Raw genomic sequence first — 144,179 nt, 5'->3', positions numbered from 1 at the left:
AACTGAGACTGTCTCAAATTTTGGGGGTTCCCATTATCCATATTGTAAACTGTTAGGGACAAACCAACCCAAAAAAGCTTCTTGACACTACCAACACCCCTCCCCTTCCCCCAAGCCTTTTTACATTTCTAAGCCCTTATCTAGGTGCCATGGTGAAGCCTGCAGACTTTACCTATCAGGTCTTACTGCGATAAAGCAAACCCCAATTACAAACCATCTGGACCTCAGGGTCGGGGGTGGGGAGGTCGTAGGAAGCATAAACAATTTACCCTTCTGTTAAGTTCCTGCTATCGTAAACGTCATCAGGTGATATGTGGCAGAGTTAACCAACAAACGACCCCAGGGTCTCTCTTCCCCATATAAAACTCCTCATTTTATAAGCTCAAGGCTGCCTCCTCTGTAATGGAGCAGCTGGCAGGTTCAATAAACTTAGTCGCCTGAACTTGGGTCTCTCTCTCTCTCGTCCTTTCTCTTGGCTGACCTTACATAAACAATACTCATATATATCCAAAACAATTACATATATATTAAATAGATATGTGTGTATATATGTTCCTCAAATTGTGTAATTTTCTTGAGACATGTGAGTAAATCAATGTTTGGCAGGACACACAGTACGTGAGAATGGAGGTGTATGGAAGGAGAGGACAACTGGATTGGGAATAAGGATAGAGAGAATGAAATTGAGATAAAATGAAATAAAACGCTAAGAACTCAGCTTCTCAGGTAATTTAGTTTGGATGTTTGTCCCCTCCAAATCTCATGTTGAAATGTGATCCCCAGTGTTGGAGGTGGGGCCTGGTGGCAGGTGTTTGGGTCATGGGGCAGGATCCCTTCTGAATGGCTTGGTGCTGACCTTGCCATTGCAAGTGAGTTCTTGCGAGAGATCAGGTTGTTTGAAAGTGTATGGCACCTCCCCCATCTCTTTCTTGCTCTTGCTCTGGCCACGTGACGTACTGGCTTCACTTCACCTTCCACCATGATTGTGAGCTTCCTGAGGCCTCCCCATGCCAGCACCATACTTCCTGTACAGCCTGAAAAATCATCAGCCAATTAAACCTCTTTTCTTTATAAATTACCCAGCCTCAGGTATTTCTTTACAGCAATGTAAAAATGGCCTAACACACCAGGGGTTCTGAGAATCAACCTGTCAGGTGCAGAGAACTACTGCAGACACCAGATCGGTCTTTCTGAACTGAGAGATAAGGACTAGATACAACATCAATATCTCCAGGCCCTTGCCCTCCACATCCCATGGTGAGTGCCCTCTGCAAGAAGCATCTTTAAATCTGCCTCCTATGCTTGGGTGCTGCATCAGGTATTCTCGGTACTTTTATCTAGGTTTGGTAATTGGACAATTCAACAAACACTTAAAATTCAACGCAACTATTGCGACTCTTGTTCAATTACTAAACACGGGTAAGAGTACTGAGAAAACCTCTACTATAAAGTGTCAGGCCTCTGAGCCCAAGCTAAGCCATCATATCCCTTGTGACCTGCACGTACACATCCAGATGGTGGGTTCCTGCCTTAACTGATGACATTCCACCATAAAAGAAGTGAAAATGGCCTGTTCCTGCCTTAACTGATGACATTGTCTTGTGAAATTCCTTCTCCTGGTTCATCCTGGCTCAAAAGCTCCCCCACTGAGTACCTTGTGACCCCCACTCCTGCCCACCAGAGAACAACCCCCTTTGACTGTAATTTTCCTTTACCTTCCCAAATCTTAGAAAGTGGCCCAACCCCTATCTCCCTTCGCTGACTCTCTTTTTGGACTCAGCCCGCTTGCACCCAGGTGAAATAAACAGCCATGTTGCTCACACAAATCCTGTTTGGTGGTCTCTTTACATGGACGCACATGAAATTTGGTGCTGTGACTCGGATTGGGGGACCTCCCTTGGGAGATCAATCCCCTGTCCTCCTGCTCTTTGCTCTGTGAAAAAGATCCACCTAGAACCTCAGGTCCTCAGACCCACCAGCCCAAGGAACATCTCACCAATTTTAAATCGGGTAAGCAGCCTCTTCTTACTCTCTTTTCCAACCTCTCTCACTGTCCCTCAACCACTTTCTCCTTTCCACTCTTCAATCTCTCCCTTCTCTTAATTTCAATTCCTTTCATTTTCTGGTAGAGACAAAGGAGGCGTTTTACCCGTGGACCCAAAACTCCAGGGCCAGTCACGGACTAGGGAAGGCAGCCTTCCCTTGGTGTTTAATCATTGCAGGGACGCCTCTCTGATTATTCACCCAGGTTTCAGAGGTGTCAGACCACGCAGGGACACCTGCCTTGGTCCTTCACCCTTAGCAGCAAGTCCCGCTTTTCTGGGGAAGAGGCAAGTACCCCAACCCCTTCTCTCCATGTCTCTACCCCTTCTCCACCTTTCTGGGGGGCAAGAAACCCCCAACCCCTTCTCCTTCACCCTTAGCAGCAAGTACTGCTTTTCTGGGGGAGGGGCAAGTACCCCAACCCCTTATATCTCTGTGCCCCAATCCCTTATTTTTGCACCCCAACCTCTTATATCTCTGCACCCCGATCCCTTATTTCCATGCCCCAACCTCTTATATCTCTATGCCCCGATCCCTTATTTCCATGCCCCAACATCTTATATCTCTGCACCCCAATCCCTTATTTCCATGCCCTGACCTCGTATCTCTGTGCCCCGACCCCTTTCCTGCTTTTCTGGAGGGTAGGAACCCCCGAACCCCTTCCCTACATGTCTCTACTCTCTGTTTTCTCTGGACTTCACTATGGGCAACCTTCCACCCTCAATTCCTCCTTCTTCTCCCTTAGCCTGTGTTCTTAAGAACTTAAAACCTCTTCAACTCTCACCTGATCTAAAATCTAAGTGTCTTATTTTCTTCTGCAATGCTGTTTGACCCCAATACAAACTTGACAGTAGTTCCAAATAGCCAGAAAATGGCACTTTTAATTTTTCCATCCTGCAAGATCTAAATAATTCTTGTCGTAAAATAGGCAAATGGTCTGAGGTGCCTGATGTCCAGGCATTCTTTTACACATCGGTCCCTCTCTAGTCTCTGTTCCCAATGCAACTCATCCCAAATCTTCCTTCTTTCCCTCCCACCTGTCCCCTCAGTTCCAACCCCAAGCGTCACTGAGTCTTTCTAATCTTCCTTTTCTACAGACCCATCTAACCTCTCCCCTCCTCCCCAGGCTACTCCTTGCCAGGCCCAGTTAGGTCCCAATTCTTCCTCAGCCTCCGCTCCTCCACCCTATAATCCTTTTATCACCTCCCCTCCTCACACCCGGTCCATGTTACAGTTTCACTCCATGACTAGCCCTCCCTCACCTGCCCAGCAATTTACTCTTAAAAAGGTGGCTGGAGCTAAAGGCATAGTCAAGGTTAATGCTCCTTTTTCCTTATCCCAAATGAGATAGCATTTAGGCTCTTTTTCATCAAATATAAAAATCCAGCCCAGTTCATGGCTCTTTCGGCAGCAACCCTGAGACACTTTACAGCCCTAGACCCTAAAATGTCAAAAGGCCATCTTATTCTCAATATACATTTTATTACCCAGTCTGCTCCTGACATTAAATAAAACTCCACAAATTAAATTTCAGCCCTCAAATCCCACAACAGGATTTAATTAACCTTGCCTTCAAGGTGTACAATAATAGAAAGAAGTTGCAATTCCTTGCCTCCACTGTGAGACAAACCCCAGCCACATCTCCAGCACACAAGATCCTCCAAACGTCTGAAACGCAGCAGCCAGGCGTTCCTCCAGAACCTCCTCCCCCAGGAGCTTGCTACAAGTGCCAGAAATCTGACGACCAGGCCAAGGAATGCCTGCAGCCTGGGATTCCTCCTAAGCCGTGTCCCATCTGTGAGGGACCCCACTGGAAATCGGACTGTTCAACTCACCTGGCAGCCACTCCCAAAGCCCCTGGAACTCTGGCCCAAGGCTCTCGGACTGACTCCTTCTTGGCTTAGCGGCTGAAGACTGACGCTGCCTGATCACCTCAGAAGCCCCATAGACCATCACGGATGCCGAGCTTCCGGTAACTCTCACAGTGGAGGGTAAGTCCGTCCCCTTCTTAATCAATATGGAGGCTACCCACTCCGCATTACCTTCTTTTCAAAGGCCTGTTTCCCTTGCCTCCATAACTGTTGTGGGTATTGACAGCCAGGCTTCTAAACCTCTTAAAACTCCCCAACTCTGGTGCCAACTTAGACAATACTCTTTTAAGTACTCCTTTTAGTTATCCTCACCTGCCCAGTTCCCTTATTAGGCTGAGACACTTTAAATTATCTGCTTCCCTGACTATTCCTGGATTACAGCTACATCTCATTGCCGCCCTTCTTCCCAATCCAAAGCCTCCTTTGCATCCTCCTCTTGTATTCCCCCACCTTAACCCACAAGTATAAGATACCTCTACTCCCTCCTTGGCGACCGATCATGCACCCATTACCATCTCATTAAAACCTAATCACCCTTACCCCACTCAATGCCAATATCCCATCCCACAGCATGCTTTGAAAGGATTAAAGCCTGTTATCAATCACCTGCTACAGCATGGCCTTTTAAAGCCTATGAACTCTCCTTACAATTCCCCCATTTTACCGGTCCTAAAACCAGACAAGCCTTACAAGTTAGTTCAGGATCTATGCCTTATCAACCAAATTGTTTTGCCTATCCACCCCATGGTGCCAAACCCATATACTCTCCTATCCTCAATACCTCCCTCCACAATCCATTATTCTGTTCTGGATCTCAAACATGCTTTCTTTACTATTCCTTTGCACCCATCATCCCAGTCTCTCCTCGCTTTCACTTGGACTGACCCTGACACCCAGTAGGCTCAGCAAATTACCTGGGCTGTACTGCCACAAAACTTCACAGACAGCCCCCATTACTTCAGTCAAACTCAAATTTCATCCTTATCTGTTACCTATCTCGGCATCATTCTCATAAAAACACAGGTGCTTTCCCTGCTGATCGTGTCCGATTAATCTCCCAAACCTCAATCCCTTACAAAACAACAACTCCTTTCCTTCCTAGGCATGGTTAGTGCAGTCAGAATTCTTACACAAGAGCCAGGACCATACCCTGTAGCCTTTCTGGGCAAACAACTTGACCTTACTGTTTTAGCCTAGCCCTCATGTCTCTGTGCAGCGGCTGCTGCTGCCCTAATAATTTTAGAGGCCCTCAAAATCACAAACTATGCTCAAATTACTCTCTACATTTCTCATAACTTCCAAAATCTATTTTCTTCCTCATACCTGATGCATATACTTTCTGCTCCCCAGATCCTTCAGCTGTACTCACTCTTTGTTAAGTCCTACAATTACCATTGTTCCTGGCCCGGACTTCAATCCGGCCTCCCACATTATTCCAGATACCACACCTGACCCCCATGACTGTATCTCTCTGATCCACCTGACATTCACCCCATTTCCCCATATTTCCTTCTTTCCTGTTCCTCACCCTGATCACGCTTGATTTATTGATGGCAGTTCCACCAGGCCTAATCGTCACACACCAGCAAAGGCAGGGTCTGCTATAGTACAAGCCCCTAGCCTGCCTCTTAGAACCTCTCATTTCCTTTCCATCGTGGAAATCTATCCTCAAGGAAATAACTTCTCAGTGTTCCATCTGCTATTCTACTGCTCCTCAGGGATTATTCAGGCCCCCTCCCTTCCCTACACATCAAGCTCGAGGATTTGCCCCCAACCAGCACTAGCAAGTTAGCTTTACTCAACATGCCCTGAGTCAGATAACTAAAATACCTCTTAGTCTAGGTAGACACTTTTACTGGATAGGTACAGGCCATTCCTACAGGGTCTGAGAAGGCCACCACGGTCATTTCTTTCCTTCTGTCAGACATAATTCCTCAGTTTAGCCTTCCCACCTCTATACAGTCTGATAACAGACCAGCCTTTATTAGTCAAATCAGCCAAGCAGTTTTTCAGCCTCTTAGTGAAACCTTTATATCCCTTATGGTCCTCCATCTTCAGGAAAAGTAGAACGGACTAAAGGTCTCTTAAAAACACACCTCACCAAGCTCAGCCACCAACTTAAAAAGGACTGGACAATACTTTTACCACTTTCCCTTCTCAGAAGTCAGACATGTCCTCAGAATGCTACAAGGTACAGCCCATTTGAGCTCCTGTATGGACGCTCCTTTTTATTAGGCCCCAGTCTCATTCCAGACACCAGACCAACTTAGACTGTGCCCCAAAAAAACTTGTCATCCCTACTATCTTCTGTCTAGTCATACTCCTATTCACCATTCTCAACTACTCATACATGCCCTACTCTTGTTTACACTGCCTGTTTACACTGTTTCTCCAAGCCATCACAGCTGATATCTACTGATGCTATCCCCAAACTGCCACTCTTAACTCTTAAAGTAAATAAATAATGTTTGCTGGCAGGACTATACTGAATCTCCTTAGGCACTCTCTGATCAGATGTCCTGAGTTGTCCCAATTCTTCGACCTTTTATACCTGTTTTTCTCCTTCTCTTATACCATTTAGTTTTTCAATTCATACAAAACTGTATCCAGGCCATCACCAATAATTCTAAATGACAAATATTCCTTCTAACCCCACAATATCATCCCTTACCACAAAATCTTCCTTCAGCTTAATCTCTCCCACTCCAGGTTCCTACACCGCCCCTAATCCCGCTCGAAGCAGCCCTGAGAAACATCGCCCATTATCTCTCCATACCATCCCCAAAATTTTCGCTGTCCCAACACTTTACCACTATTTTGTTTTATTTTTCTTATTAATATAAGAAGACAGGAATGTCAGGCCTCTGAGCCCAAGCTAAGCCATCATATCCCTTGTGACCTGCACGTACACATCCAGATGGCAGGTTCCTGCCTTAACGGATGAGATTCCACCACAAAAGAAGTGAAAATGGCCTGTTTCTGCCTTAACTGGTAACATTGTCTTGTGAAATTCCTTCTCCCGGTTCATCCTGGCTCAAAAGCTACCCCACTGAGTACCTTGTGACCCCCACTCCTGCCCACCAGAGAACAACCCCCTTTGACTGTAATTTTCCTTTACCTACCCAAATCTTATAAAACGGCCCCACCCCTATCTCCCTTCGCTGACTCTTTTTGGACTCAGCCCGCTTGCACCCTGGTGAAATAAAGAGCCATGTTGCTCACAGAAAGCCTGTTTGGTGGTCTCTTTACACAGACGTGCATGAAATAAAGACATGCACACATATGCTTACTGCAGCACTGTTCACAATAGCAAAGACTTGGAACCAACCTAAATGCCCATCAATGATATACTGGATAAAGAAAATGTGGCACATATACACCATGGAATACCATGCAGCCACAAAAAAGGATGAGTTCATGTCCTTTGCAGGGACACGGATAAAGCTGGAAACCATCATTCTCAGCAAACTGCCACAGGAACAGAAAACCAAACACTGCATGTTCTCATTCATAAGTAGGAGTTGAACAATGAGAACATGTGGACACAGGAAGGGGAATATCACACATGGGGGCCTGCTGGGACATGGGGGGCCTAGGGGAGGGATAACAATAGGAGAAATACCTAATGTAGATGATGGGTTGATGGTTGCAGCAAACCACCATGGCATGTATATACCTATGCAACAAACCTGTATCCCAGAACTTAAAGTATAATAATAATAATAAACAAAAAAATAAAACTGTGCTTGCTACTTTACAAAAAGATGAAAACTCATTTTTTCATATTTAATGTCTCCCCCAGAAGGTCTGGTGGAGAATGGAGAGCTCAGGGGAAAATGGGACTGATTGAAAGAGACTCTCTGGAGGGTTTTGTGCTGCACATAGTCAGGAGGCCCGACCACCATGAGGAACATTCTGTTCAGAATGCATCCTGTTCCTTCCGCCTCAAGGCAAAGCACAGCCCTGGCACTGGATCCACAGTGTCCTGACAGCACAGACAGCACCTGGTCCAGCCCCCACAGCCTGGCTGATGGAAGCTGAGGCCTGGAGAGGAAATGTGGGTTGTTGGGTTGAGTGGTGCCCTCCCCACAAAACGGTATGTCCACTTGCAACATGTGAATGTGACTTTATCGGAAAAAAATCTTCAAAGATGTAATTAAGGATCTTGAGATGTGATCATCCAGGATTAGGGTGGACCCTAAATCCAACGATAAGTGTCCCTAGAAGAGAAGGCGCAGAGGGGAGTGGCACTGAGGGGAAAGCCATGTAAAGAAAGAGATGGAGGCTGGGTGTGGTGGCTCACACCTGTAATCCCAGCACTTTGGGAGGCCGTGGTGGGTGGATCACGAGGTCAGGAATTTGAGACCAGCCTGGACAACATAGTGAAACCCCATCTCTACTAAAAATATAAAAATTAGCTGGGCGTGGTGGCGGGTGCCTGTAATCCTGGCTACTCGAGAGGCTGAGGCAGGAGAATTGCTGGAACCCGGGAAGAGGAGGTTGCAGTGAGCGGAGATAGCGCCATGGCACTCCAGCCTGGGTGACAGAGTGAAAGTCTGTCTCAAAAAAAAAAAAAAGAAAAAGAAAAAAAGAAAGAGATGGAAATTGTATCCTGCAAGCCAAGGAAGGCCAGCACTGCCCATGGCCACCAGAAGCTGGAAGAGGAATGGGGGTCCACTCCCTCCAGGCTGCCAGAAGGAACCAGCCCTGCTGACTCCTTGATGTTGTTTCCAGCCTCCTGAACTGTAGAGAATATGTTTCTGTTGTTTGAGGCCATTCCGTTTGTGAATTAGGAGACCAATACAAGGATCTACTCAGCAAAGAGTTGTGACCACCTCCTGTCCTTTGTGCCGGGAGCTGGTAATTCCAGCTGACCAAAGCAAGGTCCTGACCACAAAGAGTGCTCAAATTAGGGGTGTGAGTCAGATGCAATAGTGGCAGACAAAGCAAGAACCCTGGGGCTTGGCCCAACCCAGAGAGCCCAAGACGGCTTCTAAGAGGAGGCGATGCCTGGGCAGGAAGAGAATTCCAGGCAGAGATAATAAGAGCCAAAATAAGGTATCTGAGGGAGCTGCAGGCCGCTTGGTGTTGCTAAAAATTAAAGTCCATTGCATCAGGAATCAAGGGGAGAAGTGATGGGAGATGGGGCATAGACAAGTCCCTTCCACAGCACAGCTCACTGTGGCTGAGGACGGGACATGGATGGCCCTCATGGGCAGATCCATCCAGAGCCCTACAGGGAAGAGATCCTTGCTCCTGGCTTCCTTTCTGTGATGCAGACATTAGAGGGGGGTGGCTGTCATGTCACCAGACCAACATCCAGCCCACAGGCCCTCTGCCCCATGCCCATGTTCCCCCCTGCTGTCTAAGCTTTGCGAGGCTAGCAAACCCAGGGTCTCATTGTTCACTCCTTAATGTAGCTTCTCATCCAGGGTTTGTGAAATGGATGAACAATTTCTGAGGATTAAATAGTATGCTGCTTTAAACACTTCTGAATGCCAGTGTGTTAGCTGTGAATTGCTTGTTCATTATTACAAGCTCCTCATGAGAACTTTGAAACTAGCCCGAAATGACAAGGCCATCCAGAAAAAGAAGCCTTTAGCATGGGCTCCTAGACTTTGGGACAGTGTTTCCCAAAACCTGGTCTGTAGACCCTCTGCATCAGAACCTCCTGACACCGGCCAGGAGGCACAAATTCAAGCACTGGCCTTGGCCTTCTGACTCAGACTCTTTGTGGGTGGGACCTGGGTGCTGGCCTATCGAACAGCCCCCAGGATACCCTGTGCATGCTGAAGTTTCAGGACCTGGCAGGAGAATCCTCAGAAAAAGGGAAGACAGCTTCTGGCTACTGCTTCTATTGGGCAGGGCAGGCAAGCCACACACCAGGAAATGGGCTATTTGACCCCACAGTTGGCCTCCACCAGGGTGACAGCTATTGAAGAAAAGTGGAGTGGAGGACCTGCAGAGAGGGTGATTGCCCATCCTGGTCTGCTTGAGACTGAGGGGGTTCCTGGGATGCAGGAGTTTCAGTGCCAAAGCCAGGAAGGTCCTGAGTAAGCCTAGGGGGGCTCTCCACCTGCCTCACCGCAGCCCAGGCTCAAGGAGCATCTCTGGGGCTCGCCGTTACTCACCTGCAGAGAGGAAAGAGACTCTGGAGCCCTCCCATTTCCACTACAGCCTTGGTATCCCCTGCCCCTCCGGGAGCTGACGAGTTTGATATGGCAGCTGTACAGTGAGAGGACGAAGCTTAAGAAGTAACTTTCACAGAGAAGTAAAAAGAACTGTGATAATTTTGACCCTGTAAACTTGTGAAGGGACAGTCTGAAGTGTTCCCCATACAAACACCTTTCTCTTTCAAGATGTGGCCGCCATTACCCAAAAGGGCTTTATGGTAGGAGAGAAAGCTTTCAAGCAGAAGCTCTTATCACAAAGCATTTGCCTTCCCTTCAGGGCAAAGGGCATGAGTGTGTGTGCATGTGAGCATGTACACACACATACAGACACCCACACACAGGCACATACACACAGCCATTGGAGTTGATTAATCAACGTCCACACTAAGGCTGCCCTTTCTAGCTGCTTCTATTGTAACGGTTTCTTTAAACAATAGCTTTGCACTCCTAATACTAATAATTACAACTGTTATTTATGGAGTACTCATTGTGCTGGGCGCTGACGCGTTTCCCATGCACTATGGCATTGCCTTGCATTTCATTCTGAAACCAGCCCCATTTTGCAGATGAGTACCCCAAGGTACAGAAAGGCGAAATAACTCTCTCCAATTCATACAGAGGGCAGATGGTGAAGCCAGAATTCAAAGCCTGTGTTCTTAATGACCACACCAGTGGTTCTCTTGAGGGGGTCTCAGAATTGCCTGGGGGTCTTGTGGAAACATGGATTGCTGGCCCCACCCCCCAGAGCTCCTGACTCAGTAGTCTGGGTAGGGTCAGAGAATTTGCATTTCTAACAAGTTCCCAGATGATGCTGATGCTGCCGGTCCTGGGACCACACTTTGAGAACCAGTGCATGATACCATATTGCCTTCATTAAGCCAGAAGGGCTGCTATGTAAGAGCAGCAACAATAATCATAATTAAAAATGAATGTTCTGTGGTGCTTATTAGGTTCCAGCCAGTATTCTAAGTGCTTTAAATACATTAGCTCATTTCATCCTCACACCCACACTCCATGATGGAGAGATGGTCATTACCCTCATTTCACATATGAAGACATTGACAGCAGAGAAGCTGAGTAACTTGCCAAAGGCCACACAACCAATAAGTAGTGAAGACGGGATGCCATCTACCTGGTTCCATATTAAATTGATCAATAATTACCTGTGGTGGATTCAGACTTCATCCTGACTTGACTTGACCTGCCCCACCCTTTTCCAACCTGTTCCCTTATAGTGTCTTCTGTTCCTGTGATTTTTTTTTTTTCTTTTAGACAGATTCTCACTCTGTTGCCCACGCTAGAGTGCAGTGGCATAGTCTCAGCTAACTGCAACCTCCGCCTCCCGGGTTCAAGTGATTCTTCTGCCTCAGCCTCCCGAGGAGCTGGGACTGCAGGCATGCACCACCACGGCTCGCTAATTTTTGTATTTTTAGTAGAGACAGGGTTTCACCATATTGGCCAGGCTGGTCTGGAACTCCTGACCTCAGGTGATCCACCCACCTAGGCCTCCCAAAGTGCTGGGATTACAGGCGTGAGCCACCGCGCCCAGTCTACCATCTGTCTTATTTCATTCATGAGTGCTTTTGCCATGTATATTTTAAAATTTTACAGACCCAAATATGCTTACCTTTTCTTTTTTAACATCTGGGTTTCTTGTCTTGGTTCAGAGGGTTTTTTCCACCCTTTGATTATACATATTGTTTATCTTGCAAATTTTTAATCTTTTTAACACAAGTCTGTAATCCACTGAAATTTTTTTGGATGATGTAAAATAGTGATTCAATTTTGTTTCTTTCCAAAAGGAGAACCAGTTGTTCCAGCACCATGTGTTCAAGTATCCATTTTCCCAACCAAATTTAGCCACCATTTTTATTACATGAAAATCCTTGTTAAGCAGGACCAATTTCTGCATGCTCCATTCTGTTCCACTGATCTGTTTAGTCCGATACCAGTGCCAGATTGGTTGGGTTACTCTGACTTTTTCCAAAATTCCAGTGTCAGGTAAGATGAGTCATTCATTCTTCATCTATACCTTTGATATGTCCAGGGCATGACTACTTTCAGGCCCACATATGTTTGATGTGTGTGTGGGGACAATTATGAGGCATTTATTTTTCCATATAGATTTAGATATTAATTTATTCAATAACTCACTTCAGAAAAACATTGCATTTGAAATTCCAATCAAAATTGTATTTCATTTACATATTTATTTTGAGGTGAACTGACATTTTTATAAGACATATTATTTTACAACTCACTATGTCCTTTCCTTTGATCAGCTCTATATTAGTTCTACATCCTTCCTTGAGATCTTCTAATGTTCTCCATATAGGTCCTGTCTTTTAAAATTATATTTATAAATACTTTAGAGTGTTTATCTCTACTGCAAATAAAATATTTCTCCTCCTTTCCATTTCTAGATGCTTATTTACTGGAAGAGAGAAAGGCTATTGATTTTTGTGTTTTATCTTATAACCATTCCACTTTACTAAATTCTTTTTGCCATTCCCTTTATTTTAAGCACTTATTACTGTCTTAAGCATAGTTTTTTCAAACACAGAATATGGTTGCATTTCATCTTTTAACCCAATATGAAAGTGGCTGCCTTTGGGTGGGAAAAATCCAGCCATTCAACATGCAGAGTAATTGCTGGTAGACCTTGTTCTATTTTTTATAATTTGTTTTATGTTTAGTATTTGGTTCTCCTTTTTTGACTTTTATTGTCTTAGTTTAGGTCGAATGACCAAGATGTTCCTATTCATTTTACTTGTTCCCATTGTGAATATGGAGCTCTTCTGTCCACTCCCATTCCATTAGCATTGACTTTTCTTTTGCTGGCTCTCTTCTTTGACTATACATTTTGCTACAAATATCCGGAAGTAAGATGTTAACTATTCTCTCTCTCTCTCTCTAAAGATATATATTTACTATATCTATATCTAGATAGATAGAGAGAGAGAGAGATAGAGAGATAGAAACCTTCTTTAAAATTTTTTTTTTAAGAGATCAGTTCTTACTCTGTCACCCAGGCTAGAATGCAGTTGCACAATCATAGCTCACTGCAGCTTTGAATTCCTGGGCTCTGTCAGGCCTCTGAGCCCAAGCCTGCACATACACATCCAGATGGCCGGAAGCAAGTGAAGAATCACAAAAGAAGTGAAAATGGCCGGTTCCTGCCTTAACTGATGACATTCCACCATTGTGATTTATGCCTGCCCCACCCTAACTGAGCGATTAACCTTGTGAAATTCCTTCTCCTGGCTCAGAAGCTCCCCAACTGAGCACCTTGTGACCCCCACCCCTGCCCGTAAGAGAAAAACCTCCTTTTTGACTGTAATTTTCCACTACCCACCCAAATCCTATAAAACGGCCCCACCCCTATCTCCCTTGGCTGACTCTCTGGACTCAGCCCGCCTGCACCCAGGTGAAATAAACAGCCTTGTGGCTCACACAAAGCCTGTTTGGTGGTCTCTTCACACGGATGCGTGTGACAGGCTCAAGTAATCCTCCGTCCTCAACCACCATGCCCAGCTATTTTCTCTCTTCATCTCTCTGTCTCTCTCTCTCTCTCTCTCTCTCTCTCTCTCTCTCTCTCATAAAGACAAGGTCTCACGATGTTGCACAAGCTGGTCTTTAACTCCCAGCCTCAAGCAATCCTCCTGCCTCAGCTTCCAGAATAGCTGGGATTATAGCCGTAAACCACCAAGCCCTGCAGATGTGAACTATTCTCTTTCCCACCAAAGATGCCTATGCTCCCACCAAGATTCTCAGCATTGCTCTTACTCTCTCTTGGCCCAGAGAGATGGGTCCTGGAGATATTTTCACTTTCCTCCTTCAGCTTGGTCCTCCTTTTCACCCACCGCCCCCTCCCTCTGGCCCCTGCAATGAGACTTTGAAGTTGATGTCAATTTGCCCCTTTACCGCACCACTCCGAACTCCGAGGTTTTGCTGTGATGATTTCATAGTTTTGAACTCTGTGTGATAGTCTCTTCCTTCTGTTTGAGGAGAATTTAACAAGCATATTATGCTACTCCCAGACAGCTTCATCATGTTCATCTGCGTCTAATTGTGCACACACGTATATACAATATTATGTTTAACTACATATCGCTGAATACCATGTGCCCTGCCTTTCATCTCCCCATCTTTAGTCTATCTTTGGGTTCTTTTATCATTTAATGAACATTATTATCAAGTTCCTTTTCAGACAGATCATGTGAGTATATTCTCCTAGTGAAGGATGGCCTTGACTGAGTATGGATTTGGTTTCTCCATCCTTTTCACTCAGCTGTCTGTAGATGCAATTCCACCATCTTCAATCTTCTAGTTAATGCAGAGAAGTCTGATGTGAGTCTAATTATTTATCTTTTTAGGTAATTTATTTCTGCCAGGAAGCTCATAAAACCTTCTATTTATCCTTAGAATTCAGGGATTTACCAGAATATGCCTACATCTATGCCTTTTCTTATTAATCCAGGCCTAGAACTTGGTACTTTTCCATCCACAGATTCCATTTTTTTCTTTGTCTCAAGAAAGTGGTCTTGTTATGTCATCTGTTCCTTGATTGTCCTTTCTCTATGTATCCCTTTCTCATTTTCTGAAATTCCTGTAGTTCGTGTATTAAGTCTCCCGCCTCTGTCCTCCTAGTCTCTTATCTTGTCTCTCCTGATTTCAAAGTCATGTTGTTCTGAGATTTCAGATAGTTCATGTGCTTGGCTCTCTGAGCCACTGACTTAGGCCTCAACTATGACTGACACCTCCTATTCCTTTGTTTAGCTCAGAGACTAGTCCCAGGGAGTCTTTTTCTTACTATCACCTGAACATCTTTATATTACACTTATATTTTAAAATTCAAGTCATCTGCTTCCCCCAGGCCCTCTGTTTCACTGAGTACCTGTTCTATCTTGGCTTCCCTCTCTCTCTCTACCTTTGGACCCTCTAGATAGGTTATGGGTTTTTGGTTTTTTTTCACCTCTTTAGGGTGCTGGTTTAGTTTGATTATTAATATGTCCTCAGCAGAAGTTTATGCAGGTAAAAACGTAGAGCTGGTGTAGACCAGGGGTTAGCCCCTGGCCCCACAGCTGAGGCTCCTGGCTAGCAGGGCCTCCCTGATCTCAAGGCTTGCTGTGCTGACCCAGCATCAAAGGAAGGCAGAACTTAACCCACTATTTCATTGTCTTCTTCAGCAGTTGCTGTCCAAGGGACCAGGCCCATAGTGTGGGTAAGTGGTGGCCTTTCCTCCACTCCCTCTGAAGTCCTCAGGTCTCTGAGGCTCAAGCACTTCTCACTGGGTATCTTAAAATGTCCAGTGCTTACCCTGGAACTCCAAGAAGGTGATGTTTGGACCCTTGCTCAACGCCACAGGGGATAATGATTCTTATCTGTAATTACCACAAAGCCAGGACCACCCCCTCACCCCCCACGCTCTGGAGAATAGCTCCCTCTGGGATCCATAGACAAGGCAAACAGAATGGAAAAGGGAAACAAGGGCTCAGCCAGTTAACGGACTTCCAGATTCTCCCTCATTAACATTAATATTAAACGTTAGAAGGAGGGAGGATGACACAGGAAAACAAACTGGGACAAAAAAGAGTGGAGCATTTCACAAATCAAGATGCTTAGGAATTTGAAACTAATATTTATTAAGCATCTAATATGTGCCAGATAGACACTGATACTTTTGTACATTATCACATCTCATTCTCTTATCAATCCTAAAATTAGATATGTTTATCCTCAGTTAGAGATGAGAAAACAGCTACAGATGAGAGATTCAGGAAGGTTAGTCCAAAAGTTCAAAGTCTAATGGGTAGAAGAAGTGGCAGAGGTAAGATTGAAATTGGAATAAGGTCTTTCCTATTCCAAGATCATGATCTTTTACTGCACCATACTGAGCACAGGTACTTTCAAATATTTTTCTTAAAAAACACACCACTCTGTCTAGTAGTTTCTGGTTATTTTACAAGGCCTTATAACAGTCACCTCTCCCAGTGGTGACACTACTTGGAATGAACACGCTGTTTCTGAGCAGGGGAAGAATTCATTTTCCTCCTGTAAGAATCTGCCAGAACTAAGAATAGGCCAGGGACAACCTGTGTATTTAATAGAGCTCGGCATCAGGAGCGCCAGCCTGGTGAAGCATACCCTTGGCTAATGAAGGAAGGCAGAGAGATGGCTGTGGCAGGGCTGGGATCACCAGAACTTGCCTCTCAGAGGTGCTAGACACACGTGCACCCTCACATGCACACATAGGATGCTATGGTTTGAATATGTCCCCAGATTTTATGTATTGGAAACTTAGTCCCCAAATTCATATATTGATGGCATTTGGTGGTAGGGCCTTCAGGAGATAAATAGGATAGGTAAGGTCATCAGGGTGGGGCCCCCATGGGGGTACTGGTGGCTTTATAAGAAGGGGAAGAGAGAACTAAATTAGTACACTCACTCTGTCTTGTCATGTGATGCTTCCCGCCATGTCATGAGGTAGCAGGAATGCCCTCAGCAGATGCCGATGTGATGTTTTTGGACTTCCCAGCCTCCAGAACTGTAGGATAAATAAACCACTATTCTTTATAAATTACCCAATCTGTGGTATTCAGTAATAGCAACAGAAAATGGACTAAGACACATGCATACACACACATGACATGTACACATCATGTACACACACACCACAAACATACACATGCACATCCACACCAGACATGCCACACATACACCACATACATACATACACATGCACACATAACCATGATACACATACACACAAACAACACACACACATACACCACACACATGCACACACCCCACACACATACTCAGTGTGCATAAACATACATATGCATGCATGCACACACACCACAGATGCACACACATACACACAAACCACACATACACACAAACAACACACATTTATTCATACCACACATGTGCACACATCACATGTAGGCACACACATGCACACACATCCCCACATATATACATGCACCACACACATAGACATACACATGGATACATGCACACACACACGTGCACATGCATACCACACATATACATATACCTGCACACAGACACACAATGTACAATTTAATACTATCTTCAACTTGAATGTTTGCTGGACTCTAGTCAAACAGCTTTAGCACAGGAGCAAAGAATAAGAACTTCCCAGTTAATGACTTTGTATTTTTTTAAAACTGTCTTTTTTTAACTCTTGGCTCTTATATATTGCACAAGTAGCTTTATGCTAGCAATAAAGCAAAGGAGAAAGATGGGAAAACATTCACCCAGAATCCCTCTAGTCCAGCCCAACACTTTGTTTTAATTTTTCCACATCTCTCCACATCCCTTCGTCAGATGAAGGCGTATTTTACAAAGCTCCGTTGTTTTTCCACTTGTCTTTTCCTGTGTTACGACATTACTTTCAGAATTATTGTTATCAGCCAAAATTTGTTCCATCAAGTGGAGATGTCTTAATTTACTTTGTTGTGTAAATGTCTCCACTGCTGTATGTCAGGCCTCTGAGCCCAAGCTAAGCCATCATATCCCCTGTGACCTGCACGTACACATCCAGATGGCCGGTTCCTGCCTTAACTGATGGCATTCCACCACAAAAGAAGTGAAAATGGCCTGTTCCTGCCTTAACTGATGACATTATCTGGTGAAATTCCTTCTCCTGGCTCATCCTGGCTCAAAAGCTCCCCTACTGAGCACCTTGTGACCCCCACTCCTGTCCACCAGAGAACAACCCCCCTTTTTCTTCACCTACCCAAATCCTATAAAACGGCCCCACCCCTATCTCCCTTCGCTGACCCTCTTTTTGGACTCAGCCCACCTGCACCCAGGTGATTAAAAGCTTTATTGATCACATAAAGTCTGTTTGGTGATCTCTTCACACAGAAGAGCATGAAATTTGGTGCTGTGACTTGGATTGGGGACCTCTCTTGGGAGATCAATCCCCTGTCCTCCTGCTCTTTGTTCTGTGAGAAAGATCCACCTACAACCTCAGGTCCTCAGACCTACCAGCCCAAGAAATATCTCACCAATTTCAAATCCAGTAAGCGGCCTTTTTTACTGTCTTCTCCAACCTCCCTCACTATCCCTCAACTTCTTTCTCCTTTCTATCTTGGCGCCACACTTCAATCTCTCCCTTCTCTTAATCTCAATTCCTTTCATTTTCTGGTAGAGACAAAGGAGACACGTTTTATCCATGGACCTAAAACTCCAGCGCCGGTCACACACTAGGGAAGGCAGCCTTCTCTTGGTGTTGGCTTACAGTTTCCTTCTGTGACTAGCCCTCCCCCACCTGCCCAGCAATTTACTCTTAAAAAGGTGGCTGGAGCTAAAGGCATAGTCAAGGTTAATGCTCCTTTTTCTTCACCCAAATCAGATAGCGTTTAGGCTCTTTTTCATCAAATATAAAAATCCAGCCCAGTTCATGACTCCTTTGGCAGCAACCCTGAGACGCTTTACAGCCCTAGACCCTGAAAGGTCAAAAGGCCGTCTTATTCTCAATATACATTTTATTACCCAATCTACTCCTGACATTAAATAAAACTCCAAAAATTAAATTCTGGCCCTCAAACCCCACAACAGGACTTAATTAACCTCACCTTCAAGGTGTACAATAATAGAGTAGAGGCAGCCAAGTAGCAACACATTTCTGATTTGCAATTCCTTGCCTCCACTGTGAGACAAACCCCAGCCACATCTCCAGCACACAAGAACTTCCAAACGCCTAATCCACAGTGGCCAGGCGTTCCTCCAGAACTGCCTCCCCCAGGAGCTTGCTACAAGTGCCAGAAATCTGGCCACCAGGCCAAGGAATGCCCGCAGCCTGGGATTCCTCCTAAGCCGTGTCCCATCTGTGCGGGACCCCACTGGAAATCGGACTGTTCAACTCACCTGGCGCCACTCCCAGAGCCCGTGGAACTCTGGCCCAAGGCTGTCTGACTCCTTCCCAGATCTTCTGGGTTTAGCAGCTGAAGACTGCCGCTGCCTGATCACCTCGGAAGCCCCGTAGACCATCACGGACGCTGAGCTTTAAGTAACTCTCACAGTGGAGAGTAAGTCCGTCTCCTTCTTAATCAATACAGAGGCTACCCACTCCACATTACCTTCTTTTCAAGGGCCTGTTTCCCTTGCCTCCATAACTGTTGTGGGTATTGACAGCCAGGCTTCTAAACCTCTTAAAACTCCCCAACTCTGGTGCCAAATTAGACAATACTCTTATAAGCACTCCTTTTAGTTATCCCCACCTGCCCAGTTCCCTTATTAGGCTGAGACAGTTTAACTAAATTATCTGCTTCCCTGACTATTCCTGGATTACAGCTACATCTCATTGCCGCCCTTCTTCCCAATCCAAAGCCTCCTTTGCGTCCTCCTCTTGTATCCCCCAACCTTAACCCACAAGTATACGATACCTCTACTCCCTCCTTGGTGACCGATCATGCACCCCTTACCATCTCATTAAAACCTAATCACCCTTACCCCGTTCAATGCCAATATCCCGTCCCACAGCATGCTTTGAAAGGATTAAAGCCTGCTATCACTCGCCTGCTACAGCATGGCCTTTTAAAGCCTATAAACTCTCCTTACAATTCCCCCATTTTACCTGTCCCAAAACCAGACAAGCCTTACAAGTTAGTTCAGGATCTATGCCTTATCAACCAAATTGTTTTGCCTATCCACCCCATGGTGCCAAACCCATATACTCTCCTATCCTCAATACCTCCCTCCACAACCCATTATTCTGTTCTGGATCTCAAACATGCTTTCCTTACTATTCCTTTGCACCCTTCATCCCAGCCTCTCTTTGCTTTCACTTAGACTGACCCTGACACCCATTAGGCTCAGCAAATTACCTGGGCTGTACTGCTGCAAGCCTTCACAGACAGCCCCCATTACTTCAGTCAAGCCCAAATTTCTTCCTCATCTGTTACCTATCTCGGCATCATTCTCATAAAAACACATACGCTCTCCCTGCTGATCATGTCAGCCAATCTTCCAAACCCCAATCCCTTCTACAAAACAACAACTCCTTTCCTTCCTGGGCATGGTTGGATACTTTCACCTTTGGATACCTGGTTTTGCCATCCTAACAAAACCATTATATAAACTCACAAAAGGAAACCTAGCTGACCCCAAAGATCCTAAATCCTTTCCCCACTCCTCTTTCCATTCCTTGAAGACATCTTTAGAGACTGCCCCCACTCTAGCTCTCCCTGACTCATCCCAACCCTTTTCATTACACACAGCTGAAGTGCAGGGCCATGCAGTCGGCATTCTTACGCAAGGACTGGGAATGTGCCCTGTAGCCTTTTTGTCCAAACCACTTGACCTTACTGTTTTAGGCTGGCCATCATGTCTTCCTGCAGCGGCTGCTGCCGCCCTAATACTTTTAGAGGCCCTTAAAATCACAAACTATGCTCAACTCACTCTCTACAGCTCTCATAATTTCCAAAATCTATTTTCTTCCTCACACCTGATGCATATACTTTCTGCTCCCCGGCTCCTTCAGCTGTACTCACTCTTTGTTGAGTCTCCCACAATTACCATTATTCCTGGCTCGGACTTCAATCCGGCCTCCCACATTATTCCTAGTACCACACCTGACCCTTGTAACTGCATCTCTCTGATCCAGCTGATGTTCACCCCATTTCCCCACATTTCCTTCTTTCCTATTTCTCACCCTGCTCACACTTCGTTTATTGATAGCAGTTCCACCAGGCCTAATCGCCACACACCAGCAAAGGCAGGCTATGCTATAGTACAAGCCACTACCCCGCCTCTTAAAACCTCTCATTTCCTTTCCATCATGGAAATCTATCCTCAAGGAAATAACTTCTCAGTGTTCCATCTGCTATTCTACTACTCCTCAGGGATTATTCAGGCCCCCTCCCTTCCTACACATCAAGCTCAGGGATTTGCCCCCACCCAGGACTGGCAAATTAGCTTTACTCAACATGCCCCGATTCAGGAAACTAAAATACCTCTTGGTCTAGGTAGACACTTTCACTGGATAGGTAGAGGCCTTTCCTACAGGGTCTAAGAAGGCCACCACGGTCATTTCTTCCCTTCTCTCAGACATAATTCCTTAGTTTAGCCTTCCCACCTCTATACAGTCTGATAACGGACCAGCCTTTATTAGTCAAATCACCCAAGCAGTTTCTCAGGCTCTTAGTATTCAGTGAAACCTTTATATCCCTTATAGTCCTCAGTCTTCAGGAAAGGTAGAACAGACTAATGGTCTTTTAAAAACACACCTCACCAAGCTCAGCCACCAACTTAAAAAGGACTGGACAATACTTTTACCACTTTCCCTTCTCAGAATTCAGACTTGTCCTCGGAGTGCTACAAGGTACAGCCCATTTGAGCTCCTGTATGGACGCTCCTTTTTATTAGGCCCCAGTCTCATTCCAGACACCAGACCAACTTGGACTGTGCCCCAAAAAACTTGTCATCCCTACTATCTTCTGTCAGTCATACTCCTATTCACCATTCTCAACTACTCATACATGTTCTGCTCTTGTTTACGCTGCCAGTTTACACTGTTTCTCCAAGCTATCACAGCTGATATCTCCTGGTGCTATCCCCAAACCGCCACTCTTAACTCTTAAAGTAAATAAATAATCTTTGCTGACAGGACTATGCTGAACCTCCTTAGGCACTCTCTAATTAGATGTCCTAGGTCCTCCCAATTCTTAGTCCTTAAATACCTGTTTTTCTCCTTCTCTTATTCCGTTTAGTTTTTTGATTCATACAAAACTGCATCCAGGCCATCACCAATAATTCTAAATGACAAATATTCCTTCTAACAACCTCACAGTGTCACCCCTTACCACAAAATCTTCCTTCAGCTTAATCTCTCCCACTCCAGGTTCCTACGCCGCCCCTAATCCTGCTCGAAGCAGCCCTGAGAAACATCGCCCATTATCTCTCCATACCATCCCCCAAAAAATTTTCACCGTCCCAACACTTTACCACTATTTCATTTTATTTTTCTTATTAATATAAGAAGACAGGAATGTCAGGCCTCTGAGCCCAAGCTAAGCCATCATATCCCCTGTGACCTGCACATACACATCCAGATGGCAGGTTCCTGCCTTAACTGATGACATTCCACCACAAAAGAAGTGAAAATGGCCTGTTCCTGCCTTAACTGATGACATTATCTTGTGAAATTCCTTCTCTTGGCTTATCCTGGCTCAAAAGCTCCTCTACTGAGCACCTTGTGACCCCCACTCCTGCCCACCAGAGAACAACCCCCCTTTTCCTTTACCTACCCAAATCCTATAAAACAGCCCCAGCCCTATCTCCCTTCACTGACTCTCTTTTCGGACTCAGCCTGCCTGCACCCAGGTGATTAAAACTTTATTGCCAACACAAAGCCTGTTTGGTGGTCTCTTCACAGGGACGCGCATGAAACTCTATCTTTCTAATTGTTTGCAAAGATTTGCCACCATACATAACAGCACAGGGAACATTTTCATGGAGAGGGGTTCTACTGTTTTGGAGGCTGGATTGGTGGGTGGGTGGATGGGAGAGGTTGAACTCAAATTTCATCTCTGTGGGTATCTTGAAGAAACCCAGAGATGGCGCAAGGTACTCACAGAGTGAGGGGCTGAGCTAGGAGGGTCAGCCACCCAGCTCCCCTCCAGCCAGAGCTTTGCTTTTGTCCCTTAGATGTTAGACCTTGGCAGACAGTGTTGCTTCACCAGAAAGTGGCACTGCTGAACATATGTTTGAAACCCAGAGGTCAGAATTAGACCTAAGCAGATTCCTATCCAGCCCCCTTTTGTTCATTAAGGCATATTATCATTCATGAATGGGCATTGCATTTAATTAATCATTCATTCAGCACTTTTTGAAGACCCATTCTGTGCCAGGCTAAATTCCAAAGGCAAACATACAAACAGGATGTCCTGGCTTAACTGGCCCCAGTTTAGGTCAAGTGAGAGAGACACTCTAATGATGATCATGATACAAGTTCACATTTATTGGCTTTTTACTAGTCACCAGTATATTCCCTTGTTTAATTCTCATAAGAGCCTTTTAAGGTTTTACCTGTGATACGCCCATTTTACAGATAAGGAGATTGAGGCTTAGTAATGAACCAAAGATCTGGGGTAATAAGTGTCATGCTGAGCTCTCTCCTGCCATGCAACCCTGCATCGCTTGAAGAGGTGACTTGTCAAACCATATGACAATGGCAGCACTGTGCCAGTATAAGCCATACAGTACTTTACAGTGCTATGCAGTATAAACCCTGGAACATGACGTGCTTTCCAGGGCAAAAACGGCAGAAGTGACAAGGAGGAGAAATTTCCCTGACAAAGAACAATGGAATGCGGGGCTTTAAGCATAGCAAATCCTTTGGGGCTCTTTGAAAAACTGGGTCAGCTCCCAGTGCTGAACACCCTCTTTGCCTGGGGTTTTCTACCTGGAACTGTGTGCAGACGTCATTACTGCCCCCCAGAGGACTGAATGGTCTGACAATGCTCCCCAAAGTTAATGACCAAAAATTATGCAAAATATCAAGGAAATGAGAATCAGGGAAAATGTCCGTCACTCCATGCCACCATCTTCCCTTTGGGGCTAAAGTTTTGAGACATTAAAACCAATCCATTTTAACACAAACCCCATGGATGCTTCTGGGCATGATGAAAAGGCTGCATTTGCAAGGAGATAAAAGAAGGCAAGGTGGGTCCTCTTTGGCTGTGTTCTCTCTCTGTTATAGATTTCTGAAAAGGCATCATTTGGGGGACAGGAAACAGCTTGGGATCTAGCTACCAACTCAGAGTGTAACCTTGGGTGTCTCACTTCCCCTGGATGGCTCTTAGCCTCTCCTCTTGGGTCCCGTGAAGGCATTAGACCAGGTGTTACAGTCCGGGCTGTCCAGAGAAACTGAGCCAATAAGAGCTATCTTACCTTTAGACACATAAACTTTATGCATATCTTTACATACCTATATATTCATATCTATGTAGATATATAGGTATCTATATATGCATATATTATATATTTTATATATGTATTGTGAAAGGAAAATCTTGGGGCCCCCAAATTACCAAGCCACAGGGAAAAGTCAAGCTGGGAACTGCTCAGGGCAAACTTACCTCCCGTTCTATTCAAAGTCATCCTGCTCACTGAGGAAGATGCATACCTGATTGCCTCCTTTGGGAAAGCTAATCAGAAACTCAAAAGAATGCAATCATTTGTCTCTCAATTACATGTAACCTGGAAGCTCCCTCCCTGCTTCGAGAACCAACGTATTTCTTACATATACTGATTGATGTCTCATGTCTACCTAAAATGTATAAAACCCAGCTGTGGCCCGACCACCTTGGGCACAGGTCATCAGGACTTCCTGAGGCTGTGTCATGCGTGTGCATCCTCAACCTTGGCAAAATAAACTTTCTAAATTAACTGAGACTGTCTCAGATATTCAGGGTTCACAGTATATACAATACAAATTTTATTTATGTATACATATGTATATACATACCTCCATATATGTTTTATACATTATACATTCATATATTTTCATATATTTATAATTTATATGTACACATATAGAGAGAGATTTATGTGAAGGAATGGGCGGGAGCTGTTATGGGGACTGGCAGGTCTGGTATCTGTAGGGCAAGCCAGTGGACTGAACACTCAGGCCCAGGCCGAAGCTGCAGTCTTCAGGTAGAATTTCTTCTCCAGAGAACTTCAGTTTTTACTCTCCAGACCTTTGACTGATTAAATGAGGCCAATCTATATTATGAAAAATAATCTTTTAGTTAAAGTCAACTGATTATGACTGTCAGCCTTATCTACAGGATATCTTCACAGGAGCCAACACCTGGATTGTAGTTGATTAAATAACTGAGTACTAGAGCCCAGTCAAGCTGACTCACAAGGCTAACATCACACCAGGTGGTCTCCAAAGTCCCTTCCAGTTGAGAAGGAGCAGAGACTCACTGATCCTCTGGGCCCCAGTGATATCAGAAGAAGCAGGGGATGCCCCTGGAATGGGTCTGTTCAAGCCTCCATCGTTTCTCACACTTCCCAATCCACTAAGCCCAGTGCAGGCTCCGGAGAAGAGAGCCTGGTCCCCACCCCAGCTCTGCCACACAGCAGCTAGGAGCTCTTAGGACTCAAACCTGGTCTTCTCACCTGTCAAAAGGGGGATAAATGGGGCCGGGTGTGGCGGCTCATGCCTGTAATCCCAGCACTTTGGGAGGCCGAGGCCGGTGGATCACCTGAGGTCAGGAGTTCGAGACCAGCCTGGTCAACATGGTGAATCTCCTACTGAAAATACAAATTAGCCGGACATGGTGATGGGCGCCTGTAATCCCAGCTACTTGGGAGGCTGAGGCAGAAGAATCGCTTGAATCCCGGAGGCGGAGGTTGCAGTGAGCCAAGGTCGCACCGTTGCACTCCAGCCTGGGTGATAGATAGAAAGAGTCTCAAAAAAAAGGTGGGGGGAGGATAAATGGTCCCCACCTCAAAGACCATTAAGGGTTAAAGGAAATGGTATTTGTGAGCTGCTTAGCAGAGTAACAGGCACATCAAAAGTGCTCAGAAAATCTGTACTCAAAAACCCAATACTCACAGCCTGAGGAGCCAATTACTTTCCTCTTGTTCTCTCTAAAACCCCCTTCAATCAGGCTGACACCTCTGCCCCTCCCCCAGAGTTGCTGTGGTCAAGGTCAGCTGAGCCATCAGCAGCAGTGCTGCCCTGGCCCTTCCCTCACTCCTGGAAACACTCTCTTGCTTTGATGTCCCGAGTCCAATACATGACCTCATCATTCCTCCTGCTTCCCTGGCTGCTCCCCTCCCCTCCCCTTGGTTGGTCCCTCCTCATCACCCCCACCCTGCGCCTCTATACCTCTTCCCTGCTTAGTTTCATTCAATTGCTATGTGCAACTTGTTTATTTTCCCTGGCTCCTCCCACCGTGTATCCGTGAAGGCAGGTGCTTTGACTGTTTTGTTAATTACTTTATCCCAGCGTCTAGAAGAGTGCCTTGTGCATGGATGTTTGTCTGTGGACGAATCAATACATGTGATTGATGATGACAATGGTGGCAATGGCAGTGACGACATAACGAAGTGTGCACATACCCTACATGCTGCTCAAACAACACCCAGTTTGGACGGAACAAAGATGTGCAGTGAAAAGTATATAAAAAGGATGTGATCAAATCTGACTTCTCATCCCAGTACCCTCTGTTCATTACGAGTAGCTTAACTTACCTGAGCTGGATTCATCCCAGAGATTTAGACAATATCCAGCCCAAGAACCAAGGGATAGTCAGATTCTACCTCTGACTGAAGACGGTAAGTGCACCCACCCATACTTGGAGAATTCTCTTCCCTGAGATAAGCTGGCTTGACTGGCTGGAGCCGAAATGGCTGCCCTGTTCCCACACTCGCCTGCTGATGGCTTGTGCCTGGGCTTACGTCTCTTTTCCCTGGACCCTGCCCCTAGCTCCTTCTCCTTCTTCTGCTTTCCCCAGCCTCTCAGCTTCCAAAGATACTGCCTAGAGCCCTTTATAGCTGCTTTCTTTCCCTTCTAATTTCTCTTCCTGCCTTATTTCACCGGCATGTATACTTTACTTATTTTAATTACAGTGAGCTTACAATTTTGAATCCAGCTTTTTGTCTTAACATCATGGCCTCCACATTGTATGCAGTTGCAGCATGTTATCATTTTTATGCCCCAGTAAGTGTGCTGATTGGATTATCCATCACCCACTCAGTGTTGGAGCTGGGCTCTGTGCTAGGTCCGTCTCGGTTTCCAAAGAGCTTGCAGCCTGGCTTCATGACTTCATGCCCACGCTAGCTTAAATAGTCCTTATTATTGGATGCTTGGGGTTTGTTCAGATATCCCCTTTGGTAAACGATTCTGGGATTAATATCCTTGGGCATAAGGGTTTTCCTAGTTTGGGGGCCGTTCATTTCTTTGACATTTTATGGAGCACCTCTATACTGTCAGGCGGTCTGCATTCAACTTGACAACACCCCTGCACTCCCATCCCCTTCTTTGCTGCATCACAACCAAATTTCCCAGAATCATCTTTAAATGAGGTTTCTGCTTCATTTCTACACATGAGAAGCCCTTGCTTGACACATGGCAGGAAAAAGAGAAGAAGCTGTTCCTATTCAAAGGAATCTGAGGATAGGCAGCTGGGATCGTCAGTACCAAATGCCCTTTGCTTCCTGGTGTCCACTGCAGTTTTCCTGCTCCAGGGACGTGGGCAGCTGGGATCACCAACAGTGCCTTTGCTGTAAAACTCAAGCCTTTATATTACCTCGGATGGATGATGTGGTGTTCCTCTCATATCCTCTCTTAAGGAGGCTGATGGGTCACAGTTGTATCCCTCACTGGACATTGCCCTCCCCGCAGGGTTTGGCCTTGCCCAAGCTTACATCCTTTCCAAAAGAATGGCCAGTAGCCAGTGGCTGGCCAGTGCCTGGATACAAAGGCACAGCTCTCTTTTTCTGGTTTGAGACAACATTGAAGACCATCCCAGCTCCAGCGCTCCCCACAAGACTGGCTGAGGCTTTGCAGCAACCACACTGCGAGTCAGCATCTCCTTCCACCCAGTCCTCCTTCCTCCTTTCCTTACAGCTGCATCCCCAAGACACTTTTCAGTAAACCTTCTATATACAACTGTCCTTCTCAGAGCTGTTTCCAGGGAAACCCTAGACACTGATCTTTGCTGCCCAAGCTCTTACAATGATCACATAAGCCATACAATTTCAGAGTATGTATTTGCTATGGCAACTGCACTGATTATCTTGATGAAAACAGAAATTGAGGCTGGAAGTAAAGCTCTGTTATGGCAACAAACCTAAAATATGTGATACTTACTTCATTGTGGGGTGACAGGCATTGAGGAAAATTATAACTTAGGATGCAAATATGTCAATTCATGTTGTCATAAAACACTACCATGTGTGGTGAAACCTGCCTATGGTTATTTCGGAAGCAGACCATGTGCTTACTAAATTGACAACTCTAGGGTTGGACTTGGAAAACACGTCTTCAGTGCTATGTGTTGGTTGCTATTGGCTGCATTCATAAGGTATTATAAGAAGAGATGAGCTTATGGTGAAAAAAAAAAGTTGGGGGGAGGGGAGCAGAGAGGGAGGAATAGAGAGAATCCAGAAATGTGAAGATGACATGATAAAAAGCCAAGTGCTTCTGGATCTCAAACAGGAAGACATGGAGCAAAAAAGTCTTTCAGGTATAAAAGCTCAACCAAACTTCCCTGTAAAGATCAAATTCATGGCAAAGATCAGAGTAAGGGCAGGATTTTCCTACCTACTACTCCAGATGACTTCAGTGGCACTCCATTGAGTGGGGTGGGGCACAGGGCAAGGGAGTGAAGAAATAATGCAGATTGAGAACCAGTTTTAAAACAATTTTTTGGGTGCAGTTACTGATGCATGGATTTGGCTGGGAGCAAATAAATCACGAGTATATAGCATAGCTCAAAGATACTGTGGGTTTGATTTCAGACCACTGCAATAAAGTGAAAATCACAATCAAGTGAGATACATGAATATTTTGGTTTCCCAGTGCATATAACGTTATGTTTACACATACTGTAAGCTATTAGGTATGCAATAGCATTATGTCTAAAAATATACATACCATAATTTTAAAATACTTTATTGCTGAAAACTGCTAACAAATCATCTAAACCTTCAATGAACTGTAATCTTTTCATTGGTGTAGGGTCTTGCCTTGATGCTGAAAGCTGCAGACTGATCAGGGTGACGGTTGCTGATGGTTGGCGTGGCTGTGACGATTTATTAAAATAGACAAACATGAAGTTTCCCACATCGATTAACTCTTTTCTTCACAAAATATTCTCTGTAGTGTTGTATGCCTTAGATAGCATTTTACCCGCAGTAGAATTTCTTTCAAAGTTGAAGTCAATCCTCTCAAACCCTATCACTGCTTTGTCAACTCAGTGTATGTAATATTCTAAATCCTTTGCTGTCATTTCAATCATATTCAAAGCATCTTCACTGGGAGTTGACTTCATCTCAAGAGATTTCAGCAATTCAGTGATATCTTCAAGCTTCCCTTCTAATTCTAGTTCTCTTGCTATTTCCACTACATCAGTAGTTACTTCCTCTGCAAAGTCTTGAACCCCTGGAAGTCATTCATGAGGGTTGAAATCAATGTCTTTCAAACTCCTGTTCATATTGATATTTTGACTTCCTCCTATGGATAAGGAATGTTCTTAATGACATTTAGAATGGTGAGTGTTTTCCAGAAAGTATTCAATTTACTTTGTCCAGATCCATCAGAGGATTCACTATCTATGGCAGCTATAGCCTTATAAAATGTGTTTCTTAAATAATAAGACTTGGAAGTCAAAATTACCCCTTGATCCATGGGCTGCAAAATGGATGTTGTGCTAGCAAGCATCGAAACAACATTCATCTCCTTGTACAGCTCCATCGGAGCTCTTGGGTGACTAGGCTCGTTGTCAGTGAGCAGTAATATTTTGAAAGGGATCTTTTTTTATGAGCAGTAAGTCTCAAAAGGGGACTTAAGATACTCAGTAATTTATTCAGTAATCAATTTCATTAATTTCTCTTCTTCAGCTGTGGAAGTCCTAGATGGCCTTTTCTTCTAGTAGAAGGCTGTTTCATCTACATTGAAGCCACCTTCATCAATGATCTTCTGGATAACTTGCTGCAACTTCTACATCAGCACTTGCTGCTTTCCCTTGCTCTTACATGTTATGGAGACATCTTCTTTCCTTAAACCTCATGAACCAACCTTTGCTAGCTTCCAGCTTTTCTTCTGCAGCTTCTTCACTTCTCTCAACCTTCACAGAACTGAAGAGAGTTGGGGCCTTGTTCTGGGTTAGGCTTTGGCTTAAGAAAATGTGGCTGACTTGATCTTCTATTCTTATCACTAAAACCTTCTCCATATCAGCAATAAGGCTGCTTAGCCTTCTTATCTTTTGTGTGTTCACTGGAGCAGCACTTCAATTTCCTTCAAGAATTTTTCCTTTACATTCACAACTTGGCTAACTGGCTCAAGAGGCCTAGCTTTTGGTCTGTCTCACTTTTTTGACATGGCTTCCTCACTAAGCTTAATCATTTCTAGCTTTTAATTTAAAGTGACAGATGTGTGACTTTTCTTTTCACTTGAATGCTTCAAGGCCCATTGTAGGGTTATTAACTGGCCTAATGGCAATATTGTTATGTCTCAGGAAATAGGGAGGCTTGAGGAGAGGGGAAGAGATGATAGATCAGCTAATCAATGAAGCAGCCAGAATGCATGCATTTATCAATTAAGTTCACTGTTTATGGCACCCCAAGACAATTGCAGTAGTGACATCAGAGATCATTGATCACAGATCACCATAACAGATATAATAATGAAAAAGTCTGAAGTATTTTGAGATTACCAAAATGTGAAACAGAGACACTAAGTGAGCACATGCTGTTAGAAAAATGAGACTTGCTGAACACAGGGTTGCTATAACCCTTTAATTTGTAAAAGATGGAATATCTGTGAAGTGCAAAAAAGTGAAGTGCAATAAAATGAAGTTTATACTTGTACTACATTTTTGAGGGTCATATTACCAAAGAAACCATACAGACAGACTGAATAAGACCTTCAGTCTTCAAGCCTTAAGGCTTGTACCAAACTTTTAGAATAGCAGTCCCTAAGGAGGGCTTATTTCCCAATGCCTGATTCACATGCTACCAAGGAAGCTTACAATAAAAGAAATAACCTCATGGGTGGAACCACGCTCATGGAGAAAAGTGATCAAAGAGGCATCTCTCAGAGAGCAAAATTAGAGCCTAACCATGGATGCTGAGGATACGGGCTTTCATGACATCTGCCCAGTGGGATTTCAGAATTGCTATGGACAGTGACTCTATGTACTTCCCATCCTTCCCCTTTCCAAGTGGGAAGTGCCTATTGAGGTGGTATGATCTCAGTTCCATCATTATATATTGGAAGCAGGGTTGGCAGGTGATTTTTTTTTTTTTTCAGTTTTGGTATCCTTGGACCAAAAGGAACCACATGCGAACTTGCTGGGAAGATGGCCAGACATCACCCAGAGATCTGAGTTTGAACTGGATGTGGTGACTGGGGGACATTTTAGAGGAGGGGTTGAGTGAGCTCTATGTGGGGGCAGAAAGAAATGAGGAGACAGTGATGAGAAGGGCACACTCAGCAGAGATGGCATACACCAAGTATTCCATGTGCTGCTTTGCACTTCTCAGCCTCCCTTGCAGCTGGATTGAGACTGTGAATAATTATGGCCTGTGAATGCAAGTGACATGTGTCTTTCTCTCTTGCAGAGGCAGTATACATCAAGTGACATACTAAAAAGTAGAAGAGGCCCCCCTGAGCACATTGAACTTTACACAAGGAAAAACATAAACCTTTATTCCATGAAGTCATAGAGATTCCTGGGTTAGTTAGTTTCCGCAGCAGACCCTAGCCTGTCCTGACTAATATTCTGACAATGTGCTACTTTTCTTCAAGTCACTAAGTAGAAACAGATACTGAATAACAAAATAACATGTTTAGGTGTTACAAAGTTTCCAAATTTTAATAAAATTCTGATGCTCTTGGTCCCTGGACTTCTAGAACCTCTTCTGAACCAGTCTACAAGTTTAGTTGAACTTATTTTTTTCTGCTTTTATTTCTGAGCATGAGGGAGGAGCTGCAAGACTGACTGATAGCTCTCTCCTCTTTCTCACTTCAGCCCTTCAGTAAACTGTGTGGGCCAGGTTTGGGGGGGACTTATATTATTTTATATTCTTTAATTTACTGAAATACTATGTATTTATATATAAATAATATACAACTGCATTTATAAATACTATTATTCTAGAGGACACACTCACTGGACTTTCCTCTATACTCCCCAATCCCACACTGAGTTACATTCAGGTTTGATGTCCCCCATGGGACTAGGCTGTTTCATTCCTTCATGCTTTGGCTGCACTCCTTCTTCTGCCTGGAACATCCTGTCTCCCCACCGCCTTCTCCATACTCCAAACTCACCCATTCATTTTCTCAAATTGGGCTCTCTCTGTGCTCCTGGGCTGACTAGACCACCCCCTCCTTGGTGAACCTGTGGTGCCTCCAGTATACCAGCCTCATCACAGGAAGGCCCTGTAGACATTTCCCTTCTGTGATAATTAATTACATATGTCAACTTGACTGAGCTAAGAGATGCCCAGATAGCTGGTAAAACATGATTTCTGGGTGTGTCTGTGAGGGTGTTTCCAGAAGAGATTAGCATTTGAATGAATGGACTGCGTAGAGAATGTGGGGGGGGGGGTGACATCCAATCTGTTGAGGGCCCAGATAGAACAAAACGACAGAAGAGGGGCAAAATCTCTTTCTTCTTCAGCTAGAACTTCCATCTTTTCCTGACCTGTGACATTGACTCCTTGTTCTTGGGCCCTCAGACTCCAGGACTTACACCAGCAGCCCCTCTGTTCTCAGGCCTTTGGACTGAGATTGAATTACATCGCCAGCTTTCCTGGGTCTCCAGCTTGCAGATGGCAAATCACGGAACTTCTCAGACTCCAAAATCACATAAGCCAATTGCCATAATAAATCTCCTTTTAGATCTCTCTCTTGCTCTCTCTCTCTGTGTATATATATATACACACCCACACATACACACACACCTATATATCTTATTGGTTCTGTTTCTCTGAAGAGTCTTGACTAATACACCCTCTGTCTTCCCTTCCCTTCTCAACTGCGGGGTCCTGGAGCCAATATTTGTGTTCTGTGGTCTCTGTTTCCCCTGCACCGGCACATCTCATTTTGAGCTATCCACTGGTCTTGGCTTGTGTGACTTTGGCTTTGGGAGGAGGAGTCCTTGGGACTTGAATGTTGAGTCCTTGGGACTCAGCATGTTGCTATGCTGAGACCATGGGAGGTGGGGAGCTCTGACTATGCTGGTCCTCAAAACAGGGCAACCAACCACCCCTTCGCTGCATCTCTCTGCCTTCAGGACCTGAGTGTTGCTCTTGAAAGTAAGGAAACCCAGGGAGAACGGTGAGGAAAGAAATCCAAGAACTAAGAAAGGAGAAATCCCTAGATGAGCTCTCTCTTTGGAATTCCTCATGGAATAGGACAGGCCCTGGAGGACAGTAACTCCACCAGGATCAGACATCTGAATGTGCTGAGCCAACTAAATTTATGCTCCAATTACCCTCTGTTTTTCCTCCTAGATGTTCAGTGAACTTTTTGGAAGTTCTTGTGGCCTCAGCACAAGGACTCCAAAAACAGGAGCTTGGTCTTATGCAAGCTCCATTATTCAAGGGTGACAGTATCCTCACGGGAACCTGAATAGCCAGAGACAGGAGACCAGGGACAGAGCAAAGGATGTCATGTGGACTGCCACCACCCCACACCTGCAGGTTTAAACATTGAGTATGTTTCAATAAGAAAACTGTTCCCAAAAGGCTGTTTGCAAGACCAATATGAAAACATGCACAGGAGCCTCCAGAATGAAGATCCAACTTCCCAATGAGCTACAGGAACTTATATATCATTTTGAAGTTACAGAAAAAATGGGGGCTTGAATTCTGGCAAAACAGGTTATTGGCAGGGGGAGACGAGGAATTCTATTGAAGGGCAATAAGTGAGTGCTAGGAAGAGTGATTGGATGGGGAACAGAGCTTACCTTGTAAATAGTAAGTAGTTTTCTTTGGAGTGCAGATGATCCTTGGACAGTCATTATGCTTGTAAAAGAGCCTGTTCAGGTGTAGTCACATCTTGGTCTTCTTTTCTGCAATAGATAGTGAGATAATAGGGAGGGGAAGAAAGAACAGTTGTTCTCCTTGGTGGGTCTGGATTTTAGGCAGAAAAAGAAACTTCAGCTTCTTTGGGAGAAATGGTGGAAGAAGGGGGAGGTCAGGGAGACCTGAGCCTTCTTCAGTTCAGCATGTCAAAATGCCATATTTTGGAGTATCAGTTTCTGAGCTCCAGTACAACATTCAGGAGAAGGAAATAGCATGAGCAAAATCACAGTGGTATAAATTATCCATGGGAATTCTCCACATTCTAGGTGGTAAGGGAATGCCCAGTCATAATTGTTAAAATAATGAAATGGGAGTTCACTAGACTGAGGTGGCTCAGACACCCTGGGTTCCTGTATAAGCAAACTGAAACCTAACTCAGAAATTAAAAGAAAACAAAACTTAAGCTCAACTAACCATAGGCAGCCAACTGGGCATTTGTTATCTTGTCTTAAACTTCCTACTAGGATAGTTCAAATGAGGCTATAACCACCCAACGAGTTCACCATGCCCACTGCCCAGATAGAGCCAATTTATTGAAACAAGGGAATTGCAGTAGAGAAAGAGTTTAACACACATAGAGTCAGCTAACCAGGACAACAGAGATTTATTATTACTCAGATTGGCCTCCCCTAAAATTTGGAAGGTAGGATTTTTCAAAGATAGTTTGGGGTGCAGGGGACTAGAGAATGGATGCTGCTGATTGGTTGAGTATGCAATCACAGGGGTGTGGAAAATGGTCCTCATTCTCTGAGTCTGCTTTTGGGTTGGGGACATAGGATTGGTTGTGTGGAGAGTCATGGGTCTGGGTGGGGTCATCTGCTCATGAGAAATGCAAAAGTCTGAAAAGACATCTTAAAAGACCAATCTTAATTCTACAACAGTAATGTGATTTACAGGAGTAATTGGGGAATTTGCAAATTTTGTGACCTCTGGAATAATGGCTGGTAATCATTTAACTACAAATTCAGACCTCTCTCATCCTTCTAACTTGGTGACTTTTCATTAGTTTTACATAGGGGCTTTAGTTTTGGGGAAGAGCTATAATCATTTAAACTATAAAATTTCTCCCAACATTAGCTTGGCCAACACCAAGAAGTGACCAAGGGCAGTTTGGAGGTTAAAGGCAAGATGGAGGTGGTTAGGTTGGATCTCTTTCACTGTCACAATTTTCCCACTGTTGTAATTTTTGTAAAGGCTGTTTCAAGGCAATTGCTCAAACGTTAACTAATCAAATAATTTTTTTGCTCTGCTTCCACATTGGTTCTATAAAAGCCTTTCCTTCAAACCTCTTTGGCAAGCCCTGAACCATTTGAATTCTGGAGCTGCCCAGTTCATGGATTGTTGAATGCTCAAATAAGCTCTAATATTTTAGTGTGCCTCAGTTTGTCTTTTAACAAAATGTATGGTGTGTGTGTGCGTGCACATTTATGTGCTGTTGGGGAAAGAAGTACACGGGACAGGAAGGAGCATTAGGCAGGGGCCAGATTCTTCAGGGCTTGTGAGCCATGTGAGAGAGAGGCTGGACTTTTCCCTGTGGACAGGAGTCTCAGACTTCACTGTGCATCAGAATCACCCAAGGGTCTATTACAGGCAGATTGCTGGGCCCACATCAGCAGCTCTGGTTCAGTAAGGCAGGTAGCAGGCAAGGAGTCTGTATGTGTGACAGACGGCCAGGTGACCGCAATGCCGTGGTCCTGGGAGCCCTGCATGTTATGGGAGAGGCAGAGCCTGTGGACATCACCTTGACGCAACCCCACCGTAGCTGACAAAATCAAAAGCCAATCACATTTGGTAGAGTTCACACTGTTACAGGAAAGGAGCCCAGATCCTGACCCCAAGGGAGGGTTCTTGGATCTCGCGCAAGAAACAACTCGGGGCGAGCCTGTAGAGCAAAGTGAAAGCAACTTTACTAAGAAAGTAAAGAAATAATAGAATGGCCACTCCATAGACAGAGCAGCCCCAAGGGCTGCTGTTTGCCCATTTTTACGGTTATTTCTTCATGACATGCTAAACAAGGGGTGGATTATTCAGGCCTTCCCTTTTAAGACCATATAGGGTAACTTCCCGACGTTGCCATGGCATTTGTAAACTGTCATGGCGCTGGTGGGAGTGTAGCTGTGAAGACGACCAGAGGTCACTCTTGTTGCCATCTTGGTTTTGGTAGGTTTGGCTCGGCTTCTTTACTACAACCTGTTTTATCAGCAAGGTCTTCATGACCTGTATCTTGTGCTGACCTCGTATCCCATCCTGTGACTTAGAATGCCTTAACTGTCTGGGAATGCAGCCCAGTAGGTCCCAGCCTCATTTTACCCTTACTCAAGATGGAGTTGCTCTGATTGCCTCTGACAAAACCATCATCTCCTAAAATCAGGATTCAGGGTTTCTGTGAGAATAAGGGCTCTGCCCATTCTGTGCCCCCACTCACAGACTCACAGACGAGGCTCTGAGACAGGAGGAGCTCAATGGCAGCTGCAGCCTGTATCTGTCAGTGGCAGAGCTGGGATTAGAAGCCTCGCCATTACCCTGCTCCACAGTGCCACAGCCACAGCCATGACTGTCGCAGAAAAGTCATCCCTGGCTCTCCACCAGCCTCTCAAGGCCCAGGATGGGTCAGCTGCTAGAGTCCCTGCTGTTCTGCCTGCAGGGCATGTTAACTGAATAGAGTGCTCTGGGGAGCCAGTGGGATGAGTCTGTAGTGAAGACAACTCAGGTGCTATGACAGGAGAGAGTTAGGGGCAGATCAAGTCTTTCTCCCAAGCCTCAAATCAGAGCACAAAAGAGTCATTCAGTTATCACTGAGAAAATTTCAACAAAGAATGTCATTAAGGACTTTGCATTTAATAAAGGGCCTTTAGGTGCAATAGCATATATAAAGCCACACTGGAGTGGCATTAATGGTCAGACTTTGGGTCTATGGAAAGCTAATTGAAATGTTTTTGGAGTCCCTGTCCGAGCCCTTCCAGCAACAGGAAACTCACTAGTCCTGAAGACAGATTGTTCTGTTTGGGGATGCCCCTGAGTGGAGTTCAGATTCCTTTTTGCCAGGCTCTTCAGCCACATGTCTGTGTAGTATCCACAGCAGAAAGAGGCCTCTCCCCCGTGGGTCCCATCAGGAGCTAGGGAGAGAGGAGCTCTGCAATTGCAGAGTTCGCTGTGTTCTGAGAAGGCAATCATTTATTGTGGGGAGAATGTAGCCAATTAGCAGAATTTAGCTAAAAGCATTTCTTATGCACCAGAGCCCCCTGCTGGCTAAATAGAAATCTTGCTAGTCCTGCAGAAGGACCCGCTAAGTTGGAGCACTCCCAATTTAGGATATGCAGACTTTCTGCTGGTGGAATCAAATCACACACCTTCAAAATCTATTGAGAATCGTGTGGCTTATTCCATAATGAGTTCCAGGGGTCAACTATTTAGGAGGTGGAGGGAGTTAATTAGAGTCTATTAGAGTCCTATTTCACTCAGGACACTGAGATGAATTCCCAGATGAATTAAAGAGTTACATATTAAAATATAGAATACTGAAAGAACCAGGAGAAAATAAATATGGATGCATATTAATTTGATTCATAATGGAAAATACCTTATAAATGTAGAACCAAAGTAAGATTTTATAAATGAAAATATAAATAGATTTGGCAAGGGAAAAGACGTTTATTTCTTCATAGCAGTCATCTTAGACTGAAACAGACCTAGGACAGAGACTTGTGTGCAGGAGGTTTATTGGGAAAGCCTGTTGGAATGGCACCTGCAAGAGAATGAGTAGGACAGGTGGAGGGACACATTGAACTGCAATGCAATAGCAACAGGGCTGAGGATGGCCCCTTCAGCTGTCCTGAATTAAAGTCAAGGGATCAGAGCTTTGTGGGTCCTAATGGCCCAATCATTGGATGTGAGATCCACTAGGGAGGCAGCTTCCTTAGGCAAGGACAATTCCTAGGGAAGGACTCTGCTTGAGCCATGAGCAGGCAGCACTCCTGGCAGCTGGGGAAATAGGTGCCTCTATCCTTCACTGGGAATCTGGGTGGCACACTACAGCATCCACTACACCCGTGCTTGGCTATGCCCATGCCCATTTTATCCTACCCTTGGCAACACTTACAATTGATATGTTTAAATCTTTGCCAGGGTAAAAAGAAAAGAATATTGTCTTAATTTGTTAAAGTACCTTTTTGTTAATATATTTGCTGATTTACTCCCATATTTTGTAGCTTGCCTAGTCAAATTCCTTATTTCTTTTTCTACTAATTTTAGTTTCTCTAAGTGTATTCTTAAGAACTTTAAAACTTTATACTCTAATTTATGTTTACCCTCCATTCCAACCAGTTAGATTTCATTTTCTTCCTTTTCCTTAAAAGCCTGAAGGTAGCATCTTTAATGAATGCTAGCTGTCAACTGCTGAAATGACAGTCAAGTTCTTTTGAGAAAAATTTATCTTCTATCAAAAAATCATTTAGCTCCACTTGTAGATGTTCTGAAATCTAGATATGGTTACTGAATCTCTTGTATCCCCAAAAGTGTACATGGACAAGCCTCTAAAAAAAGCCATATATTCTTTTAAAATTATTCTTTAGTTAACTTTTAAGTTCAGGGCTATACATGCAGGTTTGCTACATAGGTAAACTTTTGTCATGGGTTTTTTTTTTAACAGATTATTTAATTACCCAGCTATTAAGCCTAATACCCATTAGTTATTTTTCCTGATCCTCTCCCTCCTCCCACTTCCTCCCTCCAATAGTCCCTAGTGTGTGTTATTCCCCTCTATGCGTTCATGTGCTCTCGTCATTTAGCCCCCACTTATAAGCGAGAACATGTGGTGTTTGGTTTTCTGTTCCTGTGTTAGTTTGCTGAAGATAATGTCTTCCAGCTCCATCCATGCCCCTATAAAGGACATGATCTGATTCCTTTTTATGGCTGCATAGTATTCCATGGTATATATGTACCACATTTTCTTTATCCAGTGTATCATTGATGGGCATTTGAGTTGATTTCATGTTGCTGCAATGAGCATATGTGTGCATGTATCTTTTTAATAGAATGATTTATATTCCTTTGGGTATATACCCAGAAATGGGATGCTGAGTCAAATGGTATTTCTATTTCTAGGTCTTTGAGGAATAGCCTGTATTACACAATTGTTGAACTAACTTACATTCCCACCAACAGTGTATAAGTATTCCTTTTTCTCTGCAAACTCACCAGTATCTGCTATTTTTTGATTTTTTAATAGTAGCCATTCTGGCTGGTGTGAGATGGTATCTCATTGTGGTGTTGATTTGCATTTCTCTAATGAACTGTAATATTGATTTTTTTTCCATATGATTGCTGGCCACATGTATGTCTTCTTTTGAAAAGGGTCTGGTCTGTTCATGTCCTTGGCCCACTTTTTAATGGGTTTTTTTTTCTTGTAAATTTGTTTAAGTTCCTTATAGATGCTGGATATTAGACCTTTGTCAGATGCATAGTTTGCAAAATTTTTCTCCCATTCTGCAGACTGTCTTTTTACTCTGCTGATAGTTTCCTTTGCTGTGGAGAAGCTCTTTAGTTTAATTACATCCCATGTGTCAATTTTTGCTTCTGTTGCAATTGCTTTTGGGTCTTCGTCATGAAATCTTTGCCTGTTCCTATGTCCAGAATGGTATTGCCTAGGTTGTCTTCCAGAGTTTTTATGGTTTTGGGTTTTACATTTAAGTCTTTAATCCATCTTGAGTTGATTTTTGTATATGGTGTAAGGTAGGTGTTTAGTTTCAGTCTTCTGCATATGGCTAGCCAGTTCTCCCAGCATCATTTATTGAATAGGGAATCCTTTCCCCATTGATTGTTTTTGTCAGGTTTGTTGAAGATCAGATAGTGGTAAGTGTGTGGTCTTATTTCTGGATCTCCATTCTGTTCCACTGGTCTATGCATCTGTTTTTGTACCAGTACTATGCTGTTTTAATTACTGTAACCCTGTAATATAATTTGAAGTTGGGTATCATGATGCCTCCAGCTTTGTTCTTTCTGCTTAGGATTGCCTTGACTTCTTGGGCTCCTTTTTGGTTCTATATGAATTTTAAAACAGTTTTTTTTCTAGTTCTGTGAAGAATGTCAATGGTAGTTTAATAGGAATAGCATTGAATCTATAAATTTCTTTGGGCAGTATGGCCATTTTAACGATATTGATTCTTTCTATCCATGAGCATGGAATATTTTTCCATTTGTTAGTGTCATCTCTGATTTCTTTGAGCAGTGTTTTATAGTTCTCCTTGTAGAGATCTTTCACCTCTCCCGTTAGCTGTATTCCTAGGTATTTTATTTTTTTGTGGCAATTTTGAATGAGAGTTTGTTCCTGATTTGGCTCTCAGCTTGACTGTTGTTGGTGTATAGGAATGCTAGTGATTTTAGCACATTGATTTTTACATCCTGAGAAAATGCCATATATTTTTAAGGATCACCTTCCAAGAAAAAGTCATTAGTTGTCAAGATAGGAGACTTTTCTTCATAATGAATATAAATGTCACATGTTGGCATAGTGAAAGTGTTTGGAGAAATGCTGCTGTTAAAATAGACTTGGTGAGGCTGAGACTTTGAAATCACCTCCCTTTAAGTAAAAGAAAATAGACAATTCAAAATAGAAACAATAAAGATTCTATCTATTGCATCCATTTAACTCAATGTTCAATGTCCCAGGTAATTGTTGAATGTCTGCCCTCCGGAAGGCACTGGGCTAAGCTTGAGTGATTTATGTGTAGCTTCTTCAGTACAGCATACAAAGTCCTTCGTGTTCTTGTTCAACCTAAGGTTTGATACTTTTCTCCAGTCATAACTACAATGACGGTTAAAGTGCAGCCATACAGGACCCTGGGGTGGTCCCAGAATGTGTCGTCTGCCTCTCACATGCTGCCGTGTTGATGAGAGTCCTTCTAGCATCCCCCTTCTCCACATCAGGAGCTGCTACTGAGATCCCAACCTGTAGCTCAAATCTTCTTTCCATGTCAACTGTTTGCTTGCCCCTGTCCCTAGCAAAAGCTAACCCTTCCTTCTCTAGGCTCCTACAGCACTTTGTCCAGTGCCAACCGTAGTCTTTCTGTAGATTTTGACAATTGCCCTCTCCAATGTCCTGTGTGGCCACAAGAAAGTGAGTTGAGCCCTTCACATTGTGCAATGTGCAGCCAACAGGCATTATAACAAAAGTTTGTGAATAAACAAATGAGTAGATCTGGAAAGCACTTTGTAGTTTACAAAATGTTTTCACAGACTTGATGCAATTTAATCATCACACCAGCTCTGAAGGCTTGAAATTGTTATGAGAGAGAAAGAGAGAGAGAGAGAGAAAGGAGACAGAGAGTAAAACAGGTCCCTGCCCTCAAAAGGTTTACAAGCTGATGAGGGAGACAGAGATATTGTAAGCACTGGACAGTAATAGAAACCTAAGCAAGATACTGCAGAATCAGATTTGGGGGTCAAGAGGTAAAAATGGTGAATTCTGACTTAAGGGGAAAATAAATAATATTCATTTTGGTTTTTCTATGAGTGAGAGAAATCCTAGCAATAACTTGAACACACCACACAGGGGCAGAAGAAGCTCATTATCATTGGGATTTAATATTCCTCCATGAGTGTGTGCCTGCTCATAATTCTACATTGAGTGGAGACGCCACAAGAAATGAGGATCCTCACATGTATTGAGTGCCTACTGAATGCCAGAAAGTTTACATGAAGTGAGTTGGTGAATCCTTTAGCACAAATAATACTGTAAGGGATTCTTATCTGTCCTCCCCCATCTCCTTTCCAAATTCTCTCCACTTCCTTTCCTCCCCTACCGTGATGTGACTTGTCCGTGGTCACACATGTGGCCCAAAGTGGAGCTGGCATTCAAATTCATGTCAGATTCCAAAGTCTAACTGCATTTCTTTCATTTCTTTTACTTCCTTTACTTTTTCTTTTTCACACTTTTAAAATCACACAAATAATACAAAAATACATTCTCATCATTAATAAAGACATTGCAGATAAACACGTGTCACCCTGACTCTCACCTAATCCCACCCCATGCCCACATATACAAATGCTTCTCTCGGTTTGGTGTATCTCTTTCCAGATGTTTGTCCACACACTTGCAAACATGTAGATATTTATTTAAACAAAAATGGGTTCACATAGAATCATTATTTCACTGTTGTGATATACTTATTGTCTTAAAATATATCTTATAATTACATACTATGTTCGAAATTTCATGATGAGCAGAATTTGTTTTTGCAAAATAATCCATTAGGGTGGATGAAACTAATGAGGTCTTTGACTGATTATTGTTGTAGCTGGGTGATGGGGTTCATTATACTGCAATTTGTCATAATACATTTTAAAAAAATACACATAGACTTCCATTCTCCACTTAGGAGATAGGCAAATGGAAAAAAAATCGCTTCCATCTTTACAACAACAAAAATGCTGGACAACCTGTAAATCTTGCACCTATTAAAGAGCTGAGGTCACAGAGCAACCAACTAATGTGAAATCTAAGGAAATACAGGATCCTCCAAGAAGAAACGGGAGGTGAGCCCTTGCTTACCTGTGGCAAGTCTCACCAGACACTGATAAGAAAAATCAGCTAAAAATGCTAACAAATTGCTAAAGGACAAATACAGACAGGTGAGAGGATACAGAACTACTGGGAATCACAAGCACAAGGGGGATATGTAGCTGCTAGCTGGCTGTTCTCCAAGCTAGATGATTACAAGGAAGATGGGGTCAGAGCATGAGTGCTGAGAGGCATCACTTACGGTGCTGAACCAGGAGAAAGGCACAGTAGTCACTGTGAGAAAAACATTAAACCCTACCTGGACCCTTTTTTCTATGTCTCCTACAGAACAAATGGCCTATACCCCTGGGGAAAGACGATATACACTCTGTCACACTTAGCACATTGATGGAAACCTATTCTAGCTGGGAGAAGGAACATAAAAATACTTTCTACCTTTGCAGAAGGTGCAAGATCACTGTCCCCTGACCAGACCCACAGTTGGAAGTGTGCGATACTGCTGAGAAGACCCCATCTCCAAGACCCAGGGACACAGTTCTTGCCTCTAAAACTGAGGCTTAGCCAGAACAGGAGAGGATGCCCCAGCTCTGTCTCTCATTAGAGGCAGAAATGACTTCATGGCCAATGACTTGTGTGATCACACAGCCCATGCTTAGAAGGGTCCTGCATTTGGTTTAATACTCTGCTATTGCCATCTTGACATTTTTAATACTTTTTGAGCAAGGAGCCCTTCCTTTTTATTTTTCACCTGCAAACTCTGTAGCACATCCTGTCAATGGGCTACAACAGTGACAAGTAACAAGTAATAGCAGTTTACAGCTGGGAAAGAGACAAGAGCATGAAGAGAGACTCTTTCTCTCTTTCTCTCTCTGTCTCTCCAGGCATGGCACAAAGGAAAACTTAAAAGTCAAGGGTGGAGCAGGGACATGGATGGAGCTGGAAGCCATCATTCTCAGCAAACTAACACAGGAACAGAAAACCAAACACTGCATGTTCTCACTCATAAGTAGGAGCTGAACAATGAGAACACATGGACACAGGGAGGGGAACATCGCACACCAGGACCTGTTGTAGAGGGCAAGGGAAGGGAGAGCATCAGGATAAATAGCTAATGCATGCTGAGCTTAATACCTAGATGATGGGTTGATCTGTGCAGCAAACCACCGTCGCACGTTTACCTATGTAACAAACCTGCATGTTCTGCTCATGTATCCTGGAACTTAAAATCAAATAAAAAAAGAGAGAGAGAGAGGGATTGCCAAAAATTAAAAAAAAAATCAATCATATTTCTTCATACTACTAATGAAAAATTAGAACTTGAAATAAAAATAACAGTACCATTTTGAATACTACCAAAAATACAAAGTATTTGGGTGTAAATATTATAAAATATGTGCAACATCTATATTCTGATAGCTGCAAAACAGTAATGAAAGCAATGAAAGAAGGCCTAAATAAATGAAGAGACATATATTGTTCATGAATGGAAGATTCACTATTATTAAGATGGCAATTATCACCAAACTGATATATAGATTTAGTGTGATTCCAATCGAAATCCCAGGCCAGGAGTGGTGGCACATGCCTTTAATCCCAGCACTTTGGGAGGCTGAGGCAGGAGGATTGCTTGAGCTCAGGAGTTTCAGACCAGCCTGGGCAACATGGTGAAACCCCATGTCTACAAAAAATACAAAAATTAGCTGGGTGTAGTTGTGTTCACCTGTAGTACCAGCTACTCAGGAGGCTGAGGTGGAAGGATCACCTGAACCTGGGAAGTCGAGGCTGCAGTGAGCCGTGATCATACCACTGCACTCCAGCCTGGGTGAGAGAATGAGATCCTGTCTCAAAAAATAAAAATAAAAATAAATTTAAAAATCCTGGCAGGACTTTTTTTGTAGAAATTGGAAAAGTAATTCTAAAATTTTTATGGAAATTTAAAAAAATAACTAGAATGACAAAACAAATTGTAAGAAAAGTAGCAAAATTGGAAGACTCACACTACCAGATTTTCAGGCTTACTATCTAAAGCTGGCAGTCAAGAGAATCTGCTATTAAAAAAGGATTAACATATAGATTAGTGGAACAGACTAGAATAGACCAATCCACATGTGGTCATTTGATTTTTTGACAAAGTCCCAAAGGCAACTTAATGGAGAAATGATAGTTTTTCTCAACAAATTGTTCTTGGACAATTGAATATCCCTAGGAAAATAAATGGATATACCTCAAGGCATGCATTACCCGCTATAGAAATATTAACTCAAAATAGATCTCTAGCCTAAATGTAAAGCCTAAAACCACAATACTTTTGGAAAAAAAATAGGAGAAAATCTTCATAGCCTTAATTAGGTAAAGCTTTCTTAAATACAACACCAAAAACATGACCCATAAAAGAAAATATGATAAATAGGGCCTAATCAAAATTAAGAACTTCTGCCCTTTGAAAGACACTGTTTAAAAAATGAAAAGACCAGCCACAGACTGGGAGGAAATGTTTGACATTACATGTCAGGTAAAATACTTGTTTCTAATGTATAAAGAACTTTTAAAACTCAATAAACAAACAACTTTTAAAATAGACAAAATATTTAAATGGGCACTTTATCAAAGAAGATATACAGATAACAAATAAGTATGTATAGATGCTCAATGTCCTTAGTCATGAGGAAAATAGAATTTTGGACCAAAATGAGATAAAGCTACATACCAATTAGCATAACTTTATAAAAAAGCAAACTTGATGACAGGAAGCTTAGGTAAGGATGAGGTGCAACTGGAACTCTCATACCTTGCTATTGGGGATGCAAATGGTACAGACACTTATACTTTGGCATTTTCTCACCGTATGAGGCATTCTTGCATTGCTATAGAGAAATACCTGAGACTGGGTAATTTATAAAGATAAGAGGTTTAATTGGTTCACGGTGCTGCAGGCTTTACAGAAAGCATGGTGCTGGCATCTGCTCAGCTTCTAGGGAGGCTTCCGGAAACTTACAATCATGGAAGAAGGCAAAGGGTAATCAGGCATGTCACATGGTGAAAGAAACAGCAAGAAAGAGAGAATGGAGAGGGGGAGGTGCCACACACTTTTAAACGACCAGATCTCATGTGAACTCAGAGCAAAAGCTCACTTATCATCAAAGGGATGGCTCAAGCCATTCATGAAGGATCTGCCCCCATGATCCAAATATTTCCCACAAGGCCCCACCTCCAACATTGGGGATTACATTTCAATAAGGGATTTCAGTGAGGATGATATCCAAACTATCATTCTATCCCTGGCCCCATAAAATCTCATGTCCTTTTCATGTGGCAAAACACAATTATACCTTCCCAATAATCCCCCAAAGTCCTAACTCATTCCGGTATAAACTCAAAAGTCCAAAGTCTCATCTGAGACAAGGCAAGTCCCTTCCACCTATGAGCCTGTAAAATCAAAACAAGTTATTTCCTCCCAAGATATAATGGAGGTATAGGCATTTGGTAAACATTCTCATTCCAAAAGGGAGAAATCAGCCAAAGAAAGGGGCTACAGCCCCCAAGCAAGTTCAAAACCCAGCAGGGCAGTCATTAAATCTTAAAGCTCCAGAATAATCTCCTTTGACTCCATATCCTGCATCCAGGCACACTGGAGCAAGGAATGGGCTCTTAGGCAGCTCTGTACCTGCTGCTTTTCCATGCTGAGATTGCAAGTTACTGGTGGTTCTAACATTTCCACCTCTGGAGAGCTGTGGCACCCTTCCCACAGCTCCACTGGGTGGTACCCCATTGGGGACTCTGTGTGGGGACTCCAACCCCACATTTCCCCTTGGCAATGCCCTAGTAGATGTCTCTCTGGGGGCTCCAGCCCTGCAGCAGACTTCTGCCTGGGTACACAGGCTTTCTCATACAGCCTCTGAAATCTAGGCAGAAGCTGCCAAGTATTCTTCACTCTTGCACTCTGCACACCTGAAGGCTAAACACAGCATAGAGGTTGCCAAGGCAGCAGACTGAGCTGTATCTGGGTCCCTTTGAGCCAAGGCTGGAGCTGGAGCAGCCCAGATGTGGGGAGGAGTGGTCACAAGACTGCACAGGGCATACAGGCCCTGGGCCTGGCCCTTAAAACCATTTAGTCCTTCTAGGCCTCAGGGCCTGTGATGGGAGGGGCTGCCTCTTAGATCTCTAAAATGTCTTTGAGGCCTTTTCCTCATTGTCTTGGATATTAGCACTTGGCTCCCTTTCAGTTATGCAATTATCTCTAACACATAATTGCTCCACAGCCTGTTTGAATTCCTCTACCGAAAAAGCTTTTTTTTTCTTTGCCACATGGCTAGGCTGAAAATTTTCCAAACTTTTATCCTCTGTTTCCTGTTTCCAACTGTTCCAAAATTCCAACTTTTAAGTCATTTTTTTCCTTGCACATCTGAACATAGGCTGTTAGAAGCAGCCAGGCTATATCTTGAACACTGTTGTTTAGAAATCTCCTCCACCAGCTCCTCTAGGTTGTCACTCTTTAGTTCTAACTTTCAACAGATCCCTAAGGCATGAACAAAATGCAGCCAAGCTCTTTGCATAACACACATGACCTTTGCTCCAGTTCCCAATAAGTTCCTCATTTCCACCTCAGCCACCGGACTTCACTGTCCATATCACTGTCAGCATTTTGGTCACCATCACTGAACCAGCTTCTAAGAAATTCCAAATGTTTCCTCATCTTCCTTTCTTTTCCTGAGCCCTCAAAACTCTTCCAACCTCAGCCTGCTAATCAGTTCCAAAGCTGCTTCCACATTTTCAGATATTTTTATATCAATGCCCCACTCCTTGGCACCAATTTGCTGTGTTAGGTCATTCTTGCATTGCTATAAAGAAATACCTGAGCCTAGATAATTTATAAAGAAAAGAGGTTTACTTGGCTCATGGTTCTGCAGATTTTACAAGAAGAATGGTGCTGGCATCTCCTCAGCTTCCAGGGAGGCCTCAGGAAGCTTACAATCATGACAGAAGGCAAACGGGAAGGAGGCATATCACATGGTGAAAACCAGAGCAAGGGAGAGAGAAAGAGTGGGCAGCAGGAGGTGCCACAAACTTTAAAATGACCAGATCTCGTGTGAATTCAGAGTGAGAGCTCACTTATCACCAAGGTGTTGGCCCAAGCCATTCATGAGGGATCTGCCCCCATGATCCAAACACCTACCACCAGGCCCCACCTCCAACATTAAAGATTATAATTCAGCATGAGATTTGAACTGGGACAAATATGCAAACTATATCACTCACAAAGATAAATACATACTTAACATATGGCATAACAATCCCACTCCAAGGTATTAATCCAAGTGAAATTAAAACTATATTCCATAAAAGCTGTGTATGAATGATATCACCACAAGGAATGGTGCAGTAAGGACTTTATGTAATAAATTTTTACCCCATTTTTAATTACAAAGCAAACAGACAAAAGACAAAGAAATACAAGACTTGAACAATACTATAAAGCAGCTATGTCTGTCACTGAGGAAGACAAATATCTATAGAACATTCCACTCAGCACTAGAAAAATGAAGTCTTCTTAAATGTATGTGGAACATTCTCCAGGATAAACCAAAAGTTAGGTCATGAAATAATTCTCAGTAAATTAAAAAGGGCTGGCTGAAATCATACTAAGTATTTCTGAGGGAAGAGAGAGATCCTCTCATATTGTTTTATATTGTATTATACTCAGTATCTGCTTTAAGAAAAAACAAGGAAGTGAAACCAAAGACAGGCAGCCAGATGCCAGGCCCAAAACCAAGCCTGGGCCTGCCTGGCCTAAACATAGTAGTTAAAAATCAACTCATGACTTAGCAACCAAGGTTATCCATAGATTCCAGACATTGTATAGAAGAACACTGTGAAACTCCCTGCCCTGTTCTGCTTCTCTCTGACCATTGGTGCATGCAGCCCCTGTCACGTGCCCCTTGCTTGCTCAAATCAATCACGATCTTTTCATGTGAAATCTTTAGTGTCGTGAGCCCTTAAAAGGGACAGAAATTGTGCACTCAGGGAGCTCGGATCTTAAGGCAGTAGCTTGCCAATGCTCCCAGCTGAATAAAGCCCTTCCTTCTACAACTCGGTGTCTGAGAGGTTTTGTCTGTGGCTCGTCCTGCTATGTTTCCTCTGACCATGATGGAATAAAATTAAAAATCAACAACAGAAAGAAATTTGGGAAATTCACAAATATATGGAAATTAAATGAAACACTCCTAAGTAATTAATAGATCAAAGAAGAAATTATAAGAGAAATTAGAAAATATTTTGAGATGAATGACAATGAAAACACATCATACCAAAATTTATGAAATGCAGATAAAACAGTGGAAAGGGGAAAATTTATAGTTCTAAATGCCTATATTAAAAAAGGAGATCCCCAAATCAATAACCTAGCCTCCACCTTAAGTCATAGCAATCCCAAAGCCAGACCCAAAGCCAGCAGAGAGAAAGAAATAATAAATATTGGAGTAGAAGTTAATGAAACCGAGATTTTTATTTTTATTTATTTATTTATTTATTTTTTATTATTATTATACTTTAGGTTTTAGGGTACATGTGCACAATGTGCAGGTTTGTTACATATGTATCCATGTGCCATGTTGTTTTGCTGCACCCATTAACTTGTCATTTAGCATTAGATATATCTCCTAAGCTGTCCCTCCCCCCTCCCCCCACCCCACAACAGTCCCTGGAGTGTGATGTTCCTCTTCCTGTGTCCGTGAGTTCTCATTGTTCAATTCCCACCTATGAGTGAGAACATGTGGTGTTTGGTTTTTTGTCCTTGCAATAGTTTACTGAGAATGATGTTTTACAGTTTCATCCATGTCCCTACAAAGGACATGAACTCATCATTTTTTTATGGCTGCATAGTATTCCATGGTGTATATGTGCCACATTTTCTTAATCCAGTCTATCGTTGTTGGACATTTGGGTTGGTTCCAACTCTTTGCTATTGTGAATAGTGCCGCAATAAACATACGTGTGCATGTGTCTTTATAGCAGCATGATTTATAGTCCTTTGGGTATATACCCAGTAATGGGATGGCTGGGTCAAATGGTATTTCTAGTTCTAGATCCCTGAGGAATCGCCACACTGACTTCCACAATGGTTGAACTAGTTCACAGTCCCACCAACGGTGTAAAAGTGTTCCTATTTCTCCACATTCTCTCCAGCACCTGTTGTTTCCTGACTTTTTAATGATGGCCATTCTAACTGGTGTGAGATGGTATCTCACTGTGGAAACCGAGAATTTTTAAAACAGAGAAAGTCAGTGACACCAAAAGTTTGTTCTTTGAAAAGATTAACAATATTGACAAAATCTTTGGCTAAACTTATGGGAAAAAAAGAGAAGACTCAAATTACTAAATAAAATCAGAAATGAAAAGAGGAGACATTATCGCTGACTTCTGAAAAATAAAAAGGATTTTAAGGGAATACTGTGAACAATTGTATGCCAACAAATTAGATAATCTAGATGAAATGGAAATAGATTGAAGTCCCTAGATCTGGCAATGTGTCCCTAGATTAGGCAATGTTCTCTTAGATATAATCTCCAAAGCACAAGCAACAAAAGAAACAATAGGTAAATTGGGCTACATCCAAATTAAGACCACTTGTGCTACAAATGATACCATCAAGAAAGTGAAAATACAGCTCGCAGAATCTACAAAAGGGGAGAATATATTTGCAAATCATAAATATGATAACGGACTTGTATGTAGAATGCATAAAGAACTCTTAGCATTCAACAATAAAATGACAAATTCTGCAATTTAAAAATTGGCAAAAATTTGAATACACATTTCCCCAATTAAGATATGCAAATGGCCAATGAGCATATAAAAATGCTTAACATAATTTAACCATTACTGAAATTCAAATATTTGAATTTCACAACATTTCACATCTGCTAGGATTGCTAGTGTGAAAGTTAATTATTCAAATTGGGTCATTCTTGTCATACCCAAATAAATCAGTCAAGGGGGCTATGGGGAAAAAGCCCTGGGAGCTCGTAGCACCTGCTTCAAGAATTAAATCTTCCACAAGCCCAGGTGCCTAAATGGCCTGCTGTAACTCCAAGAACAGCTTTACCTAGCAGCTGCTGAAACAACCTGCTGGGACCCTAACACTGGTTTTACTTACCACCATCACTCACTAATCAGAGCTAGCAAGAAGCTTGCTATCTCCCAAAAGCTTCTCTAGTGCAAATGAACTTTCTTTCAAAACAATACAGAATATGTCTCTTTCTAATAAAATTTCCAACATTCTCTTTGGGACATGCTGAGGACCACTTGGTCTGTGTGTGTGCCCTGAATCGCAATTCTTGCTTTCCAAATAAAACATTTTAAATGTAAAGATTCATCTCTATAGTTCATTTTACTTAGACACTAGAATCAACGAAACAGACAATAACAAGTATTGACTCAGATGTGCAGAAATTGGAACCCTCATACACTGCTGGTGGAAATATAAATCGGTACAGCCACGCTAGAAAAAAAAATGGGCAGTTCCAACAAGTTAAACGTGGAATTATCCTAAGAGCTATCAGTTCCACTCAAAATGAATTGAAAACGTGTTCATACAAAATTGTACATGAGTGTTCACAGCAGAATTATTCGTAATAGCTATAAGTAAACAACCTAAATATCCATCAACTAATGAATGAATAAACAAAATGTGGTGTGCCTATACAATGTAATATTCCCAGCTATAAAAAGAAACAAAGTAGTGATATATCTCCAACAGTGATGAAACTTGAGACAAGCTAAGTGACAAAAGCCAGACACAAGATGCCATATATTTTGTGAGTGCATTTATATACTGAAAGAGGAAAATCAATAGTGACAGAAAATAGATTAGTGGTTGCCATAGGCTGGCAGCAGAAGCAAATTGGGAATAAGTGCTAATGGATATGGGGTTCTTACTGGTGTGACAAAAGTGTTCTGGGATTAGATAATGATAATGGTTGCACAATTCTCTGAATATACAAAAAATTACTGAACTCTACACTTTAAAATGATGTATTTAAAGGCATGTGAGTTATAGCTCAATTTTTAAAAACTATGTGTGAGTGTTTATAGTGGGTTCATTTTTTGGTAAGCCAAATAAGGAAGAGGAGGGGCAAGGGAAGAAAAGATCAGGAGAAAAACTTCAAGTTCCTCAAATGGGGAATGGATAAACAAACTTACACATTCATACAATGGAATACCCTTCAGCAATGTAAAAAAGAATGAACTACTGAAACACAATGACATCTGTGTATATCAAATTCATTATATGAAGTGAAATAGCCAGACTCGAAAGACTGCATACTGTATAATTTCATTCTATGACGCTCTCAGAAAGACAAAATCATAGGGATAGATTACAGATCAGTGGTTGCTTGTAGCTGGGATGGTTGTAGTGGCTGACCACAAAGGAACATGGGGTACACTTGGGGTGGGTGATGGAACACTTCTATTTCTTCATAGTTTTGGTGATGATTACACAACCGCCTACATTTGCCAAAACTCACAACTGTGTACACTAAAAAGGGTAAATTTTGCTTTCTGTGCATTATATCTTAATTTTAAAATGGGTTGTTTTTTCCTTAATGCCTTAGAATCCTTACATGTTGGCACAGGGAGTAATTTGAGTACTGCGTAGGTTTCACACTATAAATATATTCGAATCTGTTTATCTAGTCCTTAATTGATGGTCACTGAGGTTGTTTCTTTTGTTCATTTTCTTTCCTTTTCTTGCTATTATAGCATTGCATCAGTAAATATTCCTGTACTTGCTTTCCTATGCCATGTGTTTTTATTTCACTAAGACACACATGTAAAAATGGAATTCCTAGGTCTAGTTTTGCAGAATATGGACAATCCCTGGAGATTTTCTGCCAAGTGGCAGCCTGGAGCCTTCCTGTACAGTGCGGTATGGGGCTGAATGCTGAGTACTAGTGCTCAGCCTTTCGTTTTGTAAGTTAGTTGCTTTTTGGTCTCAGAGACTTGTCTCCAGCATTATTTCTCTGTTTGGTGGGTTGAACTGGCTGATACATATCCCTTCCATGGCTCATTTATCTTGATTGCCAGCAATCCTCCCTTTCAGGAGGCAGCCGATAGATGTGATTCTAAAGCTATGCAGGATTTCTTTGGCAGAAATATTAATATTTTTAAAGCAATGCTGGACAACCTTAGTTACCATAATCAATGGCCTGCTTTACTTTGCATGGATGATTGCTGCAGTGTGTGTGTGTTTGTGTGCGTGTGTGTGTGTCTAATTGAAAATCCCCAGGAAAGAGAAGCAGTGGTTTCTCACAGTAATGTAAATACTATATTTTAAAAATACATTGTTACCTACGGACTCTTGAAACTAGCAGGCATCCACTGGACTCATAGGGAAGGAACCACAGATAAGATACTCACTGTGGAATTCTCAGTGACTAGCAGTTCCCGGCATGGAGTCAGTATGCCCTAAGTGTTGAATAAACAATCCCCCCAGGCATTCAGTCTGGGCCAGCCTGTTCATTACAGCATTTATCCTCCCAGGCTTTGTAATTAGACAGGACAGCTCCCACAGCTCTTTCTCCACCCCAGCGTTCTCTTCCGAGCCCTAGAGCTGCATGTCTGTTGCCTACCAGACCTCTCCACTGGGATGGTCCATCTACACCTCAACTACCATGTGCTTAAAACTGGACATGGCTTCCCCACTCTGCTCCTCCTCCAGCATCCTCACCTTGGGAAAGAATGGGCAAAACTGCCCACTTGCTTGGCCAAACCAGAAACCTGGGCATTTTCCTTCTATGTCACCTCCCACATCTAATCAGTCCCCAGTCCTAGTGAGTAGGCTTCCTAATTTTCTCTCATAAATGTCTCTGGAAATTGCTGACTGCTATCCATCCCATGATCACAGCCACATCCAGACTGTGCCCGAGAATGACTATAAGCTTTTCCCAGCTGATCTCTTAACTGGTGCCTTCCTTAATGTCATTCTCCTATTAGCAGAAGTGTTATCTTTTGAAAGAAGCCTGATTAACACCCCACAACACCATCCTTGGAATAAAGTCCTGACTCCATGTGGCTTCCCAGTCTGCCATGATCTGTCCCTTGTCTACCTCTCCAGTCTCACTCCACATCCCTGTCCTTCCTCTCCTTCACCTTCACCTAATAATCTTTCTGGTCTCAATTAGATATTTCTTTCTCCCATAAGCCTTTGCTGCCCCCTAAGTTAGGTTATTTGCCTGCCCTCTGTGCCTCTGTAATGTCTGGCACATTCTAGCTCTTTTCACAACATATTTTGATCACGTATTTAGTCATTTGGTTCTTCCATATGGTGATCATGAGCTCTGTAAGGAAAGAGGGCATAAATGTGTTCTTAGTCATTTGGCCTCCAGAAGTGACTACAATTTCTCTCAGTGTAAGTAATAGGTAGTAACTGGAAAAGGAGGACAAGGAAAAAGAGGGAGAAAAGGACAGCAGTGGAGAATAGGGAAGAGAAGGAGGAGAGAGAGAGAAGGAGAATGGGGAGAAAAAGGTGCTGAAAATATTTGTTGAATGCAGGATAGATGGGTGGATGGATGAGTGGGCAGATGGATAAATGGATGGATGGATGGATGGATGGATGGATGGATGGATGGATGGATGGATGGATAGCTGGGTGAGTGGATGGATGGATGGATGGATGGATGGGCGGATGGATGGATGGATGGGTGGGCAGATGGATGGGTGGATGGGTAGATGGATAGATTAATGGATGCCTGGCAGATCTGGGATTTGAATCTCTTATTGGCCACCTTATCTTTGGAATGTGATGATCTTTGGTGCTACCCATGGATACAGAGCTTTCTCCTTCCTCTGGCTATCTGGTAGACCACACTTCCTGCCTCCATATGGTAGATGGGGCCATGTAGCTATTTATTGTCAATGAGTTGTGAGAAACAATCTATATCACTTTTGTCCCAGAGAAGTGTGAGGTCTTCTAATGTTTCTTTCTCTCTTATATGGCAACTGACAACACTCAAGATGGTGGTTGCTCCCATCAACCTGGGTCTTGGAATTCTGCCCTCTCCTCCTCCTTCTCTTTCTCCTCCTTTTCCTCCTTGAGTACAGTAAGCAGAACTCCCCTTCCAATTTGCTGTGAATATACAACATGAATGAGAAATACCATTTGATATTTTAAGCAATTGAGACTTTGCAGTTGCTTACAGCGTAACCCATCCTATCCTCATTGATACAGAGTCTGAGAGAAGTGGTTAGCCTTTGTGAATCAAAATCTTTTCTGTAAATGAGAATAATAATAATACAACCATAGGATTGAATAATGCAATTCTATATGGTACATAACCAAGCACCTTTGCTGCTCCACCCTCCAGGGCTTTCTCTCCAAGGGGTACCATCAGCCCAGGTTACCCTTGGGAAGCCAGTCTCTTGGTTCCGAATCCTCCAAAACTTCTCTGAGATATCAAAACTCTGCTTCCCCAGCTCCAATCAACCTGTTGTTAATGTACCGTCTGACCCCTCTTTCCCTAGCCTATCAATTTTATCTGCTTTTGTCCAGAAACTAGCTCTTACATCACCCTGCATTCTTCTAAATTTTGTTGTTTGTGTGATACTTTTTCTGTATTGAGTCCTTCAGGTTTTGACCCTTAATGTTCAACGGTAAACTTTTGTAACTTCAACAAAATACTTGCTTTTACAATTGATTGAAACTTTGTCTTTCACAACTGTTGTGTTGGCTAAGAGTATAAAAATAATGTACATAGAAACACAATTGACAACTTCGTTCTCTCAAAGGTTGGCCATTCCCCTGAGGCTGTAAGCCTCTGCCACCTAGTACACTTTTAGTGTTGGAATGATTGTGGGTAAAAAGGAATTACCTAGAATTAAAAAATATATGTGTCAATACTTTGAAATGTTCTCCTCACATCCTATTTTGGAGCAGAAGAATAAATAATGTGAACTACACTGAGAACCTGAACGCTGAACCTGCCATGGATATCTCAGAGGGCCGCTCAGCTGCCAACTCCATCTCTGAGTCTGGGCCAGTGGGACCAAAGTCTGAGAAGGACCTGGAAAATATTGGCTCTTTGCCTTCATTAGTCAAATGAGTACCTCTACCATCTGTGGTCACTACATCTGCCACATCAAGAAGAAGGGCAGATGGGTGATCCACAACCACCAGAAAGTGGGTGCCTCTGAAAAGCCACCCAAGGACCTGGAATACATCTACTTCTACCAGAGAGTGGCCAGCTAAGAGCCTGCCCTTACCCCTATGTAGCGTGAGGGCAAGGGAAGACCACCTAGCAAAAAGGACAGGAACTGAGGGATGGACTTCAGCCCCCCTACTCTGTAACCTTTTTCCTTTTGTCCCCAGCAGCAGGGAAGAAGCTGCAGGCCATGAGAGAATGACCACGCAAAGCAGAGGAGCATTTGATAGACTGGGGATGGAGCAGGAAGGGGACAGGAGGGACCAACCACTGATCCATAAGGAGACTTTCTTGCTTTCCCTGCCCCTGGAATCCACAGTGCTCTGCTTCTCTCCATCACCCTGCCCAGCCCCCTGGCACGGAGGGAAGGGAACTTGTTTGTGTGCGTGCGTGGGTGTAGCTTCGTGCATCCTCTTCCAGGGGAGGGAGCATCGTGCCTTCCCTCCTGCTTTGTGTTTGCCCTCTGTGTGGTTGGACAAGGAGGGGGTGATATGGTTTGGCTGTGTCCCCACCCAAATCTCATCTTAAATTGTAATCTGAATTGTAATCCCCATGTGTCAGGGGAGGGGCCTGGTGGGAGGTGATTGGATCATGGGGGTGGTTTTCCCCATGCTGTTCTTGTGACAGTGAGTGAGTTATCACCAGGTCTGATGGCTTTATAAGGGGCTCTTCCCCCTTCACTCGCTCTCTCTCTCCTGCCACCATGTAAGACATGCCTGCTTCCCCTTCTGCCGTGATTCTAAGTTTCCTGAGGCCTCTCCAGCCATATGGAACTCTGAGTCAATTAAACCTCCTTTCTTTATAAATTACCCAGTCTCAGGAAGTTCTTTATAGCAGTGTAAACATGGACTAATATGGAGGGATATGAGGAAAATGGGGACCCCCCCCTTGCCTTTCTACCTCAGTCTTTCTGCCACTCTGTCTCCTGTTTGTCCTCTCTGGAAAATGCCAAAATACACAATGTGAATAAAAGTGCAATGGCTAAAATTAATAATAATAGCATGAGCTCCACACACACATAATGGACAGGGAAGCCTGATGCCTGGGCTAAGATATTCAGTTCTGATGACCGTCATCACAATAGCAGGTCCATTTCTTATTCTGTCTTCAATGACGGAAGAAAAACTTAAACTTGATAAAATTTAATCCACTGACTTATTTTTTTCCTAAGAATTAGGATGTGCTAGAGATATGTAACTGCAAGGCATAGAAAACTACTCAAGTGAGCTCAAATACAAATGGACTTACTGAAATGGCAGTAGGAAGCTCATGGATATCAGGCATAGGGAGTCTCTGAGACTGAAAGGTGTCCACTCCTGCTGCCCACTGGCTCATGCACAGACGTGGTGGATCTGTGGTTGAGGGCAACACTCAACTCAGCCTCTTGGATCAAGTGGTTGAGGGCAACATTGAGGGATGGGGCAATAATTAGACAGAAGAAGCCTGCATTCCAGCAACTTTGCAGAGTACAGCTCAGCAAACCATGTTCTCCACAGTGTGGAATGAACAGATGTGCTGCCCCAGTCAGCAGGTCCAAGAGGGTATTTATGATGATAACACAGGCTCACTTGGATTGAATGCATCAGTAGATTCCCCAAAGTGATGATATTCAGCTTGGGAAACAACTAGCTAATTCGCATAGTAATCCATCACTGGAAATCAAGGTCATTGCCCTGGGATTCTGTCTCCTGCCGCCAGGCCTCTCTTTGCAGAGAAGGCAGGATGCCCATGAAACCTGTCTGTGCCCCATTAAGTGGCAGGGTACCACTCCCAAGGCAATGCAAGGTGGAGCCCCTCTGGCAATGCCAATGGCTCAAACACTCATGTTCATGCTCACCCTTCTCAACCAGGTGATGGCAAGATTGGTTTACATGTATGGAATGTAAGACAAAGAGCTCCCTGTGGAGGAGCTGAGGATAGTGATGATTTGTGGTGGCCTGGATATTTACTTGGGGCATCTGTCTTTAGGACACCCTGAGCCAAAGACTGGGAAGTGGGTCAGGCAGCCTGTATGCCTTAAGGTCACTGAAAAGATCTAGGACTTGGAGCTCATGAACAAATAAAAAAAGTAAGTCAATTAACTATTAAACTAACAATAATAATAGCCTTTTTTGAGCATGGCCTATGTGCAGGTACTGAAACAGGCACTTTTATTTAATTTCATGACAACCCTATGATGTACCATCACTGTGCTCACTTTACCATTGAGGAAACTCTTTGAAGTCCAGGTCTTGAGATGTTTCCTCTTTAACATCTGGGAGCAGGCATATAGCCATGCCACATGTCAAATCTCAGCACTGCGTGTTCATAAAATGTGGAAAATTCCCTATGCCTTTGGACATCCTTCTTCAACCAGAGAACTCTTTTTAAAAAAATCTATATGCCAGGTATAAATACCACCCCCGCCTCCCACACGCACATATCAGCACAAAATATCACATTTAGAAAATAAAATTTTAAAACATCAAATCAGATCCGGCTCTGAGTTGCTCTCATGAAAGTTTCTGAAAAGCCTAATATCTAACACTGGAGGATTCCCTCCCACCTCCTTCAGTTAAACCAGAAACCCCAAAGCTTACTCAGACCCTAAAATTGGGAGAGAGACCTGCACTCCCCTCCGTGGTACCTGTGTTCACTATTCTCATCCTCAGTGGCTGTTTGTGGGAAGAGCCCAGCCATTCTCCACTCCAGGACACCCTAAATCAGCCCCTTTCCAAGCTCAAGACCACTCCATGCCCCTTCTCAAAGCTCAGAAATAGACTTTTTCTTTTACGAGAAGAATAAGCTTAGTCATGAAAAACACAAAGTTATTAAATCTCTTTGGGGCAAGACAGCCTCCAACTTGGAACTGAAAGCCTGGCTGCCCATCATATTGGTGTAAGGATGGACAAATTCCTTTTCACTTTTCCTGAAGAGTCCTCAGCAGTCAAAGAAGCCAGACATCAATTAATTTCTCAAACACATATTCAGTCACATCTGTATTACCCACTGAACTTCTTTGAATAAAGTATATTGTAGCAAAAAATAGAATGGTTGAAACTGGGGCCCACTGTTTGCATCTAACGGATGAGAGTCAGAGACGAAGAATTACTCCCAAGGTCTCTGAGCTACCAGAGAAGCTCATCAGTCCCAAGTGTTGCCAGATTCTAGGCTCAGAAAATCAACAGTTACTAGATATTGGTTTCTAAATATCAATCCCACTAAAAGAAACCAAGTCTCCTTGGAAGAATGACTGGTCCCCAGGCTGAGACAGAAAAAGTATGACATGGGCCTATAACGTCCAATTGTGTCTGAAAAGTAAGTAAGTTCTCAAAAAGAAAAATGATGGGAACATATAAAAAGGACACAGAAACCAACTTGAATCAATTTGAATGGCCAGATTTACAATGTGAGCATTAGAATAATGATTCTTCTTGCAAACTCAATCGTGTCCCCAAATACTTATGTCGAAGCCCTAATCCCCAAGGTGATAGCATTTGGATATGGGGCCTTTGGGAGTTGATTTGGTTTAGATGAGGTCATGAGGATGGGGCCATCATGATGGGGTTAGTGCCCTTGAAGAACAGACACACCAGAGAGCTTGCTACCTCTTTCTCCACCACATCAAGACACAGTGGATGGCGTCACCTGCAACTCAACCATGCTGGCGCCTTCATACTGACCTTTCAGTCTCTAGAACTGGGAGAAAATTAATTTCTGATGTTTAAGCCACCCAGTCTATGGTATTGTATTACGGCATCACTAGCAGACTAAGACAATAGTAAGATTGTACTTCGTTGAATAAAATAAGAATCCAAGAGTTCATACAGGTAGGAAAGGAAACCTCTTTTTTCCCCCTTGGTCCAGAGAGAGTATTTCTAGACTCTTCTTGGAATATGTCTATCTCTGGTAGATTGTGAGATGTAGTCACTGATAGTTCTAAAGTAACCACCACAGTTGAGAAGCTGGGATATGAGGAAGTTGTCAACTTGACCTAACCACTCTGTGTGACTGTTGGCAAGGTTTTCAGAAGAAAAGCAGAGTTCTTAGAGGAAAAAATGGCCAGCGTGGGTGTGAGGCAGGCAAAAACAACAGATGTCAACTACATCCTGCCCTCTGACTGTCCAACTTCCATATACCAGTCTTCCAACACCCTCAAAAATGCCTGCACCTAACAGAATGCAACAAATCATGTAGGACCAAAAACTGCCCTCTCTCCTACCCCAAATAAAGACAACCTAAAGACATGTTCATATCCATATCCAATTCCACAAAATGGGCAAATTTCACTAATCTCCATTAGATCTGAATGTAGTTTCTCGAGGTTCAGCAACCTACGGCTGAACTCCTCCCCCACTCAGCCTATCTCTTGTACAACAGTGGAGAGAGAATAAAAAAGAAAAATTGCAAGAAAAATCCCTTTGGGAAAAGAGGAAACAACATAAGACTGTCACTTCACATTGTTTAGCTTATGCATAGCTGCTAGGAGTTCCTCCTGGCAATGGATTAGTTCCTTGCTTAGCCATGTTTGGCTGCCCCTGTTTCTGCTCTCTGGGGAGATCCCCCTCAGCTGCTGACCTTTACTGCTGGATCACGAAGGTTGCTCCTTTGACAGTTACATGCCTTTGGCAATCCAATTCTTGTTGGTGTAGGCTCAAAACTTCATCATTGTCTTGGGGGTTGAGTAACTCAGGCTTTTAATTCCCATGATTGGGATTTCTCCAGAAGTCCAGTAAATTGCAAGCTCATTAAGATTTTGGTCTATTATGTCTGGACAACTCCATGGACCAGCACCCAAAGCTAGAAGTCTGTTTGAAGTCTAGTCCTTGCATGCAGGTTGTGCACAGCTTGGGAAATTCTACAGATTAGAAGCAGGCCTCCCTCTGTTCTCTCTCAGCCCCAATCATCCCTCAACAATGTGGCCACCACCTTGTTTAGGCAACCTAACAAAGTGTAGAGAGGTGAACTTTCTCACCTGCTCTGTGCCCAGGCTAAATCCCAGTGATGTCTTTTTCTGGAGCAAATCTCACCCTGGTGGTTGGCACACATGGGACATGAGATTGATACTTGGAGGGGTTGGAGTGTGAGGTGGATGTCATGCTTTTCCAGGATCCTACATGTCTTGCTCTGTTTCTTCCCCCTAAATTAACCTGATTAAGGAATAGAGCTGGTTTTTCTAATTCTGTAAGGAGGAAGATCATCTGACTCTCAGTCAACTTGGATTATTGGCCAGAGACCAAATAAAGCCTCTTGTAGGAAAGCCAGATTTTATTCTCTCACCACTTGGATGTGCCAGCTCCCATCAAAGCTCATCTCTTTCTTGTAAGGATTTACTGAAGTATGTAAGAAGCAGCCAGCATACTCCAAGATCCTTTTTCCTGCCATGTCTTTTAAAGTTCAATACCAGTCAGCACGGGGCCCCAGTCCCAGGGCAAGCAAGCAACCCTCAGCCAGCTGATTTGCTCCTGCATAACAGGGAAGGCCAACTTCTCACCTGCAGTTAGAGAAATCCTCGTCACTCTCGCACTAGTCCCATTCAGCTGATCCTTCATTCCAGCTTCTATCACTTGCAACGTCCCACTTCTGCTACCAACTTTAACACTGAAGTAAGAGTTTGGTTGCAGGAGACAAAAACTCTAATTTATTTTTTCTGGTAACTGAAAAGTCCAGGGATAGTTATGCCTTCAGGCCCTAAAGGATCCAGATGCTCAAATGCTGCTACTGGAAACTGTCTCTTGATCTCTCAGCTCTGCTTCCCTACAGGTTGGCTTTGGTGGGAAGATGGCTGCTAGCAGTTTCCCATTTATAGCCTATCAGGTTAGCAACTTCTCAGACAGACAGTTTCTCTTTCCAGTCAAAACTCCAAGGCTCACTCTCACTGGACCACCTTGGGATCATGGGTCTTCCCCTGAGTAAAATCATCCATGGTGATGGAGAGTAGGATTAGCCCCAGCTAAACCCCTTGGACAGAGAGTTGTTGACAGGGAAAACTGGAGCACAGTAACCAGAGGAGGGAGAATGAAGACTGGACAGGCACAAACAACACATGTCCACCATAAGGTGCCAGACTTACTTGGTAGCTGTACTTGGAGAGCACAAAAAGGGAGGGAATGAACACTTTTGGAACATCTACTGTGTGTCTTTCTTCTGCTTATTTTTCCAACATAAAATTTTTAGCACCTATTATTACAAATAATAGTGACAGCTAATTCATATATAGCCTTCTTGTTTACTTGGCTTTACACTATTAATTCATTTAATCCTCACAAATCCACAAAGTGAGGACTGTAATTATCATCCTAATTTTACAGAAAACTGAAGCACAGAGCATAAGCAAATTGCTCAAGATTAGACCCTATGAATTGTCAAGTTTAGCATCTCTTTTCATTTCCTGGGGCTACTGCAACCAAATATCACTAACGGGGTGGCTGAAAACAATAGAAATTTGTTCTCCACATTTCTGAAGGCCTGAAGCCCCCAATCATGATGTCAGCAGGGCTGTGCTTCCCCAAGAATCTGAGTGGAACCCTTCCTTGCCTCTTCCCTGCTTTTGGTGGTGGCCAGCAGGCCTTGGCATTCCTCGGCTTACAGCGACATCAGTCCCCTCTGCTTCCATCAGCATGCGTTGTTCTTCTTGTGAATCTCTGTGTCTCTTCTCCTCTTCTGATAAGGACACGAATCATATGAGATTAGGGCCCACCTTAATGATCTATGTTAACTTGGTAACCTCTGCAAGATCCTACTTCCAAGTAAAGTCACATTCAACAGGTTCTAGGGGTTTGGACTTCAACATATCTTTTTGGGACATGCACAACAGCATCTAGGCCAGACTGGTTGCAGAATCCTTGCTCACCTCTAGCCCCAGTCTAAGAGACAGCTACTGGGTCCCAGTGGTGAGGAAGCCAGGAGCCTATCTTCCAGGGACTTTCAGGGTGTAGGGAGATGTATCTGGTACGTAAGCAATGAGTGCTCCACGGAGGGTGGGCACAGAAACCGAGTACCCACTGAGCCCCAGCAGGTTCTGAAGGAAGGGATGTCTTCACGGAGCCATGAAGGAGGAGGAGGATGAAGCAGAAGGAGAAGGAGAAGAGAGAAATGTGCTCTAGGAGGAAGGGATGCCATGGGCAAAGGCTGAGGGTGCAGAGGGAACATGGCTTGTTTGGAGAGGACAAATTAGTTCAAAGAGATGGCAAAGAGGAAAATGAAAAAGAGGAGTTAAGAGGCCAGAGGGAGGGCAGAACTGGAAGGGTTGGGGCAGCCATGCTGAGGAGCTCAGACATCAAGACGTCAGGACATCATGTCCTAGGTGATGTGAGGAGCATCGCAGGGCAAGTGAGGGGCTCAAACAGAGGCACTGAGATTGCAGTCCAGTCCTGGCTGTCCTGGGAGGTCAGTGATGTTGGCTCCATTTTACACAATGTAGAAAGAAACAGAGGCTCCCGAGATTAAGTTGCTAGGTCTGGGCAGAGGCAGGATCTGGGCCGAGCTCTCACCCTGCAAGGTTCCCAAGGGACTCAGCTTACTCCAGGGAGCAGTGGGACATGAGGCAGTGGCCATCGCCCGCCCAGATGCTGAGTTCAAGGCCTGTCCTTCCACTCACGAGCTAGGTGACATTAGGAAAGTTGCTCCTCCTCTCCGAATGCACACACCTTGCCCTGGCCTGGGCTGCCTTGCAGGGCTGCTCTGTTGAGTAACTATGTGATGGGTGCTAAGGGGCTGGGAAAGTCAACATACAGGGAGACAAGAGCAGGCTGGAGACCACGTGATCACTGTCATCATTATTGTTGTTGTTCTGCAAGATGATGGGATGTGGCTGCCCTGGGCAGGCAGAGCTGCAGGAAGAAGTATCTTACAATTTGCTTCCTGCATCACCACCCTGCCACCCTCCCCAGCAGAGCTGCATGTTCCCCCATTATTTCCTCCCAGTGCATCAGCACTTTAATTAAAATGAGTTCATCAGACTCTTTGAAGGTGCAGCCAACAAAGGAAGCAAAAACAGCAATTGCCTTCTGGGGATGGTGCCTGGAGATTTGCAAGTTTCCTGTGAAGAAAAGCAAGTGTGGGTGGCATGGAAGGATTTAGCTGGGGCTTTGGGGAGGAGACACTTTCCTCTTGGCATGTGGGAGAAGCTGGCAGGCATGCAGCAGGGGTTGGGATTGGGATTTCTGAGGGGGATGTGGGATTCCTGAGGGTGAGCGTTCACATCCCAGCTCCCAGTAAAGGTGTTGAGTCCAGGCCTGGGATGCCAGGGTAGAGGGGGCTGTCATCTTCCTTAGAGAGCAAAACGAGCATGGCTGCATTTGAAATGGCTCTGTTTTGTCTGCTTGGGAAATGAGGGCTTTATTCTGGTTAGAATTGCCTGTGCCTGGCTCCCTTGCTGGAGCACTTTGTCTGTTCCCTCTGCTTACGTGTCCCAAACCAGTCATCCTCGAGGGCCACGAAGCCAGCCTAGCCCCCTCCAGCCCTCCTGCACCCCAGCCCAGCCTCAAAGATGAGCTGTGCTGTGAATGGACTATGCCAGTGCTTGTCAACAGAAACAGAATGCAAGCCATCTGTACGATGTAAAATGTTCTAGTCACCACTTTAAAAACATTAAAAAGAAATGGGTGAAATTAAATTTAATTATATTCCCTTTAGCCCAGTATATCCAAAGTATTGTCATTTCAACATGTAATTAATATTAAAAATCATTAATTTTTTTAGATTAGGTCTTAGAAGTCGTGTATTTTACACTTCCATCTCAACTTGGACTTGCTGTGTCTCAAGGGCTGAGCAGCCACATGTGGCTGATGGCCACCGTATTGGACAGTGCAGTCTGCATTGTGTTTTAATGTTGGGTGTGGCCTTGTTTCCATTTATCAACTTGGTTCATTTTTCTCCTGTGGAACTGTGGTCCAGGAAGGTATATTCACCCCCGGGGACCCTGGCACAATGCCTGGCTCTTGGTAGGAGCTTAGTAATTGCTTTGGAGTAAATGAGTGATTGCATGTGAGGGTTCCTCTGCTCTCACATTAAGAAATCATTCTAGAGAATGTGGGCTTTTAATTCTCCAGGTGTAGCAATGGCCAGGGCATCCTGCTCCTAGTGCCTTTTTCTTTCCCAAGCTGCAGAAACCTGGCACCAATGAGGAAACTGGGGCCAACAGGTGAGCTTCTGTCCATCTGAAAATCACTCATTATAACTCTTAGCCCTGATGGGTGTGCATGGACAAAGGAAAGCAAATGGGGCCATTGAGGTGGGCAGAGGGAGATGTTTATCTTCCTCATTCTTCTGCCTACTTTCATCCATCCACTTACCCAGCCATAGATGCTTATGAGCTCATCAGTTTGTTCCTTCGTGAAGCACTCTCAGAGCACTCCATTTAAGCCCAATGTCTCCAGGTGCTGGCATGTTTCGTGGATAAAGACAAAGCCATCCTGCCTCTTTTCTCTGTAATCCTCTGGTGCACTTGTTCTAGCAGAACATTTGCTAAAACTAGAACAAACATAAGCACATGAGCAATTCCTGCACACAATGGGCCCCTCCCTCCCACCCCGGTCTGTAACCTTCCTTCTATACTTCCACTGACAGAGTGCCTACTCTGTGCCAGGTATGGCGCTGGGCACTCTTACCACCATTTCATTCAGCCCTCTACTTTTACAGATGAAAAAGCTTGTCTCAAAAAGGGTAAGTCGCTTGCCTGATGTCATCAGCTCGCAGGGTCAGAGCCAAGATGCAAACCTGATTCTTCAGCCTCCCAAATAGGCAACTTTTGGCCATACTTCAGCTGCTTGTCACTGCTGTTGAAACTCTGCCACGCTGGCCACCCCTTCCAGGAACACAGTGCTCAGCACATAGTAGGTGCTCAGGAAACACGTATTGGATAGATAAATGGAATACCTGCTGAATAAAAGAATGAATAGGTGAAGGAATGGATTAATTCTGCCTCACTTCATAATTATTTCTGTTTTTGCATTGGTCTGACTAAAATATAGATACAATAGCATAGAAGACATTGGGACTTCAGACTCATCTGGGTCTGGTTCAAATCCTGGATTTGCCCATATTTGCTCAGTGACCCGAGCAAGTTAACCTTTCTGAGCCTCCATTTTTTGTAGTTTACTGTCCATCTTGTGTGTGGCACAGTGTGATGTGCTCAGTAAATTCTTATTAAATTTGAATTGATTTAAATTGAATCAAATTGAGTTGAATTGCAATTTCATAGCGGAGTCCTAGGGAGCCCTAGAAAAGAGAAGTCTTAATTTGGATTGGGAGAGAGATGAGTGGTCATCAGACTCACCTGGAAAACTTGTGAGATCCACGTTACACAGCTCCCCTTCCGGAGAACCTGGTTCAGGAGAAATCAGTGTTTTAACAAGGTCCCCTGGTGATCCAGATATCCAGATACTAGGGTCCAGGGGTCACCTTCTCCAAAGTGCAGGTAGGTGGGACACCCTGTAGAGAGTGGTCAGGGGAAAAAAAATGTGTCTTACTGAGTGAGTGGACACAGAAGGGAGTGTCGGGGCCAGGCCTCGAAGGACAGCAGGATTTCCTGTGCATGTTGCTGTCCCCTGCTGGCCTCCACTGCTTCTGCCTGTTAAAAAAGGGTGGGTCATGGGCCATGTCCACCCACTATGATGTGCCTTGAATAATGTATGAGGTCACTCATCAAGAAGCTCATGAATTTTTAAACCCTTTTAAGGGCTTCCCAGGGAGGCCAGTCATCTACCCCAAGGCCTCTGTGGACCCCTGCCTTTTCCATCTGAGTCCCAGATGAGGCATAGTGACAAGGTCCTGCTCCCCTGCTATGGCCTTAAGGCTAAGAGCCTTTTAAGGAACAGAATGTTCCTTCTCACAGATCCCAAGTTCTCTGCACACATGAATTATGTATCTAGCACTTGGCATAACAGCACTCTGGAAACTGTTCCAGGATCCCAAAGTTGCAGTCCCCGACTCCATCCCTGCACCACACGGCCCAAGAGCATGCAGGTGGCCCAGCCCGAGACTCGGCTCCAGGTCCCCTTCCTCTCACCTCCAGCCCTCACCAGCTCTGTGTGGCTAAGTCACCTCGCTGCTCCTGGTCTCAGAGCAGGATAATTAGGTGTCCTTGCCTGACTGCTGTGAGCCTGGGAGAAGAGGACACGGAAGAGGCTGCCGGTTCAGCTCCTCATGCAGATCAAGAGCTGCCATCACAGAAGCTGGTGCCGTTTTCCCTGTTACTCTTGACGGTCCTCCCGACACCTCCGTATCCCCAGGGAGTGGACACTTGTCTCATGATGAGTGTCTCTCACGCAGTGGGCTGTGTTACAGGAGGGCAACGCAGAGCCTCGAGGATTCAGCGCTTTGAAGGTGAGCAGTGAGCGAGTCTGCTCTGTGTCCATGGGGAGATGTGACCCCACTCTCTCCAAGTGCTCACTAAAAACAGAATCCTTACTTATAAGTGGGAGCTAAACATTGAGTACACATAGACATAAATACGGGAACAACAGACCTACTAGTGGGTTGAGTGGGGATGGTTTAAAAAAAAACCACCTCTCCAGGCTGGGCCTGGTGGCTCACACCTGTAATCCCAGCACTTTGGGAGGCCAAGGCGGGCAAATCACCTGAGGCCAGGAGTTCGACACCAGCCTGGCCAACATGGTGAACCCCTGTATCTACTAAAAATACAAAAATTAGCTGGGCCTGGTGGCGGGCACCTGTAATTCCAGCTACTCAGGTGGCTGAGGCAGGAGAATCATTTGAACCTGGGAGGTGAAGGTTGCAGTGAGCCAAGATTGTGCCACTGTACTCCAGCTTGAGCAACAGAGTGAGACTCTATCTGAAAAAAACAAAAAGCAAAACCAAACAAGCTACCTCTCCAGTACTGTGGTCACTACCTGGGGGTGGGGTTCATATTCCAAACCTCAGCATTGTGCAATGTTCCCATATAACAAACCTGCATGTGTACCCCTGTATCTAAAATAAAAATTCAAGAAAAAAAAATGCGATCCTGAAAAGTAGCCCAGGAAAAGAGTCACTAGAATCTTGCCTTCCTGCCATCCCCCGTAAGACCCTGCAGGGATGCTCAGGGCCCATGGCAGGTTGCTTCTCCCAACAAGCAAATAATTTTAAAGTGGAGAAATGCTATGGAAAACACAAAACAATGTGCTATGATAGACAGTGGCCAATTACTTAAGCTAGGGTGATCAGGGAGGGCCTCCTGGAGGAGGTGGCTTTTGAAATGAAATCTGAGCCATCAGAAGAAGGATCTAGCGAGAGTCCCAAGCAGAAGGAATAGCAAAGACTAATTCCCCAGGGAGAAAGACACTTTGCATTGTGTGCTCCTGGGACAGAAAGAAGCCTCCTATGCTGCAGCACAGTGAACTCGAGGGTTGGTGGGCTGAGAATGGGCATAAGGAAGAGAACAGATGAGGATGACTTTGCTAATTCCCCCAAAGACCCTTCTGGGGGAATTAGCAAAGCATCCCTTCCTCTGGGCAGACACATCCCCTTATCTGGGCATAGCTTCCATGAGGGCAGCATGAATTTTAGGCCCTCCCTACTTCTCCACCAGGTGCCCTTGTGCAGTGCACAACCTTCAGAATCATACATGGCAGACGGGTAGTTCCATTCATTACCTGCCTGTGATGGAGCCAGGTGGGCGGGGAAACCAGCTCAGTGCTGGCCAGGCTAAATGTGAGATGCCATCAGCCACGCAGGAGACAGCACTGAGGAGACAGTGGAATGTGCCCCTGAAACTCACAACAGAGGTCTGGGTGTCCTCAGCAGGTCATTTTACGTGCCTGGATGAGGTCACTCACGCAGAGCATGTAGGGTGATCTTTCTAATGTGTATATCTGCCTGGGAGGTGTTTACCAGAAAGTGGGTGATGCCAGCAAGGAGCCAAGGAATCAAAATTTAAGGAGGCACTCACTGTCAGGCTCCTGCCAATGTAGGGTTTGTGCCTTAGAGTGAGTGGAACCTTAAATTTTGTGTCTCCCTAAATCTAGCCCCAGTCCTGGGTAATTGAGCAGATAGGATGGTGCTTACAACAAATAGTGCTGGTATAATTGCACATCCCTTTAGGGAAAAAGAGAACCCTAACCTTTCATTCAGACCATATATAAAAACAAAAATAGATTAGAACCCTAAGCATAAATGCTATAACTATAAAACTTTTAGAGAAAAAAGGAGAAGCATCTTCGTGATCTTGAGGCAGGCAAAGATTTCTTCAATAGGACACAAAAAGCATGGACCATGAAAGATAAAAAAAAAAAATCAATAGGATTTTTATCAAAACTAAGAACTTTGAAAAACACTAAGAGAATGAAGAAAAAAGCCACGGACTGACGTAGCTAAATGTTGATGAGGATGTGACGAAAAAGAAAACCTTGCACACTGTTAGTGGGAATGTTGACTGGTGCAGCCATTATGGAAAACATATAGAGATTCCTTTAAAAATTAAAAATAGAACTGCCACATAAGCCAGCAATCTCTCTTCTAGGTATATATAGAAAGGAAATGAAATCACCACATCGCAAAGATACCTGCACACCCACATTCATTACAGCACCATTTATATAGCCAAGATATGGAAACAAACTACAAATAAATGGATAAAGACATTGTATGTGTGTGTGTGTGCACATATATATCGGAATATTATTCCACTTTGAAAAAGAAAAAAACCCCTACTATTTGCGACGGCATGGACAAAACTAAAAGACATTACGCTAAGTGAAATAAGACAGACACAGAAAGAAAAATACTGTATGATCTCTCTTACATACGTAAACTTTTAAATGAGCACGTAGAAACCTAGTAGAACAATGGTTACCAGGCACACAGCTTGGAAATGGGAACCTGTAGATCAAAGGGTGCAAAGATGCACTTATGCAGCATGAAGAAGTCTAGAGATCTGATGGCCAGAGGACTGTGGCTCATCATATCGTATTGTATGCTGGACATTTGCCAAAAGAGTAGATTTTAGTTACTTTTACCATAAAGAAAGCACAACAGAAAGAAAGAAAAGAAAAGGTAACTCTATGCGATGATGAGTGTGAATTTGCTTGACTGCAGTAATCATTTCACTATATATGTGTATATGAAGATAAATATATCAAAACAGCATGTTGTACACTTAAATATATACAGTTAAAAGGCCAGAAACAATGAAATTAATAAATAAAATTTTTTTAAATGAAAAAATACCATGGATTGATAGAAAATATTGCAGTATATGTATTTGACATAGAACTTGTATCCAAAATACATAAAGAACTCTTAAAACTCAATAATAAAAAATAATAAAAAGACAAGTGATCCAATTTTAAAAAAATAGGTGAAAGATAAGAAAATAAAAGAATGGCTGATAAGCACGTGATTCGATGCTCAGCATCATCTGTCAACGGAGAAATGCAAATGTAAGCCATAATAAAATACTTGTTTACACCCATTAGAATGGCTACATTAAAAGCAATGAAAATACCAAGCGTGGCAGAGAATGTGGGGCAATCGGAATTCTCATACACGGCTGGCGGGAATGTAAAATGTACAAACACTTTATGAAACAGTTTGGCAGTTTCTTATAAACAAACAACTAAGCAAACAAAATATCCATACAAATTCTGACACACAAATGTTCATCGGTGTTTTGTTCATAATAGCCAAATACTTGGAAACAACCCAAATGCCCATCCACAGGAGAACTGATAAATGAGCTGTGTTATATGCATGCATCAGAAAACTATACAGCAGTAAAAGTGGAACTACTGATACAGGCAACAACATGGGTGATTCTCAAAAATATCATGCTGAACAAAAAAGTCAGACGAAGAAAAGAGTACAGTTGTACTATTGCATCTATAGACATTCTACAAAAAAGGATATACCAATGGCAAATAAGCATCTGAAAAAATGTTCAACGTTGTTAGCCTTTTCTTAGGAAAATACAAAGTAAAACCACAATGAGATATCATGTCACACCTATCATAATGGCTAAAATAAAAAAAAAAGGACAATGCCCATATTAGTCAAAGTTCTCCAGAAAAACAGAACTAGTAGGACATTCCTAGAGATATATAAGAGGAGGTTTATTATGAAGAGTTGGCCAAGAAGTCCCAGAATCTACCATCTGCAAGCTGGAGACCCAGGAGAGCTGGTGGTGTAATTCAGTCCAAATCTGAAGGCCCGACAATCAGAGGAGGCCATGCCTAAATCCCAGTCTGAGAGCAGGACAAGATGAGATGAGATGTCCCAGCTCAGACAGTGAGGTAGAAAAAAAAAAAAAAAAAAAAAAAAGAGAATGCTGCCTTCTTCCAGCATTTTATTCTATACAGGCCCTCAATAACTGAATGACACTGATATGGTTTGGCTGTGTCCCAACCCAAAGCTTACCTTGAATTGTAATAATCCCCACGTGTCAAGGGCAGAGCCAGGTGGAGATAATTGAATCATGGGGGTGGTTCCCCCATACTGTTCTCGTGGTAGCGATTAAGTCTCACGAGATCTGATGATTTTCCAAATGGGAAGTTCCCCTGCACAAGCTCTCTTGCCTGCCGCCTTGTAAGACGTGACTTTGCTTCTGCTTTGCCTTCTGCCATGATTGTGAGGCCTACTCAGTCATGTGGAACTGTGAGTTCATTAAACCTCTTTCCTTTGTAAATTACCCAGTCTCAGGTATGTCTTTATTAGCAGCGTGAGAACAGACTAATACAGATACCCACCCCCCTTGGGGAGGCCAATTTACTGTTCTGAGTCCACTGATTCAAATGCTTACCATATGCAGAAACACCTTCAGGGACACACCCATAAATAATGTTTTATCCGGGCACCCGATAGAAACTGATTCATAAAATTAACTATCACAACACCAAATACTGGCAAGGATATGGAAAAACCACTCCTACGTTGCTGGTAGGAATGTAAAATGTTACAGCCACTGTGAAAAACAGTTTGACAGTTTCTTTGAAATGAAAACTGTAACTACCATATGATCCTGGGCCTTTATCCCAGAGAAGTGAAGACATGTTTATACAAAAAGCCATAAACCATGTCTATAGCAGCATTATTCACAACAGCCAAAAGCTAGAAACAACCAGGATGTCCTTTGACAGGTGAATGGTTAAACAAACTATGATACATCCTTGACATAGAATAACACCCAGCAATTCAAAGGAACAAACTATTGATACAGGCAGCAATCTGGATGGACCTCCAGGGAACTATGCTGTGTGAAAACTGCTGATCTCAAAAGAGTATAAACTGTATGATTCTTTTATAACATCCTTGCAATCACAAAATTATAGAAAGGGAGGGCAGATGAGTGGTTGCCCCTGGTTTAAGAGTGGGTGGGGCAGGGAGGAAGTAGGACTGGCTGTAAAAGAGCAAAGTGAGAAATGCTTCGCCATATCAATGTCAGTATCTTTGGGTCGATATTGTACTCTAATTTTGCAAGATGTTATCATTGGGAGAAACTGGGTAAAGGGTACGTGAGATCTCTGTATTATTTCCTACAACTGCACATGAGCCTATAATCATCTCAAAATAAAGTCTTTAAGAAAGGCACCATGAAATGATTTCAGCAAAAGATTTGCAAGATCTTTATATAGAAATACTAAAGAAAAGTTAAGCATATAAGGAGATATGGCATGTTCTTGAAGAGAATATTTGTTATCTGTAAGATGTCAATTATCCCCCAAAAAGTTAATAGAATTGTGTTCAAGTCCAGGTTATTTGGGGGAGCTGACAAGGTCACCCTAAAATGTATTCAGAGAGCAAAGAGCGAAAGGTAGTAAGGAAACAAAGAACACAGTGAGGAAACTTGCTCTCCCGTACATGAATTAGCATGAAATTAGAGTAACTAAATCAGAATAGCATTAGTATTAGACAGATGAACAACCAATGGAACAGAATAACCTAGAAACAGACTGATGGCTAAATGGACACCTGACAAATTTGGTGTTGCAGATCAATAGGAAAGAGCTGATCTAGTCAATATGGGGTTGGAATAATTGAACATTAATATGAGAAAAATAAAATTGCTTCCTTACTCCCGCCTCACACACAATATATCAGTTATACAAGGCTGAAATATGAGAAAAGTATTTAAATTTTTACTAAAATACTACAGGACAATATCTTTATCTTTATGGTCTCAAGTTGGCAAAGAATTTATTAAACAAGGGCTAACTATAAAAGAAAATATTAATAAATTTTGACCAAATTAAAATTATTTACTTCTGTTCATGAAAAGATATAATACAGTGAAAAGAAACATAAAATGAAAGATGATATTTAAAAACCTGTAACTAGCAAGATTAGTATCTAAAACATATAGATACTTTTCCTGAGTCAATAAAAAAAATAAGCAAAATTTCAAAGCAAGCACAAAAGACTGGTGAAAGGCATTTCTCATCAAAGGAAATGAAACTGATCAATAGATGTATAAAAGAAGCTTAGTGTCATTAGTAATCAGAGAAATGAGGATCAAATCCGAATGAAACACTATTTCATCATATCATATTTGCAAAACTTAAAAAAAATTCCTAACAATACAAAGTGTTGGTCAATTGTGGAGCAATAAAAACCCATGCCTACTATAGGTAGGATAATAAAATGGACAAAGCCTCCTTGGAAATCAGAAACTGGAAAGCAATGGGCATCAATTAGTAAAAGCACAGATAAGCTGACCACAAGACCCAACTGTTCCATTCCTAGCATATTCCCTGAGGACCCCTTGCACCTGTGCATCCAAAGACGAGATCGAGAGTATTCATAGCAGCATTTTTTTTTGGCGTTATCAGAAAACCTGGAGATGACCAAAGTATACATCAAAGGGCTAGTGCATCAATAAAAACTGTGATAAGGATATACAAATGGGACATTGTGTAGCACTGAAAAACAATAGACATCAGCTACACAAATAATGCTGAGAAAAGAACAAAGAAGACATGGAAGAGCAAATTTAGAGCAATTTAATTTTTCTACAAAGGGTTAAAACAGGTAATCTACAAAGGTAAAACTATAAAGAAAAGCAAGATAATTGACATGAGTGAATACCCAATAGGATGGAGGTGACCCTGGAAAGGGGGCAGGTAGGAGATGCCTTTGGAGAGATACACAGCAGGACTTGACGACTGTTTTTTATTGTTCCATTTTTTTAACCTATGCAAGGCTATATTATTTTTCAAATTGCACACACACAACATATATGCCCTTTTATTGTGAAGTATGCCATGTACATAATATTTCTTACAGCAGACGGGGAGCCCTGGGCAGTCCTGGGCAGACTGCTTTGCTATTGGCCACAGGAAGGATGGGAGGAGGTGGGCGGCTCTTGGCATGGACTGTTTGGGCAGGCCCGGTGTGGACTAGGCTGGGAGGTGGCAGGAACGATGGGTGTGGCGAGTGCAGTACTGGCTAAAAACAGGGAGGGAAGGGAGGGCCAGGGAACTGGAAGGTTTAGAGACCAGAGGAGGAAGGAGGGAGGGAGGCAAGCATGACAGGAAAAGTGAAAAGAGAAAAGAAAGAAAAAAGTGGGGGGAAGGGGAGAGAAGGAGAGAAGGAAGAGGAGGAAGAAAAGGAGAGAGAAAGGAAGGGAAGGAAAAGGGAAAGTTACAGGAAAGATAACACTGAAAGCCTTCTATAGGTCAGTGAGGTTCTGGTCCCATTCCCACAGCCACAGTCCCTACTGGGCCCCCAGCTGTTGGGGGACCTTGAACAAACCCCTCTATCTCCCTGTGCCACAGCTTCCTTGCCTGTGACAAAGTCTGGGAGTCCCAGGCTGCCCCTCACAGAGGCTCATGATGACCATGAGTGTGAAGTACCTGGAACAGACACCACCCAAAGGGACCAGTCGTCCTCACTGAGACTCCTTAGAGTACAACTGGTTACCTCCCAGTGAGCCCCTGGAGGGCAAAGCCTCCACGTGTCACCAAGTCTGGGGTGTCCCCACCACACACACACACACACACACACACACACACGCACACACACACAGAGCAATGGGCCCCTGTGGGCATCTCTGCTATTCCCCTTACTTGAACTGTGGCACCTGCCTGATTTTCGATACTTGTTGGAGCTGAGAGCCACGGAGTACCCGCTGTGCAATCTGAGCACCGTGCGGTCCTCGAAGACACCACTCACAGCCTCGTCTCCACTGGATGATTAGCCATGTTAGGACTCTCATTTATTGAGGACACCGCGTGCTATATTCCCTATCTCATTTAATTATTCGGTTCTATATTCTCTTTTCACAGATGAGGAGATCTAGGCTCAAAGACACTATCTTGCTCAAGCCGCACAACAAAGCAAGGCTAGGATTAAACCTCGTTCTGCCCAGATGCCGAGCTGGGAGTACACCGGACTCTGGGAGGAGCGTTGGCGTGGAAAGCCAGGTCACTCCGATCTTGGTCCTCAGGCACGGGATAACGTGTCAGCCCCAAGAGAGCGCTGCCCACAGCCCCGGGTGGGTTGGGTTCAACTGCACGGGGCGGGGCGCCAACAGCCCAGGACTTGGCTTCCAGGCTGGTTCTTGCACCAACCAGCGGGGCGGCCTCGGGCCTCAGTTTCCCCATCCCGTCCACGAAGGAAGGCGACTGTGAGCGCTTGGGGTTTCTGACGGACCCCGCCCCGGGGGTGGGGCCGGGAGTGGTCACGTGGAGGGGCGCACCGTCCCCCCGAGCCCCGCCCCGCCCGCCCCCGCGCTCGGGGCCCTCCGCCTAGCAGAGGTCTGGAGCCAGAAGCCCAGAGACAGCCGAGGGCGCCGTGCGGGCTCCGGACGCTCGCTGCTCTGCCCGATCCCTGCCAACTGTGCAGGCGGCTGACCCGCAGCGGCAGCGGCAGCAGCGAGGACTCGAGCGCTGGCGGCAGCGACACCATGGATCTCTCCTTTATGGCCGCGCAGGTAACGGGGCGCCCTCCCCACGCGCCCCGGGCCGCCAAGTTTGGGGAGGTTCGGGGCCACGGTCTCGCCCTCCACGCTGGGGCTGGGCAGTGGCGCCCGCCCGCGATCCGCGTCCCGGTGCTTTGTCCCGAGCCGGGCACCCCCACTTGGTGCACGCGTCGGGGGCGGCGACCGCGGCTCTCCCGGGGTGGGGCGGGCTGCGCGCCCCGCACCCCCGCGGCTCGAGCTGTTCCCACCCGGGCCCCTCTCGTTGGCAGGAAGGCTGCAAGGAGCCTGGGCAGCCCGAGTCGCCCCCTTCCTGCCCATCCCCCACTGCTTCCCGGAGCCCTCCAAGGCTGGGGCAGCTCAGACCCGCGCGAACGTGGATGGGCGCACAGTCTCGCTCTTCCCCACTCTGTTTTCCCGAGGCGCCAGTAATCTGTCTCTTGCCGGTGACCTCGAGCGCCCCTTCTGCCGCCGCCTGAGGAAGGCGCTGAGACCCGCTTTGTGACCGTGACCCGCCAAGCGTCGACGCGCCGCGGTCGTTTGTCCTGTTTTGCTTTGTGTGGAGTCTGATAGAGCCACCAGTGCCCAGCGCGGCCAGAACTCTCCCCCCGACACAAACAGGCTCCCAATGGCCGGAAAAACAAATCTCTCACAGCTTGAATTTTCCTCCAGCAGAATGCCCTGGAGTTCTGAGCTTGGGTGATGATTCTATTTCTGTGCCTTAACTCTCTTGAGCCAGAACAAAGACAAATCCCGGATTTCTCCATCAGTCTGTGGCCCTAGAGAAGACCCAGAGCTGGCTCCAGGGAAGGGCTGCATTTGGCCTGGGAGAGTAAGTCCCAATCTACCAAAGCCACATCTTGCAGCTTCTCTGGTTGTGTTGGTTGGTTACGGTGGGAGCAGAGAGGTCGGGAGGCCACCCAGGCTCCCTTCTGTCTCCAGGGTATGTGGCAGGGACCCCATCTGCTGCTGTTTTCTTTTACAGGGAATGAGGTTTGAGGGGACACTTTCTTTTTCCCCAAGCTTCACCTGTAGTGGAAGCCTGTTTAAAAAGTGACAGCAAAATCCAGACTGTGTGTGGACAGCGAGTCTGCAAATGGAGGCATAAAAGATGCAGAAGCCCCAAGTTAGCTCTGGGGGTCTAGATCCTGGCTCTCCGGCAGCCCCTCAAGTTTTCCATGATGCTAATTGCCCTTCTGAGTATCTCTGCCCCCCCTTTTTTTTTTTTTTTGCCTGATTTTACATCTCCTGTGCCTAAATCCATACTTATAAAAATTGTCATGTAAACATCATTTTAGATAATGATGGTTTTAGCTACATGAAAACTAAGGAGGCTTTCCAGGATTTATTTCTAGACTGGAGAAGAACTGTGTCTGCCTTCCCCTCTGGATCCCACTGAACCTCCGGAATTTCCATGGTTACAAGATAAATTGATCCTTGCTAACCCTGGAGCTGGCTGGAGCATCAGTTGCTGCCATGGCAACTTGACAAAATAAACACAGGGCTTTTTAACGTCTTTAGGCAGAATCTGCCCAGAGACCAGGTTCCTATTTTTCCTTTTCTGTTTACAATTCACATTCCACTTGGTCAATGTATTCTCCTTGACACATTTTTGACATTGGTTACATGCGCAGTACTGTGCTAGCTGCAAGGAATGGAAACATGAAGTACCACACACGTGAGAACAGACGCTAAGGTTTGTTGGGCACCTACTCTGTGCCACACACTGGGCGCTTGGCATATTTTATCACAGCAAATCCTTACAAGTCCATGACGGAGGCCCCATTTTACAGGTCAAGACACTAAACGAAATTAAATAATTTGCCCAAGAACATGCCATTTGTAAGGAGGAGAACTGGATTTCAACTCTGGGCCTGAGTATCTGCAAAGGGTTTTCCACCTTATTGTTTCGTCCTGAGAAAGATACGATGTAAGGTACAGGACAGATCTATTTCAGAATGATTTCTCTCTTCTCCTCCCTCTGGGAAGTCGTCTTACTATTGTGCCTTTCTAGTGGATTGCTTTCTGCTGTTGATTCATCCCATTACCCCCTTAAGGATGGGAACTGTTACTTCCCTACCGGCAATACTTGGCAGTGCTTGGATGGAGCAAGTGCTCAGACCCTGCTCCTGGTGTGTCCTGTGGCCACCAGGTGTGTGTGACGGTCACTGTCTCCCTGTGCAGTCTTTCCCTCAGCAGGGGGCAGTTTGCAGTGAAATGTTGGTGCATCCATCCACTTGCTCAGCAAATGTCTAGTACCTGCCTTATGACAAGCTCTGTGTGAGGCACTGAGACAGGGATCCTGTGGGACAAACTTGAATAGGACGTAGATTTTCTTTCTGCGTGTTTACAAAATCTTCGAGAAATGATGGGCCCGGCTAAGACCCAAAGAGGGAAATGGCTAAAGTGCTGGGTTGAAGAAGGTGCCCAGCACGTAGTAGGTCCTCAAGTATTTGTGAGAGGATTGGGTGAGGACAAGATGTATGTTCATGAAAAGACATTAACAGGAAAAGATGGTGAATTCGAAGTGTCAAATTCCAATGCCACTGAACAGCTGTCATCATCAGGACTTTGACAGTGGGGGCTGTAGATGGATTAGAACTATAGGCATATATCTCCTGGTGGGCCTGGGAGTTAAGACTGTTCTAGGTGGAGAGGTATCGAGATAGGGAAGCCCAGGAAATATTCACAGAGTTCTTCAGAAAGCTAGAGGATAGGGGTGCTGGAGGGCTGGGAGACAGAGGCCAGGGCCAGATTATAGAAGGTGCTGATTGGTGGGGTGAGAAGTTTGCATCTAATCAGTAAGGCAGTGGGAGCCACTGCAAGTTACTGAGCAGGGGAATGGCATATAGTTGAAGCAGTCCCTTGGGAAAACCTCAGCCCCTGTAGAGGATAGGAGCTGGAGGGATGCCTGGGGCTGGGCGTGCACGCTTGTGTGATTAACTAAGTCAGTGAAACCAGATCCACGTGACTCCAAGCCCACGTTTCGTCTTCCCCATGTTGTTAAATGTGATTCCTGTTTTTGGCTTAAGAAGACCCAGGACACATAAGCCATTTTAGAAAGATTTTCCACTCAGAAGCTAAGCATTAAATAGATATCCTCTTTGGGTGTACAGAGTAGTCACCAGTTATCTGGCAAATCCTCTTACATAGAGGTGCCCTCCCTGGTGCGGTACACGTGGCTGTATGACGCTGTAAGAGAGGCTGTGGGCACTGAGAGTGTACTCGTGGGCCCCATCTTGCTTCTGAGCCCTGGAGGCTCCCAGTTGCCCTCTCTCCCACCCTGGAAACACCCCAGCCCCACTCCACACAGTGCCTGAGTCTCTGGAGACTCTGGAGGATGTGAACAGTGAAAAAGGGCATGCATTTCTCTTTGACCAGGAATGGCCAAGAGGACAGGGCCACCTGGACACCTAGTGGGCTGGGGACAAGGGGAGAATCACAGTCTTTTAGGACTGAGTCCAAAATCCCTGTGTCATTGGCGGGATCACCCATGTTCAAAGACAGCAGCCATGCATTCCCTCTCTCCCTCCTGGACACGCTTGCTGCCCACCACTTCAAGAGCTGGAATCTGATTCTTCTCCCCTTAAATCTGTGACTGGCCTTGGTGAAGAGAAAGTCTAGTGGCTTTCTTGGTGAAGAGAATGCAGTATTGGTGACATTCTGTGGCTAAGTCCTAAAAAGCCTTAGCTTCCACTTGGGCCTGTTGGGGCGCTCACTTACTCCAGGAGAAGCCCACATCATCCAAGAAGTGCAGTGACACAGAGGCCATCGTGCTGGAGCGAACATTTCAGGAATGTTCTGCATGCTAAGCCAGCACTCATTATGGGGGAATGGGATGGACAACAGAGACAGGAGGGCTCCTTCACTTGTCCTTACGGTGTAACTCTCCTGTTAAAGCATGCCTCGGGTGTAAAAGCTCAACCTTATTTTTGTCTTGCACTGTCCCGTCCCTGTAGTGAGTGGTTTCAACCCAGTGGTTCTCAACCGTTGTTGCCATTAGAATCACCTGGGAGCTTTCAAGAGTCCTGCTGCCCAGGTCTCACCTCCAATACTCCCATCAGATTCTAGGGGTGGGAGCCAGGCACCAGCACTTTCCTTGCATTCCCCAGCTGATCCCAGTGGTCAATGAAGGGTGAGACTCAGAGTGTAAGCCCACCCTATAGGATACATCCACTCTCCCACTTCTCCTTCCCTGGATGAAACAGATCCCTGGCTCTCTGGTCACCCTTAGGCCATTAAAAACTCATGTGGTCACTGGAAGTCACCTAACACAGTATCGATTCAGCAACTTAAAATGTTTGGGCCCAGGATGACATAGCCTTGGAACTTGCTCCAAAACTGAGCTTCTCCCTCTCTCCAGGCCACACCTGCCAGAGGTGGGAAACCTGTAGTTGAGGTGGGTGCCTTATTATTCCTATCATCGAGAAAGGGAGATTTGGAATGAATAGCCAGGGAGGCTCAGCCAGCAAACAGAGGGCCAGGAGTGGAGCCACATCCGCTGATGCAGGGCCATCCTTCCATGTCATTGCAGCACCCCGTATGGGCCTGCAAGAGCTGGGGGGGCCGGGGACCCTCCATGGATTAGCTCCATCCATCCTCTGATCCAACCTCTGATCCATCCAGGAGGTTGTGTTTGTGTACATTTTTATTTTATTATTATTCTTTTTTATTTTGAGACAGGGTCTTGTTCTCTTGCCCAGGATGGAGTGCAGTGGTGTGATCATGGTTCATTGCAGCCTTAATCTCCCAGGCTCAAGCGATCTGCCCGCCTCAACTGCCTGAGTCTCTGGGGCTACAGGCACACGCCACCATGGCTGGCTAGTCTTTTAAAAATTATTTTTAGTAGAAATGAGGTCTCATTATGTTGCCCAGGCAGGTCTAGAGCTCCTGGGCTCAAGCGATCCTCCTGCCTTGGCCTCCTGAAGTGCTGAGCCATTGTACCCAGCCGTGTATATTTTTAAACAAATTCTTGAACCAATCTCTATTAGTTTCCTGAGGCTGTGATAAATTACTATAAACTGGGTGGTTTAAAACAACAGAAATTCATTCTCTTACAGTTCTGGAGGCTGGAAGTCCACAATCCAGGTGTCAGCAGGGCCAAAGTAGTCTCTCTGAAGGTGCTGGGGGTGGGGGTGGAATCTGTTCCAGGCCACTGTCTTGGCATCACAGTGTTACCTGCAGTCCTTGCCATTCCTTGGCTTCTGGACACATTGCTGTAGTCTCTGCCTCCATCGTCATGTGGCATTCTCCCAGTGTGTCTCTCCGAGTCTCTTCTCATCTTATGAGGACACCAGCCGTATTGGCTTAGGGCCCACCCTAATGACTTTATCTTAACTTGATTACATCTGCAGAGACTCTGTTTCCAAATAAGGACATATTCAGAGGACCCAGGGATTAGAACTTCATTCTACCTATCGAGGGGACACAATTCAACCCATAACAGGTTCTGAAGACCCATAAAAGATAAGCGTCTTGGCCCTCATATTAGCAGCTGTTGATCTTAGAGCAGCAGTGAACAGATCACTTATTTAAACCTCAGTTTCATTATCTGTGAAATGGGGACAAAACTGTGTCCTCACGGAACTGTTCATTTAGTGTCGTAGAAAATATTTCCTGTGTGCCAGACCCTCCCTACATGGAATGCTTGGGGTTAAGGGATGTGCCTCAGAGCCTTCCAAGTGATAGATAGCAAGATGGGGGTAAACACAGGGGCCCCAGGAGCCCAGAAGTCAGGCAAGCCTTCAGGGGTTTTTGACTTGAACTGAGTTTGAGAGATGCATGGTGTTTATGCAGACATAGGAGTGAGGGTGTTTGGGGCAGAGGGAACTGTGTGCACACAGGCAAGAGGGCTTGAAACAGTGTCTCCTGTTGGGTGTGTGAATTGCTAGTGGCCATTGGAGCAGAGGGGTCAGGTGGTGAGGGGGTGGGTGTATGAGGCCAGGGAGCCTGAAACCAGCCAAGTGACCTCATGGAGTGGAATTGGATGGAGTGGGGGCTGTGATGCCCTGGAAAGCTTGGCCAGCCTGGCCTGGAGGGGGCTCTGGAGCTCTAGCCCCTTGCTCATGCCATGCAGAAACACAGGCCTGGGGCCGCAGGTCCTTCTGTGTTTAAAAGAAAGCTGAAATTTTGATTTTCTCATGCACTCTGGGTGTTTTAATGTTAACAACTAATTAGAAATTTTTACCAGACCTACCAACCATGGTGTGGACTGTTTTTGTTACTGCTTACGACTTCAGTCACTTAATGGCTTAAAGCAATCATTTATTGTGCTGACGATTTTGTGGGACCAGAATTGAGGAAGGGCTTGGCTAGACAGTTTGTTTTTGCCCCAGTGGCATCAGCTGGAACAGCAGGGGCTGGAGTCTAGGCTTCCAGCCTGTAGTTTCCTCCAAACTTGTCTGGTGCCTCTAGGCAACTTGGCCACTCTCCTCTTGGGATTTCATCCTGCAAGGGCTTCTTCAGGTGGCTTGGGCTTCCTCCCAGTATGGAGGTCCCAAGGTTGTTGCTCTTCTTGCATGGTGCTGGCTCCCCCAAGAAAGAGTGTTCTAGCAGTTCCAGGTAGAAGCTGCAGGCTTCGTAGGACCTGCCTAGAAGTCCCAGAATGTCATTAACACTACATTCTTTTAGTCAAGAAAGTCTCCAGGCCAGCCCAGATTTAAAGGGAGGGGAGTTGGATTCCAGCTCTTGATGTAGTGTGTGTGTCTAGGAGTGAGGGACAGAATGGATGGTCATTGTCCTTGGGGACTGGCTACTACTTGGACCAAACAAAACAGGTGTGTGGGCTGGATTCATCCCAGGGCTGCCAGTGTATTATCTCTAGACTAAACAAGGGTGTGTAGAGCTTGGCAAAACCTTAAAATACTGCCAAGCCCAGTAGAAAAGTCACTGATTACTAAGGAGGTAGGCCATGGCTTTATTAGGCTGAACCATGTGACATTGTTGACGTTTGACCATTTTTGACCTATCAAATGACCATTTTATTTGGTTCAACTTCATATTGGGGAGATCCAAGTAGGCTTCCTGTGCTTGAGGAGCTGGGAATTCCCCCACCTCTCTCTTTCGCCTGTCTCTCAGAATCTGGCCCTTGCCAGGTGGGAAGATTCAGTCTCACCTACATATTAACATCATATTAACATTGGGCCTGTCCTTCTGGGAGACACTACACGTGTATCTAATCACAGCCGAGATGTTGGCATATCCCCTGCTAATTCCCCTTCTCTTCACCCCCAGGACCTTGAGAGACTCACAGTTAATTTGCATTTTAATCATTTTTCACGGAGGGGAAAAAAGACACAAAAGACATCTCTTCCTATTGGAGAGGTGATTTTGTTATCTCTTGAAACTGACTTAGCTACAGGGAAGGGCCTCATTCTGACAGATATGCAAGAAACTAGCAGAAGTTGTTGGTCCCCAGAGGAACATATCACTGCCCAGAAAAATAGAATCCTAGGGAGTCTGGCAGCCTGCCCCTTAGAGAATATTTTCTTCAGCCAATGAGTGCTTCTTTTTCTTCAAGCAAGAATTATCATTAAAATACAAATTGTCTGTTATCTTAGGGCTTGTCTTGTTGTACTTCAGGTTTCCATTGCAAAGATTTAAATATTTTATCCTTCTAATTAGACCCACTTCAGGAGAGGGTATAAGGCTGCATTTTCTGCAGAGGTGTAATGAGCAGTTCAAGATGTAAACATTCCAGTGATTTTTGTAGACCAAATTTCTAGTGTTTTAAGATTTCAGACATATGACTTGAAACAATGGAATCTCACAAAGCTAAGAGAACTGAGACATCTGCAGGTGGATGGCTGGTCTCCGATGAAATGCTTGAGTGTTTAGGGAGCACTTGCTCTGTCCTGCTCAGGTCCTGCACCCCAGATTTTTCTACACTGAGGTGATGGAGACCCATCTGTGTTCACTCCCTCCTCACTGTGTCCCCTCAAGACATCCCTGTACCTTCCCATCACAGCTACCATTCAACAGATGCCTTTGAGGGACCAGACAAACCCTGTGCTGAGCAACACACAGAATCTCACTGAATCCTTGCAATGGCCCCATGGAATAGCCACATTCAGAGCCATTTTATAGGTGAGGAAACTGAGGCTTAGAGGGCACACAGCTGGGGATCAAACACAGGTCTCTGCATCACGTCAGCCTATTATTTTCAAGAACTTTTTTAAAGAGATGTTTTAGGTTCACAGAAAAATCGAGAGGAGGGCATAGAGATTTCTCAGATGCCCCTCTGCCCCTGTTCATGCACAGCCTCTTCCACCATCAGCATCCCCACCAGAGCTGTGCATTTGCCACAACTGATGAACCTACATTGACACATCGGAATCCTCCAAAGCCTCTGGGCACGGTGGCTCATGCCTGTAATCCCAGCACTTTGGGAGGCCAAGGCAGGCGGATCACCTGATGTCAGGAGTTCGAGACCAGCCTGACCAACATGACGAAACTCTGTCTCTACTAAAAATACAAAAATTAGCTGGGTGTGGTGGTGGGCACCTGTAATCCCAGCTACTCAGGAGGCTGAGGCAGGAGAATCACTCGAACCTGGGAGGCAGAGGTTGCAGTGAGCTGAGATCGAGCCATTGCACTTTAGCCTGGGTGACAGAGCGGAACTCCATCTCAAAAAACAAAAACAAAAACAGAACACTCCAAAGTCCATAGTTTACATTAGGGTTCTCTCTTGGTGTTGTACATTCTGTGGGCTTGGACAAATGCATAATTATGTGGATCCAAGTTATAGACAGTATTTTCACTGGCCTAAAAGTCCTCTGGGCTGCATGTATTCGCCTCTCCCTCCCCTCAACCCCTAGCAATCACTGATCTTTCTACTATCTTCACAGTTTTACCTTTTCCAGGGTATCATAGTTGGAATCGTTCAGTATGTAGCTTTTCAGATTGGCTGCTTTCAATTAGTAATATGCACTTAAGGCTTGATAGCTTTTTCTATTTTCTATTTTATTTTTATTTGTTTTTTATATTTTTGAGATGGAGTTTCACTCTGTTGCCCTGGCTGGAGTGCAGTGGCGTGATCTCAGTTCATTGCAATCTCTGCCCCCTGGGTTCAAGTGATTCACCTGCCTCAGCCTCCCGAGTAGCTGAGATTACAGGTGCATGCCACCACACCCAGCTAATTTTTGTGTTTTTAGTGGAGATGGGGTTTTGCCATGTTGTCCAGGCTGGTCTCTAACTCCTGACCTCAGATGGTCTGCCTGCCTCGGCCACCCAAAGTGCTGGGATTACAGGTGTGAGCCACCATGCCCAGCCTGCTTTTTCCATTTTAGTGCTGAATAGTATTCCATTGTCTGGATGTACCACAGTTTGTTTATCCATTCACTTATTGAAGAACATCTTGGTTGCTTCCAGGTTTTTGCTTTTCTTTTTGAGATGGAGTCTCACTCTGTCATCCAGGCTGGAGTGCAGTGGTATGATCTCAGCTCACTGCAACCTCCACCTCCTGGGTTCAAGCAATTCTCCTGCCTCAGCATCCCGAGTAGCTGGGATTTCAGGTGCCTGCCACTACAACCAGCTAATTTTTTGTATTTATAGTAGAGACAGGGTTTCACCATGTTGGGCCGGGCGCAGTGGCTCACGCCTGTAATCCCAGCACTTTGGGAGGCCGAGGCAGGCAGATCACCTGAAGTTTTGGCAATTATTAATTAAGCTGCTATAAACATCTTGTTCAGGTTTTTCTGTGGACATAAATTTTTAAGAGTCTATTTTAAAATCCAATCTAACAATCTCTGCTTTTTAATTGGAGTGTTGAAACTTTTATTTTATTTATTTTTTTGAGATGGAGTCTCGCTCTGTCACCCAGGCTGGAGTGCAGTGGCGTGATCTCGGCTCACTGCAAGCTCCGCCTCCTGGGTTCACACCATTCTCCTGCCTCAACCTCCCGAGTAGCTGGGACTACAGGTGCCCACCACTATGCCCAGCTAATTTTTTTGTATTTTTTAGTAGAGATGGAGTTTCACCATGTTAGCCAGGATGGTCTCGATCTCCTGACCTTGTGATCCACCCACCTCGGCCTCCCAAAGTGCTGGGATTACAGGCATGAGCCACCGCACCCAGCTGAAACTTTTTACATTTAATGTGATTATTGATATAGTTGGGTTTAAATCTACTATTTGTTGTATTTATTTTCTATTTTTTCATCCTTCCTTTGCTCTGTTTTTCTTCTTTTTCTGTCTTATTTTGGGTTGGGAAATTTAAATGTTTCGATGTTATCTCCTCTGCTGGCTTATTACACACAACTCTGTTTTGTTAATTTATGGTTGCTTTCGTATTTATAGGATAGATCTTTAACTTGTTACAACCTATTAAAAGAAGGCAGAAAAAGAAGAAAAACAGAGGAAAGAACAGATGAAAAATAGAAAACAAATACAATAAATAATAGATTTAAACCCAACTATATCAATAATCACATTAAATGTAAACAGTTTAAACACTCCAATTAAAAAGCAGCACAGATGGTCAGATTGGATCTGCAAGTGATAGTGTATGCCACTGTACTTACAGAAAGAACTTTAAAACAGTATAACTCTATTTCTCCCCTCTAAGTTTTTGTGCTATTGTTGTTACACATTTTACTTGTACATATGTTATAAACCTCAGACTACATTGTTATTATTTGTTGAAAGTCAGTTTTCTTTTAAATGGTTTAAATAGTAAGAAAAATTTTCATTTATTTTCCCGTCATTATTATAGCCAGTGCCCTTCATTCCTTTGTGCAGATCCATGTTTCTATATGGTATGATTTCCCTTCTGCTTGAAAGACTTTTTTAGTAATGCAGAAGTGCTGGTGATTCATTCTTTCATCTTCTGTATGTCTAGGGGGGGGAAAAGGGTTTTTTTTTTTAAAGTTTGTTTGTTTGTTTGTTTCCTGGGCATAGAATTCTAAGTTGACAGTTTGTTTAAAGATATTGTTCCATCATCTTCTAGTTTACATTATTTTCAGTGCAAAATCTGCTGCCATCCTTATTTTGTTCCTCTGAACATAATGCATCTTTTTGACATCTGGCTGCTTTTAATATTTTTTTCCTTATCATTGATTTTGGGCAATTTGATTATGACGTACTTTAGTGTAATTTTCTTCATGTTTCTTGTGCTTGAAGTTTGGAGAGTTTCTTGGACTTGTGGATTTATAGTTTGCATCACCTTTGGAATTTTTCTGCTATTATTTCTTTGGAGATACATATATATATATGTGTATATATATATATGTGCCTATATATGGTGCCTATATATGTCCATATATATATATCCATATATATATACACATGTGGATATATATGTGTATATGTATCCATATATATACATATGTGTGTGTATATATATATGTGTATATATATGTGTATATATGTGTGTGTATATATATGTGTATATATATGTGTGTATATATATGTGTATATATATGTGTGTATATATATGTGTATATATATATATAGTTCTGTCTTCTCTCTCCTCTTCTTTTGGGACTAATACACATATATTACATCACCTGAAGTTGTCTCAGCTCACTGATATTCTCTTCATTTTATTTATTTTTTGGTCTTTGTTTCTGTTTGTGTTTTATTTGGATGGTTATTATTGATATGTCTTCAAGTTAACAAGGTTTTCTTCTGCAATGTCTAATCTGCTATTAATAATAGCCCCACCCAGTGTACTTTTGATACTAGATATTATAGTTTTCATCTCTAGAAGCTAATTTGGATCTTTTATATGAAAACATATCTCTTCCATTCTCTTCTTAACATGTTCATTGTTACCTGTAGCTTTTTGAACATATGGAATACAGTTATAACAACTGTTTTAATGTCCTCACTTATTAATTCTAAATATGTCAATTCTGGATTGGTTTTGATTGATTGCCTTTTCTCCTCATATGGTTCATATTTTCCTGCTGCTTTACATGCCTGATGATTCTTGGTTGGATGCCAAACATTGTGAATTTTACTGTGGTGTATGCTAGATATTTTTGTATTCCCATAAATATTCTTGTGCTTTGTTCTGGGATGCAGTTCAGATGCTTGAGAACAGTTTGATTTTTGCAAGTACTGTTTTTAAGATTTGTTTGGCAGGATCAAGCCAAATTTAATCTAAGAGTAATTATTCCCCATCACTAAGGCAATGCTGTTCTGAGTATTCTACTACTCAGTGCCTCATAAATTATGAGATTTTCAAGATGGGTGATGGAAACAGGCACTATTTCTGGCCCTATATGGGTTCCAGGCACTATTTTGTGTAATTCTTTGGGTGATTCTTTCCCTGCCTCAGGCAGTTTCTGTACAAACATGCACTCATCTGTCCTTTATTGAATGTTTGAGTGGTCCCTCTCTCAAACCCCAGGGTTCTCTCTGTGCGCGGCTGTCTTCTCTCCATACTCTGCCCTGTGGTCTCCAGCTGCCTCACTCTCCTCAGACTCTCATTTCCATTCTTCAACTCAGGGAATCCATTGAGCCCTGCCTGAGTGTCCTGCTCCATGGCCTGGAAACTTTCCATAGGCAGTAAACGGGAGCACCTGTATGGCTCACCTTGCTAATTTCTCGTCACTCGAGGGTCCCTGTCCTTCACTGTCTGATGTCCGGTGTCTTGAAAATCATTTTCAAGTATTTTATCTGGTTTTTCAGTTGTTTCAGTTGGGAGGGTAAATCTAGTCCCTATTACTCCATTTTGGCTGGACGTGGAATTCTCTTAAGCCTGTGTTTTTAACAGCTGTATTTCCACCCTTCCTCCTTTTCTCCCATTGTGGGAAATGGAATGTTAACACTTGAATCTAAATCTAGACCATTACCCCTACCTCCCAGCTATGGACCCCTGGTCCAGCCAGCACTTCTCTTTCTCCCTATCTCCCAAATGCCACAAAATGTGAGTAACATACATACATACTCTACAGGTCAAGTGAGACTGGGGAATAACAAGTGAGGACGCCAAATCATGCATGGACCAGCCTAACTCCTTTCCAGTCTGCCGTTGCCACTTGGAGTTCTTCCAGGTATCCTGTGACAGGATGTTCCATGAGACATTGAGGGAGCCAGTCTGTGATTCAAGTGTGGGGTCTGCAGACCAGGAGCCAGAGTTGGGCAGCTCAGTGAGCAGAGATGGGTTCTTTAGGCCTCCATCCCAAATACCCGGGCCCTAGGAAGCCTTGTTCCCCAGAAGGATGAAAGTGAGGGGAAATGGTGGGAGCAGGTTGCTCCAGCCTGAGGCCCACGCAGTTTGCCAGCCTCCCATTTAGCCAAGAGCTGGAACACTGCTGATTTCCTCCAGCCCTCGTGAGGACCCCTCATCCATCTCCTCAGCATGAAGCTCTGGAAGCTGATTAGAAATGTATTAAGACTTGGTTTCCAGCAGCTTTGAGGGACACCTGAGGGGGGCTGACTAATGTGCTCTCCCAGGCACCCTGCACCCCCGTCTCTCTGCACCAAGTCTTAGCAGCCCTTCCTGCATCTCTTGCCTTCTCTCTGACCTCCTGCCAATCCTTCTTCTCTTCCTATGGAGATTCCACCCGGGCCCTGCTGCATATCCCAATAATCAAATCAATCAGTCAAGGCCAGCCGTGCAGGCAGGCTGTGTTGGGGAATGTGGAAAGCCAGAAAGAAGTGATTGCCAGCCTTCATCATCTTTGTCATCCTTGCCAACAGCGTGAGAGCACACATTGCATACAGGACATCATTCCTAGGCACGAAGACCTGTGAGGCAGGAGCCCGCCCTCTGGTGGAAGAAGAGGATAGATGTCGTAGGTGAATCTTGAGCACCTGCTAAGAGCCAGGTTCTGTGCTGTATGGGCAGCCTATGAAGGCAACACATTCAGCATGCCCATTTTAGAGAAGAGGATACGGAGGCCCAGAGAGCTTTGGGGCCTTGCCCAAAGTCATCCAGGTGAGAAGAGGCTAAGCTGGGGTCAAGGCTAGATCTGAGTCACAGCTGATGGATTTTAGAGTGTTGGGGTGAGATGGAGGCAGATCTGAGTCCCAGAGAGTGTGGTTCTATGTCACAACTCCTTCCAGCCTAGCTGTCTCTGCAGCCTGTCTGGGCAGAGCGGATTGTGGCTGAAGCCAGGTGTCCCACGACTCAGACAGGCTGGTGCCAGAGGTGGGAGTGGGGACCCCACAGGAGGCTGAAAGAATTGAGAGGGGCATTGGAGGACAGGAAGCTTGCTCCTCCTGGGAGGGGCCATACCTCTCTTCTGCCCCTGCAGCTCACCATCAGAGCATCCCTCCCTTCCAAGGTTCCCTTGAGGGCCAAGGTTCTCATCTCATTTATGTCAGGATTGCTGCTGCCCAGCCCAGGGCTAGACCCAGTAAATATTTCATAAACCAACAAAGGAAGAGCAGGGAATCAATAAAGGCACAAGAAAAACCTGGACGGAAAATTATGTCTTGCATCAGCTTGCCGGGCACCTCCTCTTTGAGTCTGGATTATGACTTTCCCCAAGGCCAGCAATCTGGACACCACCAAGTCCCCCACCCTTGCCCCATATCCTCAAACTCCCCAGTCCCCAGCGCCCCTCTCTTGTCCCCCTGCAAAGTGTCTGCTGCATGCTGGGCCCAGCACTACAGGCATTCTGCGCAGTACCCTCTCCTTCCTCTGAACGATTCCATGGTGTGAACCTGTGATCATTCAGTTTATTCAGGAGGAGAGTGGAGGCCAGACAGGGTAAGACGCCGGCTCAAGGTCTTGCAATGGGGCTTGTATTTGGAGAGGGCTGGCCCCTCTAAACCTCTGGACTTCTCTGTCAAAATGGTGACTCAGAGGTAAGGTGACCAACCGCCCCGGTTTCTGCAGGGCTGAGGGACTTTCAAGACAGGAGACTTCCACTTCCAGTGCTGAAACCGGGACAGCCCCAGGCCAACTGGGATAGCTGGTCACCCTACCCAGAGGCCATTTAGAGGGGCTTTTTGGATCCCTTCGGGAAGACTGAAATGTCGTTTCAGAGTTTTGTGGGCCTCACTGCATTTGACTAATATTCTTGCTTTTTAAAAATGAGTGGGGATGGTTGAAACCATGTCCAGAATCCACACCTTTCCCCAGCCCATTTAATTCTCAAGTGTTAACAAGCACGGATGATGGGCCAGACACCATTCTAGGCACTGGGGACGCTGGGGAACAAGCACTAAAGTCCCTGCTCTCACTAATGGCACCTTGTCCTGACAGCTGCTCACCTCCCGTGAAAGGTGACCAAGGAGCGAGGGCGCCACACAGTCCCTGCTGTCTGCTCACTTCTGTGTCCCGGCAGCCATGCAGAGAGGTGCCCAGTACATGTTGACTTTGATGAATCCATCAGGAAGGCAGCAGAAGATGAGCAAAGCCTGGGCAGACCCCTGGCCCCCGGAAGGGGACTCTCCCTGGGCTGGCCGGGCCCAGCATGGAGCAGGCAGGCCCCCTCCTCTTCCATGGTCCTAGAACTCCCAGGCTGAGCCCCAACAGCAGCTGGTGGTCTTGGAGGAGGAGCAGAGCCCCACCTCCATGATGGCCCTGGCCTGTTCAGTCTCCAGTGGCCACCTGTCACCCAGAAGCCTCCCAGTGTTACAGAACACTGTTAGCCAGGTCACACGGCTCACCCCATTAGTCTCCAGCAGCCCACTGTGGGAGGAGGTACCGAAAAAAGGAGGGATGTGGTCCCACCCACAGCCTGAGGTCTTGGGGAGGGAGCACTCCAGGGAGTCAAGCCACAGCCCCCAGCAGAACACTAAAGCGTCTGTCGCATCACTCTCTTTACCCATCTGTCTGCCTCTCCTCTGCATAGGAGACCCTCAGGGCTAATGGAGTAAGCTGTGCCTCTCTTTACAGCTCTCTAGGGCTTGGCGGGTGGAAGGCCTTAATAAATGCCCGCAGTGAGCATAATGACCCCTCAGTTGGGGAGCGTGGTGGAAGTTCTGACTCGTCTGTTTGTGCTATTCTGGGACCCTGACCAAACCGCCCGTGTAGAAGCACAGACTGTAATGTGCCAGAATCCCTCCCCATCATCCCTTATGCAGGGTGAGTCACCCGCTGTGTCTGTGTCTTTAGCAACAGGAGGCTCACCACCTCGCCAAACAGAGACTTCCATGGGAGTCAGATCTCTCTACGCTACAGCATGGCCCTGTCACTGCACTGCCGGGGAAATCACATCATGGTCCCCAGCCAAGGCATTCTCATTTGTGCAGTGCACTGATGGTAGTTATGATAAGTTGCCACAAGCCTTGGGATTTTGCTGCTTAAATATGGTAATGTGGCACCTGAGATGGGGAAGCAGGAGGCTTGAGTTCCCGGCCTGGCTCCGCCACTCATGATTTGGGGCTGTTTGACTTGGAACAAGATGCTTAATTTCTTGGAGCCTCAGTTTCCCTTTCTGTTAAATGGGAACAGTAGTAATAGCTCATAGTATGGGTGGGAGAATCAAATGAGATGGTGAATGAGAAAGAACAAACTGTGCAGTGCAGCACAGACACCAGCAATTATTATGTTTGAACCAAAACTGTATATCCACCCCCTGCATCATCCCTTTTTTTGGACTAAATGTAGCCATTTTCTTCAACTGTTTTCCCAAATGCACATTCTCTCTAAAAATCTTCACTAGGTCAGGCTCTGGTCTGTCAGTGTTCTTATAGAACAGTTTTCTCAGAACAGGACATGATAATTCAGGAAAATCTATTACCTCCTTGGATCTAGCCCTAATACATTCATTAATGTGGCCATTGAGAGCCAAATCTTGCCTTGTCTAATGCAAAACCTTTGACTCATTCTGATAGGAGATCTTTCTTTCCTAAACACTGCTGTTCAGCCACTTCTCTCCTCTAGGATTTTTACAACTAATTTTTTTGAAACTTAGCACAGATATGTCAAGAACTGTGAGGGGTTTGCAATTTTACTTTGCCTTCAAATTAGTCTTCCAAAATTTCAAAGATGCAGACAGAAGACATGAGACTCCCGGAGTCAAAGGGCATTATTACTCACACCGCAGCAAGCAGCTTGAGCTTCATGCTCACATCAGTGCTCCCTGCTCTGCAGGTCCCATGGGGCGACGTGGAGCAGCCCGGGTGGGTTCTGCGCATGCCATGGGTTTGTGTGACAGCTGAGGAACCTCAAGCTTAGGAAACCCCACTCTTTTCAGGGAGACTGCTAGCAAACCTGCCCAGCCTTTGCCTCAGAGTGAGAGATATAATTATCCTGGTCAGGAAACAGATGTGCCCTCTCCCCAAAGGGGACACTGTCTTTTTTCAGAGCTGTTTACTTTACCCACATCTTGAAAAGATAGTCCAGAACAGAGACTATGAAATCCTCTATTCAAAAGGCATACAGAACAGGATTCTATGCAGAATTGCCTTCCAACTATGCATTTATACGTATCCCTCACAAATGCAGCTGCGTACATCTGAGCCTGCATCTCAGCTTGACCACTGCTGAGCTGTACCACCTTGGGCAAACTCCTGAACCTCTCTGATCCTCTGTTTTCTGCAGCCTGTAAGAGGAGGTATAATTCCTGTCTTCCAGAAGTTCTGTAAGGGATTCTCTGAAGTGTGGTGTTCATGAAGCCTCCTCACCGTGCCTGGTACAGAATAGACCATGGAGAGGGGGCAGCAGGGCCGAGATCACCGTGATTTACAGCCCATCCTTCTGACCACTTAAATCTCTTTCCTTCACTATCCCTCCCTGACTTAGTCCTCTGGCTCCTGTTTCTTCCCTGCCAAGTGGGGCAGAATCACCTGGGTAGATGGTTTTGCAAGGCCTGGAGCAGAGATCTCAGAGCCCGGGTCGCGCCTAGGCTCTGGGACTGGGTGGTACTTTCTAAGCTAAGCCTCAGTGTCCTTTGTTACAAGGAACCCACACCCTGGGATTTAAGAAAGAATTAAAGGAGATAATAAACATGAAATGTTTGGAATGTTCCTGAAAGGGACAGGTGCTCAGTAAAGTCTTTTTGATGCTATTTGGATAGCTTGAGCCTCTCGGAATGCGGTGTAGGCCATTCTAGCTGCTCCCCAGAGGGAACTTATTAGAAAAAGCAAGACAATTTGCAGTCCTCTTGCAGCTCACTCAGCATGCTGGTGGCATGCAGCAGCAATTGGCTGTACATTCAGCATTCACGTGACAGGGCCCTCTGTGAGCTTCCGGCTTGGGGAATACAGAATTGCCCAAGGCGCCCTGCAAGGGGGTCAGGGTGGTCAGCTGGGCCTTTTTGGTCTTGACAGTGCTGCTTGCATATTGTGTGACCTTAGGGAGAGGAGAGTGGTGAGAACCTCCTCCTTCTCGCTGGGCTCCACTGAGGGACTCAGCACTGCATGGTGGTCAAGGGTTTGAGAGGCAATCAGACTGACCTAGGTTTGAATCCCGAGTTTGAAACCAGCTGGGTGACTCGAGCACATCACCCATCTTCCTGAGCTCAGTTTCCTCTTCTGTAAAATGGGGAGAATGACTTCTCCTGGCTCATGGAGGTGTAAGGATTAGGTAAGGCCATGTGTGTGCAGAGGCTGGCCAGGAAATGGTGCCTATGATGACGTTGCACTATTTTCTGTTTTTTTTGGTCTGCAAAGTGCAGGTTGAGTGTGTAGACCCTAAGATCTCTTATTTCATAGGGAGATGGAAAAACTCCTGGAGTTGCAGTCAGAAAACCCTGGTCCAAATTCTTTACAGCCTCATACAATTTATCTGCACCTCACCTGTCGATGGTGCCAGCTCCCCACGCCTCCTTCTGTGATATATGGCAAAAATCCTCGTCACCATACCTGACAGAGGACTTTGGTAGGTGCTCAAGGTCCCTCTCAGCTCCAGGGTTGTCAATCACCAGGGCCGCTGGCCTCAAAGTATGCTCCATTCAATCAGGGCTATAGCCAGTATGAAGGTAACTCAAACATCAGACACTTAATGGGGCTCACAGGCACACCTACAGGGTTCTGCTGTGGTCTGAATATTTGTGTCTCCTGCAAAACTCATGTTGAAGCTTAATCCCCAATGCAATGGTATTATCCCAGTCAGGAAACAAACGTGCTTTTGGGAAGTGATTAGACCACGAGGGCTTAACCCCCTCATGAATGGATTAATGCCTTCTAAAAGGGCTTGAGGGGGTGAATGCACCCCTTCTGTCCCTTCCACTTTGTGAGGACACAGCCTTCCTCACTCCCGAGGGTGCAGCAGCAAGGCACAAAAGCAGAGAGCAGAGAAGCCTTCAGCAGACACCAGACCTGCCTGCACCTTGATCTTGGACTTCCCAGCCTCCAGAACTGGGAGAAATAAAATTCTATTGTATATAAATTGCCTAGTCTGTGGGATTTTGTTATAGCAGCACAAACAAGCTAAACTAAGACTGGTTCCAATGGCTGGAGCTGCCTGTCACTCTCTTCTGATGCTGAGGATTAGACCTCAGGACATCTACTGGAATGGTTAAGGCTGAAGGAGCTCATTGAACCCCAGCGGCACACAGGGGGAACTGGCCCAGCAGCAGACTCCTTTTTGCCAAACATTGCAGGAGTGATGTCTTCTGCAAAAGGGGAATCTGTTTGGCCTCCTGCTGATGAATGATGTCTATTGGCCCTTGGAAGTAGAGTCCATTCTTTATACTTTGGGTCAGGAAAATCACGTGGTGCTAGTAGATCTCCTGGGAGAGAATCCTGCAGACCTCCTGTGTTCTACCTGGAAGGAAGCTCACCTCCACCCCTGGATCCATTGTGGAGAACCATGTGGAGGCACTGAAATTCCTTCACGTCTCTTGGTTCCTGTCACGGAGGTTGGAGAAGTTAACCTTCAGGTGCCATTGGTCCCTTGAGTCACCATAACCATAACTGACCATACTGACCATGCTAACGCCTGCCTTGCTGTGTGCCAGGCTCTCTGTTGAATGCGTTACATGGAGCAGCACAGCTAAGCCTCACCACCATGCTCTGAAGTCGAGATTACAGTTAAGCCCAATTTTCAGGTGAAGCAACTGAGGCTCAGATTTGAACCAGCCACCTGGCTCCCACGTGCTGTGTCTCATGGCTCACTCCCTCAGCTCAGGGTCTCCACTCTCCTCCCTGCCCTCACTTCATGGGGCATATCCTCCTCACTCGGTCACTCTACACCTCTGTCTGTGTCCAACTTACTCACAAACACAACTTGTGGCTCCTGGAAATAACTGCCTTCTGTGACCTGATGCCATTTTATTCCATTGGAATAAAGATCCTTAATGACACCATTTCTACCTCCCCTCTTCCCTAACTCCCACCTCAACTCACCTCCCCCTTCTTTTAATAATCTTGTGAACATTGGCTTATTTATACTTATGCACCATCTCAGGCCTCCCGGGGCAGGTTTTAATCATCTACCTTCTTGCTGGAGACATCTTGAAAGGCTCCAATCCTTCACCCATGCTGAGAACATTTCAAGCAAAGCAAGAGGCATGAGAACAGTTTTTAATTGAAGTTAACATTGTGGCTTTTTCCACACAGCCAGACACTCAGGCACGTTGGGGAGATTAAAAGTGATGTTGGAAAATGCATCCACGAGTCTGTGACCTCAAGCAGAAAGCAGCAGCCACTTGGGCTCATGGATCAGACAGGATGCATCTCAAACAGAGAGTGGGAAGGATCCATAGATTTCCCTGCCTGGCCCAGCTCTCCCAGGTGCCTCCTACAGCATTGCAGCAGTAGGGCTGCCTCTGGCGGGGCTGGGAACAGCTGGGGGGCTATCTCCTGTGCAGGGTAGCCACAGGTTGCCCATGGGGCTTCGATTCCCCAGTCTTGGCTCTGCCAGAGCCTGGTTGCATATCCCGAGAAAGTCATGACTGAGCCTGTTTGCATATTTGAAGAGGGGCTCAAGATTACCTTCCTCAGGCTGGGCGCAGTGGCTCACGCCTATAATCCCAGCACTTTAGGAGGCTGAAGCGGGCAGATTGCTTGAGCTCAGGAGTTCAAGACCAGCCTGGGCAACATAGTGAGACTCTGTCTCTACAAAAACTACAAAAAAGTTAGCCAGGTGTGGTGTTAAAAAATTAGCCAGCCAGGTGCACACCTGTAGTCCCAGCTACTCAGGAGGCTGAGGTGGAAGGATTGCTTGAGCCCAGGAGGTCGAAGCTGCAGGGAGCCATGATTGCAGCACTGCACTCCAGCCTAGGCGACAGAATGAGACACTGTCAAAACAAAACAAAACAAAACAAAAAGTCTGCCCCGTGGGTTTATTTTGAACATTGGATGTGGTAATTTGTGCAAACAGCTTTGCAAATATAACAGATAGCAATGACACAGCGTGACATGTATTGAGCACACATGAAGGGCCAGGCACTGCTCTCAGCACTTCTCATCATTCCCATTCTACAGATGAGGAAACTGAGGCCCCAGGGTTATGTCACCAAGCCACACAGGGAGCAAGTGGCAGAGGGGGATTTGCAGGTCGTGTTTGGGCATCCTTGCTGTCAGCCACTGTGCTGTGCTCACTTGTCACATGGCAGCGTAGCTCATAGGATATTCTTTAACCTGGCAGCAGTCTCTGCTGAGGGGGCCCTAGATGGGTTGGGCATTTCTTGACCCAGTAACATCCATCCAAATTCCCATGCCACTGCTGCAGCCCTTGGCCCCGCCTCTCCTTCTCCCTGGACCACTGCAGGTGCTTCTCACCTAGGGGGTGACTCCAGTTGCTTCCTGATCTGTTTCCTTTCTTCACACTTGCCAGAGGGAGCTTTCTCCTGCTGAGGGTCTTCTGTGGCTTCCTCTATCCATGGGATACAGTGCCAGGTCCTTGGGCCAACCTTTGTTCCCATGAGCAGACCCCATCTCTAGGCCTGGGCCTGAAATGCATCTTCCTGGTGCCCACACCAGTCAGGCTGAGACACATGCAGCTCCCCATAGGGGTGCCCCAGATTTTCAGTGCCTTGTCCCTGGGATGCTCCCCTCCCCTCCTTCAATGCTGGATTCAGAATCCCCTTCCCACAAAGCCAGGTGCCTGGATCCCACACGCTAAGACACTGTCCTTTCTTCTGAGTGGCCAGTGCTCTTCTGTAGCATTACTGGGGACTTCTCCCTCCCTATGGGCTAGATTGTCATTTGTGGAGCTGATTGGCTGGTTCTTGTGTGGCTCCCCAGCACAGGACATAGGGCTGGTATGAAGTCGATTCTGCACAGAAAATGAAGGAGGTGGGATTGGTGTCGCCGGCCCAGGTCTCTGCTGGCCCCCACACTGGCTGTGGGACCTTCGCAAAGGTGACCCCCTACAGCTACTATCTCTGCAACAGTAAAAATGGAATGACAGCCGTTCTATTGGCACAGCAAGCACTGACCAGCCAAGAGAGCTGCGACGTGCTTTGTGACGTGTAGAGAGTTCCAGCGCGGTGCATGTTCATTGCTTGAGTGGCTAAACAGAATATTGAGTTTATTCAGCAGATTTTTTATCCTCTGCACCCTCATTCTCGTGCTACCATCTGGGGACTCAGGGCTCAGCTCCCTGACAGAGCAGTGTCCTTCCTCACTCTTTCTCCCTTGTCTCACCCATTCACTTGATTTCCTCCTCAGCCACCCCCAATTCCTGTGCTGCATGCCTGAAAGAGGCAGGAACTTCACCTCTATGCTTTGGCCAGAGGCCTCTTCCCTCCCACCCGTGCGCAGTGCCAGGGACTCAGCCCAGCATCAGCAAATCCAGCAAACACATCTGTCTAAAGAGGAGTAAGTCCCACATCTCCCGTGCCTAACGTCCAAGGAGCTGAGATGGGAAGGGGCTGAGCCCCGAGACACGTCCCTGCCCATTTCCATAGCCCATTGTGTATTTGCCGTAAACTCATAATTCTCAAGTTTGAAAAAGTTCTTCCCAGAACATGCACCATCTTTAAATAGTAAAAACAAAGACAATGCCACGACCATCACCTACTACTAATGCTACTAAAACTAAACACAGCGGCAGCTTATTAAATTACCATTTCCCTGGTGCTGGGCTCTGTGCCCAAAACCATGCACTGGGCCTCATTCTCAGGGCTTTTCTTCTGTCAGCTCAAGATGTCCTCACAGCACCTCAAGGAGGGAAATACTTTCATTACCCACATTTAGAGATAAGAACGATAAGGCCCAGAGAGGGTGAGGGATTAGTCCACAGTCACACAGCTCCTTGGTAGCCAAGTCAGACATGGGGCGTGGATGGCCCAGCTCTTTGTTCCTGCACCTTCTCCCTGTTGGAGTAGCTGGGGTTGGTGTTATCTGTTGCCATTGGGCATGTATTTGCACCCCTCATTTTAGTTCATAGGTTCATTTAAGGAGCTACCCGTATGTGTGACAAACAGCAAACGTGGCTGCCTAGAGAGCCCACCGCCAGAGCTAGAGCTGTGTGTGATGAATGTCTGCAGTGGCAGATACGATTCACTGGGGTTCTGATTGTGTGTGGGTTTAACTTACTGTATTTTCTTTTAAGTAGCACTAATTTGCCATCATGTGCCTTTGGGTGGGCCATATTTAAAGAAATAAACATCTCAGGACAGGTGCAGTGGCTCACACCTGTAATCTCAACACTTTGGGAGGCTGAGGCAGGAGGATGACTTGAGGCCAGGAGCTGGAGACCAGCCAGGGCTGGTCTCTACAAAAAATAAAAAGTTAGCTGTGTGAGGTGTTGCATGCCTGTAGTTTCAGCTACTTGAGAGGCTGAGGTGGGAGGATTGCTCGAGCCCAAGAGTTTGAGGCTACAGTGAGCCAAGATCACACAACTGCATTCAGCCTGGGTGGCAGAGTAAGACCCTCTCTCTAAAAATAAATAAATAGATAAATAAATAAATAAAAATCTCAGCATAATTCCACAGCTTTCTTACAAATGCTCAACAGAACAGTTATTCTAATACTTTGTCTTCTATCTCAGTAACCACATTCCCCCTTAACGAGGAGTTAATCAAACTTCCTGAAGATAAACCCTCTATCCAGCTGGTCTGGTCCTTTGGCTCATGTTGAAGTCAAAAGCCCTTGCAGGCAGCTTATATTGTCTGCTCATGGCTTTTCTCCAGCAAGTCGCTCCATGGATTGAGTCCCTGCCATGTGCATATGTCTTCTCTGAACCTTCCATAGTCTGCCCACTAGGGTGTTGAACCACAGGTCAGGTAAAGAAAATGGGCTTGGAGTGAAGGAGTGGATGTGTGGCTATGCTACCAGTAGGAGAGAGAGCCTGACTTTGCACCCCGGCCTGAACCCCTAGTCCTCTTTCAACCTCAACCATGAGATGAGCATCACCAGCTCTAAATGCTCCCCGTTAATCAAGAAAGAAAACAAAAAGGACCAATGGATCTTCGTGTTTTCCTTTCATTCATCTACTTTCTTTCTCCCCTGCCTTTTGCAAAAGCTGACATGGAGATTGCAGCCCTCCACATATGTCTTTATGGTAATAATTTGAAACAACAGCACTGCCTGTTTCAATTGGAAAGGAGGCATTTGCTGCCTCTTAGGAAAAAGTCCTCCTGCCCAGCTCCCTGCTCACGGCTGCTAAGGTTTACATCCTCGCAATTCCACCACTCTGAGCTGCATCCATGTCAGAACCCTTAGGGAGTGGCCCAGATCCCTTTGCCAAACATTTCGGCAACTAGAACCCAGGTTTCTCAACAGAGGATAAAAGTGCTGTCTTCACTCCTGGGCTGCCAGGTACATTCTTCCTTGGCCTTCGGAGTGCCCTTACATACTCTCAGGACGAATCCAATCTTGTTTCTGAGAAGATTTGCTCTCCAACAGACAGGTTACCTATGGAGCATAATATAGACTTGATTTCGCCCAGACAAGCCGCTGAGCATTTATTGAGTGCCTGCTATGTGCAAAACACTGAGGATCAAAGAGACACCACAGACCCTTTCTGCCCAGAGTCACAAAAAGAGTGGGTGTCAGTACCTTTATCACAAAAAAATTTTTTCATCTGATGCTTTTAAAGAGTTTGGAAGGTAGATGAGGCAGGAATTGTCCTGTCTGTTTGAAAGCTGGGTAAGCAGAGGCCAGGGAGCTGTGAAGCAGCCATTGACTTGCAGCTGGGGCGGGTCTCAGGCCTCCTTGTTCCTGTCAAAGCTGCCATCCCCTCAGGAACAGAGGGTGAATAGGATGGAGGTTCCTTATAAGAAGTGACCTCTCGAAAAGTACTGTCCACCCAAGGAACAGGACTGTGGCATCCTTTTTTTGTTTGTTTGTTTTTTGAGACAGAGTCTCGCTCCGTCACCCAGGCTGGAGTGCAGTGGTACAATCTTGGCTCACTGTAACGTCTGCCTCCTGGGTTCAAGTGATTCTCCTGCCTCAGCCTCCCTAGTAGTTGAGACTACAGGCAAATGCCACCACGCCCAGCTAATTTTTGTATTTTTAGTAGAGACGGGGTTTCACCACGTTGGCCAGGCTGGTCTCGAACTGCTGACCTCAGGTGATCCATCTGCCTCAGCCTCCCAAAATGCTGGGATTGCAGGAGTGAGCCACCACGCCCGGCCATGTGGCATCCTTTCGAGGAACAACAAAAGTCACGTCCCTACATTGGCTTAGGCAAGGATTTCATGACCATGAACCCAAAAGCAAATGCAATAAAAACAAAGATAAATAGCTGGGACCTAATTAAACTAAAGAGCTTTTGCACAGCAAAAGGAACAGTCAGCAGAGTAAACAGACAGCCCACAGAGTGGGAGAAAATCTTCACTATCTATACATCTGACAAAGGACTAATATCCAGAATCTACAACAAAATCAAACAAATCAGTAATAAAAAAAAAAATCCCATCAAAAAGTGAGCTAAGGACATGAATAGACAATTCTCAAAAGAAGATACACAAATGGCCAACAAACATATGAAAAACTGCTCAACATCACCAATGATCAGGGAAATGCAATCAAAACCACAGTGCGATACCACCTTATTCCTGCAAGAATGGCCATCATCAAAAAACAGTAGATGTTGGCATGGATGCGGTGAGCAGGAAACACTTCTACACTGCTGGTGAGAATGTAAACTAGTACAGCCACTATGGAAAACAGTGTAGAGATTCCTTAAAGAAATAAAAGTAGAACTACCATTTGATCCAGCAATCCCACTACTGGGTATCTACCCAGAGGAAAAGAAGTCATTATGTGAAAAAGATACTTGCACACGCATGTTTATAACAGCACGATCCACAATTGCAAAATCGTGGAACTGACCCAAATGCCCACCAATCATTGAGTGGATAAAGAAACTATGGTATATATATGTGTATATATATATATATATACACACACATATATATACATATATATACACATATATATACATATATATATATACATATATATACATATATATATATACATATATACATATATATACATATATACATATATATACATATATACATATATATACATATATACATATATATACATATATATATACATATATATATGATGGAATACTAGGCAGCCATAAAAAGGAATGAATGAATAGCATTTGCAGTGACCTGGATGAGATTGGAGACTCTTATTCTAAGTGAAGTGACTCAGGAATGGAAACCCAAACATCATATGTTCTCACTGATATGTGGGAGCTAAGCTATGAGGATGCAAAGGCATAAGAATGACACAGTGGACTTTGGGGACTTGGGGGAAGAATGGAAGAGGGGCATAAAAGACTACAAATAATGGTGCAGTGTCTACTGCTCGGGTGATGGGTTCACCAAAATCTCACAAATCACCACTAAAGAACTTACTCATGTAACCACAAACCACCTGTACCCCAATAACTTATGGAAAAATAAAATTTAAAAAAATTAAAAAATTAATTTTAATTTTTTATTTTTAATTAAGATTAATTAATTTTAATTAATTACTTTTAATTTGCTCTCCTGGCATTTTCCATGCTGGGATTCCGCTCAGGCCAGCTCTGTTGAACAGGCTTTGCTGGTTGGCAGGGATTGTGCACACGCGTGGCGCCACCTCCCTTCGCTTCTCTGGCCCTGTTTTCTTCCTAACCCAGTGTGCTCTCTTCCTCCCATACATAGGTAGGGGGTTTCGACGTGACTTCCTGGACATCATGTGTAGCAGTGGGGGTAGTTTTCTCTGGCTTCTGACCCAGCTGAGTGTATTGAAATAGCCGTGAGGCTGCAGGGTCCTGAGCCGGACTGTGTTGGCACAGGATGGCCACCTCTGTGCCTTCCTCTTCTGCTCATACAGGTGCCCCTGGGGAGGAGGGTGCAGTGTGTTCCGCTGAGAGCTACATTGGTTGGAGGAGACTATAGCATTTTAGAACGTCCTCCTGGAGATTCCGACGTGCATCTCCGGTGGAGAATCTGGCCTTTTGTTGCTGTTGTTTCATGCCATGATTACTACTGAAGACAATTTTGCCATATAGAGGAGAGGATGTTTAAAAATAAACCAAAAGGATCCACTTAGGGAGGTAAACATCCTGTGCTTGCCGTTGCCCCGGCCCTGCTTCACTCCCGGATGCGTGTGCTTGCTGATGGAGGATGATGCTCAATGTCACTTGTATTCCTTTTGTCCTCTCCTCTTAGCCTTCATCACCCCCACCACTTTCCCCTTCTCTCTCTCTTCCTCCAAAATAGGGATTACATAGTTTTTCTCTTGGTACCTCTGGCTTCTAACCTGATCCCCCCCCACCCCCAGCATGTAGTAGGTGCTCAGTAAAATGTCTGTTTCACTAATGAACGAGATAACAATTGAACAAACGAATTCCCCACCCATCCTCCGAAGGCCCTGAGACTTTATTCTGCTCAGTGGCAAGGAATTTAATCTGATTAGGAGGCTGCTGACCCACACAGGGGACGCCCATTTGGTTCCAATGACACTGCTGAATCATTTCAAAGATGCTATCGAGTTAATTGGGGTAGAATAAATACTAATTTATGGCAACCTTTGCCAGCTGTTCTCTAAGGGAAATTTTTAAACTCCCCATCCTCTTGCTTTGCTTGACTGCTGAGACCCAGTGAGAGTGGCCTGAACTTCTCATAGCTGAACCAACAGAGGCACAGCCTCCTCTTGCTTCTCTCCACCTCAGGAAGCCACAGCCAGGTGGAGGAGCTCCTCAGGTACAGCCAGGGAGGTGGGGCATCTCAAAGCGGCCTTAGCTGTTTCTTCCTAAGGTTCTTAGCCAGCCTCCTCTGAATGCAGGCTGTGGCTCTGGGGCTTGTCCCAGTCCCCTCAGTTCTCACCATGGACTATGGGATGTGTGTGGAGGACAAGGTCCCCAGGACCCTGGACCACACCATCTGAGCCTTTCTGTCCCCCCAGGGCAAGTGCTTCCTCCATTATTGCTAATCTAAGATGATGTGCTCTGATGAGACGGCGTTTTCTCCCCCTGTGTTGTGCTGAGTTACTATGGCAACACTTTCAGAAGAGGTCAATTTGCTTTTTCCTCTTAATTCTGAAATGCTCTCAGGCTTTCCAAAAATATCCTTATTTCACTGGGTCCTACTGTGAGTTGAGGCATGTCGGACACACAGAAAATAGAGTCATCTTCTCCATCATGTATATATCACATCAAGTAGCTCAATGCACAGCAATTGATTGGGTAAACTTTTTTTTTAATAAAAAATATTTTTAGCATCTGCTCTGTGTCAGTAGATGTGCTAGGCACTGGGATTCAAAGAGAAGGTAGACTCAACTCATATCCTACAAGTGCTCACAGTCCCTAAGAAAAATAGACAAGTACACAGCTAACTATAAGAAAATGTAACATAACATAATATATTGTAACGTAATGTAATATAATGTACTATAATACACGGAATGTAGTAAACATAATGTAATGTAATAAATATTTTGTCAGTTCTAGGAATAAATTAGTGTAGGACCCCAGTAGAGAAAGCTGTTAATTCAGCCTGGAGTGAGGAGGGTTAGGAGTCGGTAGATCTAGAGTTTGATTTCTGATCAATTACATATGGGCTGTGCCAGCTCAGGGAAATGAACATCCCTCTCTGAGCTCCAATCCTCTATCTCATGCTGAGCTGTTGTGAAAATGAGGGGACACCACGAAGTCACAGCAGCCAGTCTCAGAGCAGCTGTTACTCAAAAGATACTGCTCCTCCTTGCCCAGGTGCTGGGGTGCCCAGAAGGGGCTCAGGAGAGGAAGTGAGCATAGATAGAGAAACCTGCAGGAAGTGGAGGGGCAGGCCAGCACTTCCGTCAAAGGCAGTCGCGCCAGCAGCAAGGTGGCCACGTGAGCACACCTGACACATCCGTTCAGAGGGAGATAGGAAAGCCAGTGTGGCCAGTGCAAGGGACTGGATCTGAACCCATTGCCATCCTTGGGCTCTGGGTGGGACCCGTTTTGAAAGCTTCCACTGAACCAGAAAGATAGCACAGTGGTAAAGTGCCTACAAGAGAGGCACCGCAACAAACACGAACATTGCTCTAAAAATTAGCATGCACTTTGGGAGGCCGAGGCGAGCAGATCACCTCAGGTCGGGAGTTTGAGACCAGCCTGACCAACATGGAGAAACCCCATCTCTACTAAAAATACAAAATTAGCTGGGCGTGATGGCGGGTGCCTGTAATCCCAGCTACTCGGGAGGCTGAGGCAGGAGAATCGCTTGAACCCAGGAGGCGGATGTTGCTGTGAGCGGAGATCAGGCCATTGCACTCCAGCCTGGGCAGCAAGAGTGAAACTCCATCTTAAAAAAAAAAAAAATTAGCATGCACTCAGTGTAGGTCCCAGTGTCATTGTGCCTGGTCACACTTGGAGTGCTGTAGGCATGCCCCCTACCTTCCACCAGCTTAGATGCTCTTTGAGGGAAGAAAGCAGCCCTCTTTGTCCTGTGCAATGTTAGCACATGCAGGTGGCCACTTATAGGGGTTCCAGAGAGGGTTATGTCTTCTTTATTATGTGTGCCTGTGTGCTCGCCTGTCAAACAAGGGTGACGATAGTACCCACCTCATAGGGTTGTGATAATAAAACCCAATCATGCCTGTAACGTGCTCAGCCCATATCTGGCATAGAGCAGGCTCTCAATAAATATCAGCTTTCATTTTTATTTTATCCACCTCGTAAATTGAAGACTCTCCAGCATGGGAACATTAGTCAAGGAGAGTGGCAAGTACTGATATCCAGTAGCAAATCTTTCCCTTAACTGCACCCTGCGTGGGCGAACAGCACAGAAAGGCTCGGTAGCTCCCCGTGTGTTGGAAAGCTTAATGAAAGAGCAGATTATGTTTTTTCAGCAAAACAGCCAGATTTGGAGGCCAGTTCTCTGCAGGATGTCCTCTCAACGTGTTGCAGGGCTGGGCAAGTTAATGAGAAAGCCTCTGGGCTTTGGGGATGGGAGAAGGCCTGGATGCCATTCCCAGGTGTGTGATGTGAGTGATCTTAGGTGGGGTGCTCCGTGGCCATCCGGCGGGCACTCACTGCAGATGCATGGGCGCTGATTCCAGCCTTCAGCCTCCCTGTCTGTAGAAAGAGGCAGACCTCACCCACTGAAACCCTCTACGGGGAGTAGAAAAGGATTTCTCACTTCCAGATGAGACCAAAGCTGGGACTGTTTGGAGCTCTCTGTTTCCACAGGATGAGCATACAGACCATGTCGGGGGGGAGCAGCAGCCGCTTACTACCCGTGGGAGAAAAGCTTGGCCACATTCATCAGCAAAAGCCTGTGCACCTGGCTTCTGTGCAAAGTTCTGCCCATTAGCTCTTGTCACCTTTAGCATGTGCTGTGCTCCAGGCGCTGTGCTGAGCACCAGAGGACCGTGATGGTTCATTTAAGGTGTCGACTTGGCTGCATCCTGGGATGCCCAGATTGGGTGTGTCCATGCCAGTGTTTCTGGATGAGGTTAGCATTTGAATCCATGGACCCAGTAAAGCAGATAATCCTCCCCAGTGTGGGTGGCATCAACCAGTTCACTGAGGGAGAAGGAAAGAAGAATTTGCCCCTTTTATCTCCTGCCTGCCTGTTTCAGCTGAGACATTGGCCTTCTGCTCTTGGATTGGGTTTTAGCCCCTCAGCTCCTCTGGTTCTCAGGCCTTTGGACTTAAGACTGAATTATGCCACCAGCTTCCCTGTGTCTCCAGCTTGCCGGTGACAGATGGTGGGGTTTCTCAGTCTCCATAATCGTGTAAGGCAATTCCTCATAATAAATCTCTTCATATATATGTATATATATGTTATTGGTTCTGTTTACGTTCATATATATATGTTATTGGTTCCGTTTATGTTCATATATATATATATGTTATTGGTTCTTTTTCTCTGGAGAACCTGGACTAATACAGATTTGGTAGAGACTATTGATTTCTATAATCCTGGAATATTGCAAAGTATACGGTGATACTTGAGCAGTTTGAATTTAGTTTCTGGTTCTTTGGAAATATATAAACTATCAAAGCCTCAGTTATAATACCTGTGTGGTGGGAAGACACCATCTCCACCTCCCTGTGAGGCACACCATGATTGGCCAGGGCACACATGGGGTGTGCATGAAGCTGGACAACTGGCAGCCCAGTTTGGAGCTGGCGCAGTCAGCCTGGGCAGGCAGGCGCCTTTCGAAGGCTTCAGCCTCCTGCACTGGCTTCAAAGGCCCAGGACTCAGAGGCTGACATCTGACCAGGGACCTCCATGAGTTACTCATGTAATGGAGTTGAGGGCCTTGATGATGTGGAATTGCATGCCACAAAATCCTGCTTTTTTGTTTTTAAAGGATCTCAATATGTATTATTTTAGAGAGGATGGCTTTCTACTTTGAGATCCCTTCTTCCCAGCAAACACCAACCAACCTTTATTTTTACAGCCGGGAAGTTTATTGTGATGCTCTTGGCACAGACATCTCACTAAGGAGAAGTCTTCAAACCTGTGCTTGTTAGCATTTCTTCCAGGGCCTTCCAAAGACCCCGGGGAGGAAATTCACAGAGCATGCTATTGTCCTGCTTCCACTTAATATTCCACATCAGAGGGCCCTGCCCCAGGAAGAGGGGTCTACTTTTGTACTAAGCCAGGCAGATTTACTGAAATGCACCCCCAGACCTCACCTCCACTTGTAGCCAGGGCTAAACCAAGAGCCTATGAGGTAGGAGCCCTGTGGACAAATGAGGGTTTTCCGCTGTGGAGGGCACTCAGGTTGTGCTCCTTGGAATTGTCCCTTTTCCTTGGTTATTAAGTCTAGGTGCCTAGAGTCCTACGTTATTTATCTGGTTGTTTACTTTTTAAATAATTGATTGCCCACCTCAATGTCTCATGAGCCAGGTAGCCATCCTTCCCTTGGATCACTGGAGCTGACCTCAGCCCAGCCTTCCCTTTCTGGAGCTGGTTATCTATTGCTGCCTCATTCTTCTCCTTCTGCACCATCTAAAGGCCTCTCCTTTTCTCTCTCCTTGAGGAAACCCGTGGCAGATAAAACTGGAGCCAGGTTTGTAGAAATGGCAAGTCCTTAGGGAGGAGGAAACACTTGAGGCACGTCCCAGGAAACCCAGATTCTGATTTGAACTGGATTGCAAAGTTTCATTCGCCAGTGTACATGAAGTCTCTCTCTCTCTCTCTCTCTCTCTCTCTCTCTCCTCCTCTCTCTCACACACACACACACACACACACTGCACTGACCCCTTCTACTCCTTGCTAGCTGAGGGACTAACCTTAGGCAAATCGCTTAACCCTTTCTAGAGGCAGTTTCTGCATCCCCTTTTGTTAAAGGCACGGATAGAAATTACTCCACCAGAGTCATTGGCAGTTGTGAAGATTCCAATGGAAGGTGTGCAGGGGAGTAGCTGCATGCCCTGTGTCCTCATGGGGTGCACCCGCATCACCTTAGTTTCTTCATCCCTAGGGTAGTAGGGTCTCTGAAAGGCAGCTAAACCACTGTGAGTTAATGACTGCCACACTGTGAAGGTCATCGATCATTGTCTGCAGTTTGCAGAGACAGCTGAGCTCACTCTGAGCCTTCGGTGATGTGCTGAGAAGGGGAAGCAACATCCAATGAGGTTTGTATTAGTCCATTATCATGATGCTAATAAAGACATACCTGAGCCTGGGTAATTTGTAAAGGAAAGAGATTTAATTGACTTACAGTTCCACATGGCTGGGGAGGCCTCAGGAAACTTACAATCATGGCGGAAGGGGAGGCAAACACGTTTTTCTTCACATGATGGCAGGAAGGAGAAGTGCTGAGCAAAAGAGGGGAGAGCTCCTTTATAAAGCCATGAGATTGTGTGAGAACTCACTCACTATCACAAGAACAGCAGCATGGGGGTAACTGCCCCCGTGATCCAATTACCTCCCACCAGGTCCCTCCCACAACACATGGGGATTTGGGGAGCTACAATTCAACATGAGATTTGGGTGGGGACACAGCCAAACCATTTCACTCTCCCTCTGTTGCCCACGTCTCCCTTCAAGCCTTCATCACCAGGGGTCTTTCTCTTATAGTGAAATGCAAGCAAGCCCCTGTCTATTCTCCACTTTCCCTGGATTTGGTGGCATAATCTCAAGTGTTCTGATTGCCATCATTGCTACTACTGTCACCCCAATTAAGCCATGAACACACACTGCCCCCTGGGGATCCCCAGTCTTTGACCAGCTTGCTACAGTCCCAGCCCTCTTTCCTGAAGGAGTTCAGGTGGCAGCCTGTGGACCCAGCCTGTTGCCACCCTGAGGGATGGTGCCACCCAATCTTGGGAAGCTGGGCCTCGTTCTGTGGTGAGTGAGAACCCCAGATGTCTCAGCAGGAGACCAGCCCCAGGGGGAGTGTAGACAGCTGCAGGGAGGTGGAGCACACAGGGTGCCTGCCAGGGCTGGTGGACGTCACCTTGTGCCTGTCCAGCCCTGGGCCTTCATCACAAAGGTCTTTTGCTGAAATCAATCAGCTTGAGCTTCAGCACAGTTCCGGGGCATGCCTGAGACAGCCATGTGAATGTGGCCTCACACAGAGGTGAAGGGAGACCTGGTGTGAAGGGAGAAGCTCTTTTTGGAGTTGCCTCTGACTCAGACTCCACAATGGTCACTCAGGGCTCAAGAGATCCCCCAAGTCGGAATGGCCATCGGGGTTAAGGTGGGGGATGTGAATGGAAAGGCCTGGGACTCAGGGAGCCATGCCCACGCTGTTGGAGAATCCTTCCGAGCACTTCCTCAGGAAAGTTGTCGCATGTTCTGCAGGCCTGTCGAAACACCACAGTGATCTCTGCTATGGGCTGAGGTCCACTGAGTCTCGATTTGCCAAGCACCTTTGTCATATATGCAGTAAAATCTTGGCGCTGTAGAAAGAGCTTGGGACGTGGAGGCAGATGTGGTTTGGGGTCCAGCCTGACCCTGGGCCCTTGGGCCTCAGCTGAGTCTGTGCAGTGGGAAGGCCACCACCACCTCCCAGGGGCCCTGAGGACTGCACAGAATGGTGAACGCCGGGCTTGCCACAGTGCCTGGCTCAGAGCAAATGCTGCAGTCTCCTTCCCAGGTGTGCTTTTGATTTACTTGCTAATATGCATACCAGAAAATTGTTTTGGTGGAGGGGATGATACGGTTCTCTAACTTGTAACAAATGCACAGAACCCTGTGACCATGACCACAATAAAAATTTAGAACTTTCCATCACTCCAAAATATCTCCTCTTGCTGTCTCTTGCGGTCAACCACCCCCTACCTGACACATCCCTGTCTCTGCTATTGTCCACCTCATTGTTTTTTGCATCATCCAGAATACCATCTAAATGGCCTCGCCCACACAGCTTCATTCAGTGTAACCTAACGCATTTGAGATTCACCCATGTCATTGCGAACATCAATAACTTGTTCATTTTTATCACCGAGTAGGATTCTATTGGGTGAATGTAGACAGTTCGCCCGTTTACCAGTTGAAAGACATTCACATTGTTTCCAGTGTGGGGCAGCTACAAATAAAGCTACTGTAAAAATTTGCCCACAGGTTTTTGGTGAACACCAGTTTTTATTCCTCTTGGGTAAATACGTAGGAGTGGGATTTCTGGGTCATATGATAAACATATGTTTAACTTTGTAAGAACTGGCTAAACTGTTTTCTTTAAATGGCTGCATAATTGGTTCCCACACCAAGTTACAAGAGTTCTGGTTGCTCCAATTTCTCATCAGAAATTAGTAACACCAGGTTTTTTTGTTTTGTTTTGTTTTTAAAGTTTAGCCATTGTGATAGATGTGTAGTGTTATCTCATGGTAGTTTTAATTTACATTTCCCTAATTAATGATGATGAATACCTTTTCAAGTGTTTATTTGACCTCTGTATATATATCTCTTGTTCAGTGACATATCTCCTATTTAGCTTTTCAGATATTTTAACTATTTTTAAAAGTGGGTTGTTTTCCAACCCCCTTAAAATGGGGGCAAAAGACATGAACAGACACCTCTCAAAAGAAGACATTCATGTGGCCGAGAAACCTATGAAATAAAGTTCAACATCACTGATCATTAGACAATGCAAATCAAAACCACAATGAGATACCATCTCACACCAGTCAGAATGGTGATTATTAAAAAGTCAAGGAACAATAGATACTGGCAAGTTTGTAAAGAAAAAGAATGCTTTTATACTGTTCGTGGGGGTGTAAATTAGCTCAACCGTTGTGGAAGACAGTGTGGCAGTTCCTCAAAGATCCAGAAGCAGAAATACCATTTGACCCAGCAATCCCATTATTGGGGCTATACCCAAAGGAATATATAATAAATTATTCCATTAAAAAGACACATGTATGTGTATGTTCATTGCAGCACTATTCACAGTAGCAAAGACATGCAATCAACCCAAATGCCCATCGATGATAGACTGGATAAAAAAAAATGTGGTACATATATGCCATGGAATACTACACAGGCATAAAAAGGAACGAGATCATGTCCTTTGCAGGGACATGGGTGGAGCTGGAAGCTGTTATCCTCAGCAAAGTAACACAGAAACAGAAAACCAAGCACTGAATGTTCTCACTTACAAGTGGGAGCTGAACTAAGAAAACACGTGGACACATGGGGGACACTGGAGCTTGTTGGGAAGGGTGGGAAGAGGGAGAGCATCAGAAAGAATAGCTAATGGAGGCCGGGCTTAATACCTAGGTGATGGGTTGATCTGTGCAGCAAACCACATGGCACTTGTTAACCTATATAACAACAAACCTTCACCTTCTGCACATGGACCCCAGAACTTGAAGTTGAAGGAAAAAACAAAGTGGGTTGTTTTCTTATTGTTGAGTTTTCAGTGGTCTTTATATATTCTACTTATCAGTTCTTTGTCAAATAGATTATTTGTAAATAGTTTCTTCCAGCCTGTGGCTTGTCTTTTCATTCTCTTGATGGTGTTTTTCATGGAGAAAACATTTTTAATTTTAATAAAATCCAGTTTGCAGTGTTTTCTTGTATGGATTATGCTTTTGATGTTGGATCTAATAACTCTGCCTACCATGAGATTACAGACATTTTTCTCTTACTTATTTTCCTAAAGGTGTTATAGTTTTATGATTTCATTTAGGTCTAACATCCATTTTGAGTTTTTTGTATAAGGCATGAGTTTTGTTTTTTTGCTGCAGCTGTTTTGTAATTTTTGGGTAAGAGATTGGGTTCCAAGTTCACATATCTGTGTCTCTATATATATTGTTGCATATTGATGTCCACTTGTTCCAGCATCATTTGCTGAAAAGACTATCCTTTTTCCATTGAATTGCCTTTGTAATTTTTTCAAAAATTAATTGGCCATATTATGTGCATCTCATTTCTGGACCCTTTATTTAATGTATGCATCCATCCTTTTGCTAACACTACACTGTCTTGATAACTGTAGCTTTATCATAAGTCTTGAAATACAGTAGCATGAGTTCACCAAATTTGTTTTCTTTTTCAAAATTGTTTTGATTATGCTTAGTCCTTTGCCTTTGCAAATAAATGTTTGAATCAGCTTGTTGGCATCGACAAACATTCCTGCTGGGATCTTCATTGGGATGGCATTGAGGTTCTCCATTATTTTGGGGAGAATTCACATCTTAACAATATTGAGTCTTTGATTTCATGACCATAGTATGTCTCTCCATTTATTTAGATCTTCTTTGCTATTTCATCAGTATGTTGTTTTCAGCATTCGGATCCTGCAGGTATTTTGTTAGATCTGGGCTAAGTATTTTATTTTTTGGTGTTGTTGTAAATGGTGCTTTTTGGCTAAAGTTCATATTGTTTGTTGCTTGAGTGTGGAAATACAATTGGTCTTTTAATATTGACCTTATGTTCTATGACCTTTCAAAATTCAGTTATTAGTTATATGACATTTTGGAAATTCCTTGAGATTTTCTGTATAGACAATCATGTCTTCTGCAATTAGAGACAGTTTTATGTCTTCTTTATATATAAGGCATCTATGTATATATGACTTTTATTTCTTTTTCTTGCTTTATTGTACTGGCAAAAACTTTCAGTGTGATTTTGAATGGGAGTGGTGAGGTTAGACACCCTCTCGTATGCCTAGATCATAGAGGGAAGCTTTCACTCTTTCACCATTAGGTATGATGTTGGCTATAGGTTGTTTGGTTTTGTTTTCTAGATGTTCTTTATCAGATCCAGGAAGTTCCCTTCTACTTCTAGTTTACTAAGAGTTTTAAATCTTGAGTGGATGTTTACTTTTGTCAAACGCTTTTTCTGCATCTATTGATATGATTGTTTTGTTTCTTCATAGTTCTGTCAGTGTGGCATGAATTATATGGATTGATTTTTTTTGGATGTTGAATATTTGAATGCTTTGCATTATCTTGTTTATATATTGCTGGATTTAATTTGCCAATATCTCATTGACTACTTTTTGTCTGTGTTCAATTGAGATATTGGTCCACAGTTTTCTGCTCTTGTAATGCCTTTGATTTTGTTAGCAGAGTAATGCTGCCTCATTAAGATGATTTGGGAAGTGTTCCATGAAATGAGTTGGAAAGTGTTCCCCCCTCTTATTTTTTGGAACAGAATGTCTACAACTTGTATTTTTCTTCTTTATATTTTTGGTAAATTCTTCAATAAAATCATTTGGTGATTTTTTCCCAGAAGATTTTTAACTAAAAATTTAATTTATTTAATAGCTCTAAGGACTGTGTGGTTTATCTTTTTTTCTTGAGTAAGTTTTGGTAGTTTGTGTTTTTTAAGGAATTGATTCATTTCATCTACATTGTCAAACCTATGGGTATGTAGTTGTTTTTAATCATTCTCAGTAATTCCTTATTGTCTGTCCTTTTGCTGTCAGTAACATCTGTGGCAATATCCCTTTTCCATTTCTGATATTGGTAATTTGTGTTTTCTCCTTTCTTGCTCAGCCTGGCGAGAGGTTTATCATTGTTACTGATCTTTTAAAAGAACCAGTTTGTAGAGTCACTGATTTTTCTCTATTGTTTCTGTTTTCAATTTTATTGAGTTTTGTTCTTATCTCTATTATTTCCTTCCTTCTTTATGCTTTGGGTTTAATTTAATCTTCTCCTCTTCCTAATTTCTTAAGGTATAGTTTAGATCTGGGATGTCCAACATTTTTGCTTCCCTGGGCCACATTGGAAGAAGAAGAATTGCCTTGGTCCACACATAAAATACACTAACACTAATGATAGCTGATGAGAAAAAAAAATGCAAGAAAATCTAGTAATGTTTTAAGAAAGCTTATGGATTTGTGTTGGGCCACATTCTGTCCTGGGCTGCAGGTTGGACAAGGTTGGTTTAGATTATTAAATTGAGACCTTTCTTCTTTTCTCATATAAACAATTAGTACTAGAAATTTTTCTGTAAGCACTGCTTTAGTTGCATCAATGCATGCTGATAACTTGTATTTTCACTTTTATTCAGTTCAGAATATTTGCTAGTTTCCCTTGAGACTTCCCTCTTGACCCATGGATTATTTAGAAGTGTGTGATTTAGCTTCCAGGTTTTGGGAGATTTTCCCAATATCTTTCTGTTATTGACTCCTAGTTTAATTCCATTATGATCAGAAGACATATTTCATAGGATTTTGATTCCTTTAAACTTGTGAAGGTTTGCTTTATGACCCAGGATATGGTCTGTCCTGGTGACTATTTCACGTGCCCATGAGAAGAATGTGCATTCTGTTGTCAGGTGGAAGGTTCAATACACGTCAGTTAGATCCTGTTGGTTGATGGTGACATCCAGGTCTTCTGTGTCCTCGTTGATTCCCTATTTCTTTCTGTACTAAGAGAGAAGTGAGGTGTGATAATTTTGGATTGGATTCTGGATGTTTTGAATATTATGTTGTGAGATGCCAGCGGCTATGGGCTGAGTTGTTGCCCCCTCCTGCAACTCCACCATTCCTATGTTGAAACCCTAACTCCCAATACCTTAGACATGAGTGTATTTGGAGATAGGGTCTTTAAAGGGGGTGATTAAGTTAAAATGAGGTCACTAGGGTATGCCCTAGTTCAGTATGATTGGCGTCCTTATAAGAATAGGAAATTAGGACACAGACATGCACAGAGGGAAGACCATGTGAAGACACAGGGAGAAGGCAGCCACCTGCAAGCCAAGGAGAGAGGCCTCAGAAGAAACCAGCCCTACTGACACCTTGATCTTGGAGGTCCACCCTCCAGGACTGTGAGGATGTAAATCTCTGTTGTTTAAGCCACCCAGTCTGGGGTACTTCATATGGCAGCCAGAGCAAACTAGTACACTGTGTTTTGTTAAAAATTTTAGAGCATTGCTTTGTTTTAGCAGGTTGGGTCTGGTCTGAAAATTCTCTGTCACCTTCTATAAGCAGTGGTTGCACGTCGTTTGGGTGTGTCTTGCAGGTGCACCCCTCAGGGGTTAGTCTCGACATGGCAGGGGTTTGCACCACAGTTCAGTTATCAGAGCTTTTACTGTGCTCCTTTGAATCTCTTTGGTGCATGCAGTTTGGGGTGAGCCCAAAATGTGTACATGTTCACACCACAAATTTAGGGGGTTCCCTTCTCCAGCTTCGTCCCTCTGGGTTCCCCTGACACTGTCTAGCTCCCAGGGGCCTTTCCGTGTAACCCTCTGGCTGCAAAGCCTGCATTTCTGCCCGCTGCATCCTCCTGTGCTGCTGCACAGGTCTGCACTGCTGGGGCGCCCTGCAGGCAAAGCAGTGAGAGAAAATGGAAGAGATCAAGGGAGCCCCCACACTCTTCAGACCATGGGGCCCTTCCCCGGGTTCCTCTGGCCAGCAGGAAGGGTTTTCTCTTGTGTTTAGGTCACCATCACTGCTGCCATCGCGACCGTGGCAACACAGCTCAGCAACTGACACTGCCTTGAGAGGCAGGACCAGGAGAGAAAAAAGAGAAAACAAGTAAAAATCGGGGATTCCCCTCAAATTGCCAGCTCACAGGAGCCTGGCTTCTCAGTCTTCTGTCTAGAGAGAGGGGGTTTCTTCTAGAGCTTTTGTGCTCAGTCCTGGGAGATAAAAAAGGCAAAAACCCCAGTAAGCTCATGATGCCTGTCCTTCTCCAGGTTTATCTTCCCTCCCTGAGCCAGCTGCTGCCGCCTTCTTGTCAGGGGCCTTGGCCAATGCTTGTTGGAGCTTGCCTGGGCTTACTCTATCTGTGCCGGCACCGCAAGCATTTTATCATATTCTCCTAGTTTCATAATGGTCCTGTGGGTCCCAGGCAGGAGTTCTCATGTTGAGACAGGGAACGGATCCAGCAATAGAAGTGGCCCAGTCCAGCAGGCAGACTGGGCTGGCACCAGGATCTTACATCTCCCTTGGGGCCCCTTCATGTACCACCCATCCCTTCAGGAGGACCTGCCTGCCTGTTCACGGTCCTGCAGTCTTGCCCACCCCAGGTCAGGAGGCCACTGTGCCATTCAGAGCCCAGCCTCCCAGCAGTTCCTGCTGATTTGTAAGAGCCCACGAGTGGGAAATGAAAACTCAGGTGCCTTTCCATCCTTTGCTGACCCTCCTGCTCTGTGGGGCTTCAGCCCTCCCCGTCAGAGGACATTTATGAGGGGATCAGCGTGTACCTAGCCATGCGCCTTCCATTTCTTTTCTTACATTCCCAGTGTAACCCACATGAAATAAACCAGACCCAAAAGTGGAAAATGGAGAAAATCAAAAGAGACCCAACTCTGGAGACACCTTGAGACAGCAGGTCCAGCTCTCTGCCTTGGGAGTCATGGGGCCAGGCAGCAAGGATGAAACTTACAATGACAGCTCACGAGCATGGAACATACACAGCCGGGTGCTGTGAGTGTCTGTCACGCCATAGCACCTTAGGAGGTGGTTCCTGCTCTTATCTTCATTTTACAGATAAGGAAGCCGAGGCATGGGATAGTTAGTCACTTGCCCTCATCATACAGCTAAAAAGGAACCACGCGGGAGCTCAGTCTCATGCCTGATTCTGCAGCTCTTGTAATGAATCCCAACCTGTGTTGCTTGTTTCTAGCTGAAATGTCTTCACCCCGTCGAAATCCTATCACCTTTTTCCTCTCTCTGTGAAAGTGCACATGACACCATTTTATGACTGTGTGTTTCAGTCTATATTCTTTTTAAATGTTGAGCCCTTCAGAAGTCATGAGTAACCCTTGGTGTGCCTAATGTCTATCACTTCCTGGTCTTCCTGGTGCAAGTTGGCCTTTGGTATTTGTTGAATGAATAATGAAAGGATGGATGGATGGTATTCAAATCTGTCCAGCCTTTATGTTTAGACCACAGAGACCCTGCGAGAATTTAGTGATGAGAAAAATTATCTTTATAATGTTTGTATACTAACTGGAGGCTTCTCTGGAATTTTCTGATGTGCTAGGTCCCCCAGAGAGCCTGGGCCACAGATGGTGTGTTCTGAAGAGACAAAACTGAAGGTGTGGTCCCTTGTACAAATTCTAAAATTGCTGCTAGTTTTTAGATTAGCCACGTATTGAGTTGTCAGATGTAGCAAATAAAAGATGCACAGTTAAATTTCATTGTCAGATAAACAACAAATAATTATTTAGGATAAGTATATTCCATGCAATATGTGGGATATACTTATGCTAAAAATTGTGTTGTTTATTTGAAATTCGAATTTAACTAGGCATCTTAAATTTTGTTTGAGAATTTTATTGAAGGGTTTATATGGCAATATTTGCCACACAGACTCTCACTTTAGGCCCGTCTATAACTGACTTCAGCCTTCTTAGTATTGGGCAGGCACTTCTGACCTTAGATATCACCCCATCCAAGCCACTCCCTAGTACGTAAGGATCCAAGACAGGGCAGGGCTGGAGCAGGGCCAGATCTCAGGTCTCCAGACCCAGAGCAGCGTGGGAGCAGCACAGCCCACTGGGGACGTGGTTGTCTTTACCCCCATACAAATTTAACTTTAAAATTCACAGCCCAGGAGCATCAGATTCTAACTGTTCTGGGCCAGGATGCTGCAGAACGGGCGAGGCCAAGCCGGGCACTGAGACTGCATCTAAGGGAGGAGGGTCTGGTGGCCCCCGTATCACAAGCCATCACAATCACACTTCTGTTGTTTTGTTTACCCGTCCTCTGAAAGGCCTGCCGGGGTCACCTCTGATAACCACGCATTGAAGATTTGCTTCTGAAAGCGTTTTCCATTCCTTTCTCTGTAGAGGTGGAGCTTAGGGGAGATTTATATAACGGTCACCTCCTTAGCAGGAACAGGTAGAGGCCTAAAGACCACCCCGCTCCTTGGAGCAGCTCTGCTCTGGAAGCAGGATGGAGACTGTCCGGAAGGCAGGGCCCTCTGAGGCCCCTGGGGGAGGCTGTCCCATTTTCCACAATGGCCCGGACCACCTGGAACACCTCACATCGCACTCAGCCACTACATGCTACATGGTGCCCCGACACTGCGGGGCAGGGACTCCGAGCCTGGGGCACCCTCCTGAATTCAGAGAGCACTGAATCCCACAGCCACAATCAATTATAACCATCATGCGTTTGGTGCACTCCAATGCTCGAAGCACTGCTCTTAATTTTAGGAAGTTCAAAAATACCAAAAGATAACAGACACTCATATACCCACTGACCGGAATAGGCCATTTATAATATTTCATCATGTTTGCCTTGTCTTTCCTTGTAAGAAACGACTACAGATGAAATCGGTCTCCTTTGTCCCATCTCCCCCTTTCCCAGAGGCAGCCGCGATCATGAATCTGGCTTCACGATCCAAGTTGGTACTTTTACTAACATTTGTATAAATCCATGCATAGTACATGGTCATATTATGCATGCATGTTTTTGATTTCAAGAATTCTATCTGAGTTTATTTTGTGACTTGCCTTTTTCCCTAGAAAGCATTTTTCATCCAGTGTTAAGAACCTCCCAGCAGCCCCCTTCTATAAGGCTGTCTTTATTATTTCCCCTGTTTTTAACTGAGAAACCTCTGCCTCAGAGAGGTTAAGAAGTGGGCCTAGATCACACCACGAGGCAATGTTGGCCCTGGGGCTAAATCTCATCATGCCCTCAGGATTCTTGACTGATGGTCCCAGGATTCATTCATCCACCAAATATTTTTTGAGTGTCTGCTCTGGTCTAGGCATTGGGGATACTGTGATACTGTGGAAGATCCCTGCCTTCTGAAAAGAGTAGGCAGAAAATACAGCCTCTGTCTTCAACAAGCCAGCAAGTGTTTTTGTTTTCGTTTTTTTGAGACAGGGTCTCGCTGACACCCAGACTGGAATGCAGTGTTGCCATCAGACCTCACTGCAGCCTTGATTTCCTGGGCTCAGGCGATCCTCCCACATCAACCTCCCTAGTAGCTGGGACCACAAGTGTGCACCACCACACCCCGCTAATTTTTTTTATATTTTGTAGAGATGGAGTCTCACTATGTTACCCAGACTGATCTTGAACTCGTAGCCTTAAGCAATCCTCCCACCTTGGCCTCCCAAAGTGCTGGGATTACAGGCATGAGTCACCACACCCGGCCAAGAAATGTTTTTTTGTTGTGGTTTCTTTTTCTAATCTTGACGTGAATACCTCCTCTGATAGGGAAGCAAGCCCCCCATCGCCCCCCAGGTCACCCTGTGTTGTCCTGGTTGCCAGTGTCTAACTCAGCAAGAGGAGACTAGTTTTCTTGTTCTGCCCCCTAAGCCACTCTGTCTTCTGCACGGTAGCTTTTCTAGGGTTTAAGGTTAGGCTCACACCCCCAAATCTGCTCTGAGTCAAAACCTCATCCAAGAATCCCATTCTCTGAAGGCCAGTGGCCACCCTTGCCCACTGGCGTGAGAAAGCTCCATTGCTCATTTCCAGCAGTGGTGTGCCACCAGAAGGGCATCTTTAAAAGTGGCTAAAAGTAGACTGGAGCTGGTCGGGCGGGCTTTGAGAGTGACATTCTCTCACCACCTGCTTCCAGGATGACCTTAGCCAACACCCCTCATGCTGACCACAAGCCAGCTCCTGATCAAATTTTTGTAACTTTCAAATGATGGAATTGAGACTGACTTCTTGTTTTTGAGTCATGGAATTCTGCTGTTGGAAGTTATTTTTATGTCTAACTCAGCACTCTCCATTTAGAACCTATTTTACAAGGAAAAAAAAAATATCAAAACAAAATAAAACCAACAAACCCGAGACAGACGGATAGAGCAACAGGGCTGACCAGCTTTGGAGCACCTCTCAGCCACCTGTCTCGGCACACATTGGGGACATGGGCGGCCATCTGCTGACAACTGAAAATGAGTATCTGGTTATTGATCACACAAAAAGCACATGACCAGAAATGCCGTGTTCCTGATTTCCTCACTTTAGCTTAAGCAGCTGGATAAGAGATGCATGTGATACTGTCCTACAAGGACGACAGAGCGAAGGAATATTGGTAATTGTTGTGTAACTGTCTTGGGCCATGCTTTCTCATACATGATCTTATTCACTGCTTGCAACAATCTTGCTGGTTGGACTGCATTCTCTTCATTACTTACAGAAGGGAAATTGAGGCAAGTGGGTAAGTAACTCACTCAAGCTCCACCATATGTGGCAAAGCAGGATTCACCCCCGAGCCTTTCTGACACCAGAACCCACCCTCATTTCCCACGCTCTGAGACAGCAGAATCCGTCCCACACTAACCATCCTCTCTGGCAGTTCTGAGCTCCCACCACAGGGGCAGGGCAAAGGGGACTCCCCATGAGGCCTGTCCCACGGCTGGGAGCTCCAGGATTGGGGTTTGTGAAGTACCACCGGTGGGGAGCCCTCCTGTTGATTTCAAATTCATTAATTCCTCATGGTTTTACTTGTCACTTTTTCTGTATGTTAAGGATGGGGCTGAGGGGGTTTGTGATGAGTGGACCATATACTTGCCTTCAAGAGTTCTCTGTCTAATGAGAGGTGGACATCCAGTTATGCACACCATCCCGACTCCTTTCTGGAACAGAAGTCCGGGGTGTTGTCAGCAGAATGATGCCCCCACCAAGAATGTCCATTTCCTAACCCCTAGAACCTGTGTATGGATTACTGTTCACGGCCACAGGGACTTCGCAGCTGTGATTAAGTTAAGGATTTTGAGATGGTAGGAGTGGCCTGGATTAGCCAGGGAGCCTCAGTGTCATCACAAGGGTCCTTCTAAGAGCGAGGCTGGAAGATGAGAGAGAGATTGGAAGATGAGAGAGATTGGAAGACGTTATATTGCTGGCTTTGGAGATGGAGGAAGGGGCCATGAGCCCAGCCATAAGCCCAGGAATGTGGGCGGCCTCTAGAAGCTGAGAAAGGCGAGAAAACAGATTGTCCCCTAGAGCCTCCAGAAGGAGTGCAGCTCTGCCAACACTTCCATTTTAGTCTAGTGAGATCTCTGAAACTGTATGATAAATTAGTGTTGTTTTCAGCCACTGTGCTTGTGGTAATTAGTCACAGCAGCAACAGGAAACTGACATGCAAACCTATTAAATAAATACCTGCAGGGAGGCAGAGAAGTGAGGGGTGCAGAGGGTGGAGGGCATCACCCTGACCCGTTTGGCAGGAATGTTAGGAATACAGGTGCCGAGTGCCTCCTGGCAGGAGCCCATCGGAAGCAGGTGCTCAAGGGCCACCGGATGACCTGGTTGGCGGGAGCCCTACAAAAGGCTCTGTCCAGATTCCCTTCCTCTTTCCCCAGTGTTTTGGATGAAAATACTCATCTTATTGACATGTGCCCTAAAGAGAGGGGAGAGACAGGACATATGCCCAGAGAGCTCCATAGGGTGGGAGAGTGGCTCAGATCCCATGCGTGAATTCCAGGGAGGCGTCTGTCTGAGCACCCAGCAGCATGGGCCTGGTGAGGGAGGAGAGACAAGAAGCAATGAGTGGGAAGGGACAGGAACGCTGATTAATTCCTGGGAATCTGGCAGGGGTCGCGGGGCGATGTGGGGGCAGAACAAGCCCCCACAGCCCCCGTCATGCCCAAGAGGAAAAAAGCACAGCTTCTCTCACATTGAGCCTGCTTTCCAAAACGCCTCCAGCAAATGTTGGTGGCTTTACCTTAGCCTGGGAGGCCTTCTGTTGTGGACAGGCTGGGCAAAGGCACCGATGATGTTGCCTGGGGAAGGGGAAGCCTCCCATTAGGCTGGCGTGTGTCTGATGCACCCACACCCCATCTGACCTGCAGTTCTTTTATTTCCACTTATAATTGTATTTTTAGCATAAGAAGTACTTATATAAAAATGTACCCCTCGAGGGGTGAACACAGCATGGTAACCTGCAGCCCCCACTCGGAAATTGCGCCTGGCCTGCCCTCAGCCCCATAGCAGTCCCTTCCAGTCACTGCACTCTCTAGGTCAACAGCTGCCCTGTTCTGTCCCTCAAGGACAGCACCATGTTAAGAATACAGGTGCCAAGTGCCTCCTGGCAGGAGCCCATCAGAAGCAGATGCTCAAGGGCCACCTGGTGACCTGGTAACGGCCATCCTTTAAGAGGAGGCCACTGAGACTCAAGGCAGGCCAGAGAGCTTCTGAGCAGCAGCTGCCCAGGCACCTGTGTGCCTATAATGTTCCAGGAGCCTGACCCTGAAGCCCATGGGGCTGCATGCAGAGCCAGGAGTGCCTGGGCTCACAGTCAGACACTCGTGGCGCTCAACCCTGACACCACCACAGATTAGTGCTATGGCCTTGGCCTCTGCTTATCCATCTGTAAAATGGGGTTGCAGTATTAGCCTCCACCAGGATAGTTGAATGATTGACAGTATTTTAATATCTCTGGCGCAGCCCCTGACCATAGCAGAAGCTCCGCACAGAATACTGTCCCATGCAGTGCTCGGTAACTGTGCATCCAATGCAGGCGTCACTGTGTCGTGTTCATTCACTCAGGTTCCCTTCAAAAGAAACATTGATTATGGGACAAATAGGTGTCAGTGCCAGCCCAGGAATACACATGCACATTCTGCCTTTGGAGAGGGCCTGGGAAGCCTGGACATGGGCCTCCTGGGCTGGGGCAGGGAGGGGCCTCCTCTTCACTGCTGTGTCTAGGATCACCCCCTCCCTTGGAGCACCCCACCTCCCACCTGAAGTCTGAGCAGCAGAGAACCTTTAAAAACAGAAATAGGAAGTTCTGATCCGTGAATGCAAACATTCTGGCATCCCTTGTGCAGTGATGTGCGGCACGGGCGGTGGGAATTAGGGACACTCTTCTGGGGTATTTGGGTATTTGTTCTTATCCACTGGAAGGTATACAATGTTCATACTCATTGACTCAGAAATTGTGTGTCTGGGAGTCTGCCCTAATAAATAACAATGTGTGTACAAGGATGCATGTACATGCTAATGCATGTACAAGGATGTTGATCAGTGTATTATTTTTCATAGGAAAAGTGGAAATTGCTAAATCTCCAACTCTAGGGGAGTGGTTAAACTGTGGCTTATGTTCGTGATAGAATAATACACAATTGTTAAAATGGAATTTTGATGGCCATTTTGAAACAGGGATTAAAAACACGTTTAAATGTGTTTTCTCTCTGTCTCTGTCTCTTTTTCTCTCTGTCATACACGCACACACACACACACACACACACACAGAGGAGAAAAAGATTGGAAAGAAAAACCATCAAAATGTTAGCAGTGATTATGTGGTGGGATCATGATTCTCGTTTATCCTGTTTTATATTTTCTTAGGGTTCTATGCTAAGCATATATTATTTTTAAAATTAGAAGAGGAATGAAGGCATTTTACAACCCATATTGTTATGGAGGAGCCTGGCATCGGGGGAGGGGAATGGCTGGAGGGGTTGCTGTGAGTCCTGGTGAGTCACCAGCTAGCTATTGGGTGAGTTCCTTGATGCTTTCATAGTAGTGTGGGCATGAGAACATCTGCCTCAAAAGGCTGCTGTGAACACTAATTTTTATAGATTACCATCAATTATAAAACCACAAAAACAAAGCCCCATTTTGCAGGTGCAGTAGAGGTCGTAGCTTCATGTGGGGTCGTTTGACCAGGCCACTTCCCTTTTGCAGGGCACATCTGCCCAAGCCCCCACGGCCCTGGATAATTCTCTCTCTCCTTCTTCGCAGCTGCCCATGATGGGAGGAGCTTTCATGGACTCGCCCAATGAGGACTTCAGCACCGAGTACTCCCTGTTTAACTCCTCTGCCAATGTCCATGCAGCCGCCAACGGCCAGGGCCAGCCGGAAGATCCTCCTCGGTCCTCCAACGACGCCGTGTTGCTATGGATTGCCATCATAGCCACGCTGGGGAACATCGTGGTGGTGGGTGTGGTGTATGCCTTCACCTTCTGAGGACGGCACACCCTGCACCACCATGGGGTGAGGCTTGGCACGTAGCTCTGACTTGCTGTTGGCCTTTGGCTTCTCCTGTGTTCTAGAACCAGGAGTTTTGACCAGGGGCAGCGGCCGTCCTTCTGGAATTTCCCCCCAGCAGCCCTGATTTCAAATATCCCACGTTGTGGTCAAGCTGAGTCAGAAGACATGGAAGTATGGGTCTCCCACCCCTAGAGGCATGACGGGGCAAGGCCTTCAGAGGGAAGATTGGGGATCCTTGAAACTACATTCCAGGAACAGGAGACCAGATGGGACAGCTAGTTAGGTTTAAAACACAGACAAGGTTTTGATGATCGCTTGCTGGTGGTAAATAATCACTCGTGTGTCTTGTTTTTATGCAAACTTATCGAACCTAGGGCGTGGGGTGCTGGGGCAAGAGCAGCCCTCAGAACTTCAGTGTTCCCGACCCAATTCTGGTTTCACATTCAGTCCCTTGGCCATCTAGTAGGGCCATTGGATGTTCCTAATTTGACTTTGAAATGGCACCTTTGTCACGAGACACCAGGTCCCTTCCAGGACCCAAGTGCACCGGGAGACCCAGGGCTGGGGGGTTACTGGTAATAGGGTGGGGTTTCTGGGGGTGTTGTTGGTGGTTTTTATCTCCTGGTCAGACTTTCTCTTCTTTTTAAGAAGAGGAGAGGATGTCTTTAGAGCTAGATCTGCCAGGCAGTGGACTCTTCAGGCCACCCACGTGAGGATGATGTTTCTTCTCTGAGGAATCGTGGAATTTTAAAGATGAACAAGATTCATGTCCACTGAATTATTCAACGGATGGGTCAGAAAGGGGGGTGATTTGCCTGTGGTCACCAGGCAGGTTCGTGGAGGATGCGGAACAGAAAGATGTGTCCTCACTCTCAGCTCACTGCGCTCTCTGCCCCAACTAAGCACTTCCCTGAGGAGGCTGCTGAGAAGCTGCCCTCATGTCCAGGCATCTTGAAGGTGGATGCAAGATTGGCAGGCCGCTCAGATATCCGTCCTTGACACTCAGTGTGGATACCGTGCATTCTCCTGAAGCTGCGAAAGTGCTTCTGCCCAAGCCACTTCCTTAAATTCTGAAAAATCAGCATCTGGGGTCCTGGCAAACGAGGAAGCTTCCAAGCAAAAACCAGAGAGAAGGGCACACTTTTCTTTCTTCATGAGGAAATCTTATTGCACAGGACCCACCCCCACCCCCACCCTCCTTTCCCAAGGCAGCCTCCCAGTGCAGATAGAGTGGGAAAGGTCCCAGGAGGGGGCTCACTCACTTCTAGGCCCAGAGAGGCTTTCTCCTCACTCTATACACTGCAAAAACAGAAAAATTGTGTCAATAACACCCTCTGTGGTAGAGAAACTTAAAAAGCTGGTTATGGAGAAACTTAAAAAGCTGGTTAGGAAGCTCTCGTGTATATTTAGGGACAATTACAAGAAAGCTGGACTTGCCACTGTGGTCTCAGGAGAAATGAGTGTTCTTGATGACAGGCAAAGGGACGTCTTAGTTGTCCAGAAGCGGCACTCTTCCCTGGAAGCTGCCATGATAATGGGATTACCAGCCTGGCTCCAGACAGTGCCTGCTCATGGCTGCCAGTTCTTACTGATCATGTCCGTCACTGCTGCCATATATCATCTGCCAGTGCATCAGCTTAAGGGGAGGTCATGGGTGCAAAAGAACCTGACCCTTGGCAATGAGGGAGAAGGGACATGGACCACCTGCCTGGAATTCCTGGAATCACTGACAGGGCGGAGGCTGGGCTGGGGAGTTAGCTGCGGTGTGCGTAGATGGCTGTGTCTCCAGCAAGTCTCTCTCCATCAAACCCCAGGTCTGCCCTATAAGCAAGATCTTTAACAGATAGATGTCTCCATGAGAAAACCCAAGACAAGAAGCCCAGAGCCAAGGCGGGGTTGCTTGACGTCCTCATGGAGTCACTCTGCCCCACATGCTCAAATCTTCCCTTGGCCCCACATCCCTAGGAGGGCCTGACCCCTGTAAAGATGCAGGAGGCAGCTCCCTGGCCTCTAAATGGCCCATAGAGATGGCAGTCGGGAGACAGGGTTCTGTGTGTGCTGCGGAGGGAGGAGAAGGCAGAAGAAAAGGATGGCTTCTAGCCCTGAAGAGGACTCCAGCATCCCAGGCACTGGGTGCTTCTGGCTGTGGAGTTTTCCCTATGGAGGTCCCTCAGCTTCCAGCCCTAACACAAATGTCAGTTAAATTCGGTTTTCAAGCCTCTCTCCCTTTTCAGTGTCAGAACAGTAGATGGTCCAGGGCATTGGAGGCCTCGACCACTCGGCATTACAGATTACAGTGACTTCCTCGGGGTTGCCCCATCTTGGTCTCCTATTGGTTTCTTTATCAACTTTTTTTTTACCACCATCTCTCAAATAACAATAAAGATAGATGTGCCCATTAGTGTCTGATTAAGGAGCAAAGGATGGATTTCTGGCCACAGCGAGCTGCACTCTCCCTCCTGCCTCAGTAGGGGTCCATCTTAGCAGTTCTGAAAGGGGAAAAAGATGCCATTCCTCACTGCTTGAGTTTTGTGTCCAGGTGCCACTAGACTTGCATGCACACTAACTCCTTACAATCACCACGCAGCATCATCACCCCAGTGCACAGATGAGGAACCAGAGGCTCAGAGGAGTGAAGTCGCCTTCCTGAGGTCACAAAGCATGAAAGTGACGAGCTAGGATTTGAACCTGGGAAGTTGGGCTTTAAAGCCAGGCTCTTTCTGCCACACTGTACTGCCTTCTGTGACTGGGTGGCACCTCCAGGGCACATTTACACCAAGCCCTGAATCTGCAGAGACTGTTTCTCAAGATACCCATCATGGTGTGGCCTGGGCCAGCTCTGGCTTCCACAGGCCCCTGACTGTTCTCAGAGTGGAACGTGCTCAACCTCCCTCCCAGTGCTCTCTCTCTGCCCAGATTTCAGGGGTGTTGATCCTCAAGGCTTGCCCCCTTCTTTAAGACTGAACTCAAGTCTCCTTGGAAGGCCCCAGTGAAGCTCCCAGACACTGGTTTTCTTGGGATGCAGGCAGAAGGGGACCCTCCCTGGCCAACACCCAGGAGCCCAACAGAAGCACCCACACATAGAAAGAGGTTCACTGCAGCCAGAAGTGCGGAGTCAGAGTCCTGGGACTATCTTGTTCTGCAAGGTGACCCCAGGTTCCCCAGGACAGGGGAGAGGGATCGTCCTCGTTCAGACTCTAGCTGGGGCCTCTGTACTGGCTTCTCCCTGGGCGGGGTTACCTGTTAAATAGCTGTGCCTTAGAGAAAGGGTCCTGCATTTTCTGGAATGCTCTCTGTGCTTGCCCCTTTGTGTGCCCCTCCATTGCTCCTCTACAAGCAATTAGGTGATTCAAAAGAGCAACTTAGGCTGGGCGCAGTGACTCACGCCTGTAATCCCAGCACTTTGGGAGGCCGAGGCGGGCAGGGACAGGAGTTCGAGACCAGGCTGGCCAACATGGTGAAACCCTGTCTCTACAAAAAATACAAAAATTAACCAGACATTGTGGCATGTGCCTGTAATCCCAGCTACTAAGGAGGCTGAAACAGGAGAATCGCTTGAACCAGGAGGCGGAGGCTGCAGTAAGCTAAGATCGCACCACTGCACTCCAGCCTGGGCAACAGAACGAGACTCTGTCTCAAAAAAAAACAAAAAAAGAAAAAGAAAAAAAAAAAAAAGAGCAACTTGCTGCTTTGTGAGGTCGTGAGTGGCCACCACTGAAGGTCTTTGAGAAGAGGCCAGATGCCGCTGTAGCCAGGCCTGGGACCCAGGCAGGATGATGGCGCAGCTCTTCCTACTCCAAGCCAACGCTGTCCTTCCCCTTTCCCATGAAATCAAGGTCAAGAGGCATATAAGACTCCCTGCTCCACTCTACCCCCCAGAGAGAAATGATTCTCTCTCCTTTCAGATCCCCCAGGATCTGAGGGAGAAAGGATGGGAGGAAGGGCAGCAGCATTTTGCTGGAAAGGCAGCAGACGCTTTTCCAGCCCCGGTTCAGCTGGAAGGCTTGGAGGCCGGCCAGACCACTCTGGCATATCCTGAAGTGGGTCCCTGGAGACCAAAGAGGCTCAGTGGAGTCTGTCTGTTGTCAGCGCTGCTGCCTGATCCCTGCAGAACAAATGGCACTCTCCTTCTTCAGAAGCATCATCTGCTTTCGTTATTAGCAGTAATATTATTACCAGTTATTATTCTTACTGGTGCCTGTTTTGCACATCTTTTTGTTGCTCTATTTGTATCTCATTTACTTCTCAAATTGCCCCTGGGGGCAGGAATGAGGATGCAGAGAGATGCACATTAATTACTGTCGCATTTTTCTGTGGAGAAAACTGAGGCCAGGGCTGATTGCTCACAGCTAAGGAGCTGTGATTCAGACCCAGTTCTGTCAGCTCTAGAGGCACCCTGCATCCACGCCCACCAGGGTGATCCCCCTGGAATGGACCATCTCGGGATATGGGGCCTCGGAGGCTGGGGTTGATGTTTGGTCCTGAAGAGCTTGTAGCCAGATTGCCACGTTCAAGTGTAAGTCCAGGAAAGGGGCAGGCAGCAGTGCACATGGATTTATCAGTTTCAGAACCTCACAGTGATAAGAGGCTTTAGAGAGCATCTAATCGAGACCTTTAATTTTTCGGGGAGAGCAGCTGAGGCCATGTGGAAAATTAGTGGAGAGCTGACAAGTGTCTGGGCGCCTGGCCCAGGGGTCTGTGGTCTAGCACGTGTGCGTTTGGTGGGAAACAAAGGGCTTGCCTGGGATTACCTGCCCCAGCCCCAAGGTGGGTTGTGCTCGCCGCAGCTGCCACCAGCCCGCTTTGCTTCGTCCTGGCAGATGCCCAGTGATTGTCCCTGAGAAAGTGCCAGGGTTGGGCTGAGCTGCTATGACAGGGAGGCCCAGGGAGTTCTGCTCAGGGAGCCAAAGGGAACAGCCAGAGCCTGAATGTTCTATGTTCACCTGCCCCAGCCCCTCCCACTCTGGCCCACTCCACGGGCCCCTGACCATGGTCACTCACTGAGAGGGATGGAGGAGAAGGTGGCTGAACTGAGTACTGAGAACCCAGGGGACAGAGCCCACAGCTTCCAAGCAGGAAAAGGGACCTCCCTGAAAAATCTGGATAACCAGAATTATCACAGCACCACGCATTCCCAGCACGTCCTTCTGAGATCAGACCTTGGGCATTTACTGGGTTTCTTTGTGAGGAGAAGGGAAAGTGACAAAGGGCAAAACAATGCAAATCATCATGACTGAAGACGATAAAAGACTCCCCAGAGTGAGAAAACAGTTACTGCCAGAAGCAGAATGGAAGAGCCAAAAAGTACACAAAATTGACTCCATGAATTTTGAAATAAAAGCGTATAGTGTGTTCTGAGTCACTGTAGAAGTCATGCATTTATTATCAAGATAGAAAAGAGCAGAGAATGACGTGGACATTGGCCCTTGGAGAGGCTGCACAGGTGGTGCGGTCGCCGGGGGATTCCGGATGTGGGTCTTTTGACCATGGCGGCAGCCTCGCACCTGCCCAGATGGCTGCATCCAGACATTTGGTAAAGCTATCATCTGCTCTTGGGTCCTTTTTCAAGCTGGTTTCTAGCCTCCCCGAGAGGAGGTTTGAGCCCCATTCTGCCTTGGAAATAAATCCTGACAGATGTGCACAGCATATTTCAGGGAATTTGCAGGCCTCAATTATTGGGGGAATCAGAGCCCATTCCACACTGAGCCCCATCCACATGGCTAAGCAACACCCCTGTGTCCCCTGTATCTGTCTCACTGGCTGTCTTTCTGCCAGTTTCTTAAAGAACCACACATTACCGCGTTTGCCGTTCGAAGCATTGTCCCAGCAATGCAGATGGTTCTGACAAGGGCTCTATACGCTGGCAGAAGGGAGCTTCCAACCTTTTAACTTGAGGAAACTGAGTCTCTGAGAGGCTTGGGAGGTTGCCAGGTGGAGCTTTTCAGGAGACAGAGGTCTTGAGCCCAGGACACCTAACTATCAAGTTTTCACTAGGAGACTTAGTGGTGGCTTTCATGAGGCCAGTCATTCTCAAGGAAGGGCTGGGGGCCATCAGCAATACCTGGAGACATTTTTGATTCTCACAGCTTGGTGGGGGCTGCTATTGGCATTTCATAGGTGGAGGCCAGGGATGCCACTGAACATCCTACAATGCACAGGGCAGCCCCCCACAAATAAGAATTATCCAGCCCCAAAATGCCAATAGTGCTGAGGTCAGGGGACCCTGCGCTGGGCCATCCTATCTCTGATTCTAAAACTATGCCTGCTTTCTACTTTTCCCCATTTGTGGGTCATTGAGTAAATCAAAGCTCTTCTGAGCAGCGGCAGTGATCATGGTCACTGCCCTGAGTTCAGATAATGCCGGCTGAGGACAGTGATCTGGAACTCCCAGCATGTCATATGGGTCTTTTAGAAATCCATGTGACTGTTTCCACCATCTTGGGCATTTGTGGGGACCCCCACACTGAAGGGAGAAAGTCCTACAAAGTGGATGGGAGTGTGGGGCTGAACTTTTCCCTACCTTTAACTTTGTGTCTCTGGGACCTCCAGGGACCTGGCCCCTCACCAATGCATCTGAGGAGCATGCTTGGGGAAGAGCTTAGGAATGGGGTGGGCATGGGAGTGCTGGGTAGCAACCTTTGAGCAAATCTGCATCTTCTCTTATTTCTGACCTTTTTCCATGTGCCCAGTCCTATTTCCGCCAGTTGAAGGCATACTAATATTCTTTATACTATTTAATCTTTTGCAGAAACCTTATTATTGTAACTTGCTGCTCTCCAGATACCAGTTCTTCATGCCGAGAGCATCGGAAATGTTTCTGTGTCTTACTTATGTTTTCATGATCAACTTGTAAATGTAACCAGTTGACTTCATAAAAGGCATTTTAACTATTCTTGGAGTCCTTCGCTACCCAAGCACCTGGTTTCGCCATGCGATCACTGACTTTTCTACAGTGAAGACTCTTTCTTAATGTAGGATTTTGCTGTGCTCTTTTGATTAAAAATATCTAACCTTAAAAGATGTAAAAATGTATCTGTGAAATCTCACTTTGTTAGTGTTGTTGCTGTTGTCATTTTCTATTATGATAATTGAAAAGAGAAAAGAAGAAAACATGAACTCCTCTGTGTCTGATTCTCATCTGTGCTTTATAGAAAGCAGACGATCTACTCAGCTTTAAAAGGCTCAGCCCCAGCGTCACCTCCATGCTGATGCTTTTCCTGCCCCACCGAGGCAGGACAGGTCCCCTCCTCCGTATCCCCTCCTTATCCCACTCCGTCATCACACCTGTAGCAAATCAAATCGCAGAAGCTACATTCAGTTTTCCCAACTATCCGAGCCATCTAAGATCAAACTTATCTCATTCAACGTGTTATCCCCACCACCCAGCACAGTGCCTGGCTCCTAGCAAACATCCGATATTCTGTGAATGAGTGAATGACACCTGAATGACCAGCCCAGTACATTTCAACACTACGAGGAACATGGACCATATCATTTTCCTTATTAGTTCACTGATAATAACAAACATTCATATAGCACTTATGAGGGGTTTGGTGCAGCTCTGAGCTCTTTCCACACATGTTAACTCACTTAATCTTCATTTTACACATGAGAAGTCTGAGGCATGCAGAGGTTTCTTGCCCAGGGCCATGTAACTGGTGAACCAGAACTGAAAACCTGATTCTGGGTCAGTCCTGGGCTTAGGCCTCAAGAAGCCTTTTTTTGTTCTGTCTTTGGAACCCTGAGGATGCAAGCAAGGCTAGCCTGCTAGATGAGGAGAGACCAGAGCCTGGCCATTCCTAGCCTGCCAACAGCCCAACAGATGAGTGAGTCAAGGGAGGGGTTAGAGCAAGAAGGTGTTCCATAATGTCAGGAGCTCCATGGACTTTGTAGGCAGCAACTAAAGAGATCACTGAGGACTGCCTGGAGGAGGCAAGACTTAACTTGGCATGGAATCTGCAGAAACAGGTGCACAGCAGAGGTTTCATGGGGGTTGGGCTAGAAGGCCAGGCTGGATGAAGGTCAAGGCAGCAGTGGAGCTGAGGCTGCTGAGGATGAAGGGATACAGCCAGCTGGAAGGGGCCTTGAATGTCAGGGTGGGCACCATGGTGGGCCATGGGCCACTGTTGGCCATAGGGAAGCAGGGCTGGTTCTCAAGTAGAGAGGGCTGCAGCTTCTGGAGCAGGGAGGCAGCAAGAGAACTGGCAAGGGGCTCTTGATTTTGCCCCTCGAACCTGCCCCTCTGGCATCTTCCCTAGCTCGCTGGATGGCACCTCCGCCCTGCACCAGAGTGGCTGATAAGCTGGGGTCTCCCTCCCAGTGGTGTGCCTTGCAAAGATGGCAGAGGCTTTCACATGGCCCAAAGGACTGCGTTCTCAACACTGATAAGCATCATTCTGAAATAGCAAAAATGGCTAGCAGCAAGGTTTTTCAAGAAAAGGAGGCATCCCTGGTCCAGTGCTGCTGAATTTATGTCTCAAGCAGCTACAGCCAGTCCAGCCCAGGCCACAACATGTCCCTCACTTCCTGCCCCACCCTCCTTGCTAACATTTAATTGATTTAATTGAATTTTTGGTTTTACCAATCAGGATTGTAAACACATACATCCTCACGCAATGTGCCTGTTCCTAGTCAACCCTGGTATTGTAAGGGTATGGGCAGCTTTCCTGGAGCAGAATGTCCATCTGTAATGTGGCGCCTGTAAAGAATTAAAGGTTCAAACAACCACAGCTCTTCACTTCTGTCCAGGAGTCGGTTATGCTGTGGGTAGTGGGGTGTTCCTCTCCCCTAGGGATAAGCCGGCCCCCCATTAGCTGTGTACCCTTGGAGGGCTAATGCCTCCTCTGGCTCACCCGTTTGTCCTCCCCAGTGCCCAGCCCAGGGATAGCAGTGTCAGGCTTTCCATAAGTGAACTAATGAGAGGGGCAAGGATGAACACTGCAGCCTCCCTTCGGTGCCTGCTGGAATGGCCAGGCCCTGCATTCGCTCCCCAGAGCTGCCTGAGCCTTTAGGGTTGGAAGAGGGGGAGAGGAAGGGGAGGGACAGGTTTCTAGGGCTGAGATGGGCCCTTTAGTGATTCTGGCAAGGCTGCCTGTTTATTTAGCTGCCTGCTACCCATGGTCTCCAAAGCCTGCCCTCGCTGGGGATTTTCCATTTGGCTTCCAGTGGCTCAGGCTCCTGCAGGGTGCTGGCCTTACCAGGCAGCAGAGATGGCCCCATGATTAATATTGATACAAGCCAGCTGCTGAGGCCTCTTTTGCAAGCAAGACAAATAATATTAACTACCACAGCAACCGGCGTCTGAGCTGCGCTGCCCTTAGGGTTTGCAAGCACCATCCATTCCAGCTTTCCGTCCTCTGAACAGGTGACCTGAGTCGGCCCCTCCCATGCCCCAAGCACAACCAGGCAGGGCACCTACTCTCCGTCTTGTGTGTGTGTGTGGGGGGGGGCGGGGGTGGGGAGGCAAATGATCAGATTAAGACAATGGGTTGTAACTGAATGATAGTGAGAAGCTGAAATGGGCAGGGGCTGAGCAGGGCCCATTAACCAAGCTAGCACTCCAGGCTAGAACGCCAGGGAGACAAGCCTCCAGTTTTTAGAAAACAAAACTGAAGTTCATTGACTTGTTCATTCAATAAGCAATAACTGAGCACCTGCTATGAGCCAGGCACTGTTCTAGACACTCAGGGTGTCTAGTGAACAAAACAAAGGCCCCACCCTGCTGATGGCAAAGGGAAGGTAGACAAGAAGCCAATAAAGAAACAAGATCAAGCCTTACTTTCTGAAAAACCAAAAGAGAGAAACAGTGAAAGAATGCGCTACGGAATGGAGAAAAGTGTTGGGGGAAACAGAAAGTCCCAGTGTGGGGCTGGAGTGGGAGGGGCATGCAGTTTTGGAGAGGATGATCAAGGCACTCCTATCCCCAGGGGAGAGGTGGTGCCAGTGGCTCAGGACAGGGTGACAGTTCAGAGAGGTGACCTGAAAACTGTCAGGCCTCTGAGCCCAAGCCAAGCCATCGCATCCCCTGTGACTTGCATGTATACCCAGATGGTCTGAAGTAACTGAAGATCCACAAAAGAAGTAAAAATATCCTCAGCTGATGACATTCCACCATTGTGATTTGTTCCTGCCCCTAAAACATTGCTCCCAACTCCACCGCCTATCCTAAAACCTATAAGAACTAATGATAACCCACCAGCCTTTGCTGACTCTCTTTTCGGACTCAGCCCACCTGCACCCAGGTGAAATAGCCACGTTGCTCACACAAAGCCTGTTTGGTGGTCTCTTCACACGGACGTGCATGAAATTTGGTGCCGTGACTCGGATCGGGGGACCTCCCTTGGGAGATCAATCCCCTGTCCTCCTGCTCTTTGCTCCATGAGAAAGATCCACCTATGACCTCAGGTCCTCAGACCGACCAGCCCAAGAAACATCTCACCAATTTCAAATCCGGTAAGCGGCCTCTTTTTACTCTCTTCTCCAACTTCCCTCACTATCCCTCAAACTCTTTCTCCTTTCAATCTCGGCGCCACACTTCAATCTCTCCCTTCTCTTAATTTCAATTCCTTTAATTTTCTGGTAGAGACAAAGGAGACACATTTTATCCGTGGACCCAAAATTCCGGCGCTGGTCACAGACTCGGGAAGGCAGCCTTCCCTTGGTGTTTAATCATTGCAGGGACACCTCTCTGATTATTCACCCGCGTTTCAGAGGTGTCAGACCACACAGGGACGCCTGCCTCTTATATCTCTGCACCCCTATCCCTTATTTCTGCACCCTGACCTCTTATCTCTGTGCCCCAATCCCTTATTTCCGTGCCTCAACCCCATCTCTGCTTTTCTGGAAGGCAAGAACCCCCCACCCCCTCTCCGTGTCTCTACTCTTTTCTCTGGGCTTGCCTCTTTCACTATGGGCAAGCTTCCACCTTCCATTCCTCCTTCTTCTCCCTTAGCCTGTGTTCTTAAGAACTTAAAACCTCTTCAACTCTCACCTGACCTAAAATCTAAGCATCTTATTTTCTTCTGCAATGCCGCTTGACCCCAGTACAAATTCGACAGTAGTTCCAAATAGCCGGAAAATGGCACTTTCAATTTTTCCATCCTACAAGATCTAAATAATCCTTGTCGTAAAATAGGCAAATGGTCTGTGGTGCCTGACATCCAGGCATTCTTTTATACATCAGTCCCTTCCTAGTCTCTGTGCCGAATGCAACTCATCCCAAATCTTCCTTCTTTCCCTCCCACCTGTCCCCTCAGTCCCAACCCCAAGCGTCGCTGAGTCTTTCTAATCTTCCTTTTCTACAGACCCATCTGACCTCTCCCTCCTCCCCAGGCTACTCCTCCCCAGGCTGAGCTAGGTCCCAATTCTTCCGCAGCCTCCACTCCTCCACCCTATAATCCTTTTATCACCTCCCCTCATCACACCCGGTCTGGCTTACAGTTTCGTTCCGTGACTGGCCCTCCCCCACCTGCCCAGCAATTTACTCTTAAAAAGGTGGCTGGAGCTAAAGGCATAGTCAAGGTTAATGCTCCTTTTCTTTATCAGACCTCTCCCAAATCAGTGAGCGTTTAGGCTCTTTCATCAAATATGAAAAACCCAGCCCAGTTCATGGCTCGTTCGGCAGCAACCCTGAGACGCTTTACAGCCCTAGACCCTAAAAGGTCAAAAGGCCATCTTATTCTCAATATACATTTTATTATCCAATCTGCTCCCGACATTAAATAAAACTCCAAAAATTAGAATCTGGCCCTCAAACCCCACAATAGGACTTAATTAACCTCACCTTCAAGGTGTACAATAATAGAAAAAAGTTGCAATTCCTTGCCTCCACTGTGAGACAAACCCCAGCCACATCTCCAGCACACAAGAACTTCCAAACGCCTGAACCGCAGCAGCCAGGCATTCCTCCAGAACCTCCTCCCCCAGGAGCTTGCTACAAGTGCCAGAAATCTGACCACCAGGCCGAGGAATGCCCGCAGCCCGGGATTCCTCCTAAGCCGTGTCCCATCTGTGCGGGACCCCACTGAAAATCAGACTGTTCAACTCACCTGGCAGCCACTCCCAGAGCCCCTGGAACTCTGGCCCAAGGCTCTCTGACTCCTTCCCAGATCTTCTCGGCTTAGCGGCTGAAGACTGACGCTGCCTGATCGCCTCGGAAGTCCCGTAGGCCATCACGGATGCCGAGCTTCCGGTAACTCTCACAGTGGAGGGTAAGTCCGTCCCCTTCTTAATCAATATGGAGGCTACCCACTTCACATTACCTTCTTTTCAAAGGCCTGTTTCCCTTGCCTCCATAACTGTTGTGGGTATTGACAGCCAGGCTTCTAAACCTCTTAAAACTCCCCAACTCTGGTGCCAACTTAGACAATACTCTTTTAAGCACTCCTTTTAGTTATCCCCACCTGCCCAGTTCCCTTATTAGGCCGAGACACTTTAACTAAATTATCTGCTTCCCTGACTATTCCTGGATTACAGCTGCATCTCATTGCTGCCCTTCTTCCCAATCCAAAGCCTCCTTTGCGTCCTCCTCTTGTATTCCCCCCACCTTAACCCACAAGTATAAGATACCTCTACTCCCTCCTTGGTGACCAATCATGCACCCATTACCATCTCATTAAAACCTAATCACCCTTACCCGGTTCAATGCCAATATCCCACCCCATAGCATGCTTTGAAAGGATTAAAGCCTGCTATCACTCGCCTGCTACAGCATGGCCTTTTAAAGCCTATAAACTCTCCTTTCAATTCCCCCATTTTACCTGTCCTAAAACCAGACAAGCCTTACAAGTTGGTTCAGGATCTATGCCTTATCAACCAAATTGTTTTGCCTATCCACCCCATGGTGCCAAACCCATATACTCTCCTATCCTCAACACCTCCCTCCACAACCCATTATTCTGTTCTGGATCTCAAACATGCTTTCCTTACTATTCCTTTGCACCCTTCATCCCAGCCTCTCTTTGCTTTCACTTAGACTGACCCTGACACCCATTAGGCTCAGCAAATTACCTGGGCTGTACTGCTGCAAGCCTTCACAGACAGCCCCCATTACTTCAGTCAAGCCCAAATTTCTTCCTCATCTGTTACCTATCTCGGCATCATTCTCATAAAAACACACGTGCTTTCCCTGCTGATCGTGTCCGATTAATTTCCCAAACCTCAATCCCTTACAAAACAACAACTTTCCTTCCTAGGCATGGTTAGTGCGGTCAGAATTCTTACACAAGAGCCAGGACCGCACCCTGTAGCCTTTCTGTCCAAACAACTTGACCTTACTGTTTTAGCTTAGCCCTCATGTCTGCGTGCAGCCGCTGCCACTGCTTTAATACTTTTGGAGGCCCTCAAAATCACAAACTATGCTCAACTCACTCTCTACATTTCTCATACCTTCCAAAATCTATTTTCTTCCTCATACCTGATGCATATACTTTCTGCTCCCTGGCTCTTTCAGCTGTACTCACTCTTTGTTAAGTCCCACAATTACCATTGTTCGTGGCCCGGACTTCAATCCGGCCTCCCACATTATTCCTGATACCAGACCTGACCCCCATGAGTGTATTTCTCTGATCCACCTGACATTCACCCCATTTCTCCATATTTCCTTCTTTCCTGTTCCTCACCCTGATCATGCTTGATTTATTGATGGCAGTTCCACCAGGCCTAATCGTCACACACCAGCAAAGGCAGGCTATGCTATAGTACAAGCCACTAGCCTACCTCTTAAAACCTCTCATTTCCTTTCCATTGTGGAAATCTATCCTCAAGGAAATAACTTCTCAGTGTTCCATCTGCTATTCTACTACTCCTCAAGGATTATTCAGTCCCCCTCCCTTCCCTACACATCAAACTTGAAGATTTCCCCCTCCCAGGACTGGCAAATTAGCTTTACTCAACATGCCCTGAGTCAGATAACTAAAATACCTCTTACTCTAAGTAGACACTTTCACTAGATAAGTAGAGGCCTCACAGGGTCTGAGAAGGCCACTGCAGTCATTTCTTCCCTTTTGTCAGACATAATTCCTCAGTTTAGCCTTCCCACCTCTATACAGTCTGATAACAGACCAGCAGTGAAACCTTTATATCTCTTACAGTCCTCTGTCTTCAGGAAAAGTAGAACGGACTAAAGGTCTTTTAAAAACACGCCTCACCAAGCTCAGCCACCAACTTAAAAAGTCTGGACAATACTTTTACCACTTTCCCTTCTCAGAAGTCAGACCTGTCCTCAGAATGCTACAAGGTACAGCCCATTTAAGCTCCTGTATAGATGCTCCTTTTTATTAGGCCCCAGTCTCATTCCAGACACCAGACCAACTTAGACTGTGCCCCAAAAAACTTTGTCATCCCTACTATCTTCTGTCTAGTCATACTCCTATTCACCATTCTCAACTACTCATACATGCCCTGCTCTTGTTTACACTGCCAGTTTACACTGTTTCTCCAAGCCATCACAGCTGATATCTCCTGGTGCTATCCCCAAACTGCCACTCTAAACTCTTGAAGTAAATAAATAATCTTTGCTGGCAGGACTATACTGAATCTCCTTAGGCACTCTCTAATCAGATGTCCTAGGTCCTCCCAATTCTTAGACCTTTTATACCTGTTTTTCTCCTTCTCTTATTCCATCTAGTTTCTCAATTCATCCAAAACCATATCCAGGCCATCACCAATCATTCTATACGACAAATGTTTCTTCTAACATCCCTACAATGTCACCCCTTACCACAAGACCTCCCTTCAGCTTAATCTCTCCCACTCTAGGTTCCCACGCCGCCCCAATCCCGCTTGAAGCAGTCCTGAGAAACATCGCCCATTCTCTCTCCATACCACCTGCCAAAAATTTTCGCTGCCCCACACTTCAACACTTTTGTTTTATTTTTCTTATTAATATAAGAAGGCAGGAATGTCAGGCCTCTGAGCCCAAGCCAAGCCATCGCATCCCCTGTGACTTGCACGTATACATCCAGCTGGCCTGAAGTAACTGAAGATCCACAAAAGAAGTAAAAATAGCCTCAGCTGATGACATTCCACCATTGTGATTTGTTCCTGCCCCCAAAACATTGCTCCTAACTCCACCGCCTATCCCAAAACCTATAAGAACTAATGATAATCCACTACCCTTTGCTGACTCTCTTTTCGGACTCAGCGCACCTGCACCCAGGTGAAATAAACAGCCATGTTGCTCACGCAAAGCCTGTTTGGTGGTCTCTTCACACGGACGCACATGAAAATAATGTGCCTGGCCACCCCAAGCTTCTGGATGGAGTTTTGTACTCAGTTCTTACAGAGTATTGTCTTGTCCCAGAAGTGCTTTTGGAAATAGCATCATTCATTCATTCATTCATTCATCCATTCCTTCACTGAGTCTCTACTCTGAGCTGGACAGGCAAGAAGACACCCTGGCTCCTGCCCCCACGGTACTCACAGTCCAGGCTCGAAGTCCCTGTGTCGTGATCACGTTTGGGGCAGCAGGACCCAGTTCTCCCCTGAGATTAAGTCTCAGAAGACACCTGGTTAACCAGCCAAAGTCTGCATGCGGGTGACACTGGCTGGAGACTGCTGCCCACAGGGAATGCTCAGGTGGTGCCCTATACCTCGTTGGACCCTTCTGAGTGGGAAAGGTACCTCCCTGTATGGCTCCTGCAGGTGCTGCTGGGGCCTAGCACCCTAGCACCTATCTCAAGAAGTCAGACATGGCTGCTGGGGCAGGTGCATGCTGGTCTTGGAGTCTCAGCATCTGTTGTCACTCCTCTCGGTAAAGCATGCTACTTCCTCTTGGGGAGCCACAATCCGCAGTCTATGTGCTCGATCCCTCCCGGGCTGGGTAGCCTGAATGTCCCATGGCCACAATGATATGTGCAGCGTGGGTGCATGGCTCTGGCCTGGGCAGTGGTGACCTTGCAACCCCCTGATCCCAGTGGCTGGGCCAGGAGTGACTACACGACCAGGCAGATGCAAGCAGCACAGATGCCCTGACTTGTAAGCGAGCACTGGGAAGTGAGGTCTGCATGGAGGACTCTGTCTCTCCGCTGGAAGGAAAGCCAGGAGGATGTGAGCCTGTCATGGCAGCTGCCATCTCACCACTGTGAGAGAAGCTGCTGAGAGTGGAGTCACAGGAAGCAGAGCCCAGAGATGGGAAGAAAGAGATTGGCTCCTGCTGGGTCTAACTGGACCCCTGTGGATCAAGCCACATCTGATTCTCCTTACGTGAGCTGATCAATTCCCTGTCTACTTAAACCAGTTTGAGTTGGGTTTCTGCCCCTTGTCATAGAAAGGGTGTTGGCGATAATCCTTCAGTGCACTCTGGCCTTCACCCCACATGGGGATGGCCACCCCCAGGTTGAGGAGCTCCAGGGGGCCGTCCTATTCATCCTCAGCCACCCTGGGCTCTCCTGCCTGGCTGCTGCCTCACTCTATCCCTGCTCCCACCCAGTTCCCTTTGTCCCTGGAAGCTTGAACTTTGAGTCTAGCCACAGGTTCAGCTTTTCTGGCTCGACACATTGTCCCTGGTTTTGGCCTTATCTGCTGGTTTCTGATGGCCTCAGATACTGTCCACCAATGAGGTGCAACACCTAGGACCTGACCCCAGGATTAGCCTGACCCTGCCTCAAAGAATTAGAATGTGTCAAACAAACTCCCTCCTCATTTTTGTTTCATGCCAGTAGAGTGGGGTGGGGGACCGCCCCGGTACGGCCCTTTGTCATTACTGCTGCTCTGGGAAGCCTAACATCACCAACATTATGCATCCCACTTTGTAGTTTGCAGAAATCTTTCATGCAATGGACTGAATATATGTGCTACACCCCCCAAAAAAATCCTATGCTGAAATCCTAACCCATAATGTGACGGTATTAGGAGGTGGGGGGGTCTTTAGGGAGCGATTAGATCATGAGGGTGGAGCCACATGAATGGGAAGTTCCCAAAAAAAAAATAAATAAAATAAAAAAAATTAAAAATAAAAAAAAAAACAAAGGGACCCCAGAAAGCTCTCTCGCCCCCTTTCTGCCGAGTGAGGATATAATAAGATGGCCCTCTGCAACCCGGAAGAACTCAACCTTGCTGGCACTTTGCTTTTGCACTTCCGGCCTCTAGAGCTGCAAGTGTTTCTCCAAGCTAAGACATTTCACATACATTTTCTAATGTGATCACACAGGAGCCCTGCAGTGCACTGCACAGATGCCCTCGGAGGGCTAGTGCATTTTGGTGTGCCCTCCCCCCCACCCCAGCAGCAGTGTGCCTTTGTCTCCAACTGCAACCCCTGCAGCCTGCCCTCCGGCTATGGGTCCAGCAGCTTTGCCCACACAGAGGGAGCAGCCAGGAAGTCCAGGCAGTTTGCTCCCTTCCTCCTCCCACATGGTGGCACTGATGACAGGTGTCCCAGCTCCTTTGCCTCCGATGGGCTCGAACAACATACACCCCAGAGCTCCCTGCAGGACCAAGCAGGACATTGCCTGAAACTGCTACCCTGGCTTTGCTTCCTGCAAACATCCCCGTTTCCCAGAAGCATTTCCTTAATAAATCACTTGCATCGAACCCTTGTCTCAGGTCTGTTTCTAGGGAACACATCGAAAGAAATGGCCCTAACTTCCATGAGAACTAGATATGTTCATCTACATTTTACAGATAGGGAAGCTAATGCTCAGAAAGGTTAAGCAACCTAATATCACATAGCCAGTGAGTGACAGAGTAGGCTTCAAACTCAGTTCTTCTAGACCCCACAACCCAAGGCACTCCATCCTCCATTGATTAATTAGATGCCTGGGATTGCAATTAGCAATCAAGTCTTCAGAAGCTGGACATTAACACCAGAGCCTTAGAGAGCTCTCTGCAGCCCAGAGTCATCGTAAACACTGACCACAGCAGCCACAGCCCTGAGTTTCACCTGCCCTCTCACTCGAGCCTTGTCCATCCTTTTTCTTGCTCTGTAAGGCCACCGTGTGGATCCTAGGATGGAAGCCTTCATGTCCATCCAGATAGCCCTGAAGAGGAGAAACACAGAGCCCCGGTTGCTGCAGGGTCTGAACGCAACTGTGACTGCTTCCACCCTGTGAAAAAGATACTTGTTATGAAGCCACTGATGAAGGTTTTCTTATATCCACTCAAGGCTTCCCCCACCTTGCAGTGTGCTTAGCGTTCCTTTTGTTTGGAGGGAGGGGCAAGAGCGCTACTGGGCAAATGTGAACATGAAAATGCCGTGTGATGGATGATCGCTCAGTCGCAGGCACATGGCTGTGTGATGGCCCCGTGTGACTCTCACTGGCTGGCTCCAAGTGCTGCTAGAAGCTGGATCAGAGGCAGAATGCTTGGTGGGCGGCTCAGAGCCATGAGCTCCCAGGCTCCCTTACACCCATAGGCCTGCAGAATCAGGGGGTCATGTGAGCTGGGGATGCCTTCAGAGGAGCACGTGGCAAGGCCGAGTTGCCCTCCCTTCTCCCTTATCTACACTACCCTCCTCCCTACCTCCCTCCTCCCTCCCTATGCTCCCCTCCTCCCTACCTCCCTCCTCCCTACCTGTGCTCCCCACCTCCCTACCTGCACTCTCCTCCTACAAGGAGTATTGTGTTTGTCTGCACCTGTGCTGACGCTCAATTTTTGACTCCCTGGAAGCACATTCAAAATCCTGCCTTGCCCAAGAAACTCCAAAACATTTAATTTATTCCCAAAATTTGCCCCCAGGGGCAATTATGAGTTACTGGGCCTAGAAAATCAGTTGGATGGAAAAACGCAGTGAGCCAGGACCAGCAGGGGGCAGTGTGGAGTTAGGGATGGGAACAGACCCCGGCAGCCTCTGGGGTCAGTGGGTTGTCGCCCGCTGGTGGCTGCAAAGAAAACCAGAAGAAGCTCTGAGATTCCCCCCAGTACCTTTCAGGAACTCATGTTCCCATACGAGAAATAGCCCACAAACCACGAGGTCCCAGAGAGGAAATTAACTGATAACTCCCTGGGATCACCCTGCCCCACCCCCAAAATAAATGCCAAGCAAACCTTCTAAGCCAGGACTCAGACAGGTGAACAGGCTGAACCCGGTCCTCAGACCTCCTCTGATGAACTGGGCATGGCTCTGATTTGTTTGAATAAAGCTTTGCATTGAAGTACAACACACAGAAAGAAAACTGTGTATACCGTTCAACAAATTTTGACAAAGTCCTCATACCCCATAAATCCAGAAATGGGGCCAACAAGCGGAACATTCTCAGAAATGTCTTCAGCCTGCACCTTGTTGTGAAACTCACTTAAACTGGTTGCCAACAATAACAGCAACAGAAAATTTGGATTTCTGGTTTTTCTAGAGAAAATGGAAAGATTCACACAGTGGCTGCCTGCCCGTGCCTGGAACAGCAGTTCATGCCCGGCCACCTAGCCCAGGGAAGAGGGGAACCTGCCCTGTGCCCTCTGCTTTAAAGGCCCTCCCTGTCCTCCTCTTACATGGTCCTTCCCCACAAGGCAAGGGCTGCAAAGGCCAGAAGACATGTCCACCTGGCTCTGTCATCCCCCTTCTAGATCACACTTCTGTACTCAGGACCCCAGAATTCTGTCTGTGTTCATATTTTTGAGAGCTGACTGCCATGGTTCAGGAGCAGCTGTCTGTGACATGAGGAAAGGGCATGTTCAAGATGTTCAAGCTGGCCGGGCACGGTGGCTCACGCCTGTAATCCCAGCACTTTGGGAGGCAGAGGTGGGCGGATCACCTGACGTCGGGAATTTGAGACCAGCCTGGCCAACATGGAGAAACCCCGTCTCTACTAAAAATACAAATTATCCAGCACATGGTGATGGCACATGCCTGTAATCCCAGCTACTCGGGAGGCTGAGGCAGGAGAATCGCTTGAACCCGGGAGGTGGAGGTTGCAGTGAGCCAAGATTGTGCCATTACACTCCAGCCTGGGCAACAAGAGTGAAACTCCGTCTGTAAATAAATAAATAAATAAATGATGTTCAAGCTGTGGGTGGGAAGACAAGGGGGGCAGACCTGGGGCCAGGCCCACTGTCCTGGGCACCACACCCCAGCACAGCACCCTAAAAAGCCACTGTTAGAGTTCACAAGAGAAACAGACCAATATAGTGTGTGTGTGTGTGTGTGTGTGTGTGTACATGGGGGGAGAGAGAGAGAGATTTATTTTAAGGAATAAGGAATTATTTTGTCCAATTGTGGGTCCTGGCAAATGGGGCTAGCTAAAATTTGTAGGGCTGGCTGAAATTTGTAGGGAAGGCTGGTAGGCCACATATTGCTGTCTTAGGTCCAAAT

The 144,179-nt window shown here is 45.7% G+C and overlaps 1 protein-coding gene across 2 annotated transcripts; it reads left to right on the top strand.

Annotated features, from left to right (window-relative positions):
• The first annotated feature begins 75,259 nt into the window (after positions 1 to 75,259).
• C22AH14orf132 (chromosome 22a C14orf132 homolog) lies at positions 75,260 to 131,053 on the top strand. Of its 2 annotated transcripts, none has more exons than XM_030802730.1 (2): positions 75,260 to 75,458; positions 123,689 to 131,053. In XM_030802730.1, the coding sequence occupies exons 1-2, from the start codon at positions 75,432 to 75,434 to the stop codon at positions 123,911 to 123,913; spliced, it is 252 nt and encodes an 83-aa protein (XP_030658590.1). In that variant the 5' UTR covers positions 75,260 to 75,431; the 3' UTR covers positions 123,914 to 131,053. The 2 variants fall into 2 exon arrangements, with proteins under 2 accessions (XP_030658590.1, XP_030658591.1); XM_030802731.1 differs by lacking the exon at positions 75,260 to 75,458 and adding an exon at positions 75,505 to 76,275.
• Positions 131,054 to 144,179: the final 13,126 nt, after the last annotated feature.

This window comes from Nomascus leucogenys, chromosome 22a (assembly GCF_006542625.1).
Source record: "Nomascus leucogenys isolate Asia chromosome 22a, Asia_NLE_v1, whole genome shotgun sequence".
NCBI lineage: Eukaryota > Metazoa > Chordata > Mammalia > Primates > Hylobatidae > Nomascus > Nomascus leucogenys.
This window is presented reverse-complemented; position numbering and strand designations above follow the sequence as displayed.

Excerpts from the sequence above, each read along its gene's own strand:
- C22AH14orf132 (XM_030802730.1), top strand. The coding sequence starts at position 75,432 with ATGGATCTCTCCTTTATGGCCGCGCAG. Across the intron at positions 75,459-123,688 it reads TCTCCTTTATGGCCGCGCAG|CTGCCCATGATGGGAGGAGC; the intron begins GTAACGGGGCGC and ends CCTTCTTCGCAG.